Source organism: Agelaius phoeniceus, chromosome 3 (genome assembly GCF_051311805.1).
Source record: "Agelaius phoeniceus isolate bAgePho1 chromosome 3, bAgePho1.hap1, whole genome shotgun sequence".
In the NCBI taxonomy this organism is placed as follows: domain Eukaryota; kingdom Metazoa; phylum Chordata; class Aves; order Passeriformes; family Icteridae; genus Agelaius; species Agelaius phoeniceus.
Genome location: NC_135267.1, coordinates 65,616,290 through 65,738,185, shown reverse-complemented (window position 1 = coordinate 65,738,185; position 121,896 = coordinate 65,616,290). Strand labels below are relative to the sequence as shown.

General features: G+C 41.1%; 3 protein-coding genes across 6 annotated transcripts; all 3 read right to left on the bottom strand.

The window, feature by feature from the left end:
• Positions 1-9,091: 9,091 nt before the first annotated feature.
• IL20RA (interleukin 20 receptor subunit alpha) lies at positions 9,092-28,190 on the bottom strand. Its single transcript, XM_077175484.1, has 7 exons — positions 28,101-28,190; positions 17,323-17,421; positions 14,991-15,169; positions 14,151-14,326; positions 13,413-13,557; positions 12,730-12,869; positions 9,092-10,264 (listed from the first exon to the last, which is right to left on the bottom strand). The coding sequence occupies exons 2-7, from the start codon at positions 17,394-17,396 to the stop codon at positions 9,356-9,358; spliced, it is 1,623 nt and encodes a 540-aa protein (XP_077031599.1). The 5' UTR covers positions 17,397-17,421; positions 28,101-28,190; the 3' UTR covers positions 9,092-9,355.
• Positions 28,191-53,795: 25,605 nt separating this feature from the next.
• On the bottom strand, positions 53,796-61,395 carry IL22RA2 (interleukin 22 receptor subunit alpha 2). Of its 4 annotated transcripts, XM_054629484.2 has the most exons (8): positions 61,262-61,395; positions 59,864-59,965; positions 59,346-59,464; positions 58,182-58,332; positions 57,200-57,378; positions 55,780-55,949; positions 55,156-55,334; positions 53,796-54,059 (listed from the first exon to the last, which is right to left on the bottom strand). In XM_054629484.2, the coding sequence occupies exons 1-7, from the start codon at positions 61,267-61,269 to the stop codon at positions 55,179-55,181; spliced, it is 885 nt and encodes a 294-aa protein (XP_054485459.2). In that variant the 5' UTR covers positions 61,270-61,395; the 3' UTR covers positions 53,796-54,059; positions 55,156-55,178. The 4 variants fall into 4 exon arrangements, with proteins under 4 accessions (XP_054485459.2, XP_054485461.1, XP_054485460.2 ...); XM_054629486.2 differs by lacking the exon at positions 59,864-59,965 and having other exon boundaries at positions 59,346-59,552; XM_054629485.2 differs by lacking the exon at positions 59,864-59,965.
• Positions 61,396-65,864: 4,469 nt separating this feature from the next.
• IFNGR1 (interferon gamma receptor 1) lies at positions 65,865-88,197 on the bottom strand. Its single transcript, XM_054628871.2, has 7 exons — positions 88,022-88,197; positions 81,266-81,380; positions 80,697-80,869; positions 79,123-79,271; positions 78,282-78,453; positions 77,133-77,248; positions 65,865-70,875 (listed from the first exon to the last, which is right to left on the bottom strand). Exons 1-7 carry the CDS (start codon positions 88,107-88,109, stop codon positions 70,384-70,386), a joined length of 1,305 nt encoding a protein of 434 aa, XP_054484846.2. The 5' UTR covers positions 88,110-88,197; the 3' UTR covers positions 65,865-70,383.
• Between the last annotated feature and the right edge of the window lie 33,699 nt (positions 88,198-121,896).

The following is a 121,896-nucleotide window of genomic DNA, read 5'->3' as shown; positions in this document are numbered from 1 at the left end:
GCATTGCTGAATGAAAAATCAGGAAATATCAAGAAATTATCAACTGTTATAGAATGTTCCAAGCATTCTGAACAAAATCTTCAGTTCCAGTTCAGTTTATTATCTGCATTACATCAAATATAGCACTTAGATCCTGTGCCTGGGAGAAGGTGGAATTTCTATTTCAAGTGCTCCAATCCTTGGCAGGAGTGTCCAATGCTCAGTGCAACCACAGGGCTTTGGGTACTAACCACCCTGTTTTTCAGACTCCTCAGCCCTGTCAGAAGCCATGGATTTCCCTCTCACACATTTTTCATGTGGCATTGAGAAGAAAGCTGGCAATTTGGCAATGGCTTCTTTTGAATGTCCTACACGCTCAGGCAGCCAGGTTACACATTGGATCTCAGAGAAGCACTAAAACATCAGGATTATGCTGAGATTTCCTTTGAGGTTAACTAGGAAAGGAAAACTGGTGTTAACCTTAAAAAACTTGAGGAAACAGAGCATGGCACAGGGTAAAAGCAGGAGGGTAAAACACCTGCTGTAATAAGGTACCACAGCCAGGAGAATGAGAACAATAGAGCCTGTAGTATAGAGACCCAAGGTCAGCTGCAATGCAATATTGCACAGCATTCTGCTGTAGAAAAGGTTGTGGCTGAGCTGCCCTATGCCATTAATCTTGGCCAGCTTATTTCTATTAGTGGCATTGATGCAATCTTGGGAAAACAGGAGTACTTTCTGCTCCATAAGCTTACTCTGCAACTTGGAAATCAAGAGGATTTGAGAAGCATGCTTAGATTGAACTTGTGTTTCTTATGGAAAGGTTTCTATTAAAGCTAGTGGTGTAAGGGGGGTAGAACAGGTCCCTCCTGAGAGACTTGTTTATAAGAAATTTATTTGTTTGCATAATGGAAGCAAGATTCTTTTCTCTTTGCCACACAGATCAATTGTGTTTACTAATTGGGTAAAAGGTGATGTCCCTGCCACACCCAGTGTGTTGGCCCAGAATGTATTTACAGAGATGTGGGGCTGTTTTGACAAGGACTGCAAGGCTGGGTAATTCTGACATTTGTGTTTTTGATGATCTAGAAGTACAATTGTCCCAAAAGATAAAAAATCATGATTAAATATTGTGATTGCAATGAGAAATTAAGGATATTGCAAATACAGGAAGGACATAAATGAAAGTAAATAATTGTTTAACTAGTGATGTAAGGTACACAAAGGTATTGTAAACTAGCCATCGAGAGATGAATGCCATAGATAATTTGGAAGATTTTGTAGGTTCATGCTCACATTTGTGTATTATAAGCTATCAGATCCTGTTCACTGACAAACCTTTGCTTCCTTAGTAGCACAGGAACCTACAGACCAGTTCACTGCTGGTTTCTGAGGCTCAGGAGAGAGGTTGACATTCCTGCAGGTGACATTGCTTCAGGCCCTTTCTTAGCAGCTGCAATAAAGTCTCTTTGTAAGCAAGAGACTGAGAGAAAGGATCAGAAGTCAGATTTCCTATCACTACCCCTATTATTCCCTAATAGTAATTTTTCTTGCACTACATACAGAAAGAGATTGAGTGTCAGCTTCAGGCAAAGGTGAAACTTGTAGCTGTAATTAATTTGGAGCCCTTTGCCAAATGCTGTCATTACTGCATACTGAGGTTGCTAGTAGTCTATGCTGGGATGTAGGCACTCCTCTTTCCAGTAGGAAACAAATTCCCAGCAAAAAGAAGAGGGTAAAAAAACTCCTGCTGTTGCCCCAGGGTATGCACGGGGCCTCTCTGCTCATCTTAAGCATCGTTAAAGTCCTGATTCAGTAGAATAGAAAGCTTTCACTATTTTCCTTTGCCTTAAACAGCTTTCACTATTATCCATTGCTCATTGGCAATGCACACTGCCTTTACTGCAGCCAACTGCACTGCCTGAAGTTAATTTTGCTGGCTATCTGTTGACGATTGCTGACTGTCCCTTTCTGACTGATAACAGCTGCCCTACTGCCAGACTGCTTTTTGGGTACAGATTAAAAGTGTGAGCCCCAGGGAGATTGGGTGTAGGAGGAAAAGAGAGAACAGCATTGAACAGCAGCAGAACAGACTGCTATTCATCTTTTCCCACAGCTAAGAAATATGGAGAGGTTTAAAATTCCTGGTTGATCATGAAAGCTCTATGAATGTTTCTAAACTTTCTATTATATCCTCATATAAGTATATAATACATATCCTGGCTAAATAACAAATATTTGTTTCCAGCAGTCTGTGAGCTATGCAAGATCAGTCTTGCATGCCAGGGAAAAGTCCACACCAAGAGTTTTTAGGATTTATCTTTAAAAACTATTTAACTGTAAACATGAAATACTTTTTTAGGATGCATATAATATGTAACAACTGCTTAAAGAATAAAATGTCTCTGTGACTGCACAGGAAAACTTAAGCACATTCAGTTCAGGAGATTTATTTTGGGGTATTTGTGTTAAGTCAGTTTAGAAGGAGACAAATAGAGCACACTATGTTTTTAAGTCTAGTGGGAGAAGAATAAACATGCCTCTAAATCACATTACACAGGCTGAGTCCCTCTGATCTCAGTAGAGGTGATGGTGCTTGCATTGCAAGGGGCAAGGGGTAATCTAAAGAACATCATTCTCCCAGAGGCAGGGTGAGAAATAGATGTACAGATATATTCTAACAACCCTTTGTTTTGCACAGAGAATAATTAAGCAAACTCAGAAACACATAAAACCATTTTCCAATAAAGTATTAGTGAAAGAAATTTTATCTCTGAGAGTCTGCAGAGCAGAGGTCCTTCAGGAGCAGCGCTGGCCTAAGTGTGAAATGGCTATTTAGAGCTTAGAAGATCAGAAGCCTGGAAGGTGGCACAGCTTGGGAAGGGCATGACTGAGAAACTTGCACACTGGTGGAGAGGACCCATCTCAGTCCAGGAAAGAAGTTTACAAGAACAGAACCACTTCCTTCAACCCATTCCTTACCTGTGACCAAGAGCAAAGGAGAAGTGTAGAAACAGTCGCACCAACGTGCCCTGGGATTTTTCTGTGCCCTTTGGGTTGATGACATTTGCTGTACAAAACAGGAGTCTTTCATTTGATTCTCACCCTGCACCCTGACAAGATTGATTGTATTTAAACCACTCCAACTGATGTTTCTTTATTTTTTTTCTTTAATTCTTGAAGTCTGTCCTCTCTTCCTAAACCACCTACTCCACTGGTCCAGTGCCCTTGGAAGAAAGAAGTGTTACAAAATAAACTAGCACACAAACCACATCCAGCAAAAGTTTAATGTCGATGTTAATGAGGGTGTGGGACAGAATGGGACAGCAGAGGGGCAATTTGGAGCTCACCCCACTCAGCATAGCAGAGATTAATGCCATCTTAGGTGGCTGCCTGGCATGACTTGTTAACTTTTCTTCCCTAGAGAGTGGTTTGCTTGGATCCTTTTGGCCGTCTTTGTCCTGAAGGTTGGGTTTGTCAGACTTCTGTTCTTCTTGTTGGTCTGGACTCTGCAGCTGGTTCACATACTACACTTTCACCTTAAAATTTAATATTTTTAATTTAAACCAAGCTGGAGGTGTGTCTAGCCTTGAACATCTAGCAGCTTGGAGTAACCTGCACTGTGGGGATATATTGCTGAGGGGAACTATGACTTCAGCAGTTACTACACTGGCAAGTGTCATCTGTGTTTTGTCATCTCCTGTCCTGCACCCTACACTCACTGGATGGTGGTTTTCAATCCATTTTAGCCTTTCCATGTATCAGTTACCCCATCCATAAAACTGGAATAGCAACTTCTCTTCCTTTATCTTTAATTACTATAAAATGCTTAAAGGGCTTGAAATAAAAAACAAGGCAAAATTGAAGTATACAAACAATACACAGGAGTCACAGTGGAAGAGTCCAGGTATTTTTCAGTATTTTCCTGCTGTTTTCAGTACAGGGTCTTGCTGAACATTTTGCTTCACCTTCAATGACATGAGGATGAGAATTTAGAAAACCAAAGCAATTTGTTGCCCTGCTGCTGGGCCACATTGCTTGCTAACTTACTTTGGACTCCTGGAATATGTTGTTTCTTAATGGCAGTTTTTGGATGGCAGAACTGATGATGTGTGTTTATAGCACAGGCTGCTGCTAAAGCCATTACTTGGGTGAGTTACTGTGAAATGAGAATGTTCTGGTGCCATGGGAGTCACTGCAGCAATTTTGGGTGCTAGCAGACAGCATTTGCTGCAACTGCTGCCAGAGGTGAGCAGCAATGCTGGATTTCTACTTGGATGAAGAGGTCCTTGTAACTTTGACAAGGTAACAAGTAAGGTGTGAGAGATCTAGGAGGTCACCTTGCAATAATACAGAATTAGGGCAATTCCCCTTCTCCAGGTTTCTCAGCCTGCAGAGACCTTATAGTGTTGCAAAGAGCAGTGGCAAACAAGAAGCCTTCTGAGCAAGGACAATGTGACTGGAAAACATTGTAATGCAGGATATTGCTCCTACAGCCAAACAGAGGCAAAAGCAGAGAGCTGAACCAGCACTACTGGAACGTGTGTCTTCCCATAGCCACTGAGGTTTTCATAGCTCTATGATGCTAAGGAACAAGTCCTCTTCTTAAAACCTAACTTAGGCCAGAAAAATCTGTCTTAGCTAAACTGATTCTGGAGGTTATTAGAAAACAGAACTGTTTGTTCCTTTTTTTTTTCCATTTTCTTTTTTTTTTTCTTTTTTACCAGAGAAAGAAAAATTAAACTAACAAAGTTTTGATGGTTTCTAAGAGGTGGCACTAAACATGAAAATGACTTCCTACACTTACTGCTATGTGCCCCTGCGCTGATCAAGCTTGAAACCTACATGCAAAACCAAGGCAAAAAAATCTTGACATGCTGCTGTGTCTTCCTTTTAAGGAGAACTTTGGTGTTTTGTATGGACAATGTCAAATGGCTGAAAAGGTTTAAATCTTTGAGTTTGCAAGACTGAATCACATCAGACATCAAAGCTTTAACTGTTTAAAACCACGGTGCTTGGAGTACTTGGGGTTTTTTTTAACTTCACTGTAGAGATGAGAAAACATTTTTTATTTAAAGAGGAAAGAAGATATTAATCAATTTTTAAGACTTTACAACATATGAACATCTTTGTACACTTAGCATATTCCAGGCAGGAAATGTCACCCATTTTTAGCATTATTGAAAAGCAACAAACTTGTTTGAAAGACCTACAGGCATTAGAGAATTTTCACAGGCCTTGGTAAACAGTCAATTGTCCATATTTTAAAATATTCAAACCATGCTGCTCTTCTGTTTTAAATTTCACTTATTTCACATCCCAATCATTCTGTCTGGTTAAGCCTGGTTTGCAGGTTAGACCATATGGAAGTAAAGACTGATTTTTGTTTTGGTATGCTTTGATAGATTTTGTTAGTCCCACATTCAGGAATTTGCTCTGTTTTACAGGAGACCTAGAGCATAACTTAAAATTTAACTTGAAATCATCAGAAATTGAACATGTTTCTGTGTATGTGTTAGTTATGTAATTTGAAGTATTTCTTTGTTCAGGGTGTTTTCATATTGTGCAATTTCTAGACCCAGATAATATTCCTCTGGGCCTTTGCTGGACCTTCCCTACTATCCATAGGAAGAGCTGTGCTAAGTAATAGTGTTAACTACTCTTTCCAGACCCCTGGAACCCTCTCTGGAGGGTCTCTGGAGCCCTCTTGATAATTTCCTTATCCTTCATGTAACTGGTGATCTTGCATCCTGTACTAGGGCGTTGCCATGGATCCCTCACCTGGCTAACCTCATGCCCACTGCGTGGGCACTGTGCAGTGCTCACCTCACCAGACATGGGACTCATACTGCACGTTTCCCCCATGAATTTGGACTTTTCCATCTGGTCATTCTCATTCTGCAGCAGCTTCTCCAGGGCTGCTGTGTGTCAGATCACAGGTATCTTGCACTCAGCTCTGTTTCAGTCTCTCCTTCAATACCCCTGTCACTCTGCCTAAGCAGTAGGCAGCAAAACCATACTTACAATTATAGCTACTTTTCCAAAACTGTGCGTGCCCACACCTAGCTATCAGTTTCACCACCATTAGATCTCACTTTGATAGCTAGGTTTCCTGTTTTTCAACCTCTGAAGTGCATTGCTTTGGCCTTTTAGACTAGCATGTGCCTTTCATCTTCATGATTTATATTGCAAACCAGAGACAGTTTTTCCAGTAGTAGTCACATCAGGCCTGTAAACACAGCTAAAGGTCTGGTTTTATTGCCATCACAACCAAGAAATATACATCCTATTGTCCTCAACAAACAGCTTCCTCATTCTATTCCTCTCCCATAAAATTTTCAAAATTGCTGATTTCCCAGCTCCAGGTAATCTTGTGTTTCAGTATAATCTGTAGTCTAGGTGTATGATTCTAGATTATGATCTTGCTTTTGGCTGCATTAAGTCTACTAAATGTGGCTAAGCAAAGTTTAATAAAGTGCAATAAGAGTAGGAACATGTCAGCTCTCTTACTGCTTGGCTCTTCACTCTAGTATTTTACAAATCTACATGGCAGTATTTTGCTCCTTGCTGATTGCTTTGCTGAAAGTACCATGTCTGATCAGCTTCATTTGATTAACATAATTAGAAGATTTTAAGGAAAAATATGTGTAACTTTGGCCCTATTAAAAAGGCCATCAACAATTTACTGGTACTATACAGATGGAAATATGCACTATTATGTCTGCTTCATCAGTTCCAGAACTTGACTAGCTAACTTGAAAAATTCTTTTGCATATAAAAGGAAGTTCTTATCTTCATTAACATCTTTTTCACCAGTGCTTTTTTTTTTCTGTGATCATTCTGAGAACATTTTCAAGGTGTATCATGTAAATATGAAGGACTTGTTTGCATAATCTAGTATCAGTTCTGAATTTAATGCAAATTCGCATCAAAGGAAGCAACACCAAAAGTGCTGCAAACTTCTAACACAAATATTTTAGTGCAAAAATTAACCACCACTCTTAAGCATAAATTTATCATGAAAATTATTGCAAGAATCTCGGCAAATCGTATTTTAATCACAAGTACTGTTAACTAGGAAGGTGGTGCCTTTTCAAGTACTAGAGCAAATAAATGCTATACAACCTAATTGTTACTGAAAAGTAAAAAAAAATAAAAAAACAAAAAAACCCCCAGCCAAACAAACAAAACCCAGCAAACCAGCCAAAAAGCAAAAAGCCAAAACAAAACAGGGTAAGATGCACTGAAAGATTACAACCACAAAAAAAATTAATGAAGTGAGCTTCTATGGATAACTAAGTTTTCAAATTTTAATAAACAATTACTTGATTATGGTAGGTTAAATATTCTTACAAGTAGTTATCCTTAACTGCTGTTGCTCACCTAACAGAAAAAGCAGCAGCAGACACCAGCAGCTGGCAAACAAGGCCGGGGGAAATACACACCCAAAATAAGGGATACCTTCCTCTTCAAGGAGTGTTGGTTGACCTACACCAAAATATTTGCAGAGCTGAACCATCCTTATCTGTCCATATGTATGGACATGATGTGTATACACTGAACACAAGTGATTGCTCTTAGGGCAGTAGTAATTGGGTAAAATTCAATGGGCTACTGGAAAAAAGCAAGTAATTGTTTCCTGCCCATGAATCAGAGGCCCCACACTGCAAAAGAAAATTACAAGATCATTCACAAAGAGGTTAGTTAAGAAATCTTTGGAAAATACTGAGAAAGATTTTGGATGACTGATTTTTTTGGGGGGACCAAAAAAAATTCACATCTCCCATCTATTTTCTTCTTTTACACTAAACCATAACTCTCCTCTGTAATCCTCCTGATGAGCAAAGGTATTTATGTAAGCTAGGTGTAACACTGCTGCATGATCTATACCTTTATTATAAAAGCAGCTGAGGACAATTTTTTACCTCCTGATAAGGAGTCATCAGCATATTGTCATGCTGAAATTCAAAAAATTAGAAATATTTTAATGCAATTTCTGGTTTTAAAGTCTATGACTACAACTGAAAAATTCTGAGGATGAACAGTCACAGAGAATACTAAGGTCATGAAACAACAACAGCTCAGAAAAAAAACCATTTAGGTAAAGGTCTTTCTTTAAAAAAAAAACCAACAAACTACGTGCTAATTTGGAAGACACAAATTTAAAAACTGTACAGAATTTGTTTGGTTTTTGCTTATCCTGTTCAAAACCAAACAAATCATTGCCGTGATGTTTTTTGGTGTACTGAAGGGGAAAAAAGAAGACTCAGTAAGTGAAAAATTGACAAGTTTTGAAAAGGAAAATGCCATTTGCCCTAGTAAGTAATTTCTGTAATTTTGCTATCCTAAATATCACATGACATGAAGAAAAAGTCGACTTTCATCAGAAGTGCTGATGAGGACAGCAGGTAATAAAAGGAAGCCCTCAGGAGCACTTGGTTGGTGTGGCACAGCAGTGTGCAGTGGCTGAAGCAATGGTGTGTCTGGGGCAGACCTCTCCCTCCGAGTGTTGGAATGTTGGGGGACACAAGGCAGATGATGGACTTTGGACCTGGTTAACATAAGAGATTTGATAACAGGATGCCTCAGCAAAAGCACACAGAACTTTGAAAATTAGACCTGGATTGCAAGAAGATTAAATCAAACAGGTTTACTGGAAAAAGAAAATCCCATTAAACTCTGCAAGCAAGAGATGTTGTTATATGCATAAGTTTGTGTATGTGATTTTAACCTAATTGTAGTACACATTACTAGTCTCCCTGCAATAGTATATAAGTGCTTGTATCCCACAATAAAATCAGATTCTGATCACCAAGTCAGTCTCCCCATCTCTCTCCATCGCCGACATCCAAGCTGCTCCTGCCACGCAGAGGAGCAGACACTTGCAGGGCATGAACCAGACAGGTGCTCAGCTGCCTGTGCCTAGGTTGGGTAAGACATGGTTCAGCCAGCATGATTACAGGCATTTCACTGAACCCCTTTGCCCTACACATTTTCCCATTTTTCGTTTGTTTGGTTGTATTTTTCCCCCAAAAGTAACTGCTTTTAAGTGCTGGTAACTCATTTTCACAGGAATTGCAAGGTGGGAGCATTCTCTGTAAAAATATTTATTTTAAAATATTTTTTCTTTTTATTTATTTAAAAAAAGAATACAACTTCACAACAATCATATTTTACACAAGAGGTTTGTGATTAATGTCATAATCATTTATATCACATCTGGAGACTTATAAATAACATTTAATGAATAAATTGTTAAAATGTGGTGGTTCCAAAAACTTCAAAACATTAAGACATGCCTGTTCCCCTGAGTCTACCACTCTATTTAGCAAAATAAACAAGATTTTGCACTTTTGCATATCTTAGAAAATTACTTTCAGTCTTCCATTTCTACATGAAGTCCCCACTGTTCCTTGAACTGCAGGAGATACATTTCTTGGTCCTTAGGTGATTCACCAGATACCCCTTTGTCATAGAGTCTGAGCAAAATTCCATCTTTGCCAGGATCATCATACTTGAATAGTCCTTCACACACCTGATTTTCAACACTGGACAAAGTAGGAATATACAGTCTTCCACTGTCAGGATCCCAATCAACTAATATGGTCTGCATACCTTCTTTCTCTGTGAGGCCCTGTGTGGTTTTTTCCAGCTGATGATAGGATGCCTGCCTAGACCTTTCAGTATCCAGGTCCATGAAGTCGATGTGGGTCTCACTTGGCAATTCATCTGCTGCATCAACCACCTTCAAATCAAGTTCCTCTGTTTTCTGTCCCAAACAAAGGTGTGCCACCCGTATCTCTAGCTGGGGAGAATATGGCTGTCCTCTTCCCATATCAACCAAGTCCCCCAAAGCAACCTCTGGCTCACCCTGTAGCCCCCCAGGGGCAGAAAACATCTCTTCTAGTTTCTGACCAGGGCTGAAGTCTTCAGTCCTTACATCATGCTCATACTCCACAACCTCTGCACTTTTATCTCTCCAAGTATTCTGTGTTCCAGACCGGCCATGAGACGCCCAGTTTCCAGTTTGGTTCCCTTCCACTAAAGTATCCTCTTTGAGTGAAATCTCTTCACATGAAAAATCAAGCAAATATTTTGCTTTCAGCACCTGTTCAGAAGGCAAAGCCCTCCCTTCAGTGTCATTGTAAACAGTGTTATAATGGGGACTTTCTGACAGACATCTGGATTCCTCACAGTCATCCCCATCAACAGTGATAAGGTTGAGCACCATTTTTTCACTTGGTATGAAAACCCATTCCTTGCATTTGTCAGTGTACTGCCACACCTGCAAAGTAAGAAATATATTGAGTGAAGTTTAATAAAAATACCATCTTGATGCTTCTTATACTACCTTATATTTTTAAAATATGTTAGACCTTATTAGGAGGTTATTTCAACTTAGGGAAGAAGAAAGTTCATCCTATAAACATTTATGAGTGTCAATATGCTCTCCTTTTTCTATTCTATATAATGTAAAACTATATTATAATCAGTTTTAATATCTCTTCCCTCCTCTTCCTGATGTCAAAATAATGGTTAGAACAATTCTGTCAGATACAAGTTTTGTTTCCAGCATAAACTCTCATGACTTTGGAGAAAACATCAGTCTTTGTTCTTGGACCAAGGATTACTGAATTTATTCCACTCCTTTTAACCAGTGAAGAGAAAATGTAGTCACAACCAGTTCCGACAAGCAGTGTCAGGTAACATGTTCATGTAGAACTTACAGAGAATAAAATAATACCAGGTTTTCTTTCAGAGAGGGAGCTACACATCAGGCTGAAGCACAGTGTACAGAGCCTGCACTGTGTAGTCTACCACAGGCTGCTTTTATGAATGGGTGCAAAATCATCAAATTAAACCGTAGGGATCTTTCTGAAACGAGTAAAATTTTTGACAGGAATCAACATTGTGTGGGTGTTGGTGGAGTGAATATGAAAAACAACCAGAAGGTGCATTTCAATGCTTTCAAGCTTGAATGGAAGACTAAGACCACTAATTGATGTACCAAGTAGTCTGAAAGGTTGCACAGGTCAGAAATGCTGGACCAAACAAACAATTTATTCCATGCCCCCCCAGCCACACAAGGTGCCCATGTGGAACAGTCTGTATGTTGGGAAAGCCAGAGAGCATCATTAAAATACCAGGTCTATATTCATTTGTTACCTTAACATTGACTGAATCCAGAGGTGGAGAAATCAAATTGAAGCTCCATGATGGTCATTAAAAAATTCCCAACATTCAAATTACATTTTTATTAGAGAAAAAAACTCCCAGAGTTAGGATTTTAGTCTACTACTGAGTGGGAATTTTTCACTAAGTAGCCCTTCATGCTCTTGGACTTTAAAGAGCTCTGTCCTGTTAGTTCCCCAAGAGACCAAGCTATCTCCCCATACCATGATCTGCATCCCAGGAACAAAACATAAAGAACAAGACAGAAACAGACTTTTTACAAAGGCCTGTAATGACAAGGGACAATAGTTTTAAAATGAAAGAGGTTCATTTAGACTGAATATAAGGAATAAATTCTTTATTGTGAGTGTGGTGAGGCACTGGAATATGTTTCCCAAGAAGCTGTGGATGCCCCATAAGGGCAAGTGCTCAAAGGCAGGTTGGACGGAGCTTTAAGCAACCAGATCTAGGGGCAGATGTCCTCACCCATGTCAGAGTGGTTGAACTAGGTACCTTTGAAGGCCCCTACCAACCCAAACCACTCTGTGATTCCACGGTCCTGTAATCCAACCAGTGCCCCCTCAAGAGCAGGAGGTATTTCTGTGCACATCTGAACACACTGCAGCAGTGGCTGCTCCAATCCTTCTGAGCCCTTCTGAACTCACAGTCCCTCTGTGAAGATTTCTCCTGTCACCTCTGCACTTGTCTAATCTTCCTCAGCAAGATCAGCATGTTGAAACCAACTCCCTTGTATCTCCCATCCCACGATGTCACGCAGGTTGGATTAACATTGAAGTCTGCATTCATTATTATAATTGCATGTTTATGGTTGAGCAAATTGCTTAAAGATACCTGTCAGAAAGTTCTGTTGAGCTCATGAGCTGGAAACCAGTAACATTTCATAGACTTTTAAGTATTCTTTCTAAAAATCAACAAATTTTGCAGCACTAAGAAATTTGAGAACATTTTTTTGCAAAAAGTGTATTTGGGCTGTCTACATAACAGAATGTGTTTGTACATTTTTGGGTGTTAGGAGATGGTACAGTATTTCAAAGTATTCTAGAAGTCCAGGTTAAATTTTCTGTATGATGCATATGTGTTAAATCCTTCACAATCACAATTAAATGGAAAAATCTTGTAATACCCAGTAATAGTCCAAGAAAACATCATGGTGTTTCTGTACTGCTTAATTGTCTTCCCTTCTTGTTTCCGAATTCAACAAATTAATAACTTCTGTTCAACTAACTTCACACAGTGCTTCATCTTAGATAAATTTACAGAGTTCTGACACCCTGACAGACCTAGTGACTTAAGTCATTGCTTATGGCAATGACTCTTCCAAAACCAATGGCTCTGTTCTGATCATTGCAAACTTGAGTTATTACTCTGTTTTTCTTGCATTTCTTTCAAGGGTCATTACCCTTGATGTGGCTTTCTTCTCTTGATCTCAGAGGCAACTAGAGCTTTTATTTGGAGTTAGCCACAGGTTCCGCCAAGCCTGCTTGGACCCCTGGAAAACACACAGCTCTGCTGGAGTGCCAGGGTTGGCAGTGACCTCCTGCAACAGAAGACACTCACCAGGTTTGTTGGATGTTTTTGTTTGTGGATGTGAAGATACTTGTGCACCCAATAGCATGCCAAAGAAATAAAAAGGACAGCCAGCATGGTAGGCATAATATATCCAAATGTGATTGTTATAGTCTCATCTTCTGTTTTATCTGTTAATAAAACAAAAGCTTTCATGGTAACAAACAACTTGTTAAGGTATGTGGACAGTAATGTGTGCATTCACCCCACTGCATTTTGGATACAGAATGCAAACGTTTTAGATAAACAAGGAATTTGCAGGAAATGAAAAAAATTATTTGAGTTGCAGGACAATTATTATTATTGTCTAAATGATAAATTAAATTCTATAAAGAAGTAATAACATCTCCCTTAGGTTCTCCTGTTGATAACTTCAGAATGACCCAGCTCTGCTACCCCCAAACAGCATTCAAGGAGAAAAAATATTCTCCATGCACTAAAACTCAAAGAATGCAGGTAATTTTCTTCAGAGGTACTGATGTACCTTCCAGTCAGTCCCAGCTATGCTTTATTAGAGGCAAAGTTTTCATTGGTACAACTGCACAGAGAAGGAAAAAATCATGCTAATTATCACTCTCAAAATGGATACATAAAAAACTCACAAATTCAATCACCGTGGTTTTTCTAATTTGCATCTTCTTTTTTTTTTTTTTAATTTGCCACCTCATACATACCTTTCAGTGTAGTAATGCAATGTTCTTTGGAAAAGGCACTGTCCAAAACTGGTGTGGGGACATGTATCTGTGCACTGACACAATAAGCGGTTCCACGTTCTAACCAGGGCACAACCAAGGTGTTGTTGCTGATGGAGAAGAACCACTGGAAGACATTAAAAATATTTTTCCTCCCTTAACTCCTGAGCTACAGAAAGGTCATGAACATACACATTTGCTAGAAAGGTTGATACTCTAAGAGCTGCCAGCTGCATCCTTTTCCTCTGAATGCAATCAACATTCAAGTTACTTGTTAAGTCACATTCTCTCTGATTATTTTCTCTTCCAATCAAAGATTCTTGTACCACCACTGAACAATTTCGTGCTTCATATGCATTAGGACCATCAGCCACTACTGGCTCACATTCCTGTGGTGATGTTGTATCACTTCAGCCCTGTTCTCACACACACACCCATGACAGGCATATGGTATGGTTCCACAAAATATTTCAAACTGGGATGTTCTGGAAAAGCCAGGAGCCTTAGGGTAATAGAATTTATGTAGACCTTGGAGTCCAAAGTAAAGTTATTGCTATATTTCCTGCACCTTTGTGAAAATAATGTCAACAAACCAGCCAAACAAACAAACACAACCAACCAAACCACATTTGTCTACTACAGGTTTGCTAATCTTGGCATTTCAAGAAGCACAGAGCACAGATTTAACAGCAGCAGTTCCACAGCCTTGTCAAAGCTTACCCGCTTCTTTGTTTTTTTGTTGAGGACAGACACATTGTACTGCAGGCCAGGATACACCTGAAGCAGAGATATGGATTCTTCCTCTGGACTTCTCTTCCACTTCTCAGGAGCAGTCAAAATGATTGAGATAGATCTGTCAGTAGAAGATACGCTTACCATGGGTGGATCTATTTTAGCTGGAAAAATGAACATGTACAAAAAGCAGTCAAATTCAGCAGAGGCACACTGGTTTGACCAGTTTCATCAAATTAATCATATTACATTTTTGCAATGACTGGGGGAGTCTAAGTAGAGCATTGAAAATTTTATTTATATTGGTAGAAAAATATTGTTTAGATAACTAAGAGGATTTTTACAGTAAGAAAGTGAACACTGACTTGGAACTTTGCCAAAGAATTCCTGTGACTTTACAGGATAAACAACCTTGAAACTCAATTTGCTAAAATAGGCTGAATTACCAGTATGTTCTTATCTGGCACAGATAAGAAATATTGGGCTCTAGATTATGCTTGCTGATTGGTTTGATAAAGCCTTTTCAAAATCAGAGTCATTTATACTGAGAATGTGCCACAGATTTTATTTGCCTTGAGTAAGGCTTTACCATAGCATTAAAAAGAATTCAGTATATACCAGACTATATATATATATCCAAATTCTGATTTTATTATTTCAATTACTTCTGTCAAAAGCAGAATATAAGAATAAATGTGAAACAACTGAAAAAAAATGTAACTTCATGCTAAAATTAAAATATTATACACTGTGAAGGCCCATGCAGTGTGAGCACACGTTGTTAATCAAGGCCATTGAACACCTGGCTGTGTGCTTAGCTCTCCTTACTGTCTGTTAGAGGGTTGAATCGTGTGGTCTCCATCCAGTCAGAGCATGCCCCATTTAGGAATGCTTTAACACTTGCATAGTATTGTTCTTCGTAGTCAGAGGTTTCACTGGAGAGGTCACACCATGTTCTGTTTATATTCCTGCATTCTGGCTTTTTAATCCATTTGCCAACACCGTATCTATATTGAAAAGAAAGAGAAAGGAGCTGTACAAAAGCTATTTCCAATACATTAGTCACCTCATAATATAATTTTCTCTGTTTTAATATGGCTGATAAAACAGTTTCTGTGTTTAGCAGAAATCTGAAATTTCAAGGAATCCCAGCTTCATCTGAGATGAAGAGCAAGACTTCCACACGTTTTTAATGAAATATAAATTAGAATAGGCCTTATCCAGAAGAAGCCAGATGAAACTAACAGGGATGTTAGTGACACCAACCTAAGTCAAAGTTTGCCTGTACAGAGCACAGATCTCTCAACATCAGTCTCCACAGATTTAGCCTAAATTCTAAACACACAATAATTATTTATATGGATAATTATTTATATGGAAACAAAGAGTCCAGTCAGAATGGTCAGTGACACATCCTCAAGTATGGACACAGATGATGCTCAGAGTCTCCAAGATGAATGACAGGAGACTACTCATTCCTGCCTGACCCCTCATTTTCTAGTTTAACAGAAAGACACAACTGGAACACAATGAACTTCAAAACCCTTCTAGTTGAAAAAAAGGCCATATATCTGTTACCAACAATGCCTTGTTGACCAAGATTTTCTTGGAAAATTCCTGTTCGGATTTGCTCAGACATTCCTGCTCCTTAAATTCACACTAAGAATTCCCCCTTTGGCTGCTAATTAGTAAGGATATGTGGCAGCTTCTGCCAGATCGCTTACCAGCATTTTCCTATCTCAAGGCCTTCCTCTCCTGGATGGGCAGAGGCACCTGAGTGTTTTTGTGCTCAGTGAAAGATGGAGATGGCCATACCTATGGCGACAGACTCCTCATGGACCAGCTGGCCCTTTAGGGTCAGGGCAGCCAGTTCTCTCTGAACATTTTACCTCCCATACAAGTTCTGGTTAATTTCTTGCAGTAACCAGGAGGGGGTGGAGCCTGGAGCTCTGTGGGCATGGCCAAAATCCTAATGCTATTAAGATGCCATCTTTTGTCGATTCTAGGGACACAGAAGAAGGACTCTCTCTCCATTCCAAGAAGAAAGGTGTTCCTTTCCCATGCAGGAAGCGTGGCGGATAAAACTGGTGTGTTGGTAAAACTGGTCCTGACCAGAGGGAACTGTTTGGGTGGCATGGGTTGAGCTCTGCACTCTCTCTTTTGTACATTTTTATCATTAATATTGCTGCTGTCACTGCTCATTGTCTTATCTCATTGCTGTTTCCAGTAAATGGTTCTTATCTCCGTGTGTGATCTTTGCCTTTTGTGCTTCCAGCTGGAGGTGGAGGGGAAGCAAGTGGCACCACGGTTTTTTTCAGCAGAACTCCTGAATTGGAGAACACCATTCCTAAACCATGACAATAATTATCATTCACTCTGTAATTGCTGAGCACTCTTAAGTTACAGGAAACTTCTAGAGATTGACATTCATTTTACTGTTCTGAAAATGTTCCTAGATTGAGGGAAGTGTAAATGTTAGAGGTAAAGATTAGAGTCTGTCACTGCCCTTAAAACGTCTGTCACTGGCCTTCAGAATGACACTGTGCTCTTTCAGTGGGAATAAAGGAAATAGAGTCTGGTTCTCATGCAAACTCCTTGATACCCTACTAAGGTGCAGACCTTGACAATGTAAGGGCCTGATTCCAACCACAATACTTGGTTTTGTACAATGTTCGGTAACATCAGTGGATTTTATCCTAGAGAGGCTTGCTGGATCAGAATAAGTCTGGGGGAGTGGGTCTGTCAGGAAAGAGCAATGACACACTGAGTATTATTAATATCGATTGAATCATACATCTCCATATCCATTTAAGTGTGTACAGAGGGTGTATGACACATACCAGTCCACAGCAGTTATTCTTCATCCTTCTCTCTCATTTTAGGAGGAATGCCTCTGAAAGCTTCCATAGTACTAGAATGTTGCTTCCTACACTTCTTTCATGGGAAGAATATCTCCTTACACACTGTTTAACTTAGGGTGAAGTAAACAGTGCCAGAAGCAGAAATTAAAAAATACACTGCTTAAGTCTAGCTCACACTTTAGTTCTTTCTTTACTTAATATCAGCAATACTTTCCATGAAGCTGGGTTTTCATGTTAAATTATTATTTAAAATGCTAAAATAAAAGTCAGTGGGAGATAAAATAAACAAGCCAACTTACACTGTATATTTCACCTTGTAGAGTACTCCGTCACCTGTGCCTTCTGGTGCTGACCAGTGAAGGACATTCTTCATATTTAGAGATTCAAAATGGACATTCCTAGGGTTGGGCAAAGAACAATACAACTCTCCTGAGAAAGAAAATAAGAAAGGAACAACATGCACTAAGAATCAGCAAATGCATACACTCCCAAAGTAGCCAACACAGTTATTTTTAAAAAGTTATCTTTTTTAGCATTCAAAGCATAATATGGTTGGCTGTGGGAAATCAATTTTTTTACAAGTGTCCCTACCTAGTGCAGTCTTAAACTCCATCTTTACAAGTGTGTTTTTTCTCTAGCAAAAATTGCTTTGCCATTTATGGCAGGCATGGAAATATTCAGGGACTGGAAGCTAAAACTAGAAAGGCTTGGCCTAGAAGAGACACACATTTTTAAAATTACAACTGTATTTGAATATCAGAAAAATTGAACACTGAAAATTTAAAAAATATCCTTAATACTTTACTAGAATCTTCTTGTAGCTGAGTGGATTTTTAAAAGGCAAACCAGACATTTTAGAAAAAGACACACAGAATGTACTGCAAATATAGCTTTACAAACTGAATTATGACTTTGGAGAATTGGACTGGATGACCACAATAGCCCCAGTGTCATTTGACCATCCCTTTTGATTCTCTAGAAAGTCAAAAGCAAACATCTACTGTAAGGTCACACATCTAACTTGCTGTTCATTGCACCAGCTTTTGAAATTAATAAACAGGCAAATTTCGGTATCCTAAGAACACAGTTTTAGATCTTTCTGATAGCCACCTCTAATCTAATAAATGTCATGAAGGTGCCCACATTGCTAAATTGCTTGCAAAACGAAGCCTGTGGGCCCAGGGGAAGAGTCCCAAGCTCAAAGTTATGACTCAAGCCTCAGCTATTCCTGCCGTGCTCTGGGGGGAGCAGCCCTGAGCTGCCATTGCTGGGAAGGAGCTTCTCATTGCATGCAGCCACAAGAGCATGATAGGGAAGAGAAAAAGTGACCCTGTGGTTTTTCAGGACTTTTCAAAACCCTTTAATCTCCTTTTCCAGGAATGCAATTCTAGTTCTTGAGATAACAAAATGAGGCAAAGAAAATGGGAAATAAAATAAACCTGTTCAAATGAATAGTCCTTGAGCTGTTACTTCTGTAAGCAGACCTTAGGGTATTTTTGTAGTATATTTTGCTATTACTAGAGCAATAGTGTTCATCCTCCTGTATACATAAATATAGCTGCTTTTGTAAGCAAAAGTCACCACCATTTTCCTGATTAATGTGCAGACTTGTATCTGTCTTTGGGCCAAAGAGTAGAAGATTTTTTTCTCTTCAATACATTTATTAAAACAATCTCCTTGCAGTTCTGTAGAGACCTATTACTTCAAACTGTCTCAGTGCAAACTCTTGGTTTTCCAAGCCTCTAGCTGCTCATTAAGGCTGCACGGGTATATACATTCATCTCTATCTTCAGATCACAATACTGTTCATCTAAGGTATTTCTAATGCTGCTCTCTTTTATCTTTAGCACTTAGACAGCTTCCATTCAGGCTTCCATTTTCTAGTCAGAGAACAAGTTTTGTCAGGTATAGTCCTTAGGGCAAGCTTATCTATTTACAAAAACTAGAAAGTCCCATTTCCTTGACACTTGGATGCAGAAATGTCCCATGATAATCAGCCTGTAAGACCTCAAACTATAGGCTTGGTAGCAACATAAAAAAAGTTTCAGGATGCCAGGGGATATAAAAGCAGCAATTGGAATTCTCCAGGAGTTTGCTTTATTCTAACACTTGCTTCCAAGTGGGAGATACAGAATCTAGAAAATCAAAGGTTTTCATTTCACCTAAATAAATGTCCTCTGCAATTGCTTTAAGTGAATCCAAATGTAAAGATGAAGCTGACCAGGAGAGATGAGAAAGTTGTTTGCCTGAACCTTTCCATATTTGTCCACCCTTATTTTAAAACATTTGTATTCCTCAAGCACATTTTAAAGTAGTAAGAGTCAGTAAGAGTGAGTTTGGCTGTTACATTAAAACATTTTTCAACTATTAACATGCGAAACTGGCTCTTTGACATTTTTAATATTTTTTTAAATTTTAATTTCTCTCCTCCCACTGTGGTTTCTGCTGTGGTAAATGAAGTTTCAAAACACAAACACTGACTGCAGCAGAGGAGCCAATCTCAGCATGCAGAAGCCACAGATTATATCTTTACAAGATCTAAGCATTACAACACTGCTGGTGTGCTCCCACCTACCCCAGCTCAGTGAGATTTGGAAGGCAAAGGGACTGAGACCGTTAACTTTCCATGAGATGCAAAAACAGAGATTTGGTTTCTATTTCTGGTTTTACCCCTTTAATAAAAGGCTCCTGCCCTTACAATAAATTGTGCAAGTTAGTTATACCACAATTCTGCATGTGTAAACAAGAATAAAGCTACCATACTCTCCTATGTCTCCAGGAAGAGTTAAGAATGAAGTCCTTCATATCTATTTGGTGATTGATAGTATCAGGAGGCATGTGTAGAGAATAGATCATACATAGAGCTTGAATGTTCCACAGTTGTCAGTCAGGAAAGAATTCAAGTATATGCAACAGCTGCATGTCTCAGTCTTTTAACCTGTCTTCAGTCTTTTAGTTTCTAGTCTTTAAACACATGACTTCCTGTCATATTCTGATTTTATTTCAATTTATCGGGATTCATGGCATAGGTGTCGCATAGAGCATTTTCAGTTTGCACTGGCCTAAGAGCAGGAATCAGTCACCCATGTTGCTTTGCTAGGTTTAGTCTGTCACAGTGATTGCTAGCTATGGCTGTCATTCACTTTCCATTTCACTTTTTGTTTTTAACAGCTACATCACTTCATTAAATCATTGAATGGGAAAAAATGAAACCCTTATTACTGTCTTTGGAAAGGCTGTAAATCAAACTTTGAGTAAAATCATTGTTTACATCTTCACGACTGACACCTGGACTGGAAATAAAGTAATAATACAGGCTTGCAACCTTCACCACAAGGAACAGCCAAGTCCTGTTCTTAGAACAAGCTATAGTGAGACTCTCCAAAACAGACGTGACTTAGCCTGAAAACACCTTTGCACGTGAGTGAAAAACCCCACTGACGTCAGTGACATTACTCACATGAGTAAAAGTCTGCATGGCAGGTGCTTCATCTTCTCTTTATGAAATCACCAGCCAGGTTTAAAAACCTGGTCAGTTTTAATCACATAGAGCTCCCTGCCAAGTATATGCCTTGCTCAAGTCAGTACTGTTCAAAGCTCAGTTCTGGTTATAGCCACATCTATCTACACACATGCACAGACACATACATACGGACACAAGGATAAACACACACAAATTCCATGTGACAACCATTCCCCTTTCAGTGCATCTGTGTTTTACCTGCTAGGAGGTCTCCCTGCCTGTCTTGCTGACAAACAGCTGTGTTTAATGGCAGTGCTGCAGAACAAATACAGCTGCAACTACACATGTCCTCTGGCTCTAAACAGATTTTTTAGTTTTGCACTTCAGTTGGGTAATCCAGCAGCTGCAAAGCATACAAATATATAAATACAGAAAAATTTAGATTATTTTTTCTGTGCAGTGGCAAAAATGTTTGGGTGGGGAGAAGGCAGAGGACCCACTGAAAGCTGACCTGTAGGTATCCAAGTGCCTCCTGTGTGACCACTGCTGTTTACTGTAGCCCTCTCAAGCAGTGTGATCATCTGCTGTTTTTACTGTGGCATGGCACAGAGGTGCAAACACCAAATTATCCAATCAAATACAGCAACAAAGAAGATCACAGAACCTTCTAGACAACTGCAGGACACAATTTAAGACACTGAGTGATGTGGAAAGCATTAAGATAGAAAGATGAACCTTACTGCAACAGTCTTGCTACTCACAGTAGTAAAAGCCATTAACTCCTCCCCTACAGTCATCTCAGAATTCAAAAGAGGAACTGCTCTAACTGCTTTTCTGACAATGGCAGAGACTTGGGCTTCAACTGTGGTCATATTTTCTCATACAGAACTGTGGTCATATTTTCTCATACGGTGGCCCTTGGGAGCACCTCCAGTGGAAGGAAACCTTCGTGCTGGGTACCAAATTAGTGGGCACCACTGCAGCTGTGCCTCAGCATTTGCAGCTGCTGCTTCAACGCCATGGATTGAATCCTCACTTACACACCTCAGAGAGGGGACAGCATTTTAAACAGGCTGAGTCCCTGATTTTCCTTTTCCCACTGGTAGCTTAGACCCACCAGTGAAGCATCAAGCAATTAAGGATCACTCTAGGATACAATGCTTCTGGCAACAAATGCTCTAAGCCACTGGTCTTTCTTTAGTCTTTCAGTTCAACTTTGGGTGACTTCCATCATATTCCTATGACATCTTGTTTGCTCCTCCTATGCTATTGATCTTCATTTTTTGAGGCATTTTTTCTCTTTTCTTTCTCCAGCTCATCTGTTTTGATGGTTGTGTTCTTGGTGAAAAACAGTCCCTCAAACACATGGCTAAGTATACATAAAAATTAAAATGGTCGTACTCAGAGCAAATGTCCATTCAGCATCATGTTCAGTGTTCTTCACAAGCAGAGTGTTGGGGCTGTCCTTTCTGGTACATCTCCAGCTCCAGGAAAGTCAGCACTGGCCATGCAGGAATGCAAGGGAGTGCACCAAGTGCTAAACAGGGGGACTGAGCCAAAACTGGAGATCATAAGTTACACAGAGAAAGGGAAACCCACCAAAGCCAGGAATACACTTTAGCCAACTTATTACTTACTCATCATCTTAGCAACAATTTAAACAAATAAGTAAACTTGTTAAAAATTAAGCGATCCTGAAAGTTTTCCTCTGTGCAGATTCTTTTAGACTCAAGCTTACCAGACCAAATAATGAGGAAGAGAAGAAAGAGCAGGAGGAGGACAAGGAGGAGGAAAGGTACAAAGGAGCCATTACAGCTCAGCTGCCTTTCTCATGGTGGGTTGCTGGAACTCTGGTGTTGCAGGGTGTGAAGTCAGGTTAATGAAACCCTCTGACTTGAGTGGTACCGGTGGGAATGCGGGGAGGAGCACAGAGGTGATTTCCTGTTCAAGTCATAGCAGCACTCGAGAGCTAACCACAAAGCACACTCTGTTCTCCCACAGGAGGAGCCCATCGCTCCCACCACAGCCTGTTCAGAGGGGGGAGGAAAGACAGGGACAGAAAGGCAAACATAAGACTGCATGGAAACCAGGTGGTGGAGCAAATGGAAAAACTTGAAGGAAGAGGTGGGGAAAGATGGGAGAAGGATGAGACTGGGACATGTAGGGTTTGTTTTTCAAGAAATGGGCAAGCTGCCATTGGAAACAGGTGAGCCTGAGGAGGTAATTTCGTCAGTGTGAGTGGAAATACAACCAGAAGAACTGCAGATACAGAAGTGGGACTGAAGCTGTGGCTTGCTCTGACAGTCCATGGGAAGCCTTGCTGTTATTTATCCAAACCATGCCCTAATTAACCAAAAACACTCCTAAAGAGAATATTGGTCAAAGGACATTTCAGACTCAGTCCAGAAATACCCAGCTTCAGAAAGGAGGAGAAAGTCTTCCCAGTCCATTGAAGGCTTGTTAGGAGACGGCTGGAGAGGACCATGGCAGGTGACACCCATTCCTTTTTGCTACCATGTATGAAATAAAATAAACCAAATTTTCTTTCCACTGAGTTGAAAGTTTGCAAGTACAAGAGCAGAGCTCCCGTGCCCTGCAGCAAACACCTTTGCTTGATGCACTCCAGCAGGTAAAAGTTATTGTAAGGTATGTTTTCTATTAATTCTGTGTGACCAATACTGGCCTAAAACAAGCAAACAAGGTAAGTGAAATTCAAGGTGGGCTTGTCTTAAATTAGTCACAGCCCTTTCAAGGCTTTCAGAGTTGTAATCTGACTGAGGTGCTTTGTGCTTCATAGTTTGATTTGCTTCCAGTGTGGTTCTTTTGGTTTTGTTTTTTAATTTAAATGGAAAGAGGCTTTGTTAAGTTTAGCATACAGAACCATTTTTTGTCAAAAAGAACTACATTAATTTTAAAAGCCCAGTGATGACACAATGCCATGACATGATAGCTGTTTTTATTTGAAATACTAAAAATTGCCTGACTGTTTAGTGTTTAATGTTGAGCTTTTTCTTTTCTACTTTGAACATGTTTAGCACTCCCAATTTATTACTGCTTAGATCAATCACATTGAACAGCCAAGAAAATGCAAGCTTAGTTAGAATACCTCTGATATCTTATATTTGTTTTTCAAAGTATCCAAGAGTTACACTTTCTATTTGAAATGTTGTAAAAATTATGCTCTGTGACAGTTATCAGCCAAATTTCCATACACCACATTTTGGTACGCTCCTAATCCATCTCTGCATAAAATATCTATCTTTTACATATAAACTGAACCAAAATTATGTTTGGCTTTCATCATTCAGCACTGACTAACTGCTATTAGGCAACAACAGTCCAATTACAACTAACAGCATTATATTTATTGCCTAATAGATGTTGCTCCTTGCTCTGTGACCAACTGATGGCTTTTCTAGAAAAGGGATTTTGCTTTTCTTGGGAGTCAAAACAATTTTAATTCATGAAATCCACAATTCTGAATCCATATTTTGCCTTGGACAGGAGATTGAATGCAAGATTGATGGGGGATGAGTACTTGCCTTTCTTTATGAGGGAAAGGCAATCCTAAGAAGATGAAAGTTGAACACCTTCTGCACCTGAGATCTGAGAGGAAGGACCAACACTCCCAGAAAGCTTGTAATGCCTCACCTCCCACAGGAAATGCCTCTGGGAAGGAACTATTTGCAGAGAACTCCTGGGGCACCCCTCCATTGGTGCGAGACTGAACAGAAATATGGTGCCTCTAAGCAATATCCCAAGTTACTGGCACACCAAGTACAAAGAAAAGAGCTGTATGCCATTTTAAATTCTATCTAGGGATAGTCCTGAGTTCCAAAGTTCAGGCTCTTACAGAGTTGAGCTTCTTAAAATACAGGAGCTCCTGTTTGTCTCATAAAGGGTGGCTTTTCTCTCTCTTACTTGCAGATAAGCAATAAGACTTCTCGGGGAGAACTCAATCAGAAGAAATCTGTACAAACCAAAACTACAAAACCAAACATAAACAGGAACTACACACACACACACAAATGACTTATCCTAACCACTTGCTTCTGTTGGAATTAAGATTATAAAGGTCACTAGACAACAAGAGCCACAGAAAGGAATGGTTCTGAGCTACAGTGGTGAACCTGAGTGTTTGCACAGGGAACTGCAATGCACATCTAAGTTTTGGGCTTTAATCACAAATCCCAGCAGTGTTGGAAGTGCCTCTATGGAACGAACTGCCTCCTTTAACCATTTCCATCTCTAATTATCAGGCAATAAGAATTTGAGGAATCACACACAAAGCCAAGAACTAGGGCTAGATTGCAGTGTTGTCTAGAACAGCCTGGCATGAGATTGGAAGCTGGAGATGAGGAGGTAAGGATGAGCCTTTCAGCTATATCAGCTCCTTCATGTACTGCACTTCTCCTTATGCCAATATCCATTTTTATTTATTTCTATGTTACATTTACTCCTCTTCCCTTCACAGTAGCAGAGAGCAAGGAAATACTGTGCAAAAACACCAAGATCAATCCCTCCATATACTTCCACTCTTATAACTGAAGGTTTATGCTCTCTCTGGTAAACACACAGATTATCACCAACACACATGTATTTCAATCCTGCAAAGTATATAGACATGCACTATGTTTTACAAAATACTATATACACAAAATTTTCAAGCCAAGAGTTCAAAAAATCATTCTATTTTACAATTTTTTCCTCTACTGCTTTTCCTATCTCTAGCCTTTTATTCTGTATTTCCCAGAACAACTTCAAAAGAGCTGTTTTGTACATTCCAGTACAGTTCTAGTAACTGTGAAAGAAAACACATAGAAATTTGTTTAAAGGGAGGCCAGAAGCTGCTTTTTAAACTACTACTTATTCGTAAAAATATGACAAAGTGGAATATGAAGGATGTAAATTAAATCAGGTGTGTCAATGCAGAACAAGCAACTTACACTGCTATCAGAAAACATTAAAAAGGTGAAACTTTCAAGGTATATGAAATGTAGTTGATATAGCCACATATCAGTTCCAGTGGGAATCTAAGCCTGGATGTATGCTAGCAAGGACTGCAACCCAGTATAAGCAGGTCTGTTAGATTAAAATGTTTGTGCTGAGAAAACCTTGTCTACATTATATACATTTCAGGTTTTTGCATTTTAACATTGGGCCAGCTGTACTTGCACTCGATACATTGATGAAGCACATCTTCAATGCCAGCTTCATCCACAAGAAATCAAATTCCAAGACTGTGTCACAATACAGACAAAAATACAGCAAAAGAAATTATTGAGATTTGCTTCAAAATCACATACCTTACGTGAATGAAAATAGTAATATATGCCTTAAATAAATCAAAATGCTTCTAGTTTTGCAGGACAGCATTAAGGCTCATTTCCCTTTCCTCAGAATAAGGATACACTATAGTAGCAAGTGCATTCTTTCTTCTGTATGGATCTACAAGAGAGAGACAGGACTCTACGAGCCAAGGATTTCAAGGTTTCTGTAACTGCAGAAGAATGTAGTTAGGGAAACGTCCCATAAAAGCAAGCAGAAGGATTTAAGATGAAGCTTGCTAAGTTAATAGACTAGTATTCTACCACTTAGAAAACTCAGGCTGTTCCTTCATATCCTTATCAGTTCCCCACAAAAATTGCTAAACACTTCCATGTGGTAAAGAGAAACATGCTTGAACATGCTTGAACATTTCTTGATCCCACTGATTTTTAAAAAAATCCATTTTATTTTTCATTTTCTGCACTTTTTTATTTGTTCTAGAGTACAGATTTTTAAATGGTTAAGTGAAACCGATTCATAAAAAACCCCAGTTGCAATGACAAAAGAAATTTTTATCCTTGCTCAGATAGTCTGTTAGGTACAGTTCATAGACAGCAGGGCCTGAAAACAGTTAGAGACTGCTGGAACAGTAGGTGTGATCCAGAAAGGGTAAAATCATACCCACTAACACATCACAATGAAAACAAAAGTTGTTTTGCAAAGGTCAAGCTATAATTTAGCATTTAAGTGCTGCTGCTGGGGAGTTCAGAAAGTTACTTGACAAGAGATCCTAAGGAGACAGGCACAGATCCCGTAAGATGTAAGAATCTGAGTCTGCAAAGTCCTGCTGTAAAACTGCTTTATGTGGTACTTGGGTCCTGGTTTCTTCTGTTGGAACAAAGAATCCAAAGGGGATTCCTCAACCTATTACTTTACTCCAGAGACATCACACTATGTCAGTTCTACACTTCATATAATTTCTTCCATTATTAGCAAAATACTGCTAACATTTACTGACATTCATGGTCTCACACTGAAAAAGATGAAAATGGAAGCTCTAAGCCTTCAGTGAAAGGCACAGCTCTCCCTTCCCTGCTAGTATTGCTGACTGTCAACAAATCCCTGAAATCACATCCACGTAAAACCTCAGGAATGTGCAAACAGATTCCCTTCTGCCTTGAACAACCACTAGACAAAGGCAGCATAACCCCCTGGACATTTTTCTAAACTTTCCTTGAATCAAAACCAGTAGTAAACACATTTTAAAAAGTTTTTTTTTAAAGGGTAACTGAATGCCAGTTGTACAGATTTTCCACAACACTTGCACTGATGACCATCAAACTAAAATAAGATGAAAATTATGTGGTCAGTTACTTAAAAAGAAGCTGGCATTGATACCTCTGAAAGCAACTCAAAATCACTGATGCATATTGGAGTAGTTTATCAAAAGAGTTAGCAGGGACACAGTACTTAGTGGTGCTTGAAGGCATTCAGGGTGTGGAGAACTCTCCTCACTACCTTCCAGCTCTCACAAGATCAGAAAGTTTTGCTGTGGAGTTAAATGGGATCAGACTCTGCATTTATGCATTGAGTTTTGGAGGCAACACTTGTAGCAGAGAACAAAAGCATTAAAGCAGAGTAGGTTTCTTAGATCTGCTAACCCCTCCAGTGCCTTGCTCCGTTTTTTAACTGGGGATACACAAAAAAAAGAGAAATAACATATGATTTTAACAGCAGCAGGTGACTCCCCCTGCACACACGGTCCAGGCTCATTCCCACTGCGTAACATCCTTGTCCATGCGAGACAGTTCGCTCTTTGAGCTGCTCCAGCTGCCACCTTTTTTGCTCCCTCTCTCTCCCTCTCGTGCTTGGATGCCACCATATGATACAGTCAGGAGGTGGGAGATGGGACTGGGAGCCACTCAGGACAGTAACCCACCAGCTGAGTATCTCTGCCAAAACCCCACTCTGACTTTTGGGTTAATCTAGCGCTTGACTGCTCAGTTAGACTTCTGAGGGTGGTGCCTGTCAAACAGAAAAGAGCCTAGAAACACCAAAGGTATTTGGGGAATTACCCAAATGGGTATAATAAGAACTATCTCAAGATCATGCTATCAACTTAGAGCTGACAGCAAAATCAATGCAGAGCTTCGTAAAACCGAATTCCAGCTTAATTACAGAGAAAAGGAAAAGATGAAGCAACTTTACAGAAATAGCCAGCTCTCCTCCTCCAGCCAAAACCACGAGCACCAAAGGCGCGGCTGTCTGGGGCGGACGGGAGCTGCGGGAGCAGAGTCCCGGCTCGCCCGCCCAGCCGGGCAGGGATGCTGGTCCCCGAGCACCCACCTGTGCGCGCCGCGGGGCTCGGTGGCAGCAGCAGCGACAGCAGCGACAGCAGGGACAGCGCCAGCAGCCCGGCGCCCATCGGGGCCGCATCTCCCGGCCCGGGGCGCCCCGCGCCGCGCAGGGGGCGGGCAGGGCCGGGCAGGACCGGGCAGGTGGGAGGAGGGAGGTGGAGCCGGGCGGTGCCGCTCCCGCGGGGCCGTGCGGGGAGGAGCTGCGGGACGCGGGGAGCGCCCGGTGACGCTGCCGCGACCGCGTCGTGCCACCCCGACACCGCCTCCAAGCTGCGGGGTGATTTCTCCTGCATCCCTCAGTGCTTCCACTGATGAATAAGTCTCCCTCGAAACCACCGTAAGACGTGAGTGGGATGCTCTTGCATACCCCTTTTTTTTTTTTTTTTTTTTTTTTTTTTCTTAGAGAAGCTGAAGGCTGATGTGGTACATCACTGAGTGTTCAGAGATACGAATTTCCCCACTACTTGGCATTTAATTGTGTATTTGAAGATGGAAAGAGGCTATGGAGTCTCCATTCTTGGAGACGCTCAAAATCCATCTGACAGAGCTGAGCATCCTGTTCCACCTGACCCCGGTTGGAGTAGGGGGGCTGCAGAGGCACACTCCCACCTTAGCATCTCTGGACTCATGAGAAATAACATGTTTTTGCTGCTAACAGAGCTCCCGCTGAGGGTGGAGCTGCTCAGTGCAGCCCTCACTGAGAGCAGGAGGTGAGGGGACCTGAAAGTGTGCACACTGTGCTCGTGGGTGCTAAATACTTGGGGAGGCTCTGGCAGCAGAAGGTGCTGAGATATCAGCCCTTCTTCCCTTAGATGGACCTCTGCCAGCTTCTTTCCTGCCAAATGACCTGATTTGCTGTCCTCCCACTTGTTACATTCCCTTCACATTTACCTTCTCCATCTTGGCAAACTTTTGCCAGTTTTTATTCTCTTAGTCCTTTCATCACCAGCCACTTCCCTCAGGCCTTTCTGTATAAAAGGATTATTATGAAAACAAGAGCCAGGTATCAACAAAACTGCTACAGATCAATGCACTGAAGTGATGGTCAGCTTGGGTTGACTGGTAAAACAAGAGGCTGTGTTTGGAAATTATTGTCTTGCTTGTTTATCTAATTCTAATTTGCAGAAGATGAGAAACTGTACATGGTACATATATAGGGTAATATATATTGTATGTATATATATCCATATAGACATTTACACTATAGTGAATCTCCTCACGGACCTCTCTCCCCAGTTGCTGTTTCTGTGTGTTCTACACTGGTTTCTCTCCTAATTAGCAGACTCTGTCACTCTGTGTCTTCCCTGCAATTCCTGCTTTTTTGCCTCTTGTGCTGTTAGGAAGGGGATACTTGGTGCCTTTTTCTGGATACAGAATCCCACTCTGAAAGTGTGGTGAGAAAATGAAGTTTCTAGCCCCAATTCTGACTCCACAGACAAAAGAGCTGTTCAAAGTTCAAAGCCATGGTCACAAGGCAAGTAATCCTGCTTGGTCATGGCCTTAACTGTACATACAGCAAGTGATGAGAGGACCCATTGTGAGTTCAGGTACTCATCTGGATGGTGTCTCTCCTCTCAATAAATTTTCACCAGATTTTCCCAAAGGCTTTGATGACACTGCTTTCTCTAACTGGAGATGTTTCCACATTCAGCTGAAACTTCTTGCACTCTTGTGGATAAATGGCATTTTAAGCAGATGTTGGGAGAGGAGGCATTCCAGTTGTTCTTTTATTCCTCTACCCTTGTTCTTGGAAATGTCCCAGCTGACTTAGGAAGACTGCAGCCTGGCTTTAGACTGGAAACTTTGTCCCAAGTGGCTGAAGTTTCTGAGTATTATAAAGAGTAAAAGTAGCCCCTCAATTTCAGTGTCTCATTTTTTTTTATCTTGAAGAGAAAAATTAATACCCTTTTCCTGACAGAGTTTAGAACTGCCAATATGATTTGCGATCACTTCTGCTTCCATCTTCACCCATGACAGTGGAGTTTGATCTTTTTCCTCTCCATCTCTAAATTTTTTGTCTAAAATAAAAGACATATATAAGAAATTAATGATAGAATAATCTCATTTAAGCAGGACAAGATCTCTCTCATTTACATTACAGCAAATTTGCATATAGCCCTTAACTTCCACAGATTTACTCCAGATTGATTGTACACAAGAGTGGTTAGGAGCAGAATTTAACTGCTCTACAAAGTGACTAAAAGATTGAAAAGGGTAAAGAATTTATTCTTTAGTATAAAAAAATAGTTCAATAAGTATACTCAGCTGTACAATGGAAAAACTCAGAAGAATATTTAGGATTATGTATCATAAATGTTTCAAAAAAATCCAATCCTTGACATTTTGATTTATTCTCCTTTTTAGTTGGGTGTTGAAATGGTGTTGCGATAAGCTTCTGCCTTTGTCAACTAAGTGTGAGAAAGAGATGATAATCTTTCCTGATAAGATGCTATGTTACAGGTGTTCAGGAACAGTTTACTTGTCCAAGGAATTTGCTGGCAGACATGCGAGGTTTTGTTCACCTGACATCCTTAGCCCCAGAAACCCAGCAGGAGGGAGGAAATTCTGTGTTTGACAGGGTGGGGAGTGTTAACCAGTGTAAGACCAGCTTGATTGCATCAATCTGGGACTGCAAGCGCCCTTTTTGATTTTCTTTCTCTTTCCCTGATCACAGGAGCTGCAGTTGAAATCAAGCCATAGTTGTGCTTTTCAACAATCTCCCTCTCATCCTCAGTACTGTTCAAATTTCTGAGAAATATGTTTACTTTGCAGAACAGTGCACACACAGCTTTTGGCTCCAACACTACCTGTAATCCCAGGCTCCTTTCTCAGTCTCAGTTGCTGTTGGCAATTTCATTGGAAATTTGCCTGAGTGCGGGCTGGCAGTGTCTGGCCTTGTGTTTCTGCCAATTGATGGTGATATGTTGACTATGCTTGGGTGGTGACTGAGCTGGGTGTGTTAGCAGGTGAAGAGTGAGGTAGATGGACTGCACAGATATTTCTACAGACCATATTTATTGTCTGCAAGCAATAAGAAAAGCCCTGTTTGGACAAAATAGAGTTTCAGTCAAGATCATCACATCCTAGATGCATCCCACTGGATGGGCCTGCTATCAGTGAAGACAAGAACTTTTCTGAGACTTTTCCTCCTGACAGCAAATAGAGAAATGGTCTTAGAAAATTGAAGGCCCATGCTCTACTCTGTAAATAGTTTAACTCAGGAGTGTAAATGAAAGAATCATTTCAATGCATATAGCATCAGACATTGCCAAATGTATTCAATAACAACATAAGAACTAGTAGGACCTGAAAATTTCAGACATGTGGCCACAATCCAATCTAGCCTTGCACAACTGATCTTTCTATGGAAATTTTTAACTTTTTGCAATTTAAGATGCAGGTAGGCTGCCTTGGACAATTTTTCAATTATACATGGAAAAGATAAACCTACACTGTTGCTCAGAAAATGTTTCAGAAAATTTTTGCCTTTGCATTCTTTCAACAGAACAGTAGCAGTGTACTATTCTTCAGAGGAACTTAAAGAAAAAATGCTTGAAAGCACTAAAAGGTGCTATCAGACATATGTTTTGAAATCAGAATGTAGAAGAGATGTAGAACTGAGAAAGGTGCAGTTTGTGTTTTTTGTGCTCACTGCAGGAACAAATCTGTGTCTTGTGTAACCTGACCAACCACCTTGCAAGTCGTAAGAGGGATTTTTAGGTTTAACCAATTGGTTTAGGGTTAGATTGGGGTGCTTTTTTTCTGATACTGTACAGTTTTGTGTCTCTCATATTTGCAATATGCTTTTGCCTGCTCATCAGTTCTCTGTTGTTGAATCTGTATTCTGCCAGCCAGGTTAAAACTCAAGTGCAGGCCACTAGGCTTTTCCACTAGGTGCAATCAAGAGGCACTGATCTTGCTGTTCAGCTCAGCAGAAGATTGATGGCCAGGTGTCTCTTTTGCTAATCCTGATACTCGTAGTTTTGCCAGTAAGTGCCTCTGACACTGTTCACATTGATGGGAAGACTGCCTGGCTGCTGGCTTTGCTGCCCTGTATGCTGTTATTTAAAAACTTCTGGGGAAGTATACAAAGGAAAATAAAACAGAGCTCATTTATTTGTGACACTTCCTTTCTGATTATGAAATTCACTCACACTTTGAAGATAAATGTATACTTAGGCAACAATAAGTTAAATAGCATTTTCCCTTTTCTGATGTACGAATTTATCAGAGTTCTCTTTCAAAGAGAAAACTGAGAGTGAAATGATATTGTTCTGAGTGTTATGGAAGAGAGTTTTGAGTGATGATTCATGTTCCTCCAGACAGAGTTTATAGTTTATTCCTCATGCTACAGTAGTTTCAGTGTAATAACAGTTACTCATCTTCCCCCATAAAGTACCTCTCACGAAAGTGATTCTTCATTCTCATTTCCTAAAATATTTCTGTCATTTACTATAAAAGTTTATATAAAATTCACACTTTTCAAGGTATGCAGAACAGCACAGCTATTTCCAGTCATAGGCTGAAAGAAAAGGATCAGATGTTTATATTTCTGTGAGACCTTGAATAAAGAGTTTAATAGATCTCATTTAAACAAAGTTCTTTTTCAGAACGTTGGAAAAATAAACAGCCCAGTAAGTCCTGCTTTTGCTCACAGTAAACTGAAACACCTTAAAACTTACTTCTTTGCTCATTGTAGATTGATTGACTAAACAAGTAGTCTTAACTCAGAGGTAAAACAATCTGCAGCAATAAAAAGCCATTCTTATACACAGCTGTGATTGGGAACATACCCACACAGCTGTACAGGGAACTACCTAAACTTCAAGCACAAATGAATGAGAGTAGTACATATTCTAAACTGTGGAGATAGTTCATTTGGATATTTTGCAAAGGTTTTGCCTTCTATCTCTTACAAAGTCCTTCTGATAAACAAACATGACCAAGGATAAAGTTCTCATCTATAAAGAGCCAACATGTGTAGAGACACTTTGCATATAGGTTGCCTGCAGTGACTAAGTTGAATGTGGACATATACATCCTTCTGTGTTCCTGTCCCCTTGCAAAGAAGCCAGAATAAGGGAGTTTATTCAAGAGACTCCCTCAAGTGTCCCTGGAGCTCTAGGCTTTGTGGCGTTTGGAACCCTAACCCTAAGTGGAGCAGTAAAAGCAGATGTTTGCTGATGCTGAGGTTCCTAGCACATGGGTTTTGCTACACATACACTTTTCCTTGATCTTTTTGACAGTGACATCACAAAATAAAGGTCTCCTCACAGAAAAGAAAACCCAAATTCTTCTGATACTCCATGTTTCCTTCTTTTGACAGTCCCTCAAAAATTAAAGTGCACATTATAAGGCTTACACTCCAGGAAATCACAGTAAGCCTGTCACAGACACATTTTATGAAAAATCCTTTTGCTAGGATTTTTTCTCCTGAGAAGCTAAGAGGCCTCAGAAACAAAATGTAAACAATAATTATCTGCTGCTGTGGAATGCAACAGGTGCATCTTTGATTGGTCTCATGTGGTTGTTTCTAATTAACGGCCAATCACAGTCCAGCTGTTTTGGACTGTGTGGTCAGTCGCAAGATTTTATTATCATTCCATTCTTTTTCTATTCCTTGCTAGCCTTCTGATGAAATCCTTTCTTCTATTCTTTTAGTATAGTTTTAATAATATATACATATCATAAAACAATAAATTAGCCTTCTGAAACATGGAGTCAGATCCTCATCTCTTCCCTCATCCTCGGACCCCTGTGAGCACCACCACATAAGCCTTCCAGTGATCACACTTGTTAATACCTTCGGCAGAACTTTTCCTTGTCTCTAATTCAAAGAGTAGTTATTTTCCATCATATTACATGTAGGAGGATGTGTTCTTGATATGACTCAGTCTACTGATACTACCAAACCCAGTTAAGTTAAACCATTGCAAACATGGAAGTAAAAGTCATCCTTCCACCCTCCTAAGCCACAGGTGCAGAGCTATTTTGAGTGGTGTATTCACAAATCCTGATTTGACTAGAGCCCAGAAGAGCTAACCAAACCACTGGGCGCAGGCAAGACCACCCTTGACTTGTAAAACCAAATCCAAAGTCAGTTCACTGAGATGGAAAAACACTAACTGTGACTGAGAAGTAATAGTCATAATAATCAGCACTAAGTCCGACTGAGCTTGACTCAGGACACTCACTGAAGCAGAAAGTGCTCTGGGAAATTTTTGAGCCCAAGAGCCTGCAAGAGGATGTTTGCCTCTGACTTAAGGAAAGATTAAGTGTAATTCCCAAGAGGTCTCTCATGAGCCTTCAGAAAGTCATAATAGTGATGATATGCTAAAAAATGTGCCTGTCCTGCAAACCAGACTTCTTAAATTGCTTATCAGAAACGTTAATAACCTTAAGGTACAGCCTTGCAGGACAGAAATGAGTCTAGCAAACACCTGGAACAGGATGGAAACCTATTCCTGTCTGGGTTCTAAGAGTCCAACCTGTCCTTCATACTATGGCACCTGGCCTAGAAACCACAGACAGGTGTCTCAGCTACCTCCCCTGCTGCTATGTGCATCTTTCCTGACCTGAGAAGTAGGGGAATGATGCAATCTCATCTGGGTTTAGATCAGACATCTGAATTTGTGGGCTTACTCTATGTTCACAAACGATTTTTGAACACCTGCTGGTTTTTTAATGCTTGATGTTTGTGGTGCTACCACATTTGCATGGCTAACATGCCTGAGCTTCAAAAAGTCTGATTTTCAGTCATCTATTCACGTGTTTGCATTTCGAAAACAGCACCTATTTTAGGTGTCTTCCTAAAACAGAGGACTGCAATTCGGTTTGGAAGATCTTTGTGTGATTAGTGCTGCAAACGGCAAGAAAGTCAGGCATAATCATGAACTTAAGTGCCCAAAGTCAGTCATGTCTTTGAAATCAGATAAGCCTGAATCTGGATAACTCATATTGTCAGGGCAGTAAGACTGGGCAGCCACAGACAGGGCAGAGTTCCCTGCAGGCAGGTGGATGCAATGACCATAACACAGGTAGGTGTGACATGTCCCAAATTGTACTCACGGTGTGCTTGCTGTGGGGATCGCCCTTCAGACTGTGGCCTAACACAGTCTGCTAAGCCCAGGCAGCACTGCCACCTAGAAATTAGATGTGCAAAATATGGTCATACTCAAGAAACTGTGAATAAAGAAGTCAAGCATTCAAAAGTTTTGCTGTTACAGTGCTCTGTAACCTCCCCTTGGGAACAGAGTGGAAACTGTCCTTTACAAAGTGCTGCTACCATCCTGTTATGATAACGTAACAAAGAAAAGGAGAAGCATTGTAAATGCTTAATAAATCATAAGAGACAGCTGAAACAGTTACTCAAATGGATGGAGAAGGCTTTTTCCATATAAATAATGAATGGCTTCTCCTGTGAAAGTGGCAGATATGGCACGTACGTAAGAGGGAGCGATGTCACTCCAGCAGTGTTTTGTTAAGGAAGGAGAGATCCCTAAAGGCAGGATTTTGTCCTAATAGTAGAAAAAAAGCACTTCCAAGTGGAGCAGAGGCATGCACAGGTGATATGACATGGCTCTTCCAACATCTTGGGAATGGTGCTGTGCAGGGCAGGGAGTTGGACTCAGTGAGCCTTGTGGGTCCCTTCCAACTCAGCTTATTCCCTGATTCTGTGAATAGCTGTTACTATGATGCACACAAGGCCCTTGAAGCCCATGGAAGTGGACAGTGATTTCAAAGCTCACAGAAGCAGAAACTTGGTGTGTGAATGTTGTGAGTATGGTGAAGTTTACACAGCAAAAATTTAATGAGGCTACCAACTAGAAATTATCTATAGGAATCACCTCCCTGTTTTTCAGAGGCTGGAGGATAAGCTTGCATTTATAGTAACAGCAACAACCTAAACAGAAATTTTGCTTCCATTATAGTTGTTCAGAAAATGAGCAAACCCCATCGCTTCTGAATAAAGTTTCTGTTACTTTCATCTTTCCTGCTTAACTCCAGTATCAGACTATTAAGCCTTGAAATCAAGTTTTTACAAGTATTTGTTGCTTGACAAAATGGAATGAAGAAACAAATAGCCTATAAAGAAGCCATAACGGTATAATTTTGAAAGCATTAGCTATAACTCATACTGTTAACTTCTGAAGGAAGAAAGCATTGATGCTCTCTATGCAATGGTAAAGAAATCAATATGACCACATAAATGCTTGATAGCATTAATACTTGAGTCACTATAAATTCTATTAAATCTATTTCCTAAAATGTCAACAATTCATCTCTGTAGAAAAATACAAAACACATTGGAGCATCTTAGCCTTAGAAAAATAAGGACTAAGTTTATATTTGCTGCAAGAATCTCAAAGAGTTTAAGGATAATTTTTATTTGTGTTTTCTTACTATACTAGCTCTAATTTAGAAAACCCTAATGAAAGAATACCTTTATTTTTGACTTAGAGCAGTGTTATTTAGAAAAGTTGTACTCAATGCATCAGCTTACATTTAAATTTAGGTACTAAACAAAGAGAAAATGTACAGTCAAAGCTGAAGTTGTAGGTCTGAGTAAGATTAGTCTAAAAATTAATGTCCAGTTAGCGAATTGATGAGGATGTGCAAGCCCTTTGCAGGTCTCAGCAGTGGCCTGCCAAATAGATGGTAGTATTCATCTCTCTGAAAAAGCAAGAATAACTTAAATATAGAGAATGGATATGTGTTCTAAGTTGGCCTCTCTTCTTTGCTGTTATGATGTGAAGAACTATCCATTAATTTGTTTTTCATTTTTTCTTTTCCACATATAAGATGCTTTAATTTTTGACTAATAAGCTTCCTTCTCTTAAGAGTTTAAATGTCAATTTGAGAGTTATTCTTGATTTCTGCTGGATTTGCTGAAAGCCAGTGAATGTGTTTAGCTCACATCTGCTTTACTATGTGCATTTGTCTCTATGACAAAGTGTTGTTTTCCTGTTACCCACTCTATGACCACAGGCTATTTCTAAGCTTCTCCAGCTGTTTACTACTCATAGAGAGTTCACTCACCTGGGTCTTTCTGGGTGCAAATGTTGCAATAAACCTGTCCACAAAGATGTGTTGAAACTCCTTCTGATGATCCCACATGATGCCATTTTATCAATTACTTTCATCTCATAAAATATTTATTCAGATGGTAGTGGATATGTAGTTAGAAATCATTATAAGAACACAGCAGGACTCCATCATTTATTTTTCCTTTAGAAGGCTCATGTCATGATGCTTCATACTTTTTTCTGGAATGGAATAATTTTCTCAGTCAGAAGGAGGGTTAGAGTAAAGGTTAGAGATTCTTACTTTGCTTAGATAGGTAAATCTTCCCAGGATGGACTTCCAATATGAAAGATTTTTCCCTCTATCAGTGCTCTTGCTCCTTTCCCTCTTTTTCCAAAATGTCCAAATGAATTTAAAAATTTACTAAAATAGCAACTGGATGTCAAAATTTCCTTTTTATATTTACTGCACATTTTACTGCAACATTACAACTTTTGTGGATGGCCTATGAACCCAGGCTTGAAGTCAAGGCAGATCAAGATAGTGCATCCCTACCAATGAGGTCCTTGGGGGACTCACTTTGAAATTAAACTAAAGTCATTTTCAATATGGAATCATTTTATTGTGTGGGTGCATCTGCGCATGAAGTTTACATTGGGCTCTGAGCAGCATATAAAGGCTTATATGTGAGAGAAATTAGGCTAAGTAAAGCACTCATCATTAATCAGAGCACTAAACAAGCATGAGCCCTAGAGAATGACCGCAGCTGCCACTTCATTTATCTTGCTGTCAGAAGGTAACTCTCCTACAGAGAGAAGCTCAGAAGTGGTGGCCTAGGTTCTTTTGTGTCTCTCAGCTTGCAGAGAATATATATGCTCATATATCTGAAATGCACATCTACATTACCTACATAAATGTCTTTATATTCAAAAATATACCATATATAAGCACATTTTTCTACTGCTGTGTATACACTGATGTTTGTGTTCTCAGTAGTCCTAAACTCTACTTTGGAGCTTAAAAGTGAGAGATATGCCAGTTTATTTCAATATTTATTACTGATTTTAGTATAGTCTGGGTTTAAGACTCGATAACAGAAATCTTTTCTACAGTCTCGCTTTTGAGTTACCTTCTGTGATAACTTTCATCAGTTCACCCCTCATGGAGATGTGATGTGTAAGTAGCTGATATGGTAAATCAGAGTATCTTATCTTCCATTTCAGAGTGAATATGTAATGCTGGAAGGTGATAAAACCTATTTTCTCATTTTCTTTGGGAAAAAAACCCGGAAAAGTGAATTACAAGTTAGTAGTGAAAGTCTCCAAGTGTTATTTTTATAGTGGCTGTTTGTCAAAGGATGTTCTGAAGACAAACTAACAGACAGCTTGTCATATACTAAGTTTATAGGGCAACTGGGTGTCTGGTCTTCCTTAGTCTGACCTTTTGCATGACAGCAATAAATCAGTAGCCTTCCATGTCTCTCGTATTTTCCCAAGCTCTTGGGAAAAGGATGATTGAATAGGAAGAATTAGTGCTGCTGCATAGGATTTAGCATAATGGATAGATCATTAACCTTTTAAGTCTGGTATCCTGGCTTCCAAACTGGCCTACCATGACTGCTTCAAGGAAGCAAAAATCTCCATACAATAGCAGGGGTGGTTTGTGCAACCAGAGTCATGAGAATGGGTTGCTGTGAGGCCGGGTGGCACTGCAGCCACAGTGGGACAGCACTGTGGGTTACACAGACCTCAGGAACATAGGCAGGGACGTGTCACATGTATGGCTTTCTCCACACAGCACAGCCAGAGCTAGGCACTCACTTTGACAGGGTTATGCTATCCTGTGGTGTCTTCTAGACCTATATCTGAGGTAGCTGAGAGGCCTATAGCAGTGTGTCTGCTATAGAGAATAGAAACTCTGTGTGGGCTGCAAGTAGTCAGGTGGTTTGCTTTTTGGGGCATTTTCATTACTTCCTTGCTAAGAGCATCCAAATTAGGTAGTTTCAAGTCAGCCAAGGAGTGGACACCTCAACATTGATGCAGGATCTGCACTCACTTTGATTGCAGTTTTTAGTTTATGTGAAAGAGCGTGTGCAATTTGCTGCTCCTCAGTCAAGAACTTTCAGGAGAAAAATACATCACCACCTAAAAGGACAGAGATATCCATACACAGCACTCTGATAGCTGATAATATCAGATACTCCAGTACCATTTCCTTGAGTATCCAGGACACCTTCAAGAACAGGTATAGGGAGACCTATGTGTTACAGGGAGACCTGAAATCTCTTTTGCAGTGGCAGATGAAGACTAGGCATGATATCCTCACTACCTAAAATGTACCTGCTTCCCTGATTTAGGCAACTACATCCTGTCCCAGATATATGATTACAATGGAGTCCTATTAAAGCTGGAATTCAATGTTGAAAATAAATGAAGTTTCTCATTTCATGTTGGATATTTGGTCTGAAAGAGCCTGCTCAAATTTACAGTTTCAATTCCATTTGATTTGAAGTTACTTCAGCATGTGCTGCAACGCTTGAAAACGTATGTCAGAGGACTCATCTTGACAGGGCTTTCCATGAGAGAAAAGAGCTAGATGTAGAGAAAGCTAGATGGGTGACACATAATCAGATTAACCCCAAAAGTACCAGCTAAGCCTGTTCTTAATTTCTGGTAATTTTGATGAGACCACACTGAAAATGTGCATCCATAATGCAGTACAAAATTATAAAATCTATTTTAAAAAAAGATTTTATGCTCCAGGAGCTTTAATTCATGTCTTAACAAGACCCCACACTGGTCATTATAATGCTTTGTGTGTTGTCTTGCCATCTGCCTACAGAGAGAAGTTACAGTCCTATTACATTATACTGTTGGTACTGTGCTAAAGCATAGGAAAATATCTGAGAAGTTTTCAGCTTGGTTGATGCTGTGATATTTTCTAAAATAATGTCAAAGGTAGCAAGTGTGCCAGTTTGAGCTGACTTACACCTCACATTAACAATGCCATAGAAATCTAATTGTGATATTTTGTACTTGCTCATCTCTTACAGTGTGTTACTGACAAATGGCAGTAGCACAAGAGGTCAGAGCAACAATCTGACTTTAAAGGAACAGAGAAAAGGCATAAACTTGTTTCCAGTCATAGTAACACCTCCTTCCAGCAAATCACATGGGAAAGTGGGGAATTTACAGGTGGACCAAAGCTGGAGTCTGACTGCTGAGGCTGCCTGCTTCACAGATGATCGAGTATTTAGCTAGTTGCTTGGCTGCCTGAGTTGTGTGTGTGTACACGAAACTCTGTACGAAACCTCAGAGCATATATTAGGTAGAGATTTCTCTTTTAAGAATTGGCTATTCATGTTTAACCCTGCCCACAAAGTGTTTTACTATTATTGCCTTTATATGGTCCCCTGGGCTTTGCTGTCATTCCCGAGCAGGTATGCTGCCACTTGCCCACTGCCTGACTAATCTCACCTCAAGATACTTCCTATTTCTGTACTCTTCTCAATTCATGTCCTTACTGGTCTGATTTTCCTGCTGTGCAAAAGTTTTTATTAGTTTTATTTACAGAGTAAAAGCAAATTGTTTGAATAGCAGCAAGCATCACAAAGATCTGAGTTTCTACCAGTTATCTTCTGTCACTGGCATGTGTACTCACGTACACTTGTAACAGGCTTCACCCTCGGGAAATCAGATTTTCAACTACTAGATTTGTTTTGTGCTCTACTGATTTCAGCAGATCAGGTGAGGAGTGGGGAGCTAAGCTCATCCTGTAAACACAAGTGAAAAAAGGTGAGAGTGTAGAGCTAGCTGTATGGTGTTGCAATTCGTTTGAGGGTTCCCGGGAGTCCCGGGGGGCCCTAAGCTGTGTGTTCACTGCTAGCAGCAGCAGGCAAGGAGACTCCACACGGCTTCTGAGGGTGCTCATTACATGAGGGTTTATTGGGGGTCCCACCCCCAGGAGCAGCATGGTTTCTGAGGGAGAAGGGGGGACAGGGGAGACAGGGAGAGCCTGGGGAGAAAAGGGCCGAGAGAGGCCATAGTCTCCCCCACACAGCTTAACAGGGAGATTCCAAGTGGGCGCGGCACAAGCCTTGGGCCAATGGGATTACAGATCCATGACACTGCAGGGGAGGATCACAGGCTTGGAATAAACCGTACATTTCCGAGGGTGAGACAGAACATACCGTTTAAATAAAATGTAACACCACAAAGGCTGACCACCCGCGGTTCCACCGTGCCATCAGATCACCACCTGGAGAGGAATTCTGCAGAGTTACTTGGTGCACCTTCTTTCTGGGCCATGAGAAATGTCTGAAACATGGGACATCTTTGCAGGACCATGCAGACCACAGTCATTGAAACAGCAAGGCAGCTAGAAGAGCTCATCTTTCCTAGGCAAGAATAAACATGTTCCTGTGGGGAACACATCATTCAAAAACTGTTGACTTCAGTGGGAGTTATCTTCTAAATACCCCTGCTTTCAGGGTGCCTTAAATACTTTCATGTACTTATGCTTGTGCTATCCATGTGAAACAGGGAAGGGCACTAATCCAGTTTGTAAAGGTATTCAGAGGTATTTGTAAAGATGTACAAGCAATCCCCTTTGAACTAAATGATTGCTAGGATTACACAGAAAACTTGTGGGCAATGCAGGGAACTGGATTTTGTTTTCTGTGACTTCAGGACCTCAAATACTAGACTGCTGTAACACTGCCTATCACACAAAAATAATTGTCAAAGTAATACATGAATGCCAAATTTGAACATAAGTCTTCCTTTGCAAGAAAGATAATGGCACAGTTTATATCACAGTCAACAGGTTCAGTGGTTAAAGATCAGCTGAGACTGTAAGTGCCAAGTTATTTTAAGGGGAAATATCTATTCTGGCAAGCTGTGTTTCAAAAGATACAGGAAGTTACAGAACAGCTGGTTCAGCAACAGAAAGTCAGCCCTAGAATGACTAAAGACCACACCCCTTTTTTTTTTTTTTGCTACTTGGAAGAAAACATCAAAATTAACTTAGTTGGTTGGAACATGGTGCCAATAATGCTAAGGTTGTGAGTTTGATCCCAGCATGGGCCATTCACTTGAGAGGTAGACTTGCTGATCCTTGTGGGTCCCTTCCAACTCAGAATATTCTGTGATTCTATTCTGTACTATTGGGAGAAAAAAGCAACAAGCTTTTTCAATTTTTATTTCCCAAAAAATGTATTCTGTGTTTCAGCAGAAAACATCAATTCATTTACTTCTCAGGCCTGCAAAAATGTAGACACTCATCCTACAGTTTGAGATGTACTAACCACTGCTATGTCTTGACTTTTTTACTTCTGCTGTAATTTAAAACCAGATTCCTATTAATGACACTATTACATATAAAGGCAATTGAATGAAGCAGCAGCACTTTAGACTGTGCTGAACTTTATTTTGAGGTGAAATTAGTTTTGTTTTTCCCTGTTACCTTGCACAGTACTTGGCTCCTCAGGCACAGAGAATTATACTAAACTAAAGAAGAGCTGTGACTCCTGTAAAAACCTGTAGTCCACAGAAAACATGTGGGAAATGCCTGCTGTGCCTACTGAGGAAATGTTTTCTGGAAGTGAATTATTTGTGTTATTATTATCTTTAGTATAAAGGATATCTATAGTAAAAGGAATAATTTTTCTCTGGCTGCTGGAACCTCATAATGTTGTTTCACATCCCTACCACTGTCTTGTGCATAATTCTCTCCATCCTGACATAAATGTTAGTTATCAGAATAAATATAGACACAAATACCAAATGGCTTGAAATTTAGTCACAAGAAAAATAAAAAGCATTGTCTGCAAAACACTCATAGTACACCAATGGTAAGAAGGTTTAAATCAGTATTTCTTTATTATACTTACAACTTCTTTGGTCAGAGACAAGAAAGTTGAAAGAAGCTACTTCACAACTCAGTGCTTCTGGTGCTCACATGGCATTGGGCTTCCTTGCACTGGTAAACTTTTTTGTATTTTATGTTACTGCAGAGACAGGAGAGAGCCACTCCAGCCAACATGCTGGTTACCACGGCCCAATTTCACCCTGCCACTGTGCACATGCCACTGCCTACCTCCTGGAGAAGTGCATTGGAACACAGCAGGAGTGGCTGCTCCTGTCTGGGCACAGCCCAGCAGGGCCTGGTGCAGCCCCTGGCACACACTGCAGTGCCAGCAGCCTGATTTTGGTGACACCCAGCTTTACCTCCCAAGGAGCTGCACAGCTGTCAGCAGTGCAGAGTCCCCTCTCAGACTGTCCCAAAGGCTGCACCTGTAAGGGAGCAGCAGCATCCCTCCAGCATCCATGGACCCCTGATCCTGCAGACAGCAGGGATGAGATGAAAGCCCAGCCCTGTCACCTTTTCCCTTCAATAACTCCATGCATGGACAGCTTCAGACTCCCTCCAGGCTCTCCAGCATGCCAGGAGGCAAAGGCAAGGCACAAAAGCAACAGTCAGGGTGTGCCAGCAGTGCAAATTATAACAAGAGGCAAGACACAGAAAAACCCCAGTCTGGGATTATGGTAATAAGAAAGAGACTTCTCCCCAGCAATTCAGGCACTTCACTGAAGATTGTGCATTGCACTAAGCATAATGCCTAGAAACCACGTAGTACAATACTGAGCGCTGCAGTGCTGAATGTTGCAGGACATGAATCCCATTTGCCTCTCTGTCCCATGGAGCCCTGTCAGAAGTGCAGAATTTTGCAGCCATGTGGTGACCAGCAACTCTCTGCAGGAAGCAGACAGGAGAATAAAACAGACCACATTAGAGCATCTTGTGAGTTGCCAGAAGAATACATGTGCTTGAAAACAAGAACTTGTTTTGAAAAGCAAGTTCTTGTTCACAAGAACAAGATAAGTTGGAAAACTTGTCTTGTTTTTGAAACTTTGTTTTGTTTCTGTTGGCATTTCAAATGTGGCCATTAGATACCATATCCATGATCTTTCCAGAGAAACCTGAAGAGGCAAAAAGCCTTGCTTTCCTCTTGAACTTCTGCATCTCCACAAGGTAAAGTCATGGAGAAACAATGTGACAGTCCTCTGGTTTCCTGAAACTCACACCTTGACCATGCAAGGAAGTCTCTGTGGGTGAACTGTGAATTTTAGACCGGATGAAGTTTTCCCATACTGTGGTGTTACATTTTATTTAAACGGTATGTTCTGTCTCACCCCTCGCAAATGTACGGTTTATTCCAAGCCTGTGATCCTCCCCTGCAGTGTCATGGATCTGTAATCCCATTGGCCCAAGGTTTATTCCGCGCCCACTTCGAATCTCCCTGTTAAGCTGTGTGGGGGAGACTATGGCCTCTCTCGGCCATTTTCTCCCCAGGCTCTTCCTGTCTCCCCTGTCCGCCCTTCTCCCTCAGAAACCATGCTGCTCCCGGGGGTGGGACCCCCAATAAACCCTCATGTAATGAACACCTTCAGAAGCCGTGTGGAGTCTCCTTGCCTGCTGCTGCTAGCAGTGAACACACAGCTTAGGGCCCCCCGGGACTCCCGGGAACCCTCAAATGAATTGCAACAAGCCTTGGCTCATGTCACCTTTTATCTCCCTACCACAACTATTCACTGGTTAGGATGAGTTGGAGCTCTCTGGCACTAAGACTGATTCTTGTGACTCCATAGATGGAAAGGCTTTATAATTCCATGCTTGAGGAGCTTATTCACTGCCACAGTTCTACAGTTCTGTTAATTATTTTCTCTGCATGCCCCTTTTCCTCTGAAAATGTCATGTTTCAGGACACAGCCTGAACCTTTTTTCCCCGAAGTATCAGTGATATAGGAAAGATTATTCAACTGAATCCTTCATGGATTTTTTTTTTTAACAGAGAGCTTTCCAACTGGCTGAAAGCTCAGAGGTTGGAGGCCTCCAAATGCATATCTACAACTGGGTGGGATGAGGGTTTCCAGCTCTGCATTCAGACAGGGAAGCAATCTGCTTGCATCTCTCCATGCTAAGATGTGGAAATGACTTCACTGTTCCACATACTGTGGTTGGAAACATGGGAAGGCTCCAGTGATGATATCTTGCTCATATATTTTCTCAGTTTTCTTGTCCTTGTCTTTGGTCTGGGGCTGAGGACCCCAGACTTCTCTCTGCTCCTCCAGCAGAGGAAAGAGCACAGCATAGCAGCTGATGGTCACAGCTGTGATTAAGGCATTGCATTACTCCTGTCTTGCCACAACATGTCAGTATAATCCCACATATGGTTCACCCACACTTCTTTTTATAGTTCCTTGGTTTACTTAGAAAACATTGCCTTGGGATTTGGGATTTAGCTGTTTTCTTTTCAGCTTTAATTTGTTTTCCAATCTGTGAAGTAACAGCTGCATGCACTAACTAGAAATGTATCTCTTCTGAGAAAAGTAATGCAGACTTGTTTCAGGAATAAATCCCTCCTTTTTATACTTTTCTTTTAAAAAGGAGAGTTCAAGTATTCATCAAAGGCTCAGTTCTGAAATGTACTTTTCCAGGACTGGTTCTGCCAAGCTAGGTACATTTATCAATGAAAAATGAAATTACACCCTATGACTGTGGTTTGATTTTTTTTTTACTTGGAGTTTTTAAATTGGGATTTTCTTTACAAAGTAATTCTGATTTTTATGTAGTAGTGAAATATTCACATCTGGTGTTCACATTGCCTGAAATTAAAAAATTAAATTAATAACAATTTTCCTGATGTTCTTTTGTGGGTATAACAATTAGCACAATGGCTCTTCATTGTCATCCTGTTCGTGTGTTTAAAAGTAAGGATTTCTGAAGAGTCTGGTCTGGTCTTCAGACCATGGCTAAAATGCTGTACCTAATCAAGTGAATGATGATACAGTCATATATTGATGACCTGTATCATTGTGTGAAGTTAGCCTTTGGACTATGAAAGCTGGCTCTGATTTTGGCACAGCCTGTAGCAAGCAGGGAGTCTGTCCCTGCTTCTGCTTCACAGCCTCTCCAAATAGCTGTGATACCACCCCAGACCCACTATGTCCATTTCCACTCACCAGTACCTGCTCACAGCTTGCCTAAAGCCATGAGTAATTTGCTTTGTGAGGGTTAAATTGCATTTACTATCTTGAGCCATGACAGTAAATGCAAAATGGCCAAGAGGGAAGAGTAAACTTCTCACTCTTTCCTCCCACTTTGCCACTAGGAAACTGAAACTAGTTTGGGGGAATTCTGTCTTCTCCAAATCCCAAGGATGCCCTAGGACTTGAACCCACTGGACCAGCTGTGCTTCACTAATACAGTTTGTCCATGCTGTTCTCCAGCTAACTGAAATGCTTTAAGGCTGGAAGGACATGATCTGCAAAAGTCTAGGTAAGTGCCTCAAAACTTGCTTCTACTTAAGGAATATTGCATTAATACAGTATATTTAATAATTTAAGCACCTAGTTTCACTGTTCTGTTGTGCCTGCTTGTATCTTCCTACGTGCATAACGTGGGTGTAATGTCTTCCAGTGTCCTCTTTTGGCCTGCTGTTTGTGTCACTTCAGTCTTCAGCTTGCTCAAGTCTTGAAATTCATTAGAAATACTAGCACTGGTGTTTGGATAGTAAACATCAAACAGATGTTTTTAATCTTGGCTGGTTGTGGGAGTACACCATGTTCTTCACTGCTCACCAGCTGAAATGAAGTGCAGGGTGGGAGCTAATACTCAGTTTGCTGCACCCAAACCTCAGTGAGCTCTTTGGACCCTCATGCTTACACAGCAGAAGCTTCTTGGATGTTGTTTTTTTTTTTCTTTTCTGGCCAACACAGCAAGGAAACAAGGTGTTGTGAAGTGTAACTTGTGAAAGTTGCACATTGTGAGTAGGAGCAGAGCCTCTGGAGCAGGGAAGAGGCCTAATCCAAGGCAGAGGAGGGAGACTCCTTGTTCTGTTCTCTTGTCGCTGTAATGCTGATCTGTCAGTCTCTGTTGGTGAAATCACAGGGCCTCTTGTCATTTACGAGAAGCTGAGAGTGACTGGAACAACCTCAGCTCCTGAAGTAAGGCTGATGAGTGTGCAGAGCAATGTCCTCTTTTTGCCTCCTGTCTCGGATTACGTGGGATGCTGCACTCCAGGCAGGATTGTTGAATATTATATATTGAATTATAATGCCTTCAGAGAAATAGCACCTCACTAAAGCATTCCCAAAGGTCACTGATTGCAGTATGAGCTCTGACTGGATGTGTTAGATAAAGATTGATCAGAGCTGTCAAGGACAATTTTCATTCCTGTCCTACTCCAGGAAATTTAGACATGTCATTGGAAATCTCACAGCCTGGAAAATTAAGGACACAAGGGAATTTTCCCACAGAGAAGAGAATCTTATTTTATTTTTTCACTCAAAAAACAAAATGCTGTCAATGATGTTTTAATACGTGGTACTTTTTCCTCTCAGCAAAATTCCAGTTTTTCATTAGAAGTATTTTTCTGGAAGTGTTTTCGTTGATTCTCTCCACATGCAGGGCAGAGGCTTATAGAAAATCAGCTAAAGCTTCTATGCTCTTCAGTTGGCCCTCCCCTGTTTGGCTTATTTCCCCACCTTACACCATAACATAACTGGCTATCCTTGGACCTTGAGAGGTTGTGTTTCTTGCCACAGGTCATCAGCTGTTGGTAACACCAATGCATGGCTCTTCTGTTTGGTCAGATTGATGGCTTCACTCTGAAATATTACTTTTCCTACTTCATCTGGAAGTAGCAGAACCTTTTTTTTTTGTTGTAATGGTCAATCATGGTAAAAACATGAATAACATAATGTTCCTTTGAATGACTGATGGTAATTTGAGTTGGTTCTTTCAGTTGTCTTTAATATACAACAAGTATAATAATTAGGGAAAGTCCTAGCTGGCTTTCCTCCAAGGCATGACAAATAATGTGTTTGCACACACTGAAAGCATCACACAGCTGCAGTAGTCCTTGCTTGTTTGTGCCTCTGGTTCTTTTTTGAGGTCATAGCACAGCTTGTAGAGCAAGGAGGCCTATGACTGGAATATTCAGAATAACTGATTTAATCACATCTCCCAGATGGATTTCCTAGTTCTGGGCATGTCCTGCTCAGCTCTTCCCATTGCTTGTGCTTGACCCCAGTCTCTTGTGGTTTAAAATCTTAGGCACTCAAAGTACATTGCACTTTATGTCACCGTGTCTCCTGTTATTTCAGGGAATCTGTCTTTTTGTGGCAAACACCAGCAAGGAGCAAATTGGCAAGAAATAATGTCCTTGTGTGCTCAGGGATGGCATAATGATAGATCTTGTGCAGCTGAGAGGATTTTACTATTTATTTAGTAAGTTTCTGCACTTTTCGCATAAATTTTCATGAATGGAGAAATATTTCATTGAGCTGCAAGAAAGTATTCAGAATGAATGTAATAAAAAGAAGTACCAAACTGGGAACTCAGTCAGTTTTTTTTCTCCTCATGTTAATTTTCCAGAGTTTCACTCATCCTACTCCATTTTCCACGAGATATTCTAGTTCAAATTTAAAAGTGATCATTCAAATATAAATGTAATTATTCAAAGGCAAAGAGAAGGTCCTTGGCACTAGAAATGCTACTGTGCCCAAGGTACCCTGCAACTCCAGTGTATATATCAGCATCATCTCATCTGTATTTCATCCCCATAACCAGGTCTTCTCCTCATATTTCTTAATGTAATCCTACAAATGAAATACACATGACTTCAGGGTCCAGCTTATACCTGGTAAATATCCCATTAGTACATTACAGCAGTATTTCAGTGACTGGAGTAGAGCTTCATTCACCCAAGCACAGATGTTGTGTGCATGACTTCTGCTGCCACCCCCAGGATGTGAGGATCTCATGCAAATCCCTCACTGTATCTGCCAACCACACAGGAATTTCTCTGGCTTTAGAAGTCTTCTCTGTAATGGCTTTCTCCCTCTAAGGTTGCTACTGAAATAGCTGAAATGGTCTCTCTGATCAGAAAACATCTATGTTGTGTCCTTATAGGTTTATCTTCTCCTTGACTGTGGACACATGAAAGAGCTTTGCTCCATAGAAGTATAGGTCTCCTTTGCAAAGGCAGAAACTGCTTAATGTCTGTGTAATTCATCAACTTACTTTGCTCCTATTTTGTATGCTTGTTGAAATACACATTTCTGCTCTAATGCTGCTTCACAGCCCCTGTCTAGGTGCACTTTGTCTTCTTTCCTTTTCTGTCTTTTCCAGCATTTTCTTGTTCAGAGTCTCATTCCACCCAGGACATGATTTTACAGACCCTCTGGAAGTGTTTAGGTTTGATTTAACACAGACAACACTATTGTTTTTCTTTTTGCTGATATCTTTTAGGAGCTTTATTCTTCCAAATATAAGAATTTATATTAAGAAGTTAGCCTAGAAATAAGACCTTAGTCCTATAACAATCATGTTCTTGTCAGCTGTTCAACAAACCCACTGTCACCTAACAAGCAATGTTAAAAAATACTCCTCTGCTGTAGAAAATGAAAACCAGGAGCTTTCTTGGAAAATTGTATGATTTGTGATTTCTTGCACCCAAAAAAGAAAGAAAAAAAGCATTAGAAAGACATTGCCTGAAATAAATAAGTTAAAATAATAACAATATTCCTGATGCTCTTTTGTGGGTTTAACAATTAGCACAATAGCTCTTCGTTGTCATCCTGTTCCTGTGTTTAAAAGTAAGGACATTTCTGAAGAGTCTGGTCCTCAGTGTGATACGAGCAAAATGTTTAAAAATTTAACTGTTTTCAGTATTTACCTCAGATCATGGAACTTTTTCAGGTATTTCTTTCCTTGTAAGCATCAGGGATCAAGCTTCCTATTTTTCCCCCTCCCAAGCCAAAATTCTGGTAGCAATGATTCCTTTAACTGGGTTTTCAGTGGAATAAACACATAACAGAATAAAACAACCAGTGACTTCATAATTTGGGGAATTACATTTAAAAGGTTTTTTTTTTTCCCTTTGGAAACCTTTTACAAAAGATTCTGAAAACAAGTTGCAAAGGAGCAAAGGAGACTGTAACTTTCCTGATCATGAACACCAGTGTCATTTGTTTCCCTTCCCTTCTCTCCAGAAAGTACCCTTGTTTTGTGTCCTGTGTCCTTTGTCACAAACTTTTATTCAGGAGTTTAAGATTTCTTTCTTTTTTTTTTTTTAAGACAGGTTTTACAGATTAGTATCTTTGATCCTTGTAGCAAACATTGGAATCCAGAGAAATCCCCACCTATTTATGATTAATTTCCTGCAGTCTGGAGTACTTGCTAATGTCTAACAGATCTGTGGCAAAAGCCAAATGTCATTTCACAACAGAACCCCACCCTGGGCCACAAAGTGGTTCTCAGCTGAGATCAAGCCATGCAAGTGTGTAAGCCCCAGGTCCATATCTGATTAAAGCAGATACATGGGAGGTGTGAATGGGACTGGCCAGATGCTGCACCATATGATAAACACCAAGGACCATGGCATCCTATAAAACTGGCCATTTATATGGTACAGCTGGCTGTGCATAATCTTCTCCTAATTTATAAGGCTGGAGCATCTGGTTCATTACTGTTGCTCTGTCAGCTTTTCTGGAGGCCTGTTCTTGAATTGCTGGTGGCTGAATATTGTTCTTTTGAGTGCCAGTGGAATGGGAAGTGAAATCCATTTATAGCAGGAGATCAGCTCTTATTCTCTCTGGCAGATCAGATATGTTCAAACAAAGTCATGAAAAACAGAAGGGTAGGCCCTTGTGGGATGGGTTCCACTTCGCAACAAAATCCTCAACTGCAAACTCTAAAAGAATAATATCTATTTCTCATTGGCAGGACCCTCAGATGAGGGCATTGTGACAGGCTGTGGCCATCACTGCAGACATCCCTCAGCAATGTGGCCAGTGAGAGTTCACAGAATTGGACTCAAGTCCTGCTTTTGTTACTGCTTGATCTTTCCCTCCCAGTGCCATGGCCCTAGAAGTCAGCATTTCTCTCTTTCCTGAAACAGAAGCTGGCACTTGGCACTTGGTTAGAAAATACCTATTGTGTAAGTGGCTAAAAAAACAAGAGATAAGTGTTCTCAGCTGGGTCTTGAAAACTTTTTGCAAGGAGGAGCCAAACCAACCATGTGAAAGCATCCTGAACTGAATGGTGTGCACATGCACAACCCCCTGTGCAGCTGTGTGCCAGCCTGGGCAGTTCCAGAGGTGTGGACCCACAGAAGATGGTTTGCTTGTGCCAGGAGGAGAAAGAGAAAGGAGGGCTAGAACTCATTCTTTCAGGTATTTCCAAACTGATCTGTCAGCAGGGAAGTCCCAGTTACAGTTAAGAGAACTCTTTCTCCATTCCACCCTTGTGCAGTTGTAACCAGCAGTGCAGCATGCAGTCTAAGGCACAGTAAGTTGGTTTTTGAAGTTACAGCATTACCAAATCTATCTAGAAGTTGTGAGTGCAGATCACTCAGCCTTAGGGGAGAAAAAAATACAGCACCAGTCATTCTATCAAACCCTTCTCCAGTAAAATTACATATCAGAACAGCGCTGAAAGAAAATTTGCATTTCAAATGGAAAGGGAAAATATGCTTTTGCAGAACATCATGGGGTTGGCAGTAATAAATCATGGTTCTGTCAGAATGGGAGTGGGTTCCTGCAACTCTTGCACTGCTTTCTGTAAGCCTGTGTTGTTGCTGAGGAAGTGAAATCTGGTTAGCCCACAACTTAGCACACAACTGTGTGCAAGACTTCTTCAGATCCTTTATTGCTTTTCCCAGCATTCATGCTTCACATTTTTCATAATTTTATCAAATTGAGAAAATTTCAGGTTTCAAATGTCTTCACAGACCCTTAACATGGCAGCTGCTCTATTTCTAGCTAGGTCTGAATGCTTCAGGTACGCCTATAGCTCTGCCTCTTCTTTTTTATCTCTCTCTCTCTTTTTTTTTTTAAATGTTCTCTATAAAACAAACAACTTCTCTATAAAAGCTTTATCCTCGGCGTCTGACATAGGTACAGTATCTGGAATTGTCAGAATCTGTTCTCTGATAAAGCTTTATCTTTGTTTAATGATGGTGACCTGAGCTGCCCTAAGGAAATAAATTAATTTCAGAAAGAACTTCAATTACTACAGATACTGTTTTCAGGCTGTGATAACCCACTGAAATACCAGATAGACTATTTCTTAATTGTTTGCCTGGACAGTTTTTCTGGCCAGTTCAAGGCAGCAGGATCTCACACTTGTCTTGGCACCAGGTGTTGCACAGAGATTTAAAGGCTTACTTCTCAAAAAAGTCTTACCTAAGTAAAGAAACTGTGGGATATGAGTGGGCAAAGCAACTGGAAGAATTGAGAGAGGAGCAAAAAGGGAAATGTGGTGAAAGAAACCTGTGGTTTAATGGACTAGATGTGGGGATATGGCTGGATGTCTGCAAACCTAGTTGTTCAGAGATATCATGTATTATAATCAGGTGTGGAAATATTTATTATGTAACAACCTCTTTCATTCTGTTAAAGGCAAGAGTGACCAGCATTAACTTCCTTAAACACAGCCTCTTCCCAAATACCTACTGCCATCATCCTGAAGCAGCTCTCAGCTCTGATGCCTCCAGGGGAGGTGCTAGTGATAGACCATGAGAAATGCTTTGAATTTGGCTTCAGAGAACTCAATGTCTGTTACTTAAACTGAATTGATCCACCTTTGTGTACTTGAATTAAGGGAAAAGTGGATAGTGATTATGTAGCTGGGACCTCCATTCTTCCCAGGGCCTTCTTTGCCCTTTTGTGTCTGGGCCACTCTCACCTCCTCTAATTTAGTCTGCAATTACAGAACATAGTTAAGTACCAAGATTCTCATTACTTACAAACCTCGCAGATCTGCAAAAGCTATTTCACCTCTCCCTCCTGGCGTGGCTTAGTGAGTTGCTACCCAGACCTTTCCCAAACAATTTTTTCCCTTGTATGATTAAGGGCTAAAATCATCAGAAATTCCAGGTAATGGTCAGCATACAGTCACCATTTACTATGAAATGGCTTAAATAGAGGTCACAGAATCACAGAATTCTTAGATCTGAAAGGGACCTCTGGAAATCATTAAGTCCATCCCCCCTGTCCAGGCAGGGCTACCGAGAGGTGACACAGGAACATGTCCAAGTGGGTTAGAATGTCTCCAGAGAGGAAAACTACATTACCTCCTTGGGCAGCCTGTTCCAGTGCTCTGCCACCCTCAATGTAAGGAAGCTTTCCCTCCTGCTGAGGTGAAAGTTCTTGTGTTTTAGCCTATGGCCTTTGCTCCTCATCCTGTCACTGGGCACCACTGACAACAGTCTGGCACCCTCCTCATTCCCACAGCATTCTGGTTTATCAGCCACTCCCCACAGTTCTGTTTCAAACTTGCTGAGGGTCTCTTTCCTTTAACTGTCTTTCACTGAATGGAAGAGAGGATCTTTCCTGTTTTAGTTCACATTAATTCCTGGCTAATCACATACTAGTTTCACTGTCAGAAATATTATGTTGAGGGTCCTACGAAGACACTCTGAGGATGGAATTACTCCTGTATTGGACATTTCTTATTTTAAAGGAAGGACACCTTTTTAATTTTCAGTTGTAATCATGTAGAAAACATAAAATATCTGAAACTTCTATTTTATAGATAGTATTTTAATTTCAAGATGTAAAATACAAAACCCCTAGAAGCAATCTTAAGGATATTTCCACAAAGACTTTTTTAATGGTTTCATTTTTATATTACAAGTCTGTTACCTTGGAAAATGCAAATATATACCATCATGAATCGTAATATGGGACATACAAAGACTCCTTCATGTAGAATAAAAGGATTGTGATCAAATTATCAAATAATTTAATGCAGCAAAGTTTAGTTTAAAAAGTATCCAAGTATGTATTCCAGACATAGACAGCAGATGTTGATTTACAGCTGGACCTGTGATGGAAGGCATCTTCTGCCATTATCCCTGTAATGGGGAAGAGAAAGAGAATTGCTGCTGGCATGTGCATTTAAGCTCGGTGGTATTAAACTGAACTGACATTCAACACATGCCATTCACCTGCATCTGTCCTGTCCCTCTGCAAGTTGTTTGGAAGTCCAGCTCTAACCAGCTCTTTACAGTACAGGGCAGGCAAGGAAAAAATGCAGGAAAGTCCCCTAGAAAGTGACTCCCTCCTTAGCCTAAACCCACTGACCAAAACTCAAGAGGCACCAATGATATGTATCATATTATGAAGCAGAAGAAAGGAGAACTTCTATGGTTTTAGGGTACAGAACTGAGAAGAGAAGCCCAGGTTAAAACTGACACTTTTCTGGTTTTCCTCTGTTACCCCAAATCTGAGCTTGCTAAGGCAAATTCCAATGAAGTCAAGTTTGGGTTAGGTCTTTGTACTCTCTGTTCCTTTGTACCTGCAAGGCAAGATTGATAGCAAATCTTTTGGCTAGGCATATGACACGTGAAAATAGCCTAGTGATTGATGTAAGTAAAAAAAACCAGATTTTTCATATCAGCTAGTGGAGATAATTCTTGCATTTTGGCCCATGGGAACTCATGACATTTGATAACTGATTTCTTTTTAAAAACACTCCACTGAAGAGTGTCCATGAAAAGGGGACAGGCTCATTTTAGTTATTCCATCAGATCAATTCCTGAGCAGAAAAGGCTGGCAGAGCTTGCAGGAGAATTGCATGTTAATAAAGTTGGAGGCCACTCATTTTTCTAGTTAATTATTACTTGACAGAAATGCATTTATGAAAGCCATGCTACGTATAACTATTTAACTATACTATGTACAGCTGTTTAAAGAAAGGGAAGAAGCAGATATTTCTGAGGCCAGTGCCAGCATGCAAATAATTATCTATCCCACTCCTATAATCATCTTGGCCTTATCATTCTTACCTGGTGTGCATCTGAGATTATGTAAGTATTCCAGCTAATATTGTCATGTGGGATGGCAGTTTCTATGACACACTTCTTTCTTTACTTTTGGAGAGTATCTGTCTTTGGTGAGGGGAAAGATCTTGACTTCCAGAGTCATCTCCAGTTTCAGACAGTGACTTACCTGTCTCAGAGGTGCCAGCCCTGTCACTGCAGCACGGTACATTGCCTGCTGCTGTAGGCACTGCTGTGGTCCAGCATTGGCATGTACATTTTAGCCACGATGCAGTAGCTGACTCCACGCCTCAAATCTTCTATTTTAATAACCTTGTCTTTCCCTTCATACACCAGGACCCTGTGTTGCTTCGTACAGAGTGGAGAAAGAAGAGCCAGTCAAGCACATTTCCCTAGCAAGTGTGTCTGACAGTACAGTTCAATGAGAGCAGAGGATGCAGAACAGCACATGAACTTACACAGATCCAACCACATTAATAACTTATTTATGCTTTTTAAAGAAAATTCCCTTCCCTGCCCCCCCCCCCCAGATTCCTCTCCAGTACCAATTTTTTTAACTAGGTCATGGATTATGAAGTATTAAGTTGATGGAAAATAATACAGGAAGGAATTACAAATCAATTCAATCAAATTCAATTCCTGAAAAATAAGCCTACTTTGTTTTCAAACACTTGCACAGTCATTGCTGCTCTCACAATTCCAGAAGACTGTTTCAACAGCAAAACAAATATGGTGTGCCCACACTTTTCTGGATATTCAATGGTAAAGGGTTCATATCTGAATATACTCTTACCTCATCTAACAAGTTGTTAATTATGAAGACTTGATACAGCAGATCATAATAGTTTGTCATTGGTATTTTGCTGCCTCTCTTCCTTCTATAAGGAGAACGTGGAGCCTGGAGCTTTACTGTTATGGATTTATTGCTATGAGCCACAGTGACCATTGGAGGTCCTATCATAGCTATGGAAAAAAACCCAAAGATATAAACACAATTATAGGTTATGAATAATATTTCCAAGAATGCAATTTGAATCCGTTCAATAAATGCTCATGTTACCAACAATATATTATGCTGTATTTACTCCTCAAGTGACACTTTGTAAATTCTTACTTCTTGGTGTTTATTGGGTTTGGTTATTGTTGTTTTGGAGGTGACATTTCCTGTGTTTGCAAATCTATCTTTGAGCCAAACTTTTTGAAATCCCTTAGAGCTGATGTTGCTATGTGCTGACTGGTCAAGAAAAATTTCAAAATTGCCCTGATTTTCTTTTTCCTCATATTTGTCTTTGTGCTTTCTGCACAAAACATCCATTTAAACCATTTCAGCTGTGCCAAGGATGCAGTTTATGTCATCACTTTCAAATATTTTGCAATTGGCTTGGTTAAACAGAGCTAAGGCTTGAAGCCAGTGCCTGCATACATGTGTGTGCAGAACCAGCAGTGTGGGGACACGGGCAGCAGCTGCCACACGAATCTCTCCAGGAGGCGGAGGTGGCACAGGGCAAGATGTTCTGGTTTTGCTGCAAGATACTTCTTTATGTCAAAGCTTGTGGTTTCATCTGTGCTCAAGGTAATTTGCACTTTGGGGCTGTGGAGTGACCCACACTGGCAATTTGATTTTGCATTAGCCAGTGAGGGAAAACAGGTTAATTCATGGTGAACTTACTGGTAGGTAGACTGCTATTGTTCATTGTGGGCAGTCCTCCATTTCTAACATACTGTGGCACTGTAATGACAGTGCTAACCAAAAGCTTTGCACATGTCCTTTCTGTGTCCTTTCCTGCAGTCGGGATAACACATAAATGCGAGAAGAATAGTGGCCACACACCACGCAGCTCTGTTCTCTCTTCTCCCCACAAAGAAAAATGCTTCCTTTTTTATTGTCTTGAGTCCTGTCATTCCTGCAGCTCCAAAAATGCCTGAAAATTTTTTGTGTACTTCCATGCCCAGAGGAAGAGCTCAAATTAAAGGGATTTTTTGATCTTCTAGTTACTGGTAAATGGCTATTTAGCCATAATCACTTGGCTTTCAAGTGTGTCGAGAATTACTCTGGCATAAAGCTTCACCTGAGAGCTATTGACTCACTTCTTTACATATAGCTTTGTGGCTAGAAAAGGATAACTCATGTTTGCAAGTTGTGAGGAGAAATGATGTGTTCCATGCCATGGAAGACCTAATTCCTTCCAGGGGACACATGTGTTTGCACTTACTTTCTCGCCAAGGAGTGAATCTGCAGCTGAGGCTCCAGCTGGAATAGACACCAGCCAGGGCTGCTCTCACTCTGCTGTAGTAAGGCTCCTGGATGTCAGAGGTCTCATGTGTTAGGTCACAGACATGGCCTGAAATCCCCCAGCACTCGTCTTTGTTTTGCCATGTGCTCTGCCCATACCTATGGAGAAAGAGGAGGAAGATGTAAACTTTAGGGATCACTGCCTGTGTCCAGGCAGATTCTCAGCCATCTGTTTTACTCTCGTGGCACAGACAAGCATCCTGCCATGGAAATTAACTGCCTTCAATTCGATAACAGGGAAGGTTGATTTCATGGGTGTTTGGGAGCTACAGGTTTCTGTCTTTTCTGAAAGAAATCCAAAGCAGAGACAGGGTCACCAGCCCTGTCAGAAGCCACCTCTTGGCTGCCCCATGGGAGAGGTGGGCAAGCTGTGGCTCAGCCAGTGTGCTCACTGATGGGCAGAATGCTGGATTTCACTAAACTGTTCCTCAAGGGCAATAATCATTTCAGGCACTCACCAGTGTGCCAGGGATGGGAGCAGACCCTCGAGACCAGCCCCTAATGTTGCCTCAATCTTTCCATGCAAGGCACCCTGAGACAGTGCTATGGGCAAGGTAGGCCACTGAGATACATTTAATCTTCTATTACAGAATAACTTCACCTACCCAGACCTGCTTGAGGCAGGTGGCTGGACCCAGTGACTTTCAGAGGTCCCCTGCAAACTACATTTTCCTTCAAATCCTTGGTGCAATGAGGGTGCAGAGCATAGTGCTGGAGGTGTTTACTCCTTGCCTGCCTTGTGCTGCTTGACTGCACCTTATGGTAAGTGCAGAAACAAGTGAGAGCTGGCAGCCAAGCAGGACATGGCTGTTGCCCAGGAATGAGAACCTCCTGCCACCTGAGGAATCATTTTATCCCCAGCAGGGCTGAGCCCCAGCCCAGTGGGAGGCGCTGGTACTTACACTTTATACTGCACAAAGTAGAGCGCATCTCTGGCCTCTCTGGCCCACCCAGGCTGCCAATGCAAAGTGGTGTTGAAATTTAACGAATGGAACTCTACCTTCTGCGGCTTAATCGAATCTTGCAGGTCTTGGTTTCCCAAAACTAAAAGCGCTGCAGATAAGAAGGAGTGATAACATAAAGTGTTTGTCACAGACACACTCCTCCATACTGGAATCTGAGGGTATTGCTACAGACCATCTTGCTTCATGACTAGCAGACCACAGGGAAATTAAATCTCCTGGATCTCATATTCAAAACTTTCCAAGTCATGAAGACAAGCAGTTACAAAAGAAACACATTTAGAACTATGAAAGGAATACTTTTATGTGGTCTGAGTGTTTGAGTTGGGAGTTTTTGCTGTTTGTTTTGGGTTTGTTTGTTCATTCATTGTTATTTTGTTTTTCTTTTTCTTTTTTTTTTTTCTTTTATGTTGGTTTATTGGTATATTTTTCCTTAGTAAGTTTGCTGCTGTGAAAGATGCCCCATGATCATTCCAGGAAACAAACCCTTCAGATCTCTTAACAGAGTCTGCAGTGAGCATCCCCATCAATACTTAAAAGTCAAGTGCTCTTTCCTGCTTTACTCCACAACTCAGCTTTAACCTGAAGAGATTATAGCTCTTTTAACTGTTACCACAGTCGTGTTTACAAGCTCCTGCCTAATAAACAACCACCTGAAATTCACTTCTTTTCTTGTCTGTAGCACTGGAAAAGCTGTCTGACAGTTTTCAAGATCATCTCTTTTCAAACTGCTATATTACTTATAACAGATTCAGTTAACAACCTCTCTGAATCATTCAAAGCCTAATATTTTTGTGGGTTTTGCAACCCAGATGACAGCAGCTTTTAACCTGGCATAGCACAGAATCAGATAAGACTTGTACTGGCTGAACTAAAACTGGTAATACAGCCATGAAAAAATCTAATGGGTAACATGTTCATTTTATCTGCATTTCAGAACCTGGAATGATAAAATAACAAACTAATTTGAAAGTGACTAGCTTTTGAAACCCACCAAAAGATACAGAGATTTCTTGACTCATCAAAAAAATTCAGTAACAAGCCCTGTCCTCCCACTCCCCCTTCCCTTCCCATACAGGAAAAGAGCAAAAAGCCCTTACTTACAAGTTGTCTCATCCTGAAGCAGGTGCATCAGTAAGCAGAGGAAGGAAAGCATGATCCTCCTCATGCTTAGGAGAGCAGCTCCATGACTGAAAAGCACCTCTCTTCCTCTTGGGCATGTCCTATGAGGAAGTAATTGTTAAGCATTCCAGAGTTCCCCTTTTTTTCAGTGGTTTCCAAATTCCCCGGTTTGGCTTTGGTTTAATTTAGCTGCAAAACATATGAGTAGCTCTAAATTAAACATGAGCAATTGTACTTTCTTGGCAGCTGTGGTCATGCAGAGTTTGGAACTAATTATGAACCAAGCCATTATGAAAAAGGTCATTTTTTTAAGACACTAATTCCCAGATGATGTCTGCCAAAATTGCTTTATCCCATAAATTTGTCACAGAAGCTTTCTTGCTTGCCATGCTAAGATTGTTAATATTTTAGATATTTATTTATTTATTTATTTTCAATTCACTAGTTGCTCAGAGCTGAAGAACAGAAGAAATTTTACTCCAAAGATATAAAATACCTACCCATGGGATGTGCTTTGGGTTTGATGGACTGCCTCAGGGCCAAAAGCAAGAGCTGGAGTTTGCAGGTGTGCTGGTGGCAGGACATCGTCTAGGGGGCTGTCACTGGAGGAATGAGGGGCTGTGAAATCACTTCTGGCTGCTGGGCAGCACATTCATCCCATGCTGGCTGCGGGGGAGATGCTGGGATGCTGGGGAAATTGCAGGACTGACAGACAGCCTCCAGACTGGGATTAGGAAGATAAGCCCAGCCCATAGGGCAAAGTGCCACTCTGGGTTGGACTTTCAGACTGCTCGGAATCGTATGCCCCAACTGGTGCAGGTGTGCTGCACACTGCCTGCACAAATATTGGCGTTTGTCAGTGTTCTCCTCTGCATCCTGCCCGCCCAGTATGTCCATCCCTATGAGCTTGACCCCAGGGCTGGGGATGCTGGGGCTCTCCGGTGAAAAAATCTCACTTTGTTCTTACAAATGCTTTAATGCCACATGCACGTCTGCCAGGTGGGAGAGGAGTTTTGTGCTCCTGGGATGTGTGGAAAGCTCAGACAATTCTGTTGCTGGTGGTGAACGCCGTGCTACCGCCTAGGCTTGCCCCTCTCTCTTCCCTCCCTGAAAGCTCCCCGATGCTGACACCCACTGGTACTTCACTGCTCATGCATTAGTGCGACTAAGCAAAAGTCAGGATGCTTTCTCTTTCTGCAAACTCATGATGATAAGCAGGAGGAGAAAAATGCTAATTTTGTAAGACTTAGCACTGCCCTCTGTGACAGCTTTCACAAAAGGAGTAATGGATGTGAAGACTACCTGTCTACTAACTACCTGTCTACTAACATCTACTAACTACTAAATAATTGTCATGAAATCATCTTTACTTTGGGAAAACGTGGAAACAGAAGACTTGTCAGGTCAAAAAAAGTGCAAGTTCTGGTTCAAATAAACTTATTTAAAGACCATCAGTTATATTGAACAAACTGAACAACATCTAGTCAAGAGGCTGATTTTGGTCAGATAGATGGGCACAGGGTCTCACTTCAGCTATATCTCATTATACTAGTACCAAACCTGCCCCATATATAGTAAAATGCTAATTGTGTAGTTTTGAATAATGAATTAGTCAAACCAATTAAGGGAATTAAAGAACTGAGAAAAAATGAAAAAAAAAAAAAAACCACCAAAATGCAGGCAGAAGTAAAAAATTCTATCTCAGGCTGCAGATTTTTTTTAAAAATTAATAGTTTATTTACTTTAAAGAGTTCCCCACGCCAAATTCAATTAGTATTTCATCATGTTATATGAGCTCAAGTACGGGAATAGGGAACTTTTACAAACCAATCACTAGACTGAAAAGTCATCAGCGTTTAGTCACAGGTCACGTATTTATTTACTTGAATTGTACACACCTTCCCATATCCCGAGAAGCAGCCCATTGCCAGGAGCTGAAGTGTGGACCTTTGTCAAAGTTCCCTTTGATGGTGGTTCCTCCTAGGAAAGCAGAGCTGAGGGCCAGCCTGCCAGCACCGGCGGGTTTTGCTCGGAAAAGTCTGCTGTGCGATGTGCTGAGAGAAATGCCTGTCACATGGGTGCTGGAAAACACCCAGGGTTTCCTGCGCACTGCACTCCGATAGTGCTTTATCTGCAGCTGAGCTGCTGTTCTGCAGTAATCGCTGACTCCTCACACACTTTCTGCTGTCATTGAAACAGCCGCGCTTGCAACAGCCGGCTATTAGCACCTGTGCTATTCATCGGCCTCAGTTGCCGCTTCAGTGCTTTGTGGGATACAAATCAGCACAGTCACAAGGAGCAGCTGCACGCACACACATATGCAGACATGTACATGTATGTCTGGAGTCTCACAGAATACCTATATAGTGTATATACAGTGTATTTACAGTGTATTTATAGTGTATATAGCACATTTCAAAATGTACACTATCAAGGAACACAGGATGATGCACGCTGCAATGCTGTTTAAAATACAAGAACTTCTATAAACAATATTAAGGGTACTCTGAACAGTACTTTATGAAGAAATGGAAAATTGAATTGTATTACTTGGCCCAGGAGAATCCACATAAGTAGTTATGCTGCTAGCTCATCCTAGCTTACACTGCAGCATCTTTCTGATCCAAACCACTGTGAAACAGCAGAACTGATATTTTTGTGACCCAACATAAAAAACCATGGGTATGAGAATTTTTTCCATTGCTGGAATAGAAACCTATCTGAATGCTGTGTAAACAGCTTGCTTTCTCTTGAGGATGCATTATTGCTACACAGAGGTAAAAGTCAAGTATTTTTGCTGAAAGCTGCTTGACTCATTTCATTTGAAAGGACCAACTCCTTGTTACTCCTTTTTATTCTTGTGCCCTTGAAAGAGTTGTTTCCCATACATAAGAGGGGGAAATGTAACCTTCAAACTGCTACTGCAGCACAGCCTTTGGTTTTTCAGATGCAAGTCTGACATTTGCAGTGGATGTGAGCGTGGGTTTTGCTTACATGCCTAGATGAGGACGTGGGAGGACGAAGAAAGCATACAGGGAATACTTCTAGTAACTGCCAAAGGCAAGGCAATTCTCTCTCATGTGTGGCATGTCACACAAAAATAAAAAAATGTGAGTGGTTCATGTTACTCTAAAGACTATTTGCAATTGGAGCCACAGTTTTCGGTCTTTTCTAAACAGCCAGTGTGGACTCAGAGGAAAACCTGTCTTGGGAGTGGACTCTGGAGGTCATCCTGTCCAGCCTCAGCACAGGGATAGTGACAATTTTTTCCCACAGTTAACCAGCTTTAGCATGAATTTCCTCCTGCAAATCCTAGTGGGATTCCTCTGCTGCAATTTATGACAGATGCTTTTTGTGCTTTTACTGTGCTTTTACTTCAGATAAAAGTGTGCCATTTCTGCAGATGCTACAGTTTGCTGTAGTTGGCAATCAGATTTCTGCTGTGTGCCACCCCTCCTGGCTGAAGGGATCCAGCTCCCTCAGCTTCTTCTGGTGTGTCACATGCAACAGGACAGCCCTTTGCCAGCTCAGTGGGGACTGGAAAGTGAATCACTACACTGCATACAAAAATTAAAATGAAAGCAAAGAAAACCCCCACAGTCAAGCAGGAGGGACTTTTTGGATCTTTCTTCCCTGCTCTGTAGGGAAGAGACATTGCATCACACAAGTTCTTACAGAGAAGTTTCTGAGGAAGCAACACAGACTTTCACTGCACACTGTGTGCCTTCCCTGCTTCCTGCACACAAACCTCATCCTCACCGTTAAACAGCTTGGGCCAACATTTTAAAGATTGCAGTTAGAAATTCCAATGCTGTAGCTGCATCTACATAGGGAGACTTTTGACCATAATAAAGATGAAGATCTCCTGAAGGCTCAAAAGTAGTGAGTCATCATTTGCACATGCAGTATTTATTTAACCATGTGCAACACACTGAACTGACTGGGAAGTTAGTAACCAACACTAACATTCACTAGGAACTGAAATTAATACAAACCCCAAGATAGCTCCAAGTCTTTCATTTAAATGACAAGTTCCCTTAAAATTGTCTGGTTTTCTCACTTGAAAAGCCATAGAATTATATTTTTTCCACCACTAAGGAGTGCTGTAGCTTGTTTAAGCCCATTAAGACACACATTTTGGTTGTCTTTTGGATCCCTCACCAAATCATCTGCAGACAAAATCTACCAACTTGGAGACATGTGAAATTAATATTCCAGAATTTGTTGGTTTTTCTTAGGTAATCTTCATAGCACAGTAAAGGTGCAAAGTGCTCACTCTGCCAACAGAACCCACAGATAAAACTGGAGAGGTACAGCACAAACATTGCTCATGCTTTCTTGGTCCACCTACTAAAGTAAAGAAAGGCTCAGTTCTGGTAGTGCTAATGCTCTCTGACACACTGCCACCAGAGGCAACTACTATATTGGTAGAATATGACCCACACACTGATTTTTTTATTTTTAATTTTTTTTTTTTTTTTTTTTTTTTTGGCAGGGAGTGGTTTGAAGCCTCTGCATCTAATCACCAAGTCCAGACCACACTGGGCTGACTCAGCACATGGCACAAGAAGGGCAAGGGGTTGGCAGGCCTGCACTTGGGAAAAGACACACAGAACTGGGATGTCTGCCTTCACATTCGTCATCGAAAATTGGGCTGCAGAAGGAGCAAACACGTCTGGCAGCTACTTTGGACAATAAAACCTGGAAAGATGCAAGTTCCAGGAGTTTCCCTGGCCAAGGGAAAAAAGAAATACAAGGAAGAAAAAAGAGAATCTGCCTTTCACTCATCTCTTCTGCAAGGAGAAATTTGCAAGCATCACACTTTCTAGCCTGTGGCTTAGTTCTGTGATTGTTTTTTGAATTCTCAGTATCATTCTCCATCATCCAAGAAATGCAAACTCTAGACCAAGAAGTCCATTCTTACAATGATCTTTACCACCACCGTCTCCAAATACCTCCTGTATTTGTATGTAAACTGTTTTTACGAGCCTTTTTGTTTTCCTTAATAAATACAGTGTTGCAGATCTTGTGTGGATAGTCCCTAAACATTCAGGAATCAGTGTTCTGAGCTTTTCAGGACAGGACCCTTCACACTTAACTGGTTTTCACACTTCTCAGAGGTGTTAGTTTCGAGTCTACTGCAACATGACTGTTTAACCAATAAGATCACTCTGTGATTCTTGAAGACAAAAAAGCTTTGTTCCATATTCATCTTAAATGAAGTTTGGTGTATCTCTCTGTTTGCTAGTTTTGCTGCACACCCTGAAGCAATTGACAAATTAATTCTCTGTAATCTGCCATCCAAATTCACAGTAGTTTATTCCAATTTCTAGTCAGATTGGGGGGGTGAGTATGAATTAGTACTGTATTAAAAGCTGATACAAGGCCAGACTGATACTTGAGATGAAGCCACATGGAAGAAAGGACTGAGAAATGGCATAGATGTTCTCTACCTCCTTGCTACCACTGCCCTCTAGCCATTCGGACAAGCTTTTGCACCCTTCCTTCCTTGTTATAATTTATCTCACACTTGATCACATTTGCAGCAGGTTAGCACAGGCCTCAATTCTCCCAAACCTGGTAGCAGAAAGCACACAACAGTACACACAGTTCCTGTCTTCTGGAATAGAACTGCACATGCCCTCCACCCCTCCTGCTGTTAACTGAGCTGCTATAAACTTAGATGTGCCACAAAACATAACACAACACAGTCGTGCCCAGAAAGAAAACAAAGTGTATTTATTTTTGTTCTTTTCACTCTCTATTTTCAGTCTGAAAGGATTGTATTTACTTTTTTGAAAGGGCATTTTTGAAGGGATGTTGAGTCTTCGAGTTTGTTTTTCAAGTGATGTTGGCATAGAAAAAGAAGCTGTATCAGAGTCTATACTCTTACTGCTGTACTGTGAACCTTGCACGGATGTGACAACTGCAGGATTAACTTTGCAGGACACATAGCAAGCTGGCAGGCAGAACCTCTTGGTTTGCCTGCTCATTGTTTGCTCTGCTTGTAATGCTTTTCCTCTTTCAAGCTGCAGCTAAACAGCAGAAATTAAAACATCACACAAATAAGACTTCTGTGATCTTTAAACTTCTAATGAACAGTAGTAAGTTCCAAGGAAGGCCAGCTTTCCTCTCTGTAGCAATTAATCCATTCAAATGGTTTGACCATTTAATCCTTTTCCATAATTTTTAAATAGAACAGAAGGAAGCAGCCCCAGGCTGAAGCAATAGGGCTGGACTTAAGTTGCTGCAGGCTGCATCAACAGCATCAAAGGGCAAAAGAGAAACTGCAGTGCTGAGGATGATGATGGTCAGTAGGATCCAGGAACTGCTGCACACATCCACACACACAGATGGGCCACACACATCTCTGCCAAACAGTGTTTTGGTTCTCAATAAAGCTCAAGCATACACCATGTAAGTAACATGAACTGAGAGAGCTTCAAAAGCACATTTAGGCTTCAGAACAAAAGCTAACAGTCATAAAGAGGCAAGGACACATTTTTCTTCTTAAATTTTTTTTATTTATATATAAAAACATTTAAACTGTACACTATTTACAGGACTTTCATTACAGATTTCAGCCCAATGATGGCATCCATTTAGAGAATCTAGAAAGAGTATTAATAAACAAGAACTTCATAGTTAAGGGACTGAACTATAAAAAAACACACTAAAGGAATCTACACAGGTCACCTTTTTCTAAGATAAAAGGTGCTTTGTATTTGGTTTGTCATTTTGGTTGTGTGTTTTTGCTTTTTGGGTTTTCGGTGTTTTTAATATGTGCTGAAACTATTAATCTGAGCCAAGTACAACATCTCTTATTTACTCAACTGTTTACATGGAACCACTTCAGAGCAACTGGCTATTCCTAACCCTGAGAAAAACAGGTTTTCTCATGCAAGTTTCTTTTTCTGCAACCTTCTATGAAGGATGAAAAAAAATTAAAAGTATGTGCATCTGTTCCAGGCAACTGTCTTGTTTGCACAAATGTCAGTATATTTGACAATTTTTTTTAAACTACATTATTGACTTATGTGGAAAACCACATAAAAGCAGATTTGATGTTTCTGTGCCAGTGCACAGTACTGCCATAATATCGCATTGTTAACTGCAGATCTAGTAATAAAAATTACAATGTCCACTCAAGAACAAGAACTGAAGAAGTTCTTAGAAATGTTGGCAGGTAAGAGGTTTGTTTATGCCAAAGTTTTGTGAAGTTCTCTTTCATAGGGGAGTCTTACTCATCACCCAAATCACCTTGAAGTGAGAGAAAGGGAGGAGTGTCATGCAGCCAGGACAAGAGTAAAAATCAGCTGAAAAAGTTTGAAATGGCAAAACCTTCAAAGTGTGTCATACTGGATAGCTGATAGCCCTATAAAAGGCATGAATATTAAATTATTTTCAATGTATAAATGTTAGGCACTTTCATATTCTGGAACAAGGTGCAATGTATGAATGTTCAGAAGCTCAAGCAAACTACTTAATCACAAGAATATTAATCAATTAAGCAAACTCAATTAGGTGAAAATGTATAGATAAATACTACCTGACAGGTTGCAAATGACATTGCTCAGATATTTGGCATTACAGAACTTGCAAAAGCAAGGCTAACTAGCTGTAGCTGAAAAGGCATTTCCATTCCCATCCCAAGAAATCCTCACATTGCAAGCTGCTGGATTGTATCCAGAAATTAGCACCATGACTTGCCCTACTCTTAGGCTTTCAATACCACTACTGGCAACTGCTAAAAACAGGACTGGTGGTAACAGAACTTACTGACCCAGAAACACATCTTGTCTCACTGTGGCCTCACATTTTGAGCTAGTCAAAGCAAGTAAAAGAATCCTGTGCTTTGTGCACCCTTAAACTTCTTTATTCCACAATTAGAAAAGCTCTAAGCTGGCCTGAGCAATTTAAACACCTGAACTATCCCTGTGCCACTAGGTAAGTATGAAGCACACAGAAGACAGATTGCAAGTATGGTGCTAGTTCAGTGGCTTCTATATTTACAGCTCAGAAATTTTGATTTTAAAGTATATTTAACCTTGTTTTATTTCAATAGCAGGTCTGTTGTATATATATGTGATATAGTACAAAGCACTCATACTGCTGTTATTGATTCTCAGCTTCTAAAACAACACCACCTTTCCAATACATGTGACTATCTGCCATGACAAATTTTCCCCCTATGTTATATTTTTGTGTCATTTCTTATTGATCTTAACATTGATGTTCTTAATGATAGCCTAGCTCCTGGCTGGGTCCTTTTACTCACACTTGACTCCATGTGATTTGAAACATTCAGAAGAATGTACAATGCAGTTGCATTGCAGGGGCAAGAGACAAGAACCTCTGATAGTCACTTGGTTTTAAAATGTGTCTGTCTGCATTCCTCTTCCATTGTGTCAGCAAAGGAAAATCTTCTGGAACAATGAAACACTTAGCTCACACAAAACTAAGATGCTAAGTCTTAGTTCTAACAGCATCAGGGTTTCCCGATGAACTGCTAAGAATGTAAACCTAATTTTGAAAAAAATAACATGCTTCTGACAGAATCTTGGTTTTGTGGCAGATACATTAAATCCAACAACTGCCAGAGCTAATTCCTGACCTTTTTTTTTTTTTTGACAAAACTGACAGAAGGAAAGCAAGATACTAAGTGCAAAGTTAAATACTCTGAGCAGTTGCAAAGAAAATACTCAGCAAATTGTCTGGTCAGAAACTTCTTCCCAAAAACAAGACTAACTTTACAGTTTCTAATGTTCTCTTTATCCCTTCAGAGGGAAGTTTAACTTAAGCACTTCTCTGACATTTATAAATTCCTGAGGTATTTACTGCAATTCATATTCATCAATAAACCTCCAAACTCAGAAAGAAATTACATCAGCTCCCATCTCCATACAAGACACAGCTGCTCATCTACTTTGTAGACAGCCTGCTAGGAGCTTCAGTGATGAACACCATCACTACCTGGAAAGTCAGTTTAAATGAAGTTTCAAGTGCAATTAATGCTGATTTTCAAAAAGCCTTCTCATAACACCAAAAGTGTTATTTTTCTGCACCGCTGCCATGGGGGAACCTACACACTAGTGCATCTGAACAGTAAGTCACTAAGCACTGCCTTCTAGGAACACAACCCAAAAGATGACATTGAAAAAGTTGCTAGGGGGTCTCATTATGTTTGAATATAATGCAGAAACAAATCACAGACAGCTAACAATTACTAATTGGGCTTTCCATGACATCATAATTACAAAATTCACCTGCTTGATTTGGCTTTTCCTAAAATTATCAAAACCCTGGTAACCCATCTGTTACCCTTCCTTTGAGTAGTGATGGGAAAAATAGCTATTGTCTTTAAATCTTTTGTACCATTGTGGTCAATATCTGATATAGACAAGAACAGAAGCACTCCTGAAACAGCTGTATAAACTAACTTCACCTTAAGAATACTCATGTCACTGAGAAATCTAAGGACAGGAGTGGTATGACACTGGTTTTCCTTTAAAACCACCTGCTGTAACAGGCTAACAATTCCGATCATCCTATAGAAATGTATTTTAAAACAAACTCACAATTTTGTGTAAATGGACCAACTTGTACCCATAAAGTGTTCTTTTTTCCTGAACTAAACTTCATTAATAATTGCTATAAATATTTCCTACAAATAGAAAATACCTATCAAACTTTGATTAAAGGGAAATAAATGGATTGCATGGATTTCAATATTAAAAAAAAATATAAAATTCTTATTCCTCAGTTTTCAAAACTACAGCTCTATGATACAAAATTCAGAAGGCTGTCAGATGAAAATAAAACTTATGAAGTACAACTTAATCACACTTTTTTTCTATTGTATTGAGACATATTTTTAGAGGGTGATTTTACGTAGTTCCTGAGTTATGTTATTGAAACAGGGGAAATGGCAGTGATTTTCATCCTGCTAGAAAACATGCTTGGAAGAAGTTCTATTCATTTCTATTTAGAGAACATATTGTTCAAAAATTAGGATGGAAGTGTCCCAGAAGAAACCAGGCTTTTGAATTTTGAGGACATTTTCTAAAGAATTTGTGCAACCACTCTTTACACTTTTTTTTTCTCATTGATGATCAGTCAGCTTGCTAATATATTCTGCCAGAATGCTACATGGTTATTCACCCCACTAGGCGATCCAAATGGGTGCTGCTGTACTGAAGTTAACAGCAAAGACTACAAATTCACAGAATTGTTAGAGTTGGAAAGAACCTCTGGAAATCATGCAATCCACCCCTCTGGCAAGGCAGGGTCACCTAGAACAGCTGACACAGGAATGAGTTCAGGTGGGTGTTGAATGTCCTCAGAGAGGGAGACTCCATGATCTCCTTGGGCAGCCCCTTCCAGTGCTCTGGCACCCATCCTCAATGCAAAGAAGTTCTTCCTCATGTTAAGGTGAACTTCTTGTGCTCTTAGTTTATGGCCATTACTTCTTACTTCTTTGACATGGAATCAAATTCTTAAGATACACAGGAAGAGCTTATAGGCATAATCTTATTTAAAAGAAACAAGAGCACTTAATATAAAAATACTCTTCAAAAGAAGAAGATAAGCAAGAGGATACCTCCAGTAATAGCAAAAACTCTCAAATATTTCTTGCACATGTCTATCATAATCCAGTGATGTATTTCTTAAGCATTATGTTCATTGAACTAATTTTGAACAAGATTTGAAGCAGAAGTGAATAATGGTACAGCTGCTGTTTTATAGTTGATGGTATGTTTTCTATAGAGTATTGTTAAAAAACACAGGACTATTCCAAATAGGAAGTAATGAGTTATATCATATATAAAAGTGCTTAAAAAAGTGGTTATTATGAAATTTCCCCACAATTTTATGCCATTTTCAGGTACTATTTTCAATTGTGCACCGATCAGAACAAGTACAACTTGTAGATGTTCACAATTTAACCCAGACTTTCCATAAGCTTTAGTAATGCTGTTCTTTCTGAGTTTTGGTCAAGCACTCCAGCACTTCATCCTGGCTACTCAGTTGGCCTGTAAGCATTCACAGGCTGCTCTTCACCAACATCTATCATCAGCATATCCAATGGAACATGAGGCTTGTCATAGCCAGAAAACTTGAAGCAGCTGCTTGGAACGACTGTTTGCTGTGTTTCTGTGGTAGCAATCTCTGACCCTGAAGACTTACTGCAAATATCCATTTGGCTACTGTTAGAAATGAAGTAACTCTCTTTTCCTTCGCAATTCTGTTCATCAGCATCAAAAGAGACCTCCCCTGTGCTTTCCTGCACAGCCACCTCTTCTGCTTTGGCTGGTGCCTCTGGGGAAGGGACAGAAGATTGTCCATCACAGGAACTCACAGGACTAACAGTTTGTTCTTCTGGCTCTATCTCCAGCAAGGTTACTTCACCATTCACTGGCAACTCTGAGTGGCCTGATATTACAGACATATATTTCCCCTCTGATCTTGGTCCCATTAGAGGGCCTGTGTTCAGGTTTCTCATCACACTGACCTAAATGGGGAATAAAAAAAAACAACCAACCTTGAGTTTAAAAGCTGGAAAAATATGTAAGTTGATAATAACAAATTTAACATCACTATTACCAATTCTAAAACAAAATTGCAAAATTAAAATCTGGCACAGTCACTGGCCTATGTCCATGAGTTCAACTGTTCCAGTAACACTTGTATGCAAGATCTCAAAAATGCTTACTTTGGGCAAGCATATTTGCAAGGATCAAATCCATTTCATGTCACCCACTACATTGTGAAGTTTCCAATATAGAGGAAAACAGCAAAACAGTAAGACAATGTAATACTCTTCAGCTGGGGAAACCTTTCATACTCTATAGCTAATGAGTATAACTTACAGCGCCTGGCACCTGTCCCAGCCAGGAGGGAAGTGAACAACACACCCAGTAACTGTTTCTATGCTGAAGTCTCTCAGCTTACTTCACAGAGCCACTAAGCAGTCCCTCAATGCTGCAACAAACTTTCATGTTTCACTCTGAAATCCCTCCACAAGTTGATCCTATGAATTCTTTCAATGGCCAGGCCCCAGCTTGTTTTAAACAATTACAGTATGCCTTCAGGCTGCTTAGATTCTTGAGACTTTTTTTTAATGTCTTTTCAAGAGTACATACAAATGAAAAACAAAGTAGGGTAAATTTTCAGCTCTTTGATGGTGTTCCCTAAAGACAGCAGAATGCCTAGGGAGAAAGAGTTAATAGTGTCCTTCCACAAATTTTGTAATTCACTATGTATGTGAATTAAAAAAGATCAAGTATTACAGATCCGTGAATTTCTTAATGAAATACACAATCACTGTTTTTTCAGATACTTTGTAAAAAATAATTTGCCTGAAAATTCAAATGGAGGCAAATTTGGAAGAAAGAGATGTGTACAGGAGAAGGAAAGATGAAGTAATATAACATTAAGAAAAATTACAAACAGACACAAAGAACCTCCCCAGTCTGTATTAGTGTAAAAACTGAGAGGGCCATCAAAACCAGATGATCCAATCTGACTCTGCTTTTTAAGAGTCTTCTCTGATTAAAAGGTTGTGAGACTGTAGCTTTACATTCCTACCTTCAGAGCATGCTGAATTCCATAGAAACTACTTTCATCTCTCACTTCAGTCTGATTATCTTACCCCTCAGCAGCCCTGATACCTGTTGATGGTACTCTGTGGCTAAGGCTGGATCAATAAAAGCATCACAATTCAGGAAAACCAACCAGTCAAACAACACCACCACAAGTCAAGCAAACACTCCCTGAAGAGCAGTTACTGGTCATCTAAGTTAGCTTTACAAACAGTTGTGTGAACATCACTAAGGTGAGGCAATCTCCCAGGGAATCAAGGGTTGCCACTGAAAAGTGCATTCAGGTGGCTCCAGACACACAACAAGTAGCTGCCACTGAACCATCAGTGTCTCTGGATCTTCATTTTCTGTTATGGAAACAGAATACTACACAAAGAATATTCAAAGTAATATCCATGAGAATTCATGGAAACCACTCACTCATAAGAAGCAGATGCTTAAAAGTTAGTTGCAAGTAACAGATTACAATCAGTAACAGGTAGATACTGAAAATGTTAAGAACACCATAAAGGATTAATACACTTTCTGAGAATCTCTTTATACAAGTATAGTGAATATATATCCAGAATATTGGGTACTTATGCTATACAACACTGATCTTGAAGGGACCAGCATCTATAGTTTTTTGGGGTGGGAGTTAGGAAGCATCTGTCTCTGACAATCACACAGCAAGTGACAACAGAAGGTAATTCTCTGTGTAAGGTGGAATACTTGAGAATGTGAATTACAACAAAGTATTACAGAAACCATAGTCAAAAGCTGCATTTTCAGCTTTCCATCTCTCCCCACATCAGTACAGGCTAAACAGAAATTAAAAACAAAAGCCAGTGAGTTCTTGTTTCTGTCATTTTAGGATTTTCACACAGCTCTAAAAAAATCACAATCCTAAAATATGTTAAGGGATCACCTTGCATTCTACATAGGTCCAGCATTTCAGAGTGAGCACTGGCAATACTTTGAGACTGGGGATAAAATGCATATTCTCTGAACAAGAACATCCAAGACTTCTCAAGAAAAGAAACCCATTTTTCTCTTGACAAGTTTCTGACCATGGCAAGATGGTGCAAAGATATTCCTATTCCCATTCATGAAAGAAGGAAGCGATCAGAAGAAAAAACTCCCGTGTGTTTCCCGGTATCAAAGGTTTTTTAAAGCCACTGAGTCATAACTACAAGACAATTTAGCAACTCATGCAGTTGTTTCCAGCTTGAAAGATAAGAATCAGTTTATTACAGTAACTGAATGCTTATTACAGTAACATTCAAAAGATCTTAAGTAACAAGGGTAATTATGATACGGTTGCTATTTGAAGTAAAGTATTTACTATAGGTGAGTTAATATTTTTCTTTTATTCACATTACCTAGCAAACTGACAGCCAGTGATGGGTAACAGCAGCATTTCCTGGCATGTGCAGGTACACACATAACTTCCCGTCTCCAATAACAGGACCTGAGCTTTCAGGTCTTTCACTGTCTCAACAGACTAGTGAGACACACTGCTGAAAGGCAGGCTCAAGGACACAGATAAATAACACATCCCAAGGAATCCATAACAGCTAAGGTAATTACTAATTCTTTCTTAACTTCCTTTTCTAATGATGTGTCCACCTATGAGTTCCAAGTAATTTTCAGGTGCACATTTAATGAAGGAGAGTTTGAGAACTCCATTTCAAATCTTATTAGGATGATGGCAAAAATCTTTGTGGTCTTTGCATGGTTCCACAAAATATGAATGCTATGTAACTTTATAAAGAGAAGACTATGTTACTGCCCCCTATAGATGCTCACAGGGGAAAAAAAAAGTTTTCACAAAAGCAATGAAGCAGCTTCTGTCTTCTAACATGACAATTATTTGTGGCAAGTGTCAGTCAATATTTACAGGAACAATTGGTTTCTCCACATCAAAAATATATGTTGTATAACCAAAGAGCAAAGCCTTGTCAGAACCAGAAAAACCACTAGCAGAAAACAGAAAAGCAGGCTTAAGTAAGACTCAACTTTCACTTTTCTCTTGAGAGTAAATGTTTTCTACTCCCAAAAATATCTGCCACCATTCAAATATAAAAGACACTGAAGAAAAAGACAGGGAAGTTAAAGCACAGAGAGATCAGCACATCAGAAGATTATGGTCAGGTTCCTTTAAAAGTGGGTATGCCCTTATCATAAATCTTAGAACAAAAAGCTAGTACAGGAATAGCCACAGGACAAATTGCAATGACTGAAGACAATGGGTGGAAAGAGACAGCCTCCTGCAATACTTTTTATGAGATAAATAAAAGGGAGTTTTAACCACAGCTGAACTGCTGAAAGGTCAGATTCCTTTGATCCAGGCAGAAGACTAACATGACATCTTGTAAAGGAATCTGTCCCATTTCACATATGCATAGTCCTGGTAGGATCCTACTGTTTATGATGATGTTTAAACATCTACACAAACATGTTTTCTGATGAAGACAATGATTCATTGCCTGTATCAAATGACAGCTGCACTGTGGAAGTAGGACCAAGACATGACTGATAAGCAATTCCTGGGAGTCACAAACAGCATAGAAAATAGAGTATAAAAGCTCTGGAGCTCCAACTGGCAATGGAATTTTTTTCTTTTCTCTGACTATGTAAGACTCGCAAAGGTAGCTGCTCGATGGTTACTCTTTCTCATTTTCCCTTCTGTTGGAAAACTCCAAATTGCTGGAAGTCACTCCAATTATGTTTTAGCATCTACTTAAAGGTGCCAGGAAGGAGATCACAGAAAACTAGCAGTCCTAAGATAGGAAATCTTGCCCAGCCTTTTAACTGATGGAAGAACTCCCTAGATGTTTTATTTTCAGACAAGCTCAGGGAAGGCACAGTGATGATAACCTGTACAGAAAGAAATGCCTAGTACATATTCAAAGCTCAGTGACAGGCTCCAAGTGCCACTAAGTCTATAAAGATAATGTCATATAATTAAACTTATCATTCATATTAATTAAATTGTTTGCTCATTACTTCAAATGATTAACCATAAAATAATTATGCTTGCTATTAATTGCTCATTTTATATTCCCACAGTATTCACATCACCTATATTGAAACTACTTCTCTGAGCTCTACAACTTATATTTGTCATTAGAGTCTTCATTGGAAATGGACAGAAATACAGAATACCCTGTTTTGGAAGGAACCAACAAGAATTGGTGGCTACTTCCTGACTCCAGCCAGGGCAACCTAAGAGTTAAACCACACATCTCAGAGCATGGGCCAAATGCTTCTTGAATAGGATTTAGGCAGTGACCACTTCCCAGGGGAGCTTGTCTCAGTGCCTGATCACCTAGCTAACAATATTTATAAACAGTTAAAGGCTTTATTCAGCTCCTTAGCAATAAAATATGATGTAGCATGTGAACCATACTGTGGTAGTGGAACCTAGGAACCACAAAGTAACATCTAGCCTAGTAAAATGAGAATATGGGCACACACAAGTTTCTACAAGGTGAGCTCAAGTGTGAAGTTGGACCATGCATCAGGAGGCTCACAGGTGTTAAGGAGCACACATTCTATTTGTGATATTCTGCTTCCTAATCCTTTAAATCAGGTATCACAGTGCTACTGGAAACCCAAAATAAGTATGGATCCATTGAGTACAGCACTGGATCCATTGATTACAGCACTGTAATCCTGCATGAGCCATCTTTTGCTCATGAATGGTCTTCACAGAAATTACTGTTGCATGTACATAGGACACAAAAGTTACATATTCAGAGAAGTACACAGAGAAGTGGTGTAAAAGTGGCAAAAAAGTCTCCAATGTCTGCTTTGATATTGGGGCCTAGCTGGAGATGTCAGAGAGGTTTCTCTCATCTGATTTTTTAAAGCCTACAGTGTGAATGGCTACCTCCAAACTAGTCCCCTGGCTTCATCACAGTCAGTGGAAACAGGAATTTTAGAAAGCATTTTGGCTGACCAGAAGTGCATATAATTTCATAACAAGATGAATCATCTTGTGCTGCACAAGCTGGTGGACTAGATCACTGCTTTACTACAAAGGAACCACCTCTGGCTTGGCATCTCCATTTAGTCAGAGCAATCTTGCCTCCTGATATTCTATTCTAAAGAACACAAATTCCAGAGGAATCTTGGGCATTCACTATGGAGAGGTCATTTTAAAGGGTTTTGAAACTGAACACCAGACAATGGAATTGAAGATTATTGTCTACTCTCTATAAATGAGACTTCCTCCATCCATTGAGAAGATATCCTTGCTGTGATTTCTGTTTACTACTGCCTCAGGTGGCAGCTCTTTGACGTTGTGGTAGTTCATGTTGTGACTAACACGACACCAGGAGAACATTACAACAGTAGTTCTTACATACTCCACTCTGGCCTGACATGAAACCAAGGAGTGCTGCTGCTCTTTAAGGAACATCCACTCTCTTTCCTAAGGATGGCTACGAGAAGTTTTTTAAATAGAGCAGCTGTTGACTTCTTTTCCCTGTGACTGCTCAGCATGAGAACAGACTTGCCCATGTCCTTCTCCCCTCTTCCTACAGAACTATTACTCGCTCCCCTTACCCTGCACATTGCTAAGAATACTGTAGCAATTAGGAGAATTGCCAACACTACCGTTTAATGAAGGAATCTCACAGCTCCTATGAGAAGGACAAACGGAAATGGGCACAAACTGAAGCACACAGAATTTTTTCTGAGTGTAAGAAAAACTGTGAGGGTGGTTTAACATTGGAATAGATATCCTACAGTTGCTGTGGAGTCCCCTTTCTTGCAGGTATTCAAAAGCCATCTGGATATGCTCATGGCTAACTTGCTGTTGCGCTTGAGCAAAAGGCTCTGGGTAGATGACCTCAAAAAGTATCTTCTCACGTCAGTGATTCTGTGGCTTTGTGTCTCTGCTACTAGAGTGAACACAAAACTGCCTAGGTATGCACACATGGAGTTTTTAAGAACCAAGTTCTGAAACTAGACCAACCACTGCTACTTCAGTTAAAGACAGACTGAAGTCTAGCCCTAAAAAACTAAGAGGCATCTGGTCACAAAGGCTATCAGAATATTAGACTGGCATAAATTTTAAATAAATAAATTTATCTATGAGACCATGGTAAAAAAGCAAAAAAAAACCCAACAGAAGAAACCCAAGAGATTGGCATAAACGTACAGTAGTTACAGAACTTACCAAAGACTTAGGCAGCTGTATGTTGTTTTTCCTTAGTTTCTTGCAGCCACAATATACTGTTGGTATTACTGTCAAGATCCCAATAACAACACACAGAATGACGATATCATGTGAACCTAAGAAGTTAAAGCAAAATCTACTAAGAATTTTGGAAAAACAAGCCCCTGCTGTATTATTTAGAATAATTTCAGAAATTTTAATAGCTCAGAATGCTTAGCTGTAATGTGTGAATTTTTCAATCTACTATCTTTTTTCACTCAGAAAAACATAATCCATAAGACTTTTATGGAGTAAATAAAAATTAGAATGACAGAAGCTTTTCAGTTTATATAAACATAATCACATTTTTATAGAAATAAAGGAATTTTGCAATTAATTTTTTGTTCCTTAGAGATGACAGATGGAGATAATGAGATTTGTACACCTTCTATGCGATAGCATATTAACTGACATAACTACACAGAGTTCATGTACAATAAAAGTAAAACATTTTATCTTCCAAAACACAGAATTGTTAATGACTACAGTAGGACTCCACTAGCCTGACTCTCCTTAATGCCCTCCCTCATCCAGCTGCTCCCGTGTGTTCAAGAAAACTGCTTCTATTTTTTCTCTTTGCTGAAATTACAGGCCATGATGAAGTACAACCAAAATGCTTGTAAGATGTTTAGAGATAAAAATTTGGGTCACTATTTGCCTTTTGTTCTCTTTAATTAAGAAAAAGACAGTAATATCTTAATTTCATGACCATAAGTTTATAGTTGCTTCCAGTTAAAAGTATATATGCATTACCCTCAGTGATGAGGCTGAGCAAAAAGCCAGCTGCTAGAACAGACAATGCCTATGAAAACCATAGAGCTCAGTGAATGATCCATTTGTGAATTTTTCATTACACCAGTGTTCATGTGCAACAGAAGCAGGTTTTGTAATATCAACACAGGAAAAACACCCCTCAAAAAAATCAGGGTTACTTGAAAATAATACATGATTTGTAAAGGGCAGAACTGTCAAAGTGCATTTGGAAAAGATTCACTAAGCTTTCCCTATTTTTTCTATTCTCCCAAAGGCACCCCAAGCATCATATACTTGCTAGATCAGATCTGTCTTCAGATTCAGTATGTTCTTAATATAGCATTTGAATCCTCTTACTCAATGTCTGCCTGAGAGCAACAGGAGTGCAAATTTCCTCTGATGGAGTGCCAAACATCAGAGAATCAAAAATTGCTATTGCTGAAACACAGTAAGTGGAACTTTGAGGAAGGATTGGGATTTTGAGGCTACACTTATGCATTGTACAGTTGTCGTCTTCAAGCTCTTCAGTCTGAAAAAAAAATGGAAGACATGTTATATCATTTGACTCACTAGAACAATGTTACAGCACCTTCCACTACTTCCAAAAATGTTACAACACTATTAGATGTGTTTCCCACATCACTCATATACCTTGCAAAAGCTGTGTGACCAGTACTGGCTACCTTAAGATGTTATATTTGATCAGAGCATAGTATTTTCCAGCTAAAATTTCTGCTGTTTATAGTAAAGATTCACATTTATAAAACTTGCACTTGGATGCATATGAAAAGCTAAGTGTAAGTAAACACACCTGTCGTAATTTTCCTTGCCTTCACCCTCCATGATTGCTAAATAAACTGGTATAAATACCTTGAAAGGCAATTTTCTTAAGTGAAAGGTCTCTTTAGACAAATGAGAGGGGCACAAGTTAAGTTACTAATATTTGCATGTATGCAGAAACAGCAGCATGTGATCCAGTAAGACTAATCTTGTGTACAGTTAATGCGATAATCTAATTTTTGTTGTAAGCACTCATTTGGACAACTAAAATACAGACCTTTCACTCATATATCTCACTGTAATGGGCTCAACATTTTAGGTGTTCAACTACCTATTAGTTCCATGTGCCATAGGCGTAAATCCCTTGTATAGGCATTTAAGGTAAACAAGTGTTTTGAATTTTATTTCTGGAACCTACCTTATTTTTACTATTCCGAACAGTCACCGAGTAGGCAAGAGATGAATAAATGTCTTCAATACAAGAAAGAGGGAATACAGGATGGTGAATATCAACCATGATTTCATCACCATGTCTTGAGATATTCAGTTTTGGTGGTCCTATTTTTCCTGCAACACATTGCACCATTGCTATTAGGCCAAAACTTTTAACATAAAATACAGTATTTATTGCTAGCTTTCCAAAATTCATCAGAGATTTGAAAAGAATTACATCTTTATTTCCATGCTGTGAATATTGCAGAGCTGTGGTAAGACCTCTCTGTTGCTTAGAAGTAATGGAAGCATTTGGATACATTAACTAAGGAGCTTCTAAAATGGAAACAGATTGTCCATGATGAATTTCACAGTTAAGCTATTTCACTTTCCTACACACATAAGATCATAAAAATTCAGCCGACAACAGAAGAAACTTACAGCAATTAAACATATACATGAATGAAAACCAAACACAAGATCCTGCTGACTAGATCCCACCATAAATCACCTCAATTAAAAACAATACTGCACTGAAACAAAGGCTATATGAAAAGCTAAACAAATCTCACCATGAGCATCCAAAGTTTCCAAACTTTGGATTTCCCATGGCAATGGCCTATGTGAATTTTTTGTGTCTACTAGTCTGACTGAACACAAGTTTCTTGTTCAATGGGAAAAGGATTTTGTCTCTTTTCTCCATACACGGCTACCAATTTTCTGGAAACTGTCACACTGAGCATTACTACCATGACTTCTGTGTCACTTTTGTGTCCTTTTGTCAAACTATAGAAACCAGCCACTATTTCAAGTAATAGGACTCTTGAGTGCGAACAGAATCATAGCAGAAAGCAAAGAGGGACTCCACTCCTTCAGCTCCAGCAATGCAGAAATCCAGCTCTAGTTAAAGCATAGCCCAAGTCAGATAGAATCTCATGGGCCAGCTTCTCCCTGGAAGCTGTATGTTGGGAACAGAGCAAGCATGGTAAGAAGTCTCTCGGTCTTTCCTGACTCTGTTGCATTTCCTTTGCATGGCACATGCAATGCCAGGGCCTGTGACACTGGACTGTAGACACAAAATTTACTTTTACAGTACTGATGTTAAAGTCTGATTTTTTTCCAAAGCAGCCTGAAGGATTTACATGACAAATCAGTAACTTAGTTATCCAGTTACAGCTTTTAGTATTACCTAGACACCTGAAGCTACCAGGACATGGCATTCTAGTGTCAAGCAATAAATTGCTACTTCAGTGATGCCTAAAGGTCCATGCTGTCTGGTGACAGTTTCCTACCCTAAACTGGTGTCTGGAGCATGGGAAGGATTCAGAGTTCACCATTAGCATCATCTTCTTGCCTTTAGACATTTTGAAACCTACTCAGACACTCAGAGCTAGCAAGCACCATGAAGTTCCTACTAAGCAATCATCATGCTTCCTTCCATCCTGAACTCCTGACTTTAAGATATTCCCAAATGCAATGCAGTAACAGAGCAAAAGGAATAATTACTAACTCTCTAAATTTTTGGAAAAAATTACAAGGTTTAGTTTAGATACAACTTACCATGCCTTTGCAAAATAAACTCATTTGCCTCAACATATTCAGACTGTTGTGACCCAACAACAGCTTTAACTTTAAGCCAATGAGATGAATAAGGGTCACATATTTCCTCTGAGACATCACAAAAATGAGCTGAAGTGTTCACACAGGTTGAGACCTCCTTATATTCACCTAAACTGTAAAACAGATCAAGTGATAATTAATACAATTTCAACAATTCTGTAAAATACACTGCCTGTAACAAAAAACTGTGGGGATGGCCAGGACCTGTGAGGGCACAAATTGCCCAGGGAGGTTGTGGAGTCTCCTCCCTAGGGATATTCAAAAGCCAACTGGACGTAATCATGGATGACCTGCTCAAGCAAGGGCTTTGGACCAGATGACCTCCAGAGATGCCTGCCAATCTCAACCACTCTATAACTTGAGAAATTTTGCCCTAATTTACACTTGAGCAACCTTCACCCTACATGACTTCAACACATAGAAACAAGAAAATTTACCATGGACTGACTACTTTTATGTGCTTCTAGAGAACATCAGGTATAGGAAATAATGAAATGGTAAGAACTTACTTGTAAGGCTTGATTTCCACAATAAAATGAGGAGTTTCAGAAATAGGTGGGTACTGCCATTGCAAAACTGTTTTGAAATTTTCAGATGTTACTACAACTCCCGTTGGTGAAGGCACTAGAATGAAGAGAACAATTGCACTTTGATAAACAGACCTTTGCAAACACAAGAATAGCCAAATGTACTTCTAAATTATTTGGAAAAAGCAACATGCTAGATATAAATCTCACAAATACTTCCCCCAAATGAGCTCGTCTGTCAGCAGTAAAAACACCTATGGGCCCTGTAAGCTAATTTATTACTCACCTCTCCTGCACAGACAGCTTTTGTCCTCTTTGCAACATCAGATAATCCATGCCCACTGAAAGCAAGTCCCTCAGACAGCCTGTATCAGGTCCATAAGCAGTGATGATTATACCCCTATGTTGGTCTTTTACAAATGTAATAGCAAGACAGGTTCTAAGACTTTACTCAAGTTAGAGATTAGCCCAGTTCCTGTAGATTTCTTTTGCTGTTCAGAAATTGAATTGGAATGGATGGGTTGGGAGATGGTACCAGAGCTAGAGTATCAAGGCAAAAATATAACAGGCCTCCTAGGGTAAGCCTGGATTCCCTATAAATTTTTAACAGTGATACTTCTACCACTCCAGCAGTCTCTTCAGTAAGCTGTGATGCCCAAAATAAACTACAAACATTTGTAAGGAATTTGAACACCGAAGCTGTAACATAGTTCCATTTGAAGGAACGCACTGGAATTATACTTAGCAAACAACATCAGAGGCAATGTAGTAAAGCAATCCAAAAATAAAAAGCAACACTGACAGTTTCCCATGTGAAGCAAGTATCTGTTTCAAGCAGCAACCTCAAGAGGGGTATCAAGGGAGTAGCTGCAGGGGAAGGAATATTACAGGATCCTGTAAATGTTGAAGGCTGCCACATGACACTCAGGAAGAGAAGAGAAATTAAGATCACTCAACTGAATTTAACTGTTGCAACTCAGCTTCTGAATGTCTGGTTTGGCACCCCTAGTATTCTCAATGTGGCTTTTACAAAATGCTGAGGGAACTCAGCATTTTAGACCTGCTCTTGTTCACAAAGCAAGAACTACAACTTCACTCTGTGATATATATTTAGGGAAAGTAAACAATTTTCACATCCTGAGAACAAGACCACAAATATAACACATTACTGAAAGTGATACGTAGAGGCTGAGATATGCTATTGACAACCACAAAGGTTTGATTTAATACAGGTCATTCTGCAAGCAATACTGTGGTTTGTTTTAATAAGAGTGGTATTTCAGCTTTTGGAAGAAGAGGAACATAATCATCAAATTCACAACCACAAGGAAAAAAAAGGTGACAAGTTGACAGAAGAGGTGTCAAGCACACAGACAGGCGAAAGCACATAAACGTTACCTCAAATATGCACTTTTAAGCCAGTGTAGCTAGCCTTACAAAATTTTAACTTTTGTGCACTATTACACAAAATAAACTGCTTAACATAAGGAGTTGACCCCAGAGCACTGAAGGAGGTAGCAAATGTTACAGTAGGACCCTTCCATGATCTGCCTAAGGCTTGGGGAGGTCCCTGGTGACTAGCAGCTAGCAATGCACTGCCTAAAGCAAAACTTAATTCAATGAACTGGACCTTTCAAAGATGTAAAAATGAGACAGCCTTCAAAGCCTGATACTTGCATCTTGTGCAAGACTGAAATTTCTTCCCTCATTCTGGCATTACTGTATACACAGAGGGATTTGTCACCACTGCTTACACAAGCAGAACACAGCTGAAGTGCAATAATGCACGTAACAAAACAGGGCCTGATGAAACCACAACACAGAGTTTATGGTACAGCTATCTGAGACAACAGCAGCCCTAACAGCCATAAAAGTTCATTCAAGTCATATGTGACTTTTAAACATCATTTACGCACTGCAATACAGACTGAAAGCACAAACTGAAAGCTTGAAAAGACAAACTGTGGAAAAAATAACAAGTAAAAGTGTCTTTTCAAAGTTTGCTCCTTTTTTAGATTTCCATTAGAAACAAACAAATCGTTATATTCCCGAAGTGACACATCATAGGCTTATAAGCCACTTTAACAGGCCAAGAAGGACAACTTGAACTTTGAACTTTGCCACAGTCATGGTTAACTCATCATTTAGACAGACAGCTGCAATAGCACCCAGTCAGTCCCTTCTGGGTCCCTGACTGGGAGAAGCGTGCCTTCCTTGTGCCAGCCCTGTACTCTACCTACAGTTGAGTGTCAGCTCACAGATTCACAGAATATTCTGAGTTGGAAGGGACCCACAAGGACCACTGAATCCAAGTCTTATGTAAGTGGCCCATAGGGGCCCTGAGCTCACATATCCACTTAAACTGCAGCCAGAAAGGGTAGGAGCTCTGATGACTTCACAAATGCAAAAATGTCACTCTCCATAGCTTTTGCCACCCATGAAAATGAAGAAAAAGGAAAAAAGATCAGATACATTTGCATTACCTTTGAATGCTTCTGCAGTACTCTGCAGCCATATGCATTATAAAAAAACCCAAACAGAAAAAAAGGTGGCAAAAAGGCAACCAATACTCTGAAAGATGGATTCAGAAGGCAGCAGGCTGCATTTCCTTTTTTTTTTTTTTTTGTATTCAACTTGGGATTCAAAGGGTTTGAGATAACAGACTTGACTGGGGTGTACTAGACTGAATTTACAACTGTTAAGTGTTGTTTAGCTCCTGTGGCTTGCCCCGAGGCTTGCTTTCCTGACTGTATATTCCTTTCCAGACTGTATATTTGAGCCCAGTGCTCCTTGCTCTCACTGCTTGCAGTACCGCTTATCACCTCCCAGTAGTGTGTCTGGGAACATCCCAGTAACACCCATGGTGATACACATGGGCTGGCAAGTGGCCAGAGTATTGCTGCTTTATCACACCCAGTACATAAAGTGGGGGGAAGAAGGAGGAAGCATGGGACATTTGGAGAGATGGTGTTTGTCTTCCCAAGTAACCCTTACCCGTGATGGGGCCCTGCTCTCCTGGAGATGCTGAGCACCTGCCTGCCCATGGGAAGCAGTGGATGAATTCCTTGCTTTGCTTATGTGCACAGCTTTTGCTTTCCCTAATTAACTGTCTTTATATCAATCCATGAGTTCTTCAGCTTCTACCCTTCTGATTCTCTCCCCAGTCCTGCTGGTAATAGAGCAAACAAGCAGCTACCTAGGGTTTGGTTAAACCTTGACAAAACGGTCCTCCTAATTATTTATATCCTCACTTCAATCTGTTCTAAATAAAAAAAAAAAAAAAATGGCCTACACTAAAAGCAGAGTCCAGCCATCTGGAGGCTAGAGGAGAGTTAGGAGCACTGCCCAGCACTACAGCACCAAAACTGAGCAGGAAGAGTTCAGTGCTCACCACAAGCTGCAGGAGCACCAAGCAGGTGCCTTGGGGAGGAACGAGAAATGTCTGTCAGAGCAGTGGTTCTGCCTTCTGCCACGCTCCCCTTCAAGGCAGCACACCTGCGTTAGCATGGCCCCCTCTCTGTGCCCTTCTGCCAGGCCAGGCACTAAACAGGTCCTGCTGGAGGGAACCTGCCTGTTGGCTGTGCTTGGTTGGGAGCCTGGGAGACTGGCAAGCACCCAGGAGCAAGGTAATGAAGAAATTTTGTACCTGCTAGCTGACTCTGGCTTTCTTTTAAGAGGCAGCAGCCACGAGGTGTATGTGAAAATGCTTGCATGTGCTTGCCTTGGCCAACTTTCATTTATTCCTCCAAAAGAAACCCAGGACATGCATTCCTCTTGTAATGCCACTCCCATACCTGGATGGTACTTCCTTAAAAACTTTACTGAAAACAAGCTTAAATTAATGCTTGTAAAACAATTTATGCAGAAGGTTCTACCAGAAGTTCTTGAAAGACCTCAAAACCACAAAGGAATTGGTTTACAAATTAAATGAGTACCATGACCCGTAAAATTGAAAGCTAATGATTTTTTAACTATTTAGTGGAATGAACTTAAGTATCGTGGATAAACATTATACACAGTAGATGGAGCATTTTTACAGCTTCTATTTACAACAGAATTTTATTTTCTAAGGACTCGGAGGTTTGACATTGTTCTATGGAGTTTTTAAAATCATTGTTTATGATAAAAATCTCCACAAGGTTGTAAGCTGTATTAAGAGGAGAGGCAGACTGAGATCACCATCTTGAGAAAAAACACAGCAAGTTGCACAAGATGGACACTTAAAAAACCACATATAATAATACAAGCTAAATATTGTTTTATCTATTTTTTGAGTGTCCATCCCTTTTGCTATAGCTGTAAAGTGTTGTAATAGATGACATCTAAATACAGCACTTTCTACCATCTAATTTGCTTTTGTTTACAGCTTGACAGTAAATTGCTATGAATGTCAGTAATCTGAATCATAAAGAACAACTCAAGGCCACCAAGCTGACAACAGGAAGTCAGCTACCTGAATGAACTACACACATCCTTGGAAATGCGGCTTACAATGTGCAGGAAACACCTGAACCGCTGCCATAGCCTCTAAATCTTCTTCACCTTGACATAGACCTTGTCTTCCATGATACTAAAATGCAGACTGAGAGCTCCCATCAACAAGTGCCCAGCTCCACCGTGGAGTCAGAGGCCTATCAATGCAGGCATGTTGGGCACCCAGCGGCAGGAAATGCAGATGTTCCAACTGCTGCTGGGTTATCTGGCTTTGTTCCTTTTCTAAGGAAAACAGTGTCCTACAATGGAAGATGAAGATGACCGAACATTTCCTCATTACACACTCAGCCTTAATATATGTATTACACTACTGGCACTTTGAAAGCCCTGTAAGATTTAAGGGAAAAAAAATAATCATACAACTGTTGCCACGAAGTTCTGGGCTCCTCAGTACAAGAGACATGGAGCTCGTGGAGCAGGTCCAGCAGAGAGCTACAAAACTGATCAAGGAATTGGGGCACCTCCATTATGAGGAAAGGCTGAAGGAGCTGGGCCTGTTTCATTAAGAGATGAACAAGAGGGGACTTCATCAATAACTACAGGTATCTGAAGGAGGAGTAAAAGGAGAGGGTGTCTCACTGGTGCCAAGCAACAGAACAAGAGGCAACAGGCAGAAACTAATGCACAGAAAGCTCCACCTGAATATGAGGAAGAACTTCCTTACTATGTGAGTGACCAAGCACTGGAACAGATTGCCCAGAAAGGCTGTGGAGTCTCCCTCACTGGAAATACTCAAGAGGGAGATGCTATCCTGGATGCTATCCTATGCCATGTGCCCTAGGATGACCATGATTGAGCAGGAAAAGGCTCGACCACATGACCACTGTGCTCACTTCCAACCTGACCCATTCTGCTATTCTATATGTGACAGCATCATAAACACAGTTCAGACTTCCCTTTCCACCTTAATTCTTCCCCTGTAGTTCAGCACATCTGCTTGCAACAATATTATAACAAAGTAAGTTATTAGTCATTACAAATAAAACCATGCTACATCATAGCACTACTCTCTGTGTTTACAGAGATAACTGTTGTGCTGGACTAGGCTGGATTATAGCAGGCTTGTTTGACAAGTGAATTACTGGTATTGTGCTTTTTACCCTAAAAATGCTTAATACAATGTAGAAGTGGCATATTTTACTAGCAATTAAAGCATGCCCTTACAAAGAGACTAAGTCAGAGCAAACAAGACAATATTTAACATATCGAGCTATCTTACTGATCCAATGGGGGAAAAATTTAGTGTACGTGCAAAATTCACCAGTCATAATCAGACACAAAATCAAATGAACTGGATATTCAAAATGCAAACTATTAAGGGACAATAATGCAGGCAGATTACTGTTTCTAGCACCACCAGTCCATATCAGACAAAGCTAAGCATGCTCAGGGGCAACCAAGTTCAGTCACTTCACCTGAGCATGGATCTGAACTCCAAGAAATCTCCATTTGCAGAATCCAAGGAGCCTGGGCACACAGCCAGCTCTCAGCAGTCTCAATAAAAACTAAATGCATGTTCCCTTTTGACTATTAAACAGCAACCTCTGTTTTTAATGAACTTTTACAGTTTAAAGTGAAACTAGTAAGCCTATTTTTTTCGTAATTTACTTGCTGTGCAAACAGAGAGAACGCTGCTCTCCGCTGGCAAGCCACTCCTCCCAGGAATGCTTGGCCAAAATGTGCGTGTCCCAGGCCACGATCCCGATACCTTCTTTACACTCCCCAGTCCTGTGCTCCCCATTTTCGACCCGAATTTCCCAGTTTCTCTACTCCTTTGGAGATACGAAGCTATAAAATACAGCGGAGCAGGCCTGTCCGACGCACACGCCGCTCCAGCTTTGCGAGCCAAAATGCGCGAACAGCCGAAACAAGGCTGATGTCACCAGCGCGCCGCCGCCGCGCCGCCAGACGGCCTCTGGGGCCAGGCTGAACCGCGCACCCACAGAGCTCGGCCGGGCCCCTCGGCAGGAGCACGGCACAGCCCCGGGCAGCGGGGGCTCCTCCCGCCGCCACCCGGCCGCTCGCACTGCCCCGACGGCTCCCTGCGCCCTCAGCGGCCGGCGGCAGCGACGCGGGGCCGGCGGCTCCACCGGCGGCGCTCGGTCACGGAGGGTGCCGGGGCAGGAGGGCGCGGCACGGCCGGGACCGGTGCCGGTGCCGCCGCCCCGCAGGTGGCCCGTGCTGCCCATCAGCCGGTCGGCCTGCCCGGGCCGCCCCATCCCCCCGTCCCGCCCCGCCCGTTACCTGCGGGCGGTTGCTCCCCTTGGGAAGCCGCGCTCCGGCGGGGCGCCAGCAGCGCCGCCACAGCCAGGAGGGACAGCGGCACCCGCATGGCGCCCGGCGGGGACCGAGCGGAGGCCACCGCCCCGCACACAGAGCCCCGCAGCGCTCCCACGCCTGCCCCCGCCCCGCTCCGCTGCGGCGCCTGCGCCGGGCAGGAAGGGGCGGGATGCCCGGCAGTGATAGTGCGGGGGCGGGTGGCGGCCCGGAGGTCACAGCCGGGCAGCGCCCGGGGGGCGCCGGGGGAAGGGGAGGAGGGGGAGCCGCGGGGAGCCACGGAAGCGTGGGTTGGCGGCTGCGGCGGCCCCGGCTCCGGCCCCAGCAATGAGGAGGATGTTGCGCTCCGAGATGCCCTTGCTGGCTTTGACAATGCTCTGTTTGGAGTGCTGCTGCTGGGCCATACCTGCCAGCCCCAGCCGCCTGGAAAGCACCGTCCAGCTCGACGTGTTGTGACTTGTGCTCGTTCCCCATTTCTTAAAAAACGAGGTGTTCACTCTGTGGAGTGTTCCAGAAACAGCACACTGAGCTCATACACGTAGAGGAATCCTAACTTACACTGGCAGGCTTTATTCTTTCTTGGAAATAACCTAAATGTATATGCAAAAAATTGAAGTTTGCTGAGCGAGATGGAGACTGCAGCTTTTGCCATCTTGCTCTTCCTGTGTATCCCATCCAGTGTCCCAATGCCAGGTGGTTCTGTGCCTTAACCTTTCAAAGTCAAGGCCGCCCTGGGCCAGATGAGTAGAAGGACATGGAAGAACCCTCCTCTGCTACATGCCTCTGCAGCTGTGATGAGGATGTGGCAGCTATATAAGCTCTTGTCAGTGGTTTTGCAAACTGTGCTTTTTCAGACCTAAAATGGAGGCACCTTGGTGGATCTTTGACATCCACACGTTTTTTCAGGCTTTCAAGGAGACAGGAAGGAGGAAACAGAGCTACTTGTCAGAGCCATTTCTCTTCCTGTCCCAAGCATTAGTTCACTCCCTAGGGAAAGGTGTGGAGAAATTGATTTTCTTGCCATCTAATATCCACACTGGAAAAACTCAGGAGACAGCACAATTTGCTGTGTGAGAAGAAATGAGTAGCAAGGAGAGAAGAGGTCACAAGCTAGCAATGGATGCTGAAGAAAGCACCTCACTGTTATAGCCTCAGAAATCAGGTGTTCCCAGAGATGATGAAGTGGTGCTGTGGGGTGTAGGATCAGTGTGGGGTACAGAGCTAACATCTCCTCCCAGCTGTGCTAAGGTTGAAGAAAATGGATTGTGAAACTACACTGACTTTGTGTAGCAAACAGCCCTCATAGAATGAGCTTTGTGCTTAATGCAACAGCGAGCTTTTTACAACCAGCAAGCACTGAACTGCCTTGACTGAGGTATTGACATATCCACTGGCACATGGATTTCAACTGCCTGAATTAGGTCATGCTTGCATGGTATTTTCTGGCACATAATGACAGGATGACAAGAAAACGGCCTCACATTGTGACAGAGGAAGTTTGGATTAGATATTAGGAAAAAATTCTACATCATTGCAGTTGCCAAACATTAGAACACGGCTTCCCAGGGAAGTGGTTGAGTCACTATCCCTGGATAAAAGAAGTGCATATGTCACATTTAGAGACAGGGTTCAGTGGTGGACTTAGCAATGTTTCAATAACAGCTGGATTTGGTGATGGTGACAGTTTTCTCCAACCTACATGATTTTGTGATTGACATTATATTTTACACAAAACTAAGTAAGAACAAGGCATCACAAGCCTGGATAGACTTCAGGTGTTCTGACACTTGTATCAAAGGCTGACAGGGTACCTAAGGTGGCTGTCACATAAACAGAGCTTGATAAGGGTGTGGGTGTTTTATGAAAATACTTCAGAGACTGGAAAAACTATGAAAGGGGAAATCAATGAATAAAAATTAAGCCAGCTCTGTATGGAGATAGTAAATATGATTCCACTTATGAGAGCTGTTCCTGGTGTACCCACTGCCTGTGCCCCCAGAACCATGTGCACAGCTCCTGGCAGGGGGTGTTCTTAACTGTGCAGTCAATGTAGTCTGTCACCACCAAAACATTGCCAACTTGCTCAAATTTATCCTTGTCTTGAAGTGTTACACATTGGGGGGAAAAAAAAATTGGCTAATATGTAAACTGTCTTGTAACTTCCTCCTTTGCTCTTCACACTCTCAGCCCAAGTGCTAGTCATGTGCCTTTCTGCCAGTAAAGGTCCTGACAAGACAAACAAGTTCACACATCATGGGACACATTTTCACAGCCTTTTTGCATGCTTGTTTGTTTGCTTGTTTGTTTTCTTGGCTATCCCTTAGTTGTGTCACAGGGTTACTGTGCCTTCACGTGCACGTGCAGTAGCCCTCCATGTAGTTTTGCCATCCTTGAAGAAGCAGTCCAGGATTTTCACCTCACTTAGACTGAAATGCCTGCTGCTTTGATTCAATATCACAGTCATAGCACCACATTTTCTTTAAATGCTATCATAAAGAGAAAACACAGACACAGAGAAGCTATGTCTAACCAGAACTTCCCCTAGTGATTAAAAGCACTAGCTGTGCTCACCCTCCAAAGGTAAAAGCAATTAAACACGTACACAGCCCCAAAAGAAATAAAATTTAAAAGTGCTCATCTGTGATCATTTCCCTTCTATACATCCCATTAATCTGTTGGGAAGTTTAGTAATCTTCTCATGTACACTTACAGTAAAAGTACTGTGTACATATGTACATGTGTATTTTTACAATACAGTAAAAATACATATTTGATCTTCCAGGTGCATCATTCCTAACTCTTCAGCAGTCATTTCAAATGCATGCCCAGTTTTATTTTCCTTGGCTATCCATTCTTTCTAAATTCACAGTTCCAGGAAACACAGAACTCCATTGGAGCTCCCTTTATTTTAATTTTAAAGTATTTTTAAAAAGATTTTCCAGTTAGACAAAGGAATGCAGTACATTCTCCTTGGCAACAACTATAAGATCTTGATATCTGACTAACTGTGCAATGGCTGTAGCCAAGCAGGAGGTCTATGACTCACACTGGCCACTTAAAAGTGCTGGTTTTGCATAGTGAAGGTATCATGGAGCACACAGTGTGAGCATGGAGCTTGGGAATCAACAACATCAATCCCTAGGAAAGCAGGCTTCATTAATTCTGCTGTTCGTGGAAAGTTTTGTTATGTGAATAAGTGTTTGTTGAAGCAAGCTCTGTGATCTGGAAAGGGAGGAGGCCAAATAAATAGTAACTGGAATGAGTTGCAGTGGTTGAAGGTGAAGTCAAATAGATGAAGCAATATATTAAAGTGCCAGTGTGTGTACTGATACCAGCCAAGCTTTCATTCTTTTCCACAAGCTCCCAAAGAGAATTAGGCAACCATCGCAATAGGTGTCCTGCAGTTAAATAGGAACAGGAAGAGGAAAATAAGGATCTTCAGTTACTCATTTGAGCACAATGTTAAGCTGTTACCCTTGGGTGAAGTTGAGATGGAGTAGGGATCAGTTCAGGATCCTACAGGGAAAGGGATTATTCCTGAGCAGGACACAGTTGAGCTTTTCCAGGAACATAAGAGATCGTCTTGGAGAAAACTCAGATGGCAGAGACTTACAGAAACGCCTACCTTTCCAAATTTATCAACTTTTTTTTTTTTTGTTTCCTTGGCCATTTATTAGATATCATTTGTTTGGCTTACATTTCTGTTGTTTAAAAATAACAAAAGGATATTTGATAAATTAATGGTGGGTCAGCAAAATGTCACTTCAGCTGAAGCCAGAACAGACAACTGGTCTTTATTCTATCCAACGATTTATTGTGTTGAGAGACTTGCTGCAATTGAACTGTGTGATAATTAATAGACTATGAAAAATGTTATTAGATGCTGTTTATTTATTAGCAAAAGGCTAATAAATTATAAATGTGTTGAATCCAGTAGAGAGAGGGAAACAGCAACTCCAGCACTTGAGGAAGCAGATATTTTCTGCAGCAGTGCACTTGAACTGTCCATGTCTGTCCCAAAAGGATGTTGCAATCAGGAAAAGGGACTGAAAGGAGCTATTCTGATCAACAGTTGAAAGTTGGTATTCTGAGGAGAGGCTAAAAGTGCTTATCTTGTCTAGTCTGGTAAAAGAAAAAGCTAAAACAGAAACATCTCCTCTCTGCAAATACGTTCATTGCTTTTTAAACCAAAAAGTAAAGTTTAAACGTAATAATGAAATACAGAATGTTCCTGCCTGAATAAAGGCTAAAAATTACAGGAAAGTTTCTGATTTTCATGAGATTAGACCTTGGAACAGCTTCAGACTAAAATTAATAGGAATAAAAATCTAGTTAGGTATAATAAAGTTTGTTTATATTATAAATAATTATTAAAGAATAGTTATTAAAGACTATTTTACCAGAAAAGGGTTCTGGTAATCTCTCTGGAGACTACCTGAAGAATGTGTATAAATATTAGCTGCTGTATAAATATTAGCTGCTGAGAGTATTGTATTTTAGAGCTTGTTTTTCTTGTAAAGTGTATTATTGATAGCCTCCAAGCCTTTCATTTTTAAAGTTGTAGACAAAAAGCAAACTACATCCCCATAAAAGAGAAAAGTTCTTCTGACAATATTTTGAAATAATGCCAAAAGAGAAATAAAACCTGGTGAAAGAAAAAAAAAAGAGAGCACTTGATTTAATGAGAAGTCTTTCTGATTTCTACTGGACATGTGTAAGCATACTGAAACAAAATGCCACGCAGAGCTGCACACAGACTGGCACAATTCTGACATAGTAAGATCAATAAAGGGATGGCATGTCTCATTACATCAAATAAGAAGTTACTTGTTAAAAAGAAAATTGTCAAGAATGGCTTAGATTGTGGAATTGTGCCTGAGACTGATCTGTAACAAACTCACATAGCTCATTGTAGAACATGAACATAATTGCTACTCAACAAACAGGCAGCTAACCAAGCAGTTAGTAGTATTTGTGATTTTGTTTTCCTGATTTTTTCCTGAGAAAAAAACTTTCCTAAACTTTTCTACAGTTGTTTTTGGTTTTGCTGAAGAACAGCACAAAATTTGTGGTGGTTTTCTGCTATTGGGAGGAGAGCCATATAAAGAGGAGTTAAACATCACGCACGTGTTGGGAAATGAAGTGGTGTTCAGGTTTTTGAAAGATAAATTGCTTGTTGGTAGAATTGTTTCATTAAAGTTTAGAGCTTGACATGCTTCAGTGATCTCAGTCCTAGGTGGAGGGTAACAAAGCTTGGGAAGAAGGATATACAACTGATAGTGGGCACAAGGAATACAGATTTACAGGTCACAGGGACATTTGGCAGAATTCCTAAGGGTGGGTCGTTACAGTCTCACAAAACAAGGAATAAACTAACAGAACCAACTCAGCAACTGTGCTGAATCCTCTCCAGCTGGGTAAAAAGCAATTCTGGCAGGGAGAGATCATGACCACCAACTCATGAACCGCTGACCCAAGAAACCCACTGACTCAAGAGAAGAGAAAGACTGACCATACCCACTAATTAGCATAAGAAGCAAAGAAATCATTCAACCAATTAAGATCGAATATTAATTAATAAGAGAACTAGGTAACTTGTAGCCAATGAACATTAATGCCTTTGTATGCTAAAATGCAATAAATAGTGAAAATTTATGAAAGTCAGTGTGCTGATTTTGTGGATTTGCCACCCAGCACCACTTTCTGTGCAGAGCTGTAAATACATCAAACACCTCAGCCCTGTGTAGGGATCAGCCTCTTGCACACCAGGTGAAAGAACCCATTTTGAAACAACAAGAGGATCTCTGAAATGATGTGCAAAGATAAAATCACTCCTCTAAAATGTGTAAAGCTGGCAGGGCCATGCAGGTATGTTTTGTCCAGACTACACGGGTACAGTTTTTTTATTGATTTTTCTCTAAACTATTGATGTTCAGTCACAGAGTTAAAAATCAGTTTTACAGGAGAGAGAATAGGAACCAGACACCACAGAGGAGTGTGTGCATACTGTAGCTATAATACCAGAAGGGTGTGTTAGGTGAAACTGCAACTTTTGCATTCCAATGTATTTTATTTGGAGAAAAAGCTTTTTATAAATCAAACAACAGCCTTGAACCGTGTTGGAGAGCTGCTGATCGCAGCAGTGTGTTCAGAAACATGGACCGTTTCACAATTTGGTTCCCTGACCACCCTCTGCCCGAAGGAAAACTGGACACTACATTTTGGCAAATTTGAACCTACACAGTGAATGAGTAAGAAAAAACTATCCACAATCACATCAGAAAATCATACACAGGTCTTTGTTCTCATCAAAGGCATTTTTTTTTGTGGAAGTCAACCAGGAAAAAAAATACTTTTCTGGTATCTTTGATAAGAAATGCGCCTTTGAACTTCTCGTTCCAGTACAAATGTTCAGTATGCAGGTACATGCTTTTCTAGAGACACATGAAGCATACAGAATAGGTTGTAGAAAAGCAATTTTTCTTGGCCTGATGATCCTAATTGGAGTCACCTACTGTCTCTTATAATCATCTGCAGAGTAAAAAGGGAAGAGGAGCATGGAAAAAACACAAGATAGATGCACAAATCACTAATTCCTTCAGCTGTCTAGAACGGAAGCAAGGTGTTGAGTGATGTTGAGTGGCCCCCTCCTCCAGGTAAGGTACTGCCTTCAACAGCTGACATGGAATAGAGACAGTTAAGTCCCCTCTGCTTGGACTGGCAGAGGCAGAAAGTCACTGGTGCAGGCATACACATCACACTCCCCGATGCATAAGCACACATGGATTCATGGATCCCCTAGGCACCAGCATGACCCCTCTGATGGTCACTTGCCTGCATCCAACCCTCCCTTGCCTCCCCCACAGGTCTCCCAGTTGTTGGTTGGTCTGGATGGAGGCTCACTGCAAACACCCATGCACTCACATCTCATTCCACAGCCACCCCTTGTTCACAAGGCATTCAGGCATGGCAGCACTGACTCCCTGTCAGTGTCATGCCCCAGCCTGAGGCCCCCTTACTCACTGACTAGTCCAGCTTGAATTTTGCTGGTAAGCACACACACACCCTTCCCCAACTCTTTGAGGAAGATACAGACACTCGTCCCCAGCAGCTGGCACAGGCTGTGACCCACAGCCCTGCTGCAGCCCCTGGTGCAGAGCCCCTCATTCAGCTCACTCACCCTGGGAAGGACAGACTGCTCATGCACAGGGCTCAGACAGATAAACACACTCATTGGACCTGTTTACATTTAACAGAACTCTTCATAGCTTTTTCTGCCTACTGCCCTCTTTGCTCCTCCATGCACCCCTTTGCCTGTGTTCCCACGGGGATTTGCACACCTTATCCCATTCCTGTAGCTATCCTTGTCCAGGTCTCCCCTGGCCTACAGTCCCAGCTGTTGCAAAACCCAGGGTCTTGGAAGTAGATCCCTTCCAACCCAAACAAAGCAAAAGGTGAGCCAATTTTCCAACACTTACATAATAAAAAAATTGTTAGCATAGGTAGAATTCATCTGATTTCTCTGTGAGGTTTGTTCAGCTCAACTAGACTTCATGGTGCAAATAAACATCAGTGAAAATGAATAGAAAATTTCAAGCTGTTAGCTGGAGATATCCAGGAGAATTTAAACACAGGAAAGTATCTTACTAATTCAGTTTGGGATAAGACTTTAATAGGAACCAAAAATTATTCTGATAGAGAAAAATAAGAGGCATAACTTGAAGTCTGATTGATATGTAGAGAATTTTGCTTTCCTGAGATATCAGATAAAAATAAAGAGATGAGATTGGACTGGGAAGAAATTAAAGTATGTGGGCATGCAGCTACCTTTGGTCCGGTGCATTTTGGTCTGTTGAAGGAGGCTGACAATGTATGCACAGGCTCAGGATTGTGTAGAAAAGAGTGAAGATCAAGAAAATTTGAAGAGTGTCCACGGGAAGATGCTGTTTCCAGATATTTTCAAGGACAAAGGGCACAGCATTGATGCTTGCTGGCCAAAAGGGATGGCCAGCTGGGTTGCTGCTACACTGTCACCTGGTATGCTAACAAGTACATAAAAAGTGTAATATTGCTACCAGTAAGGACCAGAGTCCAGAACTCCCCTTCTACTGAAGGCCTCTGATCACTGGCGTTCACAGCCAGGCTTCCTCTCTCCCTGGCCGGGTGCATCTTCAGCATGGGGAACGGGCAGTGGGGAGTGCCACCCTTTGGAATCCTGCATAGATGCCTTCATTGGAGCCCCTGGGGCAACAGCAAAGGTTTTACTCAGCAAAAATGTATAGTGAAGGCTATGTGTGGCAGGGTGTTTGTACATGAATGCTCTTCAGAGTTTTGTCTTCTCTATAATAGTTACATCTTTGCTACTTGCAATCTGTTGTTATCTCTTTTTCCTTCACTTTCTTTGGTCCATACAGAATGTCATGCCTCTGAACTTCACTGGGAAGATGGGCAGAACTGAGGGAGAAGGCATTTGAATTGCTGTGACTGCAAAGCTTCACTGCAGCTGCCAGACACAACTTGCAGTCGTGCACCAAGGGCACGGGCACCTTTTGGGATGGAAAGAGCCAGAGCTGCTGCTCCAACAAAGGCCACTGTGCAAATCAGATGAACTTTGTGAGCACGGTGGTAAGGGACACTGAGTATTGAAAACAATACTCAGTAGGGTATGAAGAACAGGAAGGAAAAGTAGAAAACTCCCCAAAACTATGTACAGAGGAAATAATTAATAGGGAATTTAACAAAGAACAGGAGCATTTTAGAAAGAACAGTGCTTTGGAGGGAGCTTGACTGTATTAGAAAACATATTTCTTCTTGTTGTTTGCTTCTTACTATTTTCAGGTTCTGATAGAAAAGAAATGATGCTCAATCTTAACTTTTTGCTTATAAAGGAAACCAAAATCCCTGAAAGTTTCTGTAAGTTAGAATCAAAAGAAGTAACAATGTGTTCAGTAAATAATAGCAGATTGGAGATAAACAATGAAGACCCAAGACAGCATTTCATACACTGTGAATCTTGTTAATATAAAGTAAATATGAACTTTACTTTCACTTTACAGATTGAGGATAAAATCTTCATTTTCATATTAGTCTCAAAATAGCAATAATATGCTATGAAAGAAAAAAATGAGTTTTTTTAAAATTTTCATCCTTTTTCTCCTAATGCTATGCATTTTGAACAAAATTTAATAAATGTTAAGATATGCAATGAAACTCTACTCAGCTGTTAAGCCATGACATGAAAGTACTGCTTTTCACAGGATTGTCTGTGTCAGTGATGTTGGGCTAAGTCTGAAGTTTGCCAGCAATTTTCGGCTGCAAAACAGTCCCTGTGCTTTCGATTAACTTTTTTGGTTTCTGGGTGGAAGCCAAAAGTGCTTCTGTCATTTTTGATTTTTTTTTTTCCCATGGCAGCCAACCACGTCTGAGATATTTCACCACATCTTGTGCTGCAATCCAAACCTTGGTATATTAGCAATGCGCTGCATGCCCCAGAGTTCTGAGGAGGGACCATGAGGCCTTTGTGCAGTTTCATGCCTCACTGTTGTGACTGTTTATAGTGCCTAGATGGCTTAAAAATTTAAGTGTGTCCAGGAAAGAGTAATTTGAGATCTGGAAATTGCTCCTTGTGAAAAGAAAGCAAACAAGTTGGTTAGTACTGTTTATCTGACAAAGGGCAAATTGTGGTCTCTAGACATGAAGAGCTTTCTGATAGAAGCTAGATCTTCAGTCTAGGGAAAATGTTGTAAACAGATGCAATTCATAAAAGGTATTTATGTATTTATTAACAGTACATCCTGTCAGAACAAATTATGCAGAAAACAGACAGGATCTTTAGCACTTAATATTAAATCAAGATCAAGGATCTTTCTTGAAAATATGCCATAGCCTAACAGAAGTTCGAGGATTAGTCCAGAAACTAAGTGTAATGCAGGAATTAAGAAGAGGTCACACTGTACAAAGGAGGACTAGGTGATCCTTATTGTCTCTTCAATTCAATTATACAAGAGTACATGAGAATCTGCAAAAATTACCAACTGTGGTTGGTGAAGAGTTGTGCAAGAATGTTACATGATAGGGAACATTTCAATTACCACTTCCCTTAAGAAGTTTTGAAATCCGTTTTCTGTGTTGTCTGCAGAACTGTAAAAAAAATAGAAGAGAGCCTCAGTTCCTAAATAAACTGAGATTACACACCACAGGACATGCAGAAGACACGAGCACCCTTAGAGATTTCAGCCTTCTTATAGGAAGGAGAACTGATGACAGAGCATGTTATTTTCCTGACAAAAACATGTTTATTTGCAATAATGTCTCATAACTTCTTTATTTTGGTTTGGTTGGGTTTGATTTTAACTTGTTGGTGTGGGGAGAGTGGTAGTCTTCAGATGATGTTTATTAGAGAAGCCCTCTGGTTGAGTCGCGAGGTGCAGAAACCCCCTTGCTTTCTAAATGCCTTCTCAGAGAAAAGTCTAGGTGCAGCTACATCTAATCTTAGCCTTAGACTTTGTCAATGGTTTAAGTTTAAGGAATTAGAGAGGTGCAATCTTTGTACATCTTTGTCCCACAGTCTAAATGATGGCAAATCAGATATATTTCTATGAAAATGAATTATTTCTTATAATAAACGATTAGGCAAAAAGATCTTAGTCAGAATTATTTGCTAGTAAAAGTTAAAATTATTCATAGTGGATAGGATAGTGCACTATATCAAAGCAGTTCTATTAAAGCTAGCAAAAAGAAACAATAATTAAAGGAGAGGTTGATGTTACTCACCCGTACCAACAACCAAGGGCTTAATCTTTTTCAGTCAGCCTTGAGGGGTCTCCTTGGGGGATGTCCCCTACCCAAGGGAGGAATCCCCACCCACTCCAAGGAGGAATATGTTAGAACTGAGTCATATGAGAGTAGATTGGACTTCCATAGTATAAAGTGATTGACTTCCAGTCGCAGGTCTCCAGTTGCCTCACTATCAGTACATTGATTTGGGGTTGGAGACTCAGACTGATTTTAGCATAATCCAACACCAAAAGCAGCACATGATTCCCCCTCTCAATCCTTGCAAACAGGGCATTGTCCCTGACCACATTCCAGGCCAAAGAGTCCTGCTAGACTTGTATGTATAATGGGCTGGAGAAAATCTTCCTATTTGTTCCTGGGGTCTTGTGTGTGCATGTGGCATTTTTTCTGAATTCTTAAAACCATTGCAGTTGTCTCTTGAGACAAGAGGGGTGCTGTGGTTATGGCAAAATGGTTGATGATGCTATTTATACAGTACCAAAGGGTTTCATTTACTGCTCTGATGCAACTGACTTTCATTCAGTGTAAATATAGCTTTTGTACTTCTTTCTGCTGGGAGCTGTGGCTCATTGCCAGGACTGTGGCAATATAGCTTGGGACACCTAGTCCTCATGCTAGCTTTGCAGAAACAAGGGAGATATCTTTACCCTTGTATGGTATATCTTGTGTTGGCCTACAAGCTCAGTCCTACAAAGTTCAGAAGCTGGTTCCCCTCAGCTTCTTAAAGCCTGACTGACCTCGTCCATCACTTTCCTTACCACTGGCTTCTATCCCACAGAACTGAAAGGGGGTTTTGCTCACTCAGGATTAGACAGACATGAGCTGGCACTGGAGTCTGGTCAGAAGTGGCTTCAGAAAGCAGGTTTGGCAGGAATAGGTTGTGTATAATGTGCTCACCACAGCCATGCACAAGGGTTTCACTGCTCACTGCCCTGCCTGCACATCTCTAATGGACTCAAGGGTCTGGTGCTGCAGTGCTCTGTTCAACAGAGAGGGAGAAGCATCTCATACACACAAGACAGGTAATTTCATGTCTGCATACTTCTTTCCCATGTATCTTTAACCTCTGTCTTCTTTTCTCTCCAAGGCTGATCATGCTGTCTTGAACATCTTCTCTACTTCCAAATGGCAAGAGCATTTCAAATGAGCATTATTCCTGGATATCCACTTGTTTGAAGTAGTTTATCCTTCTGAATTAAACATTCAATGTGGAAACACTTCTAAGCCAAGATTTATCTGGTTTTAGAAACTAGTTTCTACGCCATAATTTCTTATTAAAAGTGTTTGCATTTACTAGTATAAAAGACAAATCTTTTCCCCCTCTCACTGATCAGGCATCCATCACAGATGCCTTCCTTAGGAACCACACCTTGTTTTCTATGGCATGATTTCCATTCTGGCGCCGACTATCCATGGCAGCAAGAAACTTAGTCTGCCTGTATCTGCCTTGGTGTTTTAGATACAGCTATTGCTTAAACTTTTCCCATCATCTTGTGCTTCTCCTTCTGGCTTAAGGAAATGAAAATACAAATGCACCAGTCACCTTTGAAAATTCTCAACCTCACAAACATGTGACAGCCCTTTAGAATTTTTTTTTGAGGAAGAACAGCAGAGTTAATATTAGCAGAATAAAATTCAACAGTAGGAAAATATGGAAATTAAATTGATACAGGCTCCCAACACATTTAGCATCAAAATGGCATCACTAAAAGGCATAGGCTGCCAAGTTCATCTGCTCTGGCAACTGTGATTTGTTTTTAATCATTGCAGTACAAATGAGGCATTTCCAGACATCAGCATATCCTTTGTGAAGACCTACAGGATAATAACATGATTTATATTGAACAGGCACTGTTGTGCCTGTTTTACACCTTCTTTCTTGAAAGAAGCAGATATTTCTGTTCTTGGAGAGACATTGTTACATAATTGTTTGAGAGCCAGCAGAAGCATTTGAAAAAATTGCCAGCTGTTCATTACAACTTTTCATCTGAATATTGCTCCCCACACAGCTGAGCTGCTGGAACAGATCTGAAGGGTGTTCTCTACATTAAAAACTGGACATATTAGTGCAAGTTTCAACAGTGGTTTTGGCTAAGTAAGACTAATTTTTCCAGGAGCAGATTGGGGGTGCTTGTACCATCAGTGCTCAGCTTCTAGAACTGGGTGTTACAGCTGAGCAGGGGGCAATAAAGCAACTGACCTTTAAAATTCATTTAAAGTGTGGGTGTTGGGATTGTAGCTTTTGCATCCTTTGTCATGAGTGGGGAAATAAAATTTAAAAGCTGTTTGGTTCTGGCCCTTCTGTGGCTGAGAAAAGCCAGAGACTTCATTAACCAACAAAAAAACCTGAGGATGCAGAGAACAACTGGTGTTTATGCATAAGCTTTGATCTCTGCCCAGTCCTTCTTCTATTCTACACCCAGTCCTGTTTTTAATGTCTTTGTTGATGATCTGGGTGAGGGGATCAAGTGTTCTCCCAGTAAGTTCACAGATGACACTAAGTTCTGTAGGAGTGTCGATCTGCTGAAGGGCAAGAAGGGGATCTGGACAGGCTGGATCAATGGGCCAAAGCCAACCATGTGAGATTCAACAAGGCCCAGTGCCAGGTCCTGCCCTTGGGTCACAACAACCCCTCACAGTGCTACAGGCTGGGGGCAGAGCAGCTGCCCAGCAGAAAAGGACCTGGGGATGCTGATTGAAACTGTCTGAACATGAGCCAGAGTGTACCCAGGTGGTCAAGAAGGCCAATGGCATCCTGGCCTGTAGCAGGAATAGTGTGGTCACCAAGATCAGGGCTGGCCACTGGTGAGGCCCCACCTTGAATCCCGTGCCCACTTTTGTGCCCCTCACTATAATAAAAGACATTGAGGTCCTGGAGCAAGTCCAGAGCTGGTGAAAGGTCTGGAGTACAAGTGATATGAGGAGCAGCTGAGGGAGTTGGGGATGTTTAACCTGGAGAAAAGGAGGCTGAGGGGAACCTGATCATTGTCTTCAACTCCCGCAAAGCAGGCTGCAGCCAGGTGGGGTTTGACCTCTTCTCCCAGGCAACAGGACAAGAGAACACAGCCTCAAGTTGCACCAGAGGAGGTTCAGGTTAGACATCAGGGAGAATTTGTGATGGAACAACTGTGGAAAGGGTTGTTAAACATTGGAACAGACTTCCCAGGAAAGTGGTAGAGTCACCACCCCTAGAAGTGTTCAAGAAATGACTGCATGTCATGATCTAGTTGACAAGGTGGTGATCTGTTAAAGGTTAGACTTAATCTTAGATGTCTTTTCCAACATAAATGGTGCTGTGGTTCTCTGACATGCCCATGGTCTGAGGAACAGCACAATAGGAACAGCACATTGTAGCTTGTTTAGCCATGGATCCGCATCTCCTCTGGTGTCTAATAAGGTCTTCCTGCAACTGGAAGAGTCCCAATGTGTATACGTGTTTATGTGCACATCTCTCCCTTTTATCAAGTTCCTGCTGCATAGCAAGGGGAGAGCTTTCATTGCTGCTTTCCTTCCAGCGCAAGCTACAATCTCTTTCTTCCTTCTATCTCTGGGTTGTTTTGTTGTGTTTTTTTTTGTTTTTTTTGTTTTTTTTTTTAATTTTCATTATATTTGTAAGAATTCACATGGTATTTAATGAAAGTTGTTCAGTTAACTTGCAAGCTTTTGGAAGAGAGGATGACCACTTGTGCAGAAGTACACATGGCAGGGACAGGGGGACTGTCACTCCTGTGTGCACATACACAAGCACTCCTCCTCAAATGGAAATGAGGTTATAAACATTTTTTGTTTTATCTGTAAACTGTGTGTGCAGCTATCACAATATTTTTAAGACTAAAAAAACCAACAACAAACCAAACACAAACATATGGGTAAAGATACACCAGTTTGGTTTTTTTGCTGATTCCAGGTTAAGTGGGAAAACTAGAAATCAGCGCTAATACAAAAAATAAACATCCATTTAACCTTTTGTTTTTGTTGTTGCTATTCTGTTCATCTGGCATAAATTTGAAAAATAATAATAAATCTTTTGGGAGCTGTGATTGTTTTAACCTGCCAGTAACCCCCTTGAGTTCATCAGAGCAAAAGACAGCAAAAGCCTGTTTATTGTCCAGCAGGCACCTACACATGTTGTAAGTGAAGTTCCATCTGGTCACAACATCGTGGATCATCTGGGTAACAGCCAGGCTTCATTTGCTTCGTGTCCTGGACAGCATGAAGGCAGCCGAATAGGAATATTTAAATGACTGACCAACCGCAACCAAGTTTGCCCCTGAGAATTCATTTAATAATGACTGCTCACTATGGAGCAGTAGCGGCTCTGTGAGTTGTTTTCTGTTTTAAATGAGCCAAGCTGGGCTCCATGGAATGATTTAGCCTTTTCATTAGGTGCCAGCAATTTACTGGAGGCACACTCTTGCTCTTACCTTTGACGATTGGGAGATGGATATTGACTGTTCCTAAAATTCTTCATGAAACTTGTTAATAAGAAAAACCTGAAGAAACTTGGACTGCATAGCACAGCTGACAGAGCAGTTGTATGGAGTGTATTTTAGACCTGAGCAGAGGGCACTTAAAGCTCTCCCATATCAGAATTATCCAGGCCTTTGAAATTATTCATACCTATTTCACACAAGGGCAAAAGACAGAATACAGATGCACCACTTGGTTTTTTGTAAGCCATGACCTGAGCACCCCTCAGAGAGACTTCTGGTGGCCAGCACTGCCATCCTGATGGCAGTCGTGGATGGGTAAGGACCCCCAGTGGCATAATGCCTCTGCCTCCAGAGGTTCCCCAGCTGGGCAGGGGTAGCTCACAGCTGGCTGTGATGTCCTGCTACCAGATGTATGTTCCCCTTGGAAGACTCTGGTCTGCAGATCTGGCTTTGGGTAGGGTAGCAGACAGCAGCCTAGCACAAACACCTGCACCTTCAATGACAAATGTTGACAGAGGCAGTGCTTGCTAGGTGAGTAATACCTTTCACCTGGGGCTAGGAGGACACGCAAATCCCAGCATGCTACCTGGACACTAATGAATGCTTCCAAAAATTCATTCTCTCTATAAATACTGGGTTGGCAGTGCCCAAAGAAGCCTTTTAAAGCACAGTGAATCTTGTGAAGTTCTGTAGTTTGCTCACTGCTTGTTTATCATAACAGACTTATTCATAAATTATATGGAGAAGTGCCTGAGTTTACCTCCAGAGGTGGCTGTGAAAGGTATTCCTTTCTGCTTTAAAATGTGGGCATTTTCTATAAAGATATCATTCCTGGAAGATCTTGGAGTAAAAAATATCCAAGAAAAAATGGCCTAGGTAGCACCTTGACATCTATCAGGATGGTGCGTGGGCCATTCCTTTCAGAAAATCTCAGGAAGTAATGAATGAAGATTACGGGGGCAAATTCATGACAAGTTGGTTGCTGTAGAGGCCATGGAGTATTTAGGGGGTATCAGTCAGCCCACAGCTGGGCATACCTGTGCCTGCCACCTCCCAAAGCCAGTCCTGGTGCACAATCTCAAAGGACAAAGATGTGCTTAAGAGTATACAAAATTAGATTTCAGAACCTCTTTGTGTCTGTATTTCTGTCTACATATAACCTGAATGTAAGGACTCAGAAGCAGGCATGCACGTAAACAAACACTTCAGATCAGTGGGGCCAATAACGCCGGTGTCGCCACAGCTGGATAAAGCCGTGCAGGAGCTTAAGGAGGCAGTAAAGTGAAGTTTGGCTCGAATCAAACTGCCCCAAAGTATCCTTTCCTTTCTCGGGCACGGCAGTATCTCCCCGCATCCACTTGGAGTCACTGTAACACAGCGGCCGCGCCGGGGCCGGCCGGGGGGCGGCGGCGGAGCCGGGCTCCATCCCTGCATCCCCCGAGCAGCGGCACTGACCGCCCAGGTCCGAGCTGCCCATAAACATCGCACACAGCCTTACGTGATGGGCTTGAGTTTATGGTTATGAAAGCAGATATTGGCGAAGTGCATTTTCCTGGACGCTTGAGCTTCGCAAAGAAGTGTAAAAGACAAGCATTAATTTGTTAAAAAAAGCAATTATTTCATTACTGCTTGTGCACTGAAGTATGTGCTCATATGAGGTGCACAGTCCCGTGGAGGGGATGGGGTTGATCATACCGTCCTGTTTCTGCAGACCCGTGCTTCTGCGGAGCTGGAAGCTTTGGGAGAGAAGGAGACGTGGCTGGGAAAGAACCCAAATGTTCTCTTCTCAAATGAAGATTGCAAAAACGGACAGAGATTGACAGAGCACAACTACTGAGAAGAGCATTGTCTTCAGGTTGTGAGCTGTACACAGTAAGCAGTGTATTTCACCTAAGAATTTTAATTTAAAGCTTCCTTCATTTTTTCCGCTGCTGTTATACAGTAAATCTCACAAATACGGCAAAGATTACAAGGGGTTACAACACTGCACAACACTCCAAATTGATACATTGCATTTTTAGCATGCCCTTTAAGAAAACATGCTATATAACAAATTAACATTAAAATAAATGATTTTCAATGGTTTGCTTGGCAGAGAGGTAAGAAAGCATAATAGCTGTAAGGAACAGTATTAAAAGTCTATTAAATTATTACATTACTGTTTCAGTCACTAAAAATTACTTGAATGGACAGGAATCCATTTCAGTTTTGTAAAGAAATCTCAGTGTATTTCAGAGATGGGATGATTTTCCATGGGCAGGAGCAGCATAGTCATGTTTCTCATGAAATACTCTGCTATCCTCTGACCCTTCTCCACATTACCATTGCAATCCAGATATTTAGACCATGCCAAAGTATCGAATGAGACATTTACAGTAGTTCTGCTGCCATAGTTGCTATGTGTGTTTTTGTCTCGAGCGTTATAATTTCAAAGGTATCTTCTGAACAATATCCCAAGCCACCAGACAAATACATATTGAGTTAGTTTAGCAAAGGATCAAACCAGAATACAGAACTGATGCTGAACAGGCTGTGGGCACAGGCTGCAATTCTCTGGACAATCCCAGAGAGGCTGTGGCAATTGGTATTTAACAGCATTCCTCAGAAGGATAAACGTGGCATAAAATGCTGAATAGGAAGGAAGCTACTGCCTTTAGCCTATTAAAAACAAGACATATTTTGAATCTAACTTAAAAAATACACATCAACCCTTGTTATTCTGAATAAAGAATATCTTCTATTTCTGCCTGAGTGATGAAATAATAATAGTTAAAAAGTCATTTCACTCACCAAAAACCAAAAAGCTGTTTAACAATAATCATCACATAATTATATCCTCATATATATTTACTTTATTTTGATGAACATTACAATGTTTAGGAATTATTCATTTATTTGAAGTTGTTTTCAACATTAAAGTTTAAATGATTGTTATAGCGTTGATCTTGTCAGCAGAATATGCTCAAAGAAACCAGAGGATTCCATCATGAATACTTCTATAAATTTGCTTACTTACCACAGAATAGAACAGCAGTGTTCCAAGGACAGAACAGCCTGCATTGTTGTGCAGGAGGACATCAAAATGGAGACTTCCACAGTGTTTGGAGGAATCTGAATACCTTTTCCATATAACTAGTAGATCTGAGTCTTAAAGATGCAAATGGCAATATATAATTATATAATTTTTTTTCCTTCAGCTACGTACTTGACCTGAATTATGCTTTCCATCTGAAGCCTAATTTGTCTCTGCTGAATGGCATAAATTCCACTATCGGTATAATTAAAAATGAACAAATGCATACTATAGAGTTTCCTCTGTGGCAAATGACATATTTAATTTGGTTTCTTTATCTTCATTCTGTATGCTCAGTCCAGCTCCAGTTGGCATGCAATCCATTTCTACAGCAAACCCTCTTTCTATATATTACATATATGTAGGGGTTATACAGTACCTGTGACTTAGACTTCCATAAAGAGCCTGGAAGCAGAGGAATTGACAAATCTGAAATATTCCCAAGAAATACAAGTCCAAACAAATGCAGACATTTTCAATGTGAGCATTTTCAAAATGAAGATAAACTCTTCTATAAACTTCCATAAATGTGCAGTCTCTTTTCTAAGAAGTGCTGTTTCAGAAACTGTATTAGCTGCAATTTAGGATTGTATATACTATAAATGTGGTCATTTGGCTCTTTTTAGCAAGTGGTGACAGCTTAAAATTTTCCAAATGAACTGCACCACAGCATTTTTCAAGGTAATTGTTGCACTAATTTTTTATTTGCTAGATAGAAAGTACTCAATGTTCAATAAAATGCAACTTAATGAATTGCTGGATACATTAAGTACATAAAAACTTCCCTTTAACTTCATTAAATAGTATATTCTTTCTGACATGGAAGGTGAAGAGGGAGGGCAGGTACATTTTACTGTATGCTGCTGATATCTATTGAGCCATGAAGGATCTTTCAGTGCACAGCCTGGAGTTTAGTAATTGGCAGAGAAATTGCTTCAAATTCCAGGTAAATATGTTTAACTCATGCTTCTGTGATACTTTCTGGGTTAAACTGCTGACATTCTTTTGACCTGCAAATTGCACAGGATTTTAGGGGACATTTGAGATGTTAATAATCTTTCTAAGGGGAAACCAATTTCCATTTGCAGTCTTAAGTTTGGACCAGAAACTTTCTGGAGCTTTTAAAGCTAAATATGCAACTCCTGCCTAGGACACTGCCCTGGAGCACCTCTGGGTGATCCCTGAGCTGCTCTGTAGTAATGGGCTGCTCCCTCCTCTCTGCAAGGAGAAAACTACCTCAAGTGAATCCTTCCTGGAAGCAGAAAGAGGATTAGTTAATTAAGAATTAGGAAGCGTCTCCAAAGGGTAAGGACCCTGGTTTTAGCTTCTCATGGTCATATGAAAATGGAGGAGAATTGAAATGCAGCTCAGGGAGCCCTGGGAAAGGGCAGGTCTGTGGATGCTCTTGGGGGCATGGCATGGTACAACACATGGCTGCCCTCAAACCCAGTTTGTAAAATGCTGTGGATAAAACTCATTTATATGTGAAATCTCACAGTGCTTCTCAGTGTTGAACCACTCAGAAAGAACAGGCTTTAGGGTGATGGAATGAAAGCCACCTGAGCCCATCAAGGTGCAGGGCATCCCCCATTTTGCTAGGGAATGTGCCCTTGTGCCTTAGCCTTTCAACATTGGTGTTATATCACTTGCTTTGGACCAAGAGTCCAGTTTTGCACTATGCCAAAAGCCCTTCAGAAAGCAGGTTGTCTGTCAAAAGACAGCTACATCTTGCCAAGACTACTGTAAATTAAAGATTGAATTTAAGGGTGTGATCTTGCATTAAATGGAGCCAGGGACAAAAATCCCACTCATCTCAGTAAGGCTGGGCTGAGCTCACCAAGTGAAGACTTGGAGGTTGATCTCCCAGGGACTAAGTCACCACCATAACCTGCAAGTGGTGCCCTGGCAGTGGTGAGAACTGTCACACTTCCCACCATCTCCCTGATGTTGCACTTTCTCCCAAAAGACATATATTTAGCTTTGAAATTCTTAACTTTAAAAAAATAAGTCCTCATAGACTGGTGGCCCTTGTGGAAAAAAAAATTAAGGAAAATGAGAAAAATGAAAAAAATTTAAAGTTACCTCTAACGGACAAATCGAATTTTTTAAGTGGTAGGAAAGTATTTACAATTTCCTGATGAAAACTAAGTTGCTGGATGTTGGAATTTTTAGTTCTGCTTTATTTGCTTTTCAGGTTTTTTATAATTATAATAATCATCTTGATAGTCTTATGTGAAAAGATGACTCCTGCAGAGATTTTCACTTAAACAAAACCAGCAACATTAATTTTCTATTCATCTATCTGAAGCAATTGAAGCTACAATATAGATAGTTTACTTGTGGTAGCTCAAATTGTTTAAAGTGCTTAAAACCCTGGACTTGTTATCTTTACATAAAAATAATCAAGTGGTCGATAGTGTAATTTCTTTTGCCATGTGACAAAACCAAAACTCAGCAGACCAAGGCCCACTCATGCTAGCTCTAGCATGAGACTGTTGCTCTGACTTTATCCATGTGCATATTGACCTGCATTACAGACACCAGGCTGCCATGCAGAGTCACAAACTGACATGGTGACCATGAAGTCTGTGTCCCTCTTTGGTCTCCAGCAGCCTTTCTCCTTGGCCTTCCCCAGCCAGCTGCCACTCCCTTGTCCCACAGCCCTCCTTCCCAGCCCCTAGGATGTCATTGCCTCCCTTCCAATCCCTCACTCTGCCACCATGTCAGCACCGCAAAGCTTCGGCTTCAAAACAAGACAGGATTTTCTTGTCCACAAAGTGGTGAAGAGAAGGTGGAAAAATTGGCTCCAAAGTTCTGCCCACCAAAGAAACTTCCAGATTTTTCATAGGTGTTAAGTTAAGCTCAAAATATTGTTAATTTTTTAAGCATTTAAAAACAATCATTATGACTTGTTTTGGTTTATTTTGTGGTCTGGGGTTTTGTTTTTGAACTGCTAGTGGCCCAGGGTTCTTCTTCATTATTTCTCTAAAATTCTGACAACTCAAATGTTTGCTAATGAGCTATTGCTATTTTTGCTTGAGATCAGTCCAACAGTTTTGTTCACATCTGCCTGATCCCATTAACTCTTTCATTGCTTTCTGTTTTTCACCAGTTTGAGAGATGAGGCAGATCTTTTTGATTCTGTGTTTATTCATAAGTATCTGACAGGCTAGCTCCTGCATTTTTACCTGTAGGTCCCAAAAATGTTTTATGGAATCTAAACTGTAACTTGTCATAGATATAAATGAATAGAAATGTCTCACATTGTGGGGGGAGGGAGGAGGAAAAAAAACCCAACAGTGAAATCACCAGAGAATGGAGATTAAAAGCTCTGCAGACTTTTTTGTTAGCACTGTGAGCATGACTTCAGTACTACATGAGTACAGTACTACAGTAACTCGCTGACCTCCTTATTTTATATATCTTCCTGTGAGTCCTTGCATTCAAACCTGGCAGAGACCTGCAGGCAAAGCAGTTGGTTTCAATCTGGTCTTTTGGGCAGGCTGGACAAAGGCATCTGCCTGGGAGAGGACCCTTGGGAAGGTTTTTAATCAGTCTGTAACTGCATAAAGAGAAAGCACATTTCTGATAGTGATAACAAACTGTAGTGCCACCACTAAACAGTGATAGAATTGATATCCACTGCTCTGATGTTGAATGGCACTGAAGGCATGGAAAGGCAATTTTCAATACCTCCTCCATCCTAGTGATCTGAAAAGGTAGCAGAAAGAGAAGAGAGGAGCATGAGGATGGATGTTTATCCTGCAGGAAAAGGAAAAATCTTTACTTCCCATCAAAATTCCAGAAGCTTGGGCTTATTTTGCTTAATGCCATTTCAGATATTTTGCTGCAGGGTAGGTTGAGCACTATTCCCATTTCATTGCCTGGGATAGGGGTTTTTAAGTATCATGCTCCACACAGCTGTGCACCAAGTCTGCACACTGAGCTGGGAGCAGATCCCATGGTGAGGGGATAACATCTCCAGGGGCTGGGAGAAAGTGAGAGCAAGCTGAGTCATTCCCTGTCTCCTTATCCTCCCTAGTGGTGTCTCTGATTTGGATTCCTTTCAGCCCTATTCATGAGCTGATAACTGAGGGAAGGGCATGGGGAAAGTTATTTGCATTCCAACATTATATTTAAAAGCAATAAATTACTGGCAACTATAAACAATCTCCCTGCTGACAGCACAGCTCATAAAAATCGGGGTTTGCGTATTTGTTGCATTCGCATGTGTATGCGCATATTCAGCCTTGTGGGATTTCTCCCCTAGTATTTATTTTTCTGAATGCAGTGCACAATGGAATGAAGATTTTTGCTTCTTTCTCTCATTTGAGGTGGGTCTGGCTGAAAAGTATGGTTGTTAACACTGCCTTGAGTTAAGTTTCAGCTTTAAACAGAGAGAAAAGGTTGTGAAGACCTGGGTTAAACCTAGACAAATGTCCAGAATGCATTCATTCCTGTGATTTTTACTGTAGCCAGAAGGCTGCAGTAAGACTTCAAATTGCTGCTGAAGAGGAAAGAGTCTTAGGGAGAAAAAGGGGGAGGAGGGTAAAGTCAGCATTTGCTATGTGTCCACAATCTGACTACTGAGTGCTTGGGAATGGGGTTTGCAAATGAGGGGAAAGCTACTCTATTTCTGTTACTAAAGATGACCCCAGCCTAAAGATGTGAATGTGAGAGTAAACTGAGAGTGGTGATGATGTGAGGTCTGTGTCTCTGCTCTGCAAAATCTGTCAGGTACATATGATGGTGTCACAGCAATGCAGTGATCCTTCAGCCTGGTGCATTCCTGGCATCCAAGTACACTTTTCAAAGCATTCTCAGTTAGATGCATAGTGGAAAGAATGAAACTCTGCTGGAAAAAAAAATCAGTGGGTTTCATAGAAACATCCTCTTAGGGAAACGTACAATAGTAAACTGCCAGATTTTTCTTTTATGGGATTTAATTCCTAGAATTGCTTCAATTTGTACTTGTAATGTCCTCAAGCCAGCATGGTCCTCAGTCTTTGTGCTTGGGAGGTATGAAGGTTTTGTCACCATCTGTTTCTGCAGCAAGGAAGCAAAAAAACGGCAAAAAAGAAGGGATAATTCCATTGCTGCTGCAATAGACTGAATGTCATCTGTGTACATCAAGATGGGGCTGCTTTGGCTGAAGTGGCCTAACTGATGACTAGGAAAGAAGGAATGTTGCAGCCTACCATTTCATAACCAGGTGGGGAAAGGCAAGAGTGCTGCTGTAGTGCAGTGTAGGCATTCATAGCAAGAACCACAGTCTAGAGTTCTTGGCTCAGGAATAGGTGTGGTCTAAGTTCTTCATGTGGTTTCAGATGAGTGTGGCTAAAACTATCTGTAGAACCACACATAAAACCCCGTCAGGATGAGGTCACAGAGCAAGGATGAAATTCTGCTATGAGTAGCACAATTTCCAAGCTGGGCTGGTATTTTCAATCTCTAAATAAGAAGATGCTTTCTGGATCCAGCCAGTGTTAGGTCCAGTGTCACAACTCCTCTGTTTCAGTGGCATGTCCTTCATGAGAAGACCAAGTATGTGTGTCCCAAATGCTATTGAAAAGCCATCAGTTAGTGCTGATGAGGGACTGGCTGAGAATGGAATGTCCCCACCATGCCTCTGGAGCATTGCAGAGAAGTTGAGCCCAGGCACAGAGATGGGAAAAATGAGGAGGTGGGGACAAAGGATGAAGAAGACAGGGAAAGCACGTGCTGTCAGGAGGGTGTTGGAGAAAAAGGTTTTCTTTGTACTCTCTAGAGGCAGGGCATCACCCTTCCCTTTGCCCTGGTTCCCTCTATGGATGAGCAGGAACTGCAAATGTTATCACACAGGCTGTTTGGAGTGGTGTTTTTTTCTCTGGCTCTTGCTCTCATGTGTCCCAGTAGCAACATTTTTCAGGTCACTTTCCAGATTTGTGTTGGACAATTAGCCTGGAGCAGGAGGCATGGCGGGATCATGGCTGCCTTTCACAGGGCTGGTGCTGTGTGCTGGACACCCACCAGCTTCTCTCCAGAGAAGGAGGTATTGGCTGGCTGGGCCATCACCCTGACAAAGGCAGGGCTTTCCTTAACACACAGGCTATGCTGAGGCCCAGCTGACTCACTGAGAGCTGAATTTTGGTCTGGATCAGCTCAGGGCAGTTTCATGGCCAGTAACACTGGCAAAAAAAATCTCTCTCTTTGGTTTGGGATAGCAGCATGACAGGAGCGTGAGCCTGGACACTGGGCACCTCCAGCTGGATGCTGCAGTTTACAGAGGATTTCCCCTTCATTTCCCTTCAGCTCTACAGGCTTTTGCTGGAGGAAAGCAGCAAAATGAAAGTCAAGAAGTAAGCCAGGCTTTTACTCAGGTGTCTGTCTTTTGAATGGCTGTTTGATTTTTCCTGAGCTCCTCCATTGCTCTGCTGCTGCTCTTCCCATCTACCCACAAGATCAGACTGAGACTCCAGTGGGGGTTATCAAGGTCTGATCTCCCACGCTGTGGATTAAAGAATGCAGTGCTGTGTGCATTGGCAGATAAATGTACCTACACTGATGTGTGGCTGAAGCGAGTCCTGGCAAGGAGTGTACGATGCTCAAGTGGCTCCTCTGCTGGTTGGAAGGGACAGGTTTAAAACCTAAAAAATCAGAAGCAGATCCTGGGCAGCCCTTTGTGGGCACTGAGGGGGAGAGAGCAGGCCCTATAGATCTCCATGAGAAGCGCCACTCGCTCGGCAGGGAGAGTGGAGCAGGCTATGCCTGTGGTTCACATCTCTTTGTCAATGGCATCCAGCCCCTGGCCTTGGGAACTGACTGGCGGCAGTTTGCAAATGTATGTGCTTGGCTGGGAGCCTGCCGTTCCCTTTGTCCCGGCGGCACAGGGGGGCTAATAGGGAAGCCGGAGCGTGTCATCCCTGACTGCCAGAGCCTCCAAGCAGTAACATGACGGGCAACTTTTCAGACAATATCCAACATGAACATTCAAGGCTGAGCCTATTCTTCTTCTAGACATTGGTACTGACTGATTCCACATGCTGTTTTCCAGACTCTGTTGCAGTAACAAACTCCAGTCCTGAATATGGACCATCCTCCCGGTGAAAAGTCCTATTAAATCTGAAATAGTAGGATCTGTTTGGCATAATAAAAAGTTGAATGTCTCTGAACATCGTGTATAATGCTGTAGATGTAAACAAGTAAAGTATTTGTAGACAGTCTCATATAATGTGCACAAAATTATTTGTGTTTGCTCCACTCTGCTTTGCACATTTTGCTCCGGATTCTTATATGTCATTTTCATTAATGTGTGTGCAATTAAATTGTGCTGTGCTGGACCTTTCCTTAAGATAAAGTAATTACAAGTCAGAGAGTGTTTGAGATGGGAGTGATAATGGAGGAAATACGCTCCTCCTTTTCACTCCTGGGAAAATCAGAATCAGGTGGCTGTAGGGAAAAATCCCTTGGAGCTTCCATTGACCTTCCAGCTTAAGGCAAGAAATTTTGTTTTCCTGGAAGGCTAATTCTTTTGGGATTTGCTAATGGGCAAACCATGCACTGGTGGATTTCATGTCATGAAAGCAAGGCAAATGGAAACATCCATGAAGACATAGGTGGGCTGTGCACCTAATGGGTGAGTCGTATGTAGACTTTCATTTAATCTCCTGAAGATTGGCATGATGGCCATGGCTGACCTGATCCAGGGCCAGTGATGGTCCTGCTTTGAGCATGGGACTGGAGAGCATCGCCTCCAGAGATCCCTTGCAACCAGCTTTCCTCCACTCCACGTGTGGGGTGCCTACATTCGCAATACGTTGCAATTCCCTTAAACCAGCTACTACTTGTAAATAGCTTGGAAGTCCTGATGAGCTTGATGCTTTCTTGCTGCTTGTGTCCTTATTGCCAAAAGCTAAACATAAAAGCATCCCAAACAATTTATAACTGAAAGATTCAGTCATCTGAAAGACCAGCCTGAATTTCTTCATTGCATCCCCGGAAGAAAAGCTGCAATCTCCTACCCCTGTCTGCAAATGCTGTCAGGTGGCTGTGAAAGACAGACGTTTTCCAGTACTGCAGTTACAGCTCCGTTTTCTTCTGCCAGAAATAGAGTAGCAGTGGCATGTGATTTGCAAATCTGGCATACAGGCATCAGCCTGGTTGAAAACAATCAACAGAAGCCATTTCCTCAGTGCAAGTAAATATATTGACATGTGTTGACAATAAACTGATTTTGTGCACTTTTGGAAAGGCAGACAGCAGCTCACATGTTTTAACTGCTTAGTTCCTCTAAAGCAGTATGCAGAAAAATATCTTTCATAAGCTATATTAGGCAGTTCATCTTCCACATCTCTGGAGCAGTCATGATATCATCTAATTATAAAAATATGATTTTTACAGACTATTCATGCTGCACTAATCATGACAGTAATATGTTAAAAAGTACGTGTAAAGCATATGTTTTAGGATATGTGATGGAGTTAGGGTTTTTAAATAATAATTTTATCCTGTGACTTCCACATAAAGTATTAGCAAAGGCTTAGAAACCATGTGCTATCTTTGTTGTGTCTTTAATGCATTTGTTCCTTGCTGGATAATCAGTCATCGTACAAATATCCTTCTGCCATTGTCAATAATCAAGAAATATGGGACTTTGTAATAACTGAGGCCCCAGTCCAGCAAGGCCCTAAATCTCATGTTTAATTATACTGCTCTTGCTTTGAGACAGGCTGGCAGGCAGGCAGACTCCACAGCATGGCACGGAATTCAGCTGGCAGCCCAGAATGGTGGGAAGTGCCTATTGCACCCGGCTCTGCCAGCAGCAGGCAAGCCCTGGCAGGGCAGCTGGGCTGAGCCACTTGCCCTCAGGAGCCAGACACCCAAACCCTGGCTCATGGGACAGCACCTGAACTGCTATGCAGAGTCACACACCTTCCAGAACAGGATAGCCCCTATGTGAGCACACCCACAGCCCCAGGGACAGACCAGCAATGCCCTGGCTTCATATGATGCCAGTGAGAGGTGAGCAAGGCTGGACAACAAAATGCCCCCCTTTCCACAGGGGTGTTTTCAGACTGCAACCTGGCAGCAGCCTTCTGAAGGGGAAGCTGCCTTGTTACAATCATGAGATGACCAGAAAAAATAAAAAATTCAGTCTAGTACTTATCACTAGATCTCAAACTGAGTCTGTCCAACCAAATGGTCATCTCCATAAAGGATTGTCTGTCTTCCTTGGGAATCAAAGATTTAGTGACCCATCAGGCAGATTAAAGAAGCAAATGCTGAGAGTGGCTTGTGCTTGGATTTTGTGCTAGATATCTAACCAAAAAGAAGTCTGCTGGATCCTACCCAGATCTCTGCTGGAGTCACAGGGGCACCTGCAGCCCTCCCAGGGGAAGCAGAACTTTGCTGCTCTAATTGCAACCTTTACCACCAGTATTCACCTGTTAGCACAAGGTTGTGCCAGCACATCTATATAAAGTGGAAATTGGAACAAGTCCTTAAAATGGCACTTCTCTTCTGTAGGGATGCTGTGCCTGCATGCCCTTGGGTTCCCAGCTGCTAAGCTGGAGGGACCATAACAGTGATCTTTTTGAGGTGAAACTTCTGTTCTTTATGGACAGAAAATTATTCTTAAAACCAGCTGAAGCCTATAATAAAGTTGGCTAGAAGGAATCTTGATGTGGGTAAAATGACCTGCCATGACAATGGAGAGGAGTCCTGGATCTGAGACACAGACTTCAAACAGCCCAGGATTTGGCTGCATCCCTCAGGCTCTGTGGATGTGAACATGTAGTAAACTGATGGGAAGAATTCTAAGGCTGCAACCAAAGTGCCGCAGCTCTGGGTTTGGGCAGTGTTTGAAGATAAAGGGAGCAGACTGGGCATGTAGTCATGTATTATCTGAGACAGGGAGTCCCTCTGCAAACAGGCTGTGATCTTGTCTTGATAATAATCATGGCACTGTTTGCTTATAAGCAGATATTCCAGTAAATCCCATTTTCTCCCTCCAGCTCCTACCTGGGTTCAAAGCTTTGGATCTGAAAGATACTTTTTTATATGACAGCCTGGGAGGTTTTTCCTTCTTCTCTGCTCCAAAGAATGCAAAAATTTCTTCACCATGGTAAAACAGATTTGTTTGGTCCACTTTCACTTTCCTGTTCTAAAACTTCCTTTTAGCATGGACATTATAAACCTCTCAGTGAAATTCTCACTTGCAAAAAGAAGTGATCCTATGGCAGTCCTGTGCTGCAGCTGTTCCTGCCCAGGCACAGGGCTCCCCACGCAGTGGCTGCTGCACTTGAATGCACTTGCTGAGACAAAGACCTAATGTCGGCCTCCACTTTGGAAGCCGGGGATTTGGTGGCTGCTGTGTCAGAGAGATGTGTATTTAAATAAAACAGTACCTCAAACACAAGCTTTTCCCTCCTGCATAAGCCCGATGTAATGACAGCTTATAGCACTACCGCACAGAAGGGGAGCTTAATGCTGCCCTCATCGACACCTTTAGAAGGTTTTTACCTCATCACCTCAATCAGTACTGCCACGGGCAGTCAAATCTGCACCCATTGTAATTGTATTTACTCCTCTAGCTGTTAATATTGCCTGGAGAGATCTGTGAAGGACCCAGACCCTGAGTGTGCAGACAGGCTATTTGCTAAAGGCATTAATTTAGTAATTAATGAAGTGTCAATGCAGCTATTTAGCATTACATTTAGGCTTTATTTAGCTTTGCGCTTGTGCTTCAGCCATTTGATGTCAAGGATGCTGCTAATGCCGAGCTGCCACCTAAAACTGGAGTAAGCAGCTCTGCAGTGGGTTTTCAGGCTACTCTGCACAGGCTACTGCCCTTTGAACACCAAGAAGCATTTGCAAAAAACTTGTGCAAATTTTGACCAGTAATATCTTGGGCTGTGTTTCACAAATGAGTTAAAATAGATATTTTCAGCAGAGTTGAGAGGAATATGCTAGCTATTTTTCCTTGTGGGTTTTTTCCCCCTTTTCTCATTTCTGGAAAAATTTACAGTGTTTTAGGCCTCTGTTGTCATTATAGAACTAAAACTAAAACAGTAAATGACTAATTTTTCAAAAAACCAGCTTCAGATAAACATTTTTACTTTAGATTAAAAAACAAATAAATTGACCAAAAAAGGAAAATCTTACAGACATTATTTAACAGTTTGCATTTTCTTCCATTTAAAAAAAACCTGAAAATGTTTTTGGGCAGTAACTTTATGACTTAGAATCTGTTCTCATTTGAATTACTCTTTGAAAAAGGAAAAATTCAGCCAGCTTACATTTCAAGCTGCCTGAGAACAAGTTGCTCACAGAAGGGAAAAGAAGAAAAAAAGTGCCTTTGAAGCACCAAGCTGAGGGGAATAATGGCACTTCCAGTCATCTCTAAAGGTCTTCCCCAGAGATTATGCTTTAATTTAGGAGAATTTCACAGGGTGTACTCACTCTCATCTCTAAGGCCTCTCCTTAAAACTACCCAGTTTATCTCATCTAACTGCACTCTGAAAATCGTAATATCCTCACTGATGGCATCTTTTCATCAGTACAGCCCTGACCTGCCCCGATGCACCAGAGAAGTGCATGGCAGCCTGTTTAAAAACAGGGCTGGGCTCTAGCAAGCAGTTTAAAAATTATGAACCATACACTTTCGCTCACATTTAACAGAAAATAATTGTGGAAATACTTGATTTGCCTGCACATATCCAAAACATTTTTGCATTGTTTTAGCTTATATCTGCCATTAAAATAATCAGCTTAAGTGTTATAAAAAGCCTTAAAAAATCTTTTTAAAACCCACAAAAAAACTCCCAGCTTGAAACATTTAAAATATTTCACTGTGACTCTGCTTTTCTGTGGAACTAAGGGACAAAATTCCATCCAAGGTGCATGAACCTGGGCTCAACAGTCCAAGAGCTCAACAGCCATTGCAGACAAATAGAAATCCCAGTATTTTTTCCTATGTATTCTTATGGCCATGCGGTTTCATATAAATTAATCTCTGTTATCATTTTCTCAGGGCGCAACTAAGTGAAGAAAAATAACAATAACATTAGACTGAGTCAGAATTTAGCATGAACTTGTTTTTATAAACAAAAGGGAGAAAAAAAGTCCTGAATTTTTATTTTTCGTAAGCCCTTAACTCCCCCACACTACAGAGGTAGCTGTTTTCTTTCAGTTCCATTGGCAGACACATTTAGCATTACCCACACTTCAGCTCAAATGATGCAAGAGACTTTCCCCAGCTATTTGCAAAGTGCACCAAACATTGCAAGCGATGTGGTTTTACTATCAGCATGATTGAATTCTTTTGCAGCACAAGAAAGCAACTAGTTATTTTACCGTGCCAGAAGATTGGTAACTATTTATTTACACATTTATTATCTGCTCCACTCTGAGAATAAAGAATGAGCCTGAACTACAAAAGCTGAGCCTGCATGAAGGCCCATCAGTCTCTCCACACTTCTGCTGTCAACCCTATTATGGAGGAAACATTATTCAAACTGCAGGCTCCAAACTCCCAGGTAACTAGAGACAGCAGGAAGCTCTGTTTGATATCAAGTATATTCTTTATCAACCTTTTTGTTGTGATGGGAAGAAATGATCGAACTTTACTTTCATCTTGCTCTTTCCTCACATCACCCAGTAGGTGAATTGCTTTATTGGTGAGCCTTGGCCAAAAGCTCTTTGATATACGCTGCCCTTTGCAGCCATAAATTTTCCATCTTTCAGACAAGGTTTGAGACTTTCCCTATCCTGCTATTCTGCCCCTAAGTGATTAGATGCTCTTTTCAAAATGAAAGATGAGCTTTCAGGGAAACTCTTGGCCCTCTCCTAGGTACCATAAAATAGCCATAATTTGATTTTCCTAGCACTGAGGAAAGTTGCGGGTTTCAGACCAAGGCCCATCATGTGGATGCTGAGCCTCACGCCAGCACAGCTGCAACATGGAGGGACACTGAGCTCCTCCCCTGAGGCATGTCCAAACTGAGAACATGGGGTGTGCTGAATATGGCCCTGTGCTGATCACAGTGTCCTCAGGCCACTGGCCAGCCCCCCAGCTCTTGCAGTGCCTCTGTCCCATGCCAGCAGCTTGGCTCTCTAACACATCCCCTCAGGCAGAACTGATCAGAAGCCTGGATAACAACCATGCTGCATATTTGGTTGCTTTTGGAGTGACACGAGGCAGGGAACAACACCCAGCCCAAAGAAAACAGATGGAGGAGGGTCAGTGGTCCCTGCCATGGGGAATAGAAAGCAACCAAGACAAGGCTTCAAAGAGAGGTTACCTGTCCTGGCACAGAGACGTGCCATGCTGCCTTGAGCAAGTCTCTTAAAAACCTTCATGATCCAGCAGCAGCCTCCAGATCTTCAGAGGTGTGAGCTCTGTGCATCTGGACACTTCATGCTCTTCTCTAATATACCTTTGTGACATGGGAAATATGGCAACTAACTGCACCCTCTTCTGCTGTCTGGAGGGCTCAGCTATGTGGGCAGTGTCTGTACAGGAGCAGCCCCTGCTTGTAACAGGTTCTGAGCACCAGAGAGAGTTATTTCCCAGGGACATCAAGAGGAGAACCACTGAAGAGCTGACAGGTCCTGCCTTCACAATTTAACAAAGACAACCGAGGAACTTTTATTTATTTCTCCCCTAGAAAAGATAATGAAAGCAATTTTTCTCTGCCTTGCCAAAATATTTCTTTGACAGCTTTTGAATTTTCATTGAAAATGAAAACATAAAATGTTTCATGAAAACTAAGGATACTGAGTTTCATGAAAACTGAGCCTTTCAGATGACAATAGTACTAATGTGTGAACATTTCTGCTTAGGCAGGAGGTTTTAAAGAAAGCAGAAGGCCAAGCACCAGCAGCATTATGCCCCAGAGTGTCTGAGAAGAGCTGTCACAGCCAAGCCTGTCCCTCGGGCTGCCATGTTCTTTCTCTGTGGTTTCACCCTTGCTGTGACTCAGATGCTTGGTGGTGGCTGGGCACTATAGTCAAGTGAGGCAGTCCCAAGTTAGGCTGTGTACTCCTCTGCTCCGGCCTGGCTGTGCACCATGTGGATCTCTTCTAGAGAAGCCCAAAATCTGCTCCCAATTGTGGTGCCTGCCAGTCCTCCTTGGGACTGTAAAGATGATACAGAAATAAATGTGCTCACACACCTTTCAGCAATGACATCAGAGAACTAGGTGATCTGCCTGTCTCTGTGGTACTGAAAGATCCTCCTAGTGTCGGGGACTGTGGAACTGATTCACCAGCTATTACCCAGCGGTGGTGAGGATCCTAGGCTTTTACTACTGAATACATTCTTAAGCAATAGAATTCAGTGATCTAAAATGGTATTAATTCAGTGAAATATAAACCCCACATGCTCAGGGAAGGTCAGTTATTTGGCTGACTACACCTTGAGATGAATACTCTTTTAATAAAGGGGGCCAGATTTTTTCCCTGCACAGCCTCTGACAGCCAACAACTGAAATACCTGCACAACTTGCTCAGCTAGCACCCTGTCTCCCACAATGTGCCACTTCAGCTCCTTCTTTCCCCAGTTCCTGAGCACTGTTTCAGCTTCCATGAAAATGTGGACCCTGCCCTTGGTCCCCATGACATGCCAGTGTCCTATCAAAATTAACCTATTAGTTGATTATTCACTTTTGAATGGGAAAGGGGTAGGAATGTCATTCAGTGTTTCCAAGCCAGGGTGGCAGAAAGGGTGCTTTCCAGATGAATGGAGATCATTGTGCATGATCTCTGGCATGAGGCTGAATATACACGTTGGGAACCATAAACTGATGTCCTTTGCTGTAAGAATGAGGGCCAGCCCCTTTGCTCAGGGGTGTTGATGGAGACTATCATACTTATAGCTTCTTCTGCTTTTCCTAGAAGATGTGGTTTTGATTTTTGTTCTGGCAATTTGATCCTTAGTTCCAGCTGAGTCTGGTGTTGGTGCTGGAGTAGAACAGGGTGGAGGGGACCAGAGTGAGCCCATCGATTGCCTGTGCAAAACCCAGCCTTTTTGGCAAATAAGCTGCTGCTCAGAGGATGCTGGCTGTCATCTGGCTGTGCTCAGCCGGGATGGCCGAGCTGACCCCGGGCATGCTGCGAGGACTGGGGACCAGAAGGCTGCCCAGTGCCAGTGGCAACCGGGCTCAGAGCTCTGGCCAGAGCCCTCAAGAATGGAGTGGGTCCTTCAAAAGGCGGCCAACCTTCGACCTGCAGTCATCATTTTGGCCATCAGGTCAACAGTTGTTCCACAGAACATCGGCAATTGTCTTTCTCCTTGTGTCAGGAGGCTCTTGAAACATTATACGAGGATAATTAAGTGGTGAATAAGGGTCAGCATGGACAAATAAATCAAACTGATAGTTTGAACACAGACTGATTGAGCAAAAACAAGGAATTGTGCCATGCCTGTTAGCGCTGCTCTTGATGTTAACTGACTTTGTTAACATTACATCCAAAGGCAGCAAGTGGGAAAGCTTTGTGAGGAATCAAAAGCTGAGCAAAGAGACATGGGCTTTAATTGTTCAGCTTTATTTTTGAAATAA

Coding starts and splice junctions, on each gene's coding strand:
- IL20RA (XM_077175484.1), bottom strand. CDS start 17,396: ATGAAGAATGTCCTTCACTGGTCAGCACCAGAAGGCACAGGTGACGGA. Junction 12,870..13,412: donor TTGCATTACTACACTGAAAG/GTATGTATGAGG, acceptor TTTTATTAACAG/ATAAAACAGAAGATGAGACT. Junction 10,265..12,729: donor AAAAACATCCAACAAACCTG/GTGAGTGTCTTC, acceptor CTTACTTTGCAG/GTGTGGCAGTACACTGACAA.
- IL22RA2 (XM_054629484.2), bottom strand. Junction 59,465..59,863: donor ACCCAAAGCACATCCCATGG/GTAGGTATTTTA, acceptor ACTTCCTCATAG/GACATGCCCAAGAGGAAGAG. Junction 55,335..55,779: donor TTAACAACTTGTTAGATGAG/GTAAGAGTATAT, acceptor CTCTGTACGAAG/CAACACAGGGTCCTGGTGTA.
- IFNGR1 (XM_054628871.2), bottom strand. CDS start 88,109: ATGCGGGTGCCGCTGTCCCTCCTGGCTGTGGCGGCGCTGCTGGCGCCC. Junction 81,381..88,021: donor AGGGGAGCAACCGCCCGCAG/GTAACGGGCGGG, acceptor TCTTCATTCTAG/TGCCTTCACCAACGGGAGTT. Junction 77,249..78,281: donor TGCTCTCAGGCAGACATTGA/GTAAGAGGATTC, acceptor TTAACTTCTTAG/GTTCACATGATATCGTCATT.